Below are 125399 nucleotides of genomic sequence, written 5' to 3'. Positions count from 1 at the left end.
ATATCAATCACTGGATTGTCTGGTCCAGACTCGGTTATTTACAGACCGCTGTCATATAGCTGGAATATTTTTGAGTGTGGCGTTAAACAACAAACAAACAAACAAAACATCCCAACTAACGATGGCTGATTGCAGAAATACCACTGTAATAAGTGAGACCAAACGCAGCAATGAAACTAATGCACGTGAAAATCATGTGTCAAGGGTGTGGTGACAGTAAACATGGAGACAAAGCGCATGTGCGACGTCAAACATCGTTGTGGAAACATGGCAAGACAATAAATGAGTTCAGCACAAATGGCAGTTAATTGGTAGCATCAGGTCTGGACAATGTATATGACAGGCTGCAGCAGTCAGAGGTCTCTCAGTGTGGCGTCACGACTTTGGAACCTTCATAGGCGAACTGGGAACTCTGTGATGAGATGTGGTATTGGACCGAAGCTCGAAACAACCCCTCCTGACAATCGCGACATAAGGCTTATTGTTTACGGACCGCCTCCGTGGTCTAATGGTAGAGCGTCCGCCCGGAGAGGGGAAGGTCCGGGGTTTGATCCCCAGCCGCGTCATACCAAATGACGTTTAAAGATGGTACTTGTTGTTACCCTGTCTGGCGCTCGGGATTAAGGGGCTAAAACAAGGACTGGTCGGCTCGGAGTCAGTATACTGTGTCTGAGTGGGGTATTCATGTTAAACTGCGGCATGGTATCTCAGTGTGCTAGCACTATAAATCGGCATCAGTCCCGACTAGTACAAGCAGCCACACACACACACACACACACAAACACGTACATGCACGTCGCTATATAAGTGTAATAATCTTGCAATAATCCTTCACCTCACCTCACCAGAGGCTGAAAATTCCTCTTCACAAGTGAACACTGAGTTCAGAGCAAGGACAATCATCCGATTTAGTGACCTCAGGGTCTGCAATCGCCTCAAATCGACGGGTTTTAAAACTTGTCCTTTGGTAGGCATGAGAATGACCGTTGAAACCATGTTCAGAGAAGAGTCCAGGTTTCTTCTGGACCATTCAGATGGTCAGATTCGGGTTTGGCGGCAGGTCCATGAACGTTACAGGTCATGCACCATCAAACAGCATGACAGATGGTGGGGGATTGGTGGTTGTACCGGGCAGAATCACCTTTAACAACAGGACTGACCATGCCATTCACCTTGATGGTTGGGTCAGTGGTATCTTTGATGAGGCCAGCCGTGGCACCGTTTGCCCTGCAGGGCGGGCCACTGGCTGATTTCAATAGCCTCTAAATCTGCCGCATGCCGCATTCCAAGAGCTACCATCTGGAACCTCAAACGGACCATTCCCAGATTGTGCCAGGCTGTTGTCCAAAGTCTTGTGGGTCACACACGTTACTAACATTCAGTATTGTGACACAAGTATCATTGTGGTCAGCCTCGTTCTTCTCGGTGGTAAACTGATTTTCTCTCCAAATTCAAGAGTCACCTTATTTTTTCCCATCTGTATTTCTTAACAGCTACTAAGAAGGCTTTAGCTCAAGAATAATTAGCCTTACAGTCATTCAGTCATGAGTTTGCTAATATTTCTAATTGCAGCGTTAACAATTGCTAATATTATCATGTGTATTGATTTTGCAGTTTTCCTTTGCACGTGAAGCTTATCACATCATATAGATCTAGACCAGAAAAGGCTACCATGAAGCATAGTCATCCACTCACGCCTCTTCCTTGACAGGCCCGTGAAGATCCGGGCTAGAATAGGTCTTCAGCAATCCATACTTGCCGCAAAAGGCGACTATGCTTGTCGTAAGAGGCGACTAACGGGGTCTAGGGGTCAGGCTCGCTGACTTAGTTGATGCATGTCATGATGCATGTCATCAATCCCAATTGCGTGGATCTATGTTCATGTTGTCAATCACTGGGTTGTCTGGTCCAGACTCGATTATTTACAGACCGCCGTCATATAGCTGGAATATTGCTGAGTGCGGTGTTAAACAACAAACAAACAAACAAACAAAATATTCCTTGACACCAAAATATGAACTTTCACTTGCATCGCGTCGTCCGCTTGTCCTTTCTGTCCGTCCATTTTCGACATCTCTGAAACTACAATCCTATGGGATTGAGGTTTTGTATGAATGATCCAGTTATGGCGTCTCCATACATTTTCTCACATAAGCCCGATTAGATTTTAAACATGGCCGCCGTGTAATTTCTGGTCGTTACTCCGCCATTTCTGCATATATCATTATGACATGTGTGCAGCAAGTGTGTGGTTTCCTGAATAACATAATATTACGCTTTTGGGTATATTGTAATCTTTGACACACCTCACCCCTTGATTTTAATGGACACCTGTTGTTTTTTTTCTGGTGGACTGCATTGCGAATCTTCTCTGAAACGACAAGGCCTGTGAAGCTGAAAATTTGCACGAGTGATCTCAGATATGGTATCTTTGACACCCGCCATAAAAAATGAAGCCGATGAATGGCTTTTAATCGTCCATCGTTTTTCAAAAATGTTTTAAAATATGACAAAGGCGTAGTTAGTTGTGGGGTCTAACATATTTCCTATATTTTTTGATACTATGAATGTTTGATCTTGATTCAACCTTTACAGCGTACATGTTGTCACCGAAGTGAAAATTCTGTCATGTGCAAGAACAATCAAAGTTTGTGCAATATTAAGAGCAGAATACATGTCTTAGAACCACGGCACACTAGCCTGCCGATCCGTCAAGATCCAGGTAATGGAACTGACCTCAGGGATCCATGCTTGTCGTAAGAGGCGACTAACAAGATGAGGTGGTCAGGCTCGGTGACTTGGTTTGGTGCATGTCATTGTATCGTATCGACTGGCTTGTCTGGCCCATACTCGATATACCTGGAATATTGCTGAGTGCGGCGTTAAACAACATCTTCCCGATGCCAGGTAGTAAACTGTAAAAGCCAAGTTTGGATTTTTTATAGTCAGTTAACTCCTTTGTTTCGGGAATATGATTAAACAACAACAAACAAACAACTAGCCTGCCACAATGGTTCATGAAAACAATCTGCATACTTTAGGGGGAAAAAGGCAAAAGTGGGTTTTCGAATATGATTGCCATGGAAACAAACTATTAAAAGAAATGGTTCCAGCAACATTTAGAGGGGATGGTACAGGCGATGTTTCACCATCCTACCCCTTTTTACATTAGAGAAAACGGGAACAAGTTTCAGCTGGCCCAAACTGTCCCCGGACGGTAGCTTGTCGTGAGAGGTGACTAACGGAGTCAAGTGTTCAGGCACGTCATCGTATCCAAATTGCGTGGATCGATGCTCATGATGTCGATCACTGGATTGTCTAATCCAGACTCGATTATTTACAGACCGCCGTCATATAACTGGAATATTGCTGAGTGCGGCGTTAAACATCAAACAAACACACAAACATGGACGGCGAGACAGAGTTTTGACCAATTTGACTTGTTTGCCAGTTACGACGGGGCTGGTCAAAGCCAAAGCAGCCATTGGAGGCAAGGTCTAGGTCTATCAGCACTTCTGTAATGGTTCATTTATAGAAGTAACTGACAAACATCCGGAGGATGCTCTCACTGACTGTTGGTATTTTTAGTGTCACATGGTAAGTTATAAAAAGTAGAAAATAGAAATAGAGGTGCCGTTAACACTACCAAATATATACGTATTCTCATACGTGGAGATGACTCACGTTGATTTAACTGAAATGTCGAAGCGGTTTTAAACCCATCTCATCAAGCTATGCAATATATACTGTTATGAGACATTATATATGGATATTTACTTTTCATGAAATGTATACACATGCACAAAAGTTAAGCGCCACCATATTCATAGTCTCTTGATTTCACGTGTGGGAATCAGAAATACGAAATATGATGATGTATGACTGAATGAGGCTTCCATAGTTTCATGAACCCAAATTTGTCCAGATACCACAAGGAAAGCGTGCTTTACGTGTTGCTGCAGTTCCCCTTCCCTATAAATAGTAAAATTCAAGTTTCAGACACGTGGTTGCATTTTGCTCCTGTGTGAGATTCCCCTTCCAATAGAGCTTGAAAAACAGCCGTGGTGAGGAGAAAGTTAACGAAAGCTGAAAGATGGCAAGTGATAGGCATGAAAAATGCTGGCATTTCATGCAGGGCCATGGCAAGACAAATGGGTCGTCATCACAGTGTTATCACTCGTTTGATTGTCAAACATGGTCAAACCAATCATGTCAATGAAAGGCATAGGTCTGGTAGGCCAAGAAAGACCTCTAACAGAGAGGATAGACGTCTTTTCAGGAAAGTCAGACGAAATCCATTTGCCACTTAAACAGATTTTAGACTGCAGTGGATTACCCATCAGTGGAGTCGCCTCAGAGCGGCTGGTTATAACGCCAGAAGACCAGTAAAACGTCCTCAACTGACTGAGAGGCACATGCGGAATCGTCTGATATGGTGTCGTGCCCGTAGTCGATGGAACTTGACAAACTGGAAAAGGATCCATTGGTCTGACGAGTGTCGAATGCTGCTACGAACTGTTGATGGTCGAATACGTGTTTGGAGGCAACGTAACACTCGTTTTGCACCAAGGAACATCCAGAAGACCTTAGCATGTGGCGGGGGTCTGTCATGATATGGGGTTGTGTTTCCTTCGGCTGCAAACTTCCGCTGGTGACAATTCGTGGAAACCTGAATGGCCAACAATACCAAGATGCCTTTTTTCGTCCAGTGGTAGTCCCTCATTTTGACAACCATTCAGACAAAACCTGTTTACATGGACGACAATGCTAGACCACTCAAATCTCGTGCAGTTTTGGCTTATTTGCGTCAAGAAGCTATTGCCACTCTTTCTTGACCGGCCTGTAGTCCAGATCTTATTCCGATTGAGCATCTCTGGGACATTCTTGGCCGGAAAATCAGACATCGTGATCCCCCAGTTCAAAATCTCGCTGGACTTGAAGCCGCATTTCATGAAGAATGGATCCGTTTGCCTCAGAGAAGCATTCAACGACTTGTAATGTCAATGTCAATGTCCGTGGATCATACACAGGTTACTGACGTTTCTGTCTTGCAATAGACTCTGCACTCCCTAGGGTGTCTATGTGACACCTGATATGGTCTGCTGATAACATGACAGTTACATAACAAAAAAAGTTTTTCAATGTTTTCTAGTCCTTCAATTTCTGGTCGTCGGTAAAACTCCTTTCTGCTCATATTCTTTTAGAACAAAAGATAAACTTGCTTTGGGACAACTTTTGCATCACATGAGGTTTACATATACGGCTTATAACAATCGTACATCTCGTTATAATAGTCATCATTAAGTGCCAAAAGTAACAGCTCACACATATGGTGGGTGGCGCTTAACTTTTGTGCATGTGTATATATTCAAACCTTTTTTATATGTTATGTTGCTTGTGTAGAGATTGCCAGTGATTAACACTGACCAATTACACACCTTCACATTGTCTATATGCAAGCCCTGGTAAGCTCTCGGCCAAGCAAAGGCTGATGTTACCCAATTGTAGCTTGGCTATTTCTCTTCAAGCTAGATGAAGACAAAGTGGTCAGTTCCAAGGCCGGGATTAGGTGTAAACTGACGTGCCATGTCGGCTAGATTTGAACCTTTAATGGTATATGCCATGTCGGCTAGATTTGTGAACTATGGGTTGATTATAATGGATTATGTGAAGCAGTCAATGGATTTTGTTGGGAAATGTAGGAATATTATAGCATAAAGCGAGAATGTTTTTATTAATTATTTGGAATGCTTGATAAAGGGAGATGAAAAATGAATATTAAGCAACTAAAGCACTTATTTACTTACTTACTTACTTGCAACTTACTGTTTTTATTGTGATGATTGTTGCTATCGCTGTTTGTGTATAATATGAAGCTTGATAAGACTGCCCGTATTAAATTGTTTTTAAATTGTTGTGTGATCTCTCCTTGTTATGTATGGAGACTGTATCGTGGAACCACTCGTAACAATACATATAGGCAAAATATGTGATTATATTCATACATGTCTTAAAGTAATTATTCATCTCTTTTTGTTTAAACATTCAAAATATACTTGAATTCAAATTGGCATTTCCTTTGTCCTTTACGCTTGGTGAAATATCTGGTTTTATTCCACGTCAGAGATTTACAGTATATGATGTTTGGAAGAAATGAATGTTTGAAGTGTGGCATTCCTTTAACTCCTAATACTGTTTAAAACGGCATTATATACTTTGGTCTAACTTTCATCTGTATTTTTAAGTATTTCTAAGTTTCAAAAATGACCAATCGACAAAGCCGTATAGTCCATAAGATTTCACTACAATAACGTTTAGTGCATGTATTAAAAGCAATTTAGCAAACAAACACGACAGTATAGGGCTTCAGGTCAATCCTATAAATCAATGTATTATTTTTATGTATGCCAGTACATGGCGGCTGTGTGGTAGCTTGTAGTTCAAGCGTTCGCTCGTCACGCTTTGACACGGGTTCTATTCCCGACGTAGGTTATAATCACATAGAGTGGGTGCTGTCCATTCCAAACGGAAGTTGGTAGGTAGGAACTACGATTTTCTCGCTGTGAAATATGTGATGTCACTCTAGCACATGGAGCATGATTAAGTCAAGATTTTAGCCCTATTTTGAGTGGATTTGTACCATATGTTCCTGCGGTTATTTTCAGGTCAACAAATGATTTGCCGTTGCATGTGTTTGTGACGGGTGCCACCGGCGGGACAGGATATGCTCACCTTTTTTGCGAAAACTTGGTATCATTACTATTTGATAGCAATTTATATACACATGATTATTGTACAGTGGGAATCGTACAATGTTTTATAAGCTATTTTTATTATTATGGAATCGTTTTTGTCGCTTTTTTTCAATAAGCGAGTTATTTCTAGCCACATGAGGATGTTTTCAGCTATTTACGGCCAAACAAGGTAGTTGAAATACTATGAGGGAGTTCCTCAACAAGAACAGTATTTTATTTCATTAAGGTCCAAGTTTAAATCTTAAAATTCTTATACTAACTACTCCGACAGTATTATTCTAACAACCTTGACATGCACAGTAACTGTGTTCACGCAGCAGGTTTTGGTTGTTACACACGGAATATATACATCACACAAAGGCTTTACATTGATGCATATCCTGAAATAACCTTATAAAACTAAAATTGACACAACAAAAGCTGGGGGCACGGATGGCCCAGTCGTCTAAGGCGCCGCGATTCGCTGTGCAGAGTTGCGTCCCTTGGGCACGCCATAAACCTATGATTGTGGGTTCGAATTCCGATTCGCCCCGATTATGTTTCTAGGTTTGTCAGCACCATACCCGTGCTCGGGGGTTTCACTGAAGTGGTAAACGCCAGAGACCTGCATCGCTTCAGGCTTTCCTCCCACATGAAGCTGACACGACGGATATAACTGGAATACTGTTAAAAGCGGATTTAAACCCAACTCATTAACTCACTCGCAACAAAAGCTAGTATGAAATAATTAGGTCGTTTCCACGCTGAATGTCACCAAATGTCATAAAAAAAGATAAATGTAGAGAACTTTTTATTGAGTGTTGTAGCTACATTCTTCAACGAATATGGTCCGGGAGCCCCTCGATGCATGTTGTAAGTTAGATTTAGTTCAAAATATTAATTAAATGGGTTAAAAACTTGCCGAAATAATGTCCCACGTTCTCGAATGAAATCATATGTTTTAACTTTTCAACTTCATGTGCGGCAGACCCGTGAAGATCCGGGGTAGAATAGGTCTTCAGCAACCCATTCTTGCCGTAAAAGGCGACTACGCTTGTCGTAAGAGGCGACAAACCGGATCGTTACAAAGAATTCATTTCTTTGTAAATGTTTGACGTCTAATTGTGCTATGTGTCCCTATCATGAGAAGTTTCTAGAGCGGGAGGTATCCGCATTTGACTTTTACACTGGAAACACATTGTGTCATTGTTGGTCGTCCAATCGAATAAATAATGATTTTTCACTTTTTTTCTATTACGCAAAACAATGTCATTTTGATTGGGCATGAATATAGTTTGGGTTAAATTCAAGGCAGTTGTGTAATGTCCACATTCACAAATGTATTTGGACTGGGTCTCTAATAAGAACCGACCTCTGATGTAGATAGGTGCTGTTCACAGAGGTGCCATAAACACAATAGTGTTTATCTAGGTGGTGGGTCAGTCTAGACTGATGTGCTCAAACAACACATGCAGCGACTTATGATTCATGCCTTGTGTAATCAATACTGTGAATGACGTCCGATGTAACGTTTAACAGCGTTAATGACCTCACCGGCGAGATTCCTGTCATTGGTACAATGGCTTTATTAGGATGCATTTTTAGTTTTAAAAGGTAAATTTTGTCCGAGATAAATTAAGGGATCAGATAAATAAAATTGGTTTCCCTACTGAACATGACATTATGATACTGTGACTTGACAAGTAACATTCTCACAGCCATATCTTTCAGCCATTATCTTCAAATATCCAAACTTTAAGTCAGTGATGTACAACATCCCTCCTGCATCCTTTCACTCACCTTCTACCTCACCTATATTATCTGGGTCAGTTACAGTGAAATCTCAACCTTCCACTGTGGCTTTGTATATTGCAGGTCCGCCTTATCTACAACCCCTAGCCGCCCTCCCCCCCCCCCCCCCCCCACACACACACCTTATTGCGTAAAACCACTCACTCACATACTAGTATATATATCAAATTTAACTATGAAGGGGGGGGGGGGGGGGGGGACACATTTTTCCATTAAGCGAGTTGCGTCCAGGATTCGCAGAATTTGAGTTCAAGTATCCCTGAGTAGATCTGTTCACAAACTTTGGCGTATCAGTGTCCACAAATAACTTCCACCCGTAAAAAATATTGCCTGTGTAAATGTATGGTGGAAAACTCCTTGTACAAACTGTTACAAGGGAATAATTCCCCAAGCTAAAATTGTAGCAAAGGTACAATTTCACTACGGGAACAGATACCCTTTGCTAAGGGTGTGCGGTATTATCGGCATATCGGTAAATTGAGGTTCCTTCTTTCCTAGATACGTATCACATCATATATTTTTCATGCTTAGTATATCGGATGATTTGAAATAGCGACTTTTATTATGTGTTTCATGTAAGACACTTGCTAAATACCTAAATACCCGTGCTCGTGGGTTTCACCGAAGTGGTAAACGTCTTAGACCTGCATCACTTCGGGCTTTCCTCCCACATTAAGCTGACACGCCGCGATATAACTGGAATAATGTTGAAAGCGGCGTTAAACCCAACTCACTCACTCACTCACTCACTCCCGAGGCAAGAGCGTTAACAGACTATAAAAGTCCAGTTTTCACGTGGAAACTGGACTTTTATAGTCAGTTAACTCTCTTGCCTCGGGAAGATGCCCGAACCTCCGAGGGCTTTTCATCCACAATTAATTATACCACTCATGAATGTTGCAAATATCTGCTTAGAACAGACCAGGGAATCTACATTGTCTTCAAATTTCAATAATTTCAATGAAATCATGCATACAAATTGTCAAATGAACGTTTATTTAAAAGGAACATTCATCTATCAGTCTGAGAAGGACTGAATTTTGTGTTTGTATTCCGTTCAGTCTCAATGACAGAATATCAACAAAACTAAAAACGATAATTTATTTTAACGACAGAAAGTGTAGAAATGAGGTCCGGGTTTACTTAATGACATGAGGGGGCACGGGTGGCCCAGTCGTCTACGGCGCCGCGATTCGCTGTGCAGAGTTGCGTCCCTTGGGCACGCCAGAAACCTATGATTGTGGGTTCGAATCCCGGTTCGCCCCGATTATGTTTCTAGGTTTGTCAGTACCATATCCGTGCTCGTTGGTTTCACCGAAGTGGTAAACGTCTGAGACCTGCATCACTTCGGGCTTTCCTCCCACATTAAGCTGACACGCCGCAATATAACTGGTATAATGGTAAAAGCGGCGTTAAACCCAACTCAGTCAGTCAGTACTTAATGACATGACCTCAATGAGTGGATGCACACTAGAGAGATACGTTAACTGAAACGTTTTCCATGTTTTTGTATAGCGTGATGTATCAGTGGAATAATCAACACTTGTTTAAGGAATATGACAAATGGCCGTTGACATTTAAACAGGGTGAGACAATTTGCAGTATATTGTTTTCAGTATGGCAATATCAAACTGATTGTTCAACAGCGGAAGTTGAGACAACCCAAGATGACACCAAAACTGTCTCGGCTGGCAGGTTTCGCGTGTATGGCAAGTCTCATGACATACTGGTGAGGTGAGGTGAAATGGGGTTTAACGTCGCGTCCAGGATTATTGCACTTATATAGCGACGTGCATGTACGTGTGTGTGTTTGTGTGGCTGCTTGTACTAGTCGGGACTGATGCCGATTTATAGTGCTAGCTCACTGAGATACCAAGCAGCAGTTTAACATGAATACCCCACTCAGACACATACTGACTCCGAGCCGACCAGTACTGTTTTAACCCCTTAATCCCGAGCGCCAGACAGGGTAACCACAATTACCATCTTTTAACGTCTTTTGGTATGACGCGGTCGGGGATCGAACCCCGGGCCTTCCGCTCTCCGGGCGGACGCTGTACCACTAGACCACGGAGGCGGTCTCATGACATACTGACAGCATGACAGTGTCACTATGGAAACCTTTCATACAGCTGTTTCATGGGTAACATTTTTCGACGTGAACAAAATCCCTATTTTTCTGAGGAAAGCATTTTTTCTGATGAAATGATGCATATGTTTAAAGAAGAATGTATGAGTGAGTGAGTTGGGTTTAACGCCGCTTTGAACCAGTATTCCAATTAAGACGGCTTGCCAGCTTGACGTGGAAGGAAAGCCCACACAGGACCATTTGGCAAGACACCCTACAACTGCCCTAAGCCATGAGTGAGTGAGGAAGTCAGTCAGTTGGGTTGGTACAGTATTACACTTTTATGACTACTCGTCAGTAAGATGTGGGAGGGAAGCTAGAAGTGATGCAGATCTTAGACGTTAACCACTTTAGTGAAACCAACGAGCACGGGTATGGTTCTGAAAAACCTTGAAACATTATCGAGGTAAACCGGGATTCGAACCCGCAAGATTTCTGGTGTGCAACTCTGCACAGCGAATTGCAACAACTTACATAAAAGACACAAACAATAGGAGTTCAATGTAGACCATTATGTTTATTCATGTACTTCCCAAGGCACGTTAAGGTGATGTCTTATCTGAATGAATCATTTTACAAAACGGTGGCCTGATTCTTGTAAGAATTATTGAGTTGATGTAACTGAGATATTAATATCTATCCTGAAACAATAGGATGTGAAATCACAGCTATAATCATACCACAGACTTCTGCCTCGGTACAGGCGCATCCGGTCATAGGAAGCAACACGCGCCGGCGAAATTGTCATAAAGTTGGCGTCATAAGGGGAGTGTCTAGTCGCCATGTTCAAAGCATACTCAATTACCCAGTGTATTATACCCATTCTCATATGATGATTACCCTTGACTCATTCGCCACCATAACTTCGTTTTGAAACTGGTTGAAATGAAACTCAGCTACATCACCTCTCTCGGCTCGACTTCCACTCTAGTCCATTCTAACTATGTTCTGATTCGATTAAATATGGCGGGCTGGTTTAGGGGAGGTCGCAATTGTGAACGTGTATCGATGCCGAACTTTAAAAGAGCATTAAAAATAGGCATTTTGATTGGTTGTTGATTTCAAGCTCAGTGCTAAGTTAATATTGATAATAGGATGGGTTTTTACGTCACTTCCGAAACGAAGGTATGGTCGCAAATGCATTCATGTTGTAATAGGATGGCGATATATGTATGATACACTTGATAATCGAGGATGTTGTCAAGTCGAGACGTTGTATTTAGTGGCCTGTGTTAAAAGAAACATTGTCTCTGCTTGATGGAGTCCAATAGTTGATGACCCTCCAACATTTGCGTGGGGTCAAGTCTTGACTGTGGACCCCATCTGATAAACACTTTAAACGTTAAGGTAGCGGTCAAACATGTAGGCGTCTTGAGACTTACGTCAAACGAGCTTGTACAAGTGTACTGCCTATTATCAGAGACCATATACTCTATTATATGGTCTGTGCTATTATAGGCGTCACAGCAGGAGAATACTTTGTGAAGATGCATGTGACAATTGTTCTAGCCTTCAGATAAATGACTTTTTGAAAACTTTAAATAAACCTATTTCTATACCGAACGACATTTCATTCCGATCTCGTGTTGCCATGGAAACCTCACGGATGTCGTCTGCTTGTTGGTTTCACCGCTCATGCGCGTAACACCCAGTTACTACCATAGGAGAAATGAAAGAAACGCTCCAAACACGATGATAAGAATGTTCCTGGTTTGAACGGGTCCTCCGCCTGTAAAAGAGACATTATTATTATTATTATTATTATTATTATTATTATTATTATTATTATTACCATCCGCGCTTCCGTGATCCAGCCCACCTAATATTTTGTAACTATTCCACTACATATCAGAATCTTTTCACCTTTCAAATATTCCACTGCATGAACTACATACACAATTGGAGGGAAACTCCTTAAAAATATAATTCTACTGCGCCTAAATACTAGTATATGGCAATAGAAAATTAAATTTAATTCATACCAAGCTAAGATGTATGAAGAAACAATTAAATTATGATTTATACAGAAGAGGCATTATCAGAGATTCAACGTTCTTCTGTGGGGGTCCAGCCCACCTAATATTTTGTAACTGTCCTCAAGTACCTACCTAGATAAGAAAATTAACAATGTGAGTTTAACTTTCTTTACATTACATATATATGGTCCTGCCGCACATTCATGCTTCATGGAAATCACATCAGTCGAAAGCTAATGTACACGGGTGCTTTGAAAGGTAGGATTAAAATTAATAAAATAATGAAAAATAAAATGCCAGCATTTTTGAATGATTTCGAGGAAATAGTTCAGCCTATCATAAGTATACTCATGCTCATAATTATTGTCGCCCCCTTAAGACGCACATATCGTGGGGCTGACAAAAAATAAAAGCATGTGTATATTTTAATTGGGTTCGAAATATTAAAGATTTTCGCAGCATGCGCAGCGTGTGAACCAGTTGTGCGTATCTTCAGTTTAAACACACAGAACCGCGTGACAGAACCGCGTGACAGAACCGCGTGTACATGGACTCACTGCTGAGCACCACGACGAGATCGGCCTCCATGGCTCTGGACAGTCCAGTGTACTCCAGCTGACATCGGAATCTGGACGACTGGTCATCGTTGGTCAAGCGCACTGGCAACACGCTGTAGGCATCCACGTACCCTGGAACAACGGCAGTGAGAGTGTGAAATAATATTCCACTACATATCAGAATCTTTACACCTTTTAAAAATATAAGTCTACTGAGCCTAAATACTAGTATATGGCAATAGAAAATTAAATATAATTCATACCAAGCTAAGATATATGAACAAACAATTAAATTATGATTGATACAGAATAGGCATCATCAGAGATTCAACGTTCTTCTGTGGGGGTCCAAGTGAAAAATCATACGTGAATTGTATGCTCGACAACGCAATGAATTGTTAACAAGTTTTAATAATATAGTTGTGAACAAAGTTCCGCTAGATCAAATTAGTGTGTATGTGAATACGGAGCTCTCAGTGACTGTGAATCAGTGTGCAGTTAACTACGTTTATAACGAACACGCTTACATCGAACTGACAGATGTAACGAACTATTTCTTAGTCCCGTCCATTTGCTTAAAACGAAATACGGTCATGACGAGCTACAATTAGTGGTCCCTTTGGGTTCGTTATAACCGTAGTTTACTGTTATATTATGTTCAATGAAGTTCGATTGTTTATTATCACAGATTCCATACTTTGTAATATCCTACTTACGACTAATCATAAATATTCCATTATGCTTCTCTGCCCCTTCTTTCTGCCCATACATATATTGTAATTGGATGCTGTGTGTGCGCATGCGTGCGAGTGTGCGTGTTTGTGTACGCGCTTGTTGTTTAACGCCCCACTAAGCTTTTTAAGCTATATGACTGCCTGTAAACAACCGAGTCTGGACAAGACAATCCAGTGATTGATATTATGAGCAACGATCCACGCCGTTGGGGTTCGTTGAAACGAGCGAATTTTCTATTGTAACTATTGTCTTTTGAAACAAATCGGATGTTTTTTAACTTCTTTTGAGCATTTTTTGTAACGTTCAAACGGCACTAAAGTTACACGTACCTGTAGTTTATAAAGACCTCGGAAATACATGTAATATAAAACTACCCCTGCATGATGTCAGTACTAACCATAGCTAGATGTCGCTATATAGCTTACATAATATCGATGCGACGTTAAATTTTAACTTACTCACTCACTTAACCCATAGCTAGATGAACGTATAACGTAAACTGTTACGACTTAAATATTTACAAAGCGAGTGTATGGGCCTTTACAGATGGTCTTGTACAGTCCGAAAAAGATGGTCGTGATTCATGGTAGTTAAAGAAAGCGATCGACCGATACCCAAAGACTGGAGGACCTAAAGTAACACTTGATCTAAATACGTCACAATGGCACACCGGTGTTATAACTACCATTTCGAAACAAAAACTGATAAAAGAATCTAAGCCTCATTGTAAGATAACCAGCCTTTGGAATGCGCGTCTGATGACTTCATCCAAAGGTTATCCCATTACCTGATGTACCCGATGTGTAATACACGGGCGTGGCGCCGTACAGGAGGTCGTCCTTATACCAGGCGAAGTTAGGCGCAGGGTTGGCGTGCGCCGCCTTACATGTCAGGTTAGCCAGCAGCCCAGGGATGGGCGGGCTGCTCCAGTACAAGCTCACATTAGTGGGTAGATCTGTAAGAAAGAAGAAGTCTATGAGTATTGTTCTGATTATGCCATTCCAATTGTCACAGACGCAGATCACGATGCAGTGCCTGGAAACTAATAATTTAATTCTGTTTTTTTTTTTGTTTACGCCGCACTCAGCAATATTCCAGCTATACGACGGCGATCTGTAAATAATGGAGTCTGGACCAGGCAGTCCAGTGATTGACATCATCAGCATCGTTCCATGCAATTGGGATACGATGACAAGCATCTACCAAGTCTGACTACCCGATCCCAATTGTCGCCTCTAGTTCACAACAAGCATGGGTTGCTGAAGACTAATTGGATCTTCACGGGTAAATAACTTTATTGGCTGTGGTTATATGATATGACAAACAGGGTTATTCGTCTATTTGAAAAACTGATGCATGCTTTCCTAACAAGATAGTCACATCGATACATATGCTTCATTAGTTGTGTCAAATAGGTGAGGTGCGGGGTTTAAGGTGGCGATCAAGATTATTTCACTTATATAGCGACATGCATGCACGCGTGTGTGTGACTGCTTGTACTACTCCGAACTAATGCCGGTTTTATAGTGCTAATCTTCTGAGACACGCTGCAGTTCAACATGGCAGCCACAACTCAGACAGAGTATACTTCCCCAAAGCCGACCGGTCCTTGTTTTATCCCTTAAATGCCGAGGGCGGCACGGGTGGCCCAGTCGTCTAAGGCGCCGCGATTCGCTGTGCAGAGTTGCGTCCCTTGGGCACGCAAGAAAGCTATGATTGTGGGTTCGAATCCCGGTTCCCCCCGATTATGTTTCTAGGTTTGTCAGCACCATACCCGTGCTCGTGGGTTTCACCGAAGTGGTAAACGTCTGAGACTGCATCACTTCGGGCTTTCCTCCCACATGAAGCTGACACCCCGCGATATAACAGGAATACTGTTAAAAGCGGCGTTAAACCCAACTCACTCATTTAAATGCCGAGCGCCAGGCAGGGAAAATACATTTACCATTCTTAATCGCCTTCTGGTATGACGCGGCTGGTATCGAACCACCGACTTCAGCTCTCCGGGTAGATGCTCTACCCACTAGACCAAGGACAACTTAACCGGCAACTACTACTACTACTATTACTACTACTACTAGTAGTAGTAGTAGTACTATGTTTTAGTATAAAAAACATGCATTCAGCTGATACAACTCACCGACAACGCTGAGGTATGCCGTCTTCGTCAACGTCCCTGCGTCACAGACGTAGCCCCCCTCATCCGCTGTGGTGACCCCCGAGATGGTGAGGTTATACGCCCCCACAACTTGGTATCGACTGGACCCGACCACGGTAGTGTCTACAGTTAGCGGGGTGTTGTCACTCTACGATAAAAGTAATATTGTATTATTCTCGACCAACGGTCAAATCCAGCCTGTATATAAACATACAACTTAGTATACACAAAGTAAGAGTATTCCTGACATATATGTGTGTGTGTGTGTATGTTTGTGTCGTTTAACTATTCCGCTGTTCCTTCCTTCACACACTGAACACGTACAGTCTATATAATCACACCTTTCTTTATTAAAGAATGCTTGCGATTTACATTATATATTATGTTATTTAAAATGTGCAATTATACCTACACATGGCTGCACATAGCATTAGGCCCTCGAAAGTACAAGAAGTTCTCCTCTCACACCCTTTCTGTAGGGACACACCCAGCAACATAGCAGACAATCCAGTGACTGACATTGTGAGCATCGATCCACGTAATTTGGATACGATGACATGCATCAACCAAGTCAGGAGCCTGACCGACCGATCCCGTAAGACGCCTCGTACAACAAGCAAAGTAGCCTTTTACGGCAAGGATGGGTTGCTGAAGACCTATTCTACTTCGGATCTTCACGGGACGGTTAGGCCAATGAGCATTCAGATCACATCGGCAATAATTCTCGTGAAACATGATCCATACCTTTGCCGCCATCTACTTTTCACACGTAACTTTAATGTCATGCAAAGAGTAGGGCTCCTCTGACTTCCGTGAATTATATACGGTTCATTTCATAACTTGACTTTGAAAAAGACACGGGTCACTTCCACACCGCGGAGCCTGACCATCTGATCCCGTTAGTCGCCTCTTTCGACAAGCATGGGTTGCAGAAGACCAATTCTATCCCGGACCTTTGTAAACGTGGCCATATGTAGTCATGGGTGATGGAGGAACATTGTGTTTACAAACCCGTGAAGTATCGACGATGTATTGAACAAGGGACAACATGCTGTACATACCTTTTTCCATTTTACGGACTCGGAGGTTTTCCCAGCCACAATGCATGCGAGGGTGGCTGTCTGCCCTACCCCCGCCGAGGTGTTGTAGGGGGCGATAGTAAACGATATGGCGGCCATACTCGCTGGAAAAAGCCAGGTACTTTTAATTAGGACAGATTCATATCTATCAGTTACGAGAATAATGTTATTTCAGTCGTAAGGATTTCATACCATTGGTTTATGACCAACGGGACATCTTGATAACAGGGCAACGGGGAAATCGGGCAACCGGGTAACAGGGCAACTGGTTACAAGAGCGACCTGATGGTACGAGACCAAAACAGCTTTATTTATGTTAAACAGGCAGAATGGACGACCATTCCTGGAGTGAGTGGGTTTCATACTATTGGTTTATGACCAACGGGGTATCTTGATGACAGAGCAACGGGGAAATCGGGCAACCTGGTAACAGGGCAACTGGTTACAAGAGCGACCTGATGGTACGAGCCCAAGACAGCTTTATTCATGTTTAACAGGCAGAACGGATGACCATTCCTGGAGTGAGTGGGTTTAACGCCGCTTTTAACAGTATTCCAGTCATATCACGGCGTGTCAGCTTAATGTGGCAGGTAAAACTCGAAGTGATGCAGGTCTCAGACGTTTAGCTCTTTGGTGAAACCCACGAGCTCGGATATGGCGCTGACAAACCTAGAAACATAATCGGGGCGAACTGGGATTCGAACGACCATAGGTTTCTGGCGTGCCAAAGGGACGCAACTCTGCACAGCGAACTGCGACGCCTTAGACAACTGGGCCACCCGTAGAACAACTAGTCTAGACGTTGCAGCATGTTACTTGGTTCTCATAGTTATTAACAGAAACAACAGCCCCAACTACGTCCAACACAAAGAGTATATATGTGGGCAGATTATAACCATCAAGCTTTGTTTTTCAACACAAGTTCCAAAACTGTAACAATTATTGAAGTTTTAACATATATTTGTCAAAGGGTATTTCGTATTGCTCTGTGTAAATACTACACAGATACTAAATGCATTTCATATGAGCAGGCAACGCACTTCATAAATGCCACATTGATTATATGAACCGAAATACAGGTAGATTCATGGTTCAAGTCCCATTAAATACTTACAATGGACAATCGCAAGACCCACGATGATGCCGGAGAGACCTATCATGCTGTTTAATTGAGCTTGACCCGCTGTTCAGTGAGGACTGTGGTCAACTGTAAACTGACCATTGTCCATGGCTGTTATATACCCTCCCAGGGCTAGCACATGATACACGCGCAAGGTGTGTCTGTACGGATGACACACCCAGCATCGCATGATTATCCTTGTTTGTTGCGCCTATTCGTCCACGGGAATTAGCCTGCTCTGGGGAGGTATGGCTAATAAATACAATGTCATTGCCACGACTATGGCGTATTAAAATAACTCATTGTTGATCATGACCAAACAGAGAATTTGTAACCCCTAGCAAACGTTCACACTAGTACATGTAGCTATCAATGGAAATAGAAATATATGTTTAGATTTGTCTGTCTACTTTAGAATAAAAGTGACAGTTTTCACGAACTATTCGTGTAGCGAGATATTTTGGTGGCAACATGGCGATGTGAAGAAGGCATGTTGGCGAGATTAAGCATGGCCAGGGAGTGAGGCAGAATGGCAACAGGTGGGGTAGGATGGCGACGGGTGGGTCAGGCTGGTGAGGGGTGGGGTAGACTGGCTAGTGGTGGAGCAGGATGGCGACTTGAGGGATAGGACGGCTAGGGGTTTGGTAGGCTGTCGAGGGGAGGGGTAGGATGACGACTGGAGGGATAGGCTGTCGAGGGGAGGGGTAGGATGACGCCTGGAGGGGTAGGCTGTCGAGGGGAGAGGTAGGATGACACCTGGAGGGGTGGGCTGTCCAAGAGAGGAGTAGGGTGACGACGACTGGAGGGGTAGGCTGTCGAGGGGAGGGGGAGGATGACGACTGGAGGGTTAGGCTGTCGAGTGGAGGGGTAGGATGACGACTGGAGGGGTAGGCTGTCGAGGGGAGGAATAGGATGACACCTGGAGGGATATGCTGTCTAAGAGAAGAGTAGGGTGACGACTGGAGGGGTAGGCTGTCGAGGGGAGAGGTAGGATGACGACTGGGGGGGTAGGCTGTCTAAGAGAGGAGTAGGATGACGACGACTGGAGGAGTGGGCTGTCGAGGGGAGGGGGAGGAAGACGACTGGAGGGGTAGGCTGTCGAGGGGAGAGGTAGGATGACGACTGGGGGGGTAGGCTGTCGAGTGGAGGGTGAGGATGACGACTGGAGGGGTAGGCTGTCGAGGGGAAAGGTAGGATGACGACTGGGGGGGTAGGCTGTCGAGGGGAGGGGGAGGAAGACGACTGGAGGGGTAGGCTGTCGAGGGGAGAGGTAGGATGACGACTGGGGGGGGTAGGCTGTCGAGGGGAGGGGGAGGATGACGACTGGAGGGGTAGGCTGTCGAGGGGAGAGGTAGGGTGACACCTGGAGGGGTAGGCTGTCGAGGGGAGAGGTAGGATGACGACTGGGGGGGTAGGCTGTCGAGGGGAGAGGTAGGATGACACCTGGAGGGGTAGGCTGTCTATGAGAGGAGTAGGGTGACGACGACTGGAGGAGTGGGCTGTCGAGGGGAGGGGGAAAATGACACCTGGAGGGGTAGGATGACGACTGGAGGGGTAGGCTGTCGAGAGGAGGAGTAGGATGACGACTGGAGGGGTAGGCTGTCGAGGGGAGGGGTAGGATGACGACTGGAGGGGTAGGCTGTCGGGTGGAGGGGTAGGATGACGACTGGAGGGGTAGGCTGTCGAGGGGAGAGGTAGGATGACACCTGGAGGGGTACGCTGTCGAGGGGAGGGGGAGGATGACGACTGGAGGGTTAGGCTGTCGAGGGGAGGGGTAGGATGACGACTGGGGGGGTAGGCTGTCGAGGGGAGGGGTAGGATGACGACTGGGTGGTAGGCTGTCGAGGGGAGAGGTAGGATCACGCCTGGAGGGGTAGGCTGTCGAGGGGAGGGGTAGGATGACGACTGGAGGGGTAGGCTGTCGAGGGGAGGGGTGGGATGACGACTGGAGGGGTAGGCTCTCCAGGGGAGAGGTAGGATGACGCCTGGAGGGGTAGGCTGTCGAGGGGAGAGGTAGGATGACGCCTGGAGGGGTAGGCTGTCGAGGGGAGAGGTAGGATGGCGACTGGAGGGATAAATAATATATTCAATTTTAGTTTCATCATTGACTATACATATTTAAAGAAATAACCATAAACGTAGCACTTTGTGTCCTATATATGAACTGGCGCAAATGAGACCCAGCGCGAGCCCCAAAGACGACGATGCTTGAATAAATTTGGGTAGTTTCAAACCAGAGAACATTATGACTCGGTAAGTTTTTTGTCCAAGGATACGACAAAGTGACATGCATGGTGTGGCATCTTGAAACGCAAGATTTAAAATGATTATTAGTACTCTGAACGAATTGGGTGTTCTTTAACTTCATTTTAGTAGCATTTATGATTAATGGTCATTGCATAGATAGATACATGTCTACCTACCACACGTAGGTACCTATCTATCACTCGTAGATAGATAGATAGATAGATAGATAGACAGACAGACAGACAGACAGACAGACAGAGGGACAGAGGGACAGACAGACAGACAGACAGACAGATAGATAGATGAAGATTAGGGGATGTCGCATTGTTAGTGTGTTTTCGTATATATGAACATATTTCCTTCTGACGAAAATACAACTTTAATCTAAATGAATCTTTTCTCTGTTTTCATTTCTTCTTCATTAAATAGAAAATGGAATCAATTATTGTATATTGGAATATTGGAATCAAACTTCACATCATTCAAGCGGAAATGGTATCCGACATCACGAAGTCACCGCACTTAATACAACCAATACACTGACAACGCAATACAATGTGAAATAGCTGTATCAATGGGATTCGCTGTTCTGGTTGTGGGTGCGTGTTTAATGGCTTCGTAATTAGCGTTGCTAGAAATAAGATTAAAGTGTTGATCCTCGTCGTCCATAATGACAGATTGATGTTTGCAGAAGTGATTCAAGGGATTTCACGTTCTTGTTAAGGACAAAGGTTTGTATTACAGGGATGGCCCTTCTCTTAATGCGATGAACACTATGGCCTGTCGACTGTGCTTGCTCTGTTTCACAGGTTAGTTTAAAGTTTGTGTTATCATCCGTACAATATTTAAGAATATGTAAATTTTGAAGTGAAGTCTTTTATTTGTACTAAGGCCGATGGTCCATATACATACAATACATACATTTGAAATAGTGTGGTACATGAAAAAAGGTAATGTGAGGTACAAATTTACAGATTTACAGGCTTTTCATAATCACGTCATAGCTGTAATAAAAGTATTTACATGTTTTCCAAGTAATTGTTTACATGAGGATGACAGCAGCATTTTAAATTTATGCATAATTGGATCATGGCAAAAAGTTGTTGGTAAGTACAGTTGTCTAATATCGTTGTAATATTCACATTCTAAAGTTAAATGATATTCAATCTCTATACTTGTTTCACATATGGGGCAGAGCCGTAAACGTACATCAATATCTGCCCATCTACTTTCGTTTACCTTAAGTCTTAGTAGCCCGACTCTAAGCCTTATCATATCAATATTCTTCATTACATATTTGTGCGATGTATATTTTCACGATCAAAATCAATTTCTGAACTCAGCTCAACACTTTCTTACTACTTCAGAGCATACAATGATATATGCAAATTGAACCCGTGAAGATCAGGGGTAGTATAGGTCTTCAGCAGCCCATGCTTGCCGTAAATGGCGATTATGCTTGTCGTAAAAGGCGATTAACGGGATCGGGTGGTCAGGCTCGCTGACTTGGTTGATGCATGTCATCGGTCCCAATTGCGTGGATCGATGCTCATGATGTCAATTACTGGATTGTCTGGTCATGACTCGATCATTTACAGACCGCCGTCATATAGCTGGAATATTGCTGAGTGCGGCGTAAAACAACAAACAAACAAACAAAAATATGCAAATTGATATTGAGGATGGCACTGACAGGTAGAGTGAGTGAGTGAGTGAGTTGGGTTTAACGCCGCTTTTAACAGTATTCCAGTTATATCACGGCGTGTCAGCTTAATGTGGGAGGAAAGCCCCAAGTGATGCAGGTCTCAGACGTTTACCACTTCGGTGAAACCCACGAGCACGGGTATGGTGCTGACAAACCTAGAAACATAATTGGGGCGAACCGGGATTCGAACCCACAATCATAGGTTTCTGGCGTGCCCAAGGGACGCAACTCTGCACAGCGAATCGCGGCGCCTTAGACGACTGGGCCACCCGTGCCCCCCTGACAGGTAGAGAGTACGCAATTAACAGCAACTGTTTTTATACATTAATATGACTTCATAGTTTTCAAATAAATAGCAGGGGGCACGGGTGGCCCAGTCGTCTAAAGCGCCGCGATTCGCTGTGCAGAGTTGCGTCCCTTGGGCACACAAGAAATCTATGATTGTGGATTCGAATTCCGGTTCCCCCCGTTTATGTTTCTAGGTTTGTCACTCAATCACTGTGGTTAAATGGAGATTATTAGTACAGCATGTAGTGTGAACTGTTTACAAGTGACAGAATTCTCGTAGCGAGAGCGCTGGTTATTCATGCATTCTTACACGAATTTCGTAAAATGAGTATGACACGCTTGCGAGTGTTATACTTTCTTTATCACCCTTCATTTCTTTATCCTTGTGTGCTCCCCTTTAGAAAAATGCACTGGGTGCCGTTGTACAAAGCGATCTAGCGCTAAGCGCTAAGGTGGTCGTATACTTTAACATAGACATTGACAGTCGGTACGCTTTTGTACAACTGCACCCTGATCGGGGCAGCCGTCACAGGAAACCACGATTGTCGGATGACGTCAACAATCTTCAGCTTTTCAAGGTCGTTTCTAGTGCGCCGTCATTCCGGCCTTACGAAACAATAATATTCAAATTAAGGATTGAAGTAACTGTTGTATTTGTTGATGTTCATCAGCTGATGAAGACTGTGCCTCACATGAGCAAATTCCATGATGCGCGATTAGGTGCCTCGCTCTGGCAGTGTGGGTTCGAATTCCGGACGGGACTCAACCCCGAAAAAGTACGAGAATCTGTACTTTACTCTGAAAGTGTTATCCCAAGTATAACATTTGTTACATTTGACCACTTTCTAAATGGCATTGTGTGTTCATAGCTTTCGGCCATGGGAGGTGTGCCAATTTACACTTGTCAGAGGGGTATACAAAGTACGTGATCTAGACTACAAGTTGTCGGACTTTCATTTTTGTGGAAGCCTCGGTGGGTGAGTGGGTTAGATCGCTAACTTTGTGTGCTGGCGATTAAGTGCCTCACTCTGGCAGTGTGGGTTCGAATCCCGGACGGTACTCAACTCACAATAGTACGAGAAAATGTACTTTACTCAGAAAGTGTTATCCCAAATATAACAATTGTTACGTCAGAGAAAACTAAGATCTGACTTTAATAGGATTGTTCAAACTTAGAAAGTAAACATATGGGTAATAGAGAGGTAATATGAAGAAAACACGTGAAACGATATGCATGGAGACGTATGACTATTCCATACGGTGTCACATCACTGCATCGTTCAGCCCTTATAAGGCCTGTGCTCTATTTCTCCAGCTTTCAATCACGTGACCAGCGTCACAATCAACATCGAGCCGTCTAACGTAACGGCGTTTACTGGCGATGACGTTACACTGGAGTGCCAAACTAGGCGTCAAAAACCTGGCGAACTTGTCATCTGGAAAAAGGTAAGGCCGTGTTGTTTGTTTTATATGCAACAGGTTTAGTCACCAGGTAACAATGAAGTGTCGTATACAACTTCATGACAGTGTGGTATTCTGGAGGAGACTGGGTGGATCTTTCTCTGGAAGAGGCTATCAAATACATGTAATGCTATTTCTTGCAACACAGGACATGTATGGAATCCCCGGAGGGGCATTGCCACGATGTCGTGTATTTTAACGCCTGTATTACACATTTTAGATTGGGCGACAATGCGACAACACCACATATTTTGACATTGAAAAATGTCGCCTTTTCGCATTGTCACGCTTGGAAAAAGTCAAAAATATTATTCAAAACGCCACAATGTGACAAATGGTCAAACTATCGCATTATCGCGCTTTGGTTTTTTTTTACGCGTTTTGATTCTTTTAATAAAGGCAACAACGCGACAATGTCCCTTCTACGATTCCATAGAACAATTCTGGAGCAAATTATCTTTGTAAAACAGTTCAAACGCCAATGTTGTAAAAATCACACCACTTTTTATGTCAACAGAAATAAAGTAAGTACATGGAAACACTATATATATTAATATTTATAAACACGCTCTTACATAAGCGTCATGCTTCAGTTAGGGTGTGTTGTTTTATGTGATAGTCACGTGAATGAAACTAGTTGCAATAGGGGTCCCCCATGTGTTGGGTTACATATGGGACTGAGATAAGCCAAGCACTGCAACTTAACTTGTATAGTCTTCACCTTGTTACAGGTTTCAGGCATTAACGAGCAAATCGCCTCCATCAACAACCGGTCAACAAACAGTTACAAGTTCCATATCCGGGACACGTACAACCTTGTCATTCGTGACGTCACAGTTAAGGACGATGGACTGTACCAATGTGACGCAGAAACGAATACGGCTACCGCGTACGTGTCTGTCTCAGGTGCGTCATACAAGGCTTGATTCATCTAACTTTTAAGAAACTGTCATGAATCATTTGGAATTTGAGGCACCATGAAAAATTCAACGAGCAAGTACTTTCTTCAAGTTTGTTTTTGTTTTTTTCAGTTTAAGCGTTTTTTCACACTTTCGACCTTTTCGGTGGATGATATTGGCCTAAAGGGGTTCAAATTTGGTCAAGTCATTGAAATTCAATATTAGGTTGTTGTTTTGTTGTTATATTGTTATTGTTTTGTTGTAATATTGAAGGAAAGATAAATATTTAGATAACCTTCTCAGAAACATACAGTAGACTAAACTGATAATGACCAACAATGTTTGATAGATTTCTTGGATGCAAAATAACAAGGTATACATGGCTTCTGCATTTATTGTTAAAATTGCAAAAACAATATGTTCGACTTATACAATTACTTATTAGGATTCCCGTGAAGACAAGGGGTAGAATAGGTCTTCCGCAACCCATGCTTGCCGTAAAAGGCGATTATGCTTGTCGTAAGAGGCGACTAAGGGGATCGGGTGGTCAGGCTAGCTGACTTGGTTGATGCATTTCATCAATCCCAATTGCGTGGATCGATGCTCATGATATTAATCACTGGATTGTCTGGTCCAGACTCGATTATTTACAATAGCTGGAATATTGCTGAGTGTGGCGATAAACAACACAGCAACCAACTAACCAACGTATTAGGAGAAAATGGAATAGGATCAAACATAGGGTCAGTGCTTTTGGGTTATAACCCCTTGCCGATGACGGAGCAAAATATGGCCCTAGTCCCCTTTGCGTGTTGTAAGTGAGTGACTCTGGTTTAACGCCTTTCTGGGATAAATAGATTTACAGTACATCACTTCTATCGCGACTTGTCAGGAAGTTACGAAGTGCTGCTCGTCGAGGCGTTTACAATTTTGGCGACACTCACGAGTTTGTTGTTAGAGCCGATTAACGAGTGTCATATGGTTACGATCTGTGACTTGGCTAACAACCACTCTTTGGCCAGTTTAAGACAATTATTTACTGCCTATCCTGATATTGCTGACTAGGCATATATTTGGAAATGTTTAATCCGGACGATTTCAATGGGAACTATACTGTCCAAGAAAATGGGGTTTTACTGTATATCACATAATAGTATATATATTTAGTTGTCTCCTTGTGGCAAGGTAGCCAATATTTAAATAGTTTTGATACTATATTTAGTATATTTCGGTATCATATTGGATACTGTAGGTGAACAAACGCTGATCAACTCAGATCATAACAACGTGAGTTAACGTAAACAGTTTATACATTTAAACAATTTTCAACCTTGTGTTTTTTATGTTAAAAGTTGTTTATTGTTGTTTTTTATCACAGTGCCGATGGAAAGTCTAACCTTGACCTCAGACGTGACGTCAGTGTTGCCCAGCGACGGTGACGTAAACCTGACGTGTCGGTCTTGGCACAGCCATCCGCCTGCAGACCTCAGATGGTTCAAAGGACAAAGAGAACTAAATGACGTCAAGAGCGTTACTTCTAAGATATACAAAAGCGATGGTAAAAAGCATCGAATCTTCTGATTTATAAAACAAAATAGATACCTGTTTAAACGTTAAAACGTTGATTATTTCAACAAATGTTGTTCTGCTTCTCCGAGCCCTTTCCGTATGAAGCCACTTTAAGGAACTACAGATTGACCATTTGTTCCTTATCTTTGTTGTGTCCAATTTTGTTGTTGTTTTATTTCTTTGTTGCAAATAAAATCAAGGTATCGCACCAAAGAAAAATGTATGGCATACCTATTAGTCCGACGAGTAGGTAATTGAGGTGAGGTGATATTGGGTTTAACGTCGCGTTAAAATTACTGCACCCATATAACGAAGTGTGTGTGTGTGTGCGTGCGTGCGTGTTGCTGCTTGTACTGGTCCGGACTAATCCCGGTTTCATAGTACTAGCCTACGGAGATACCATGCCGCAGTTCATCATGGCTACCGTGATAAGACACGGTGTACTGACTCCGAGCCGCCCACTCCTTGTTTTATCCCAATACTACGATCAAACACATACAGAGCGTGTTTGTCGATTCTTGTCAAATAACATGTTTGTCTCATGAGTGACCTTGAGTGAAGTTGATATTTTCATGACTGGCGCATTAGTATTTCAGTACTATATCAGAGACCATATAATAGTCTCTGACTATATGTATTATAAATCTAAATACATTTCAGGTTTCGGTGACTGTGAGAGCACAATCACTGTGCGCATGCGTAGCGTCGAAGGCGACATCCCGTTCCGGTGTGTAGCGGATCTTCCCGCCAAACTCGCCATCAAGGAGGTGTTCCTCTTTCCACGCGTCGCCAGTATGTACTCAACGTTTTCAGTATCTGTAGAACTTTTGTGTGCTAACGCCTGTTTTAGTTCTATCCCACTGAGATACCATGCCGCAGTTTAAACATGAATACCCCACTCAGACACAGTATACTGACTCAGAGCCGACCACTTCGTTTTATTCCCAAATACCGAGCAATGAACTTCATTGAAACTAGTACCATCTTTTAATGTCTTTTGGTGTGATACGGCCAGGGATCGAACCACCCACCACCGACGCTCTATCAACTAGGCCACGGAGGCAGTTCTAACCCCTGGGTAGAATGTTGATGAAACTTGTTTTCTGAACATATATTTATATATGCATCATATCGGCATCTATTTCAATATGTCCTCTTTGAAGTATTCTTTATCAGTTGCTTCACTTTGTATTTTTTTTAAATCGTAAGGTTCGGGTCACGGATGTGTCTGGTCCATACTTGACTTTGAACAAGCAGCCGAGACATAGCTGCAATAATGTTGACTTAAGCGTCAAACAACATTCACTCACTCATGGTCGACAACAATATCCCGACATTCCGACTGGATGTACTTCAAGGAACGCCACTTCTTCCTTTGCTGTTACTGAACTGTTCATGTAAGACACTATGTTTGATAGTTTCAGGTGGACAAGAAACACATGCAAAGAACAGCAAGTTGCTCCAGTCGGTTGTAATAACGGCGCTGTCACTGTTGCACCTGCTCTGGTTGTCCTGACGAACATGCACCCAGCACTATCGGGTGCACGTGCATCAAAAGAGGGTATAGTTTATAATTATCCGCTGGCATGAACCAGAGAATTTCATGCCAACTGTAAATTGTCACCATGCAAGATGGACTATAGTATATAGACATTTCCATGCACTGATATACACTCATCCTGTTAGCCAACGTTCTATTTTGATAAATATCCTATGTACCTCCATGGGTTAGTTTCTGAACTTTTGTTTGTTTGTTTGTTGTTTAACGCCACACTCAGCAATATTCCAGCTATATGACGACGGCCTGTATGTAATCGAGTCTGGACCAGACAATCCAGTGATTGACATCATAAACGTTTCTGAAGTGACGTCACCACTACCATAGCTCTATTTCTAACTAAGCACATAATTTATCTTGCTGGTAAGAGTAATTTTACTTGATGACATATTTTAGCATCGTGCTATTATAATCGGGATCAATACGAATCTATGGTTGCCAATGCATTTATCAAATTAGAATGGAGTCACTCAGATATGATACACTAGATTATAGAGGGTGATATGCACTATTACGCTATACGGGGTTTGATCCCCATTTCCTGTCAAGACGTTGTAATACGTGCAATTGCAGTAGTCATACATTTCTGTGTACAGGGTGCATTTGTTGGTTCGTTGTTTAACGCCGTATGTGAAATTTCGCCAGTCGATCCGCGCTAATTACATTAATATTCTGTGCCAAAACTATATTAAAAACAGTCATTTGTAATACAGCGGAAGAAATAGTTTTATGCATTTTTCGTTTAGCTGTTTAATTAATAAATTTGCTTTAAAAGAAACTCGTCAGTCGCATTTTTACATCATCCACGATAGGTGTCGGTGGGAATTGGATCAGTGATGGAGTGAATGTCGTTTTACGCCGCAGCTCGCAATAGTCCAACATTTCAGTCTGTTAAAAATTGAAACTGGACAAGACAGACGAACATTTGAAACTCAATAATAATTAGCGAGAGATGTTTCTGTTGAGCCTTCCGCCGGTATGTAAACATTGGTTAAACACTGGATTATCTGTCCCGAGTGAATCAATTGTGTAAGTTCCAAGCCTTGGCGAGACAGAGAATCCTAAATTCGGACATGCAAGTAGGTTATTCTTTATATTACCCGTAGCCTTTTCCTGAGAAAATGTTGGACCCACGGGTGAAGATCCAATGTCTTCAGAAACCCATGGGGGCGGTGGGGTAGCCTGGTGGTTAAAGCTTTGGCTCGTCACGCCGAAGACACGGGACTGATTCCTCACATGGGTACATTGTTTGAATCCCATTTTCCGTGTCCCCTGCCGTGATATTGCTGGAATATTGCTCGCTCACTCACTCACTCACTCAGAAACCCATACTTGTCGTATGCTTGTCGTAAGAGGCGATCGGGATGGTCAGGCTCGCTGACTTGGTAGATGCATGTCATCGTATCCCTTTGCGTGGACCGATGCTCATGATGTCAGTCACTGGATTGTCTGGTCCAGACTCGATTATTTACAGACCGTCGTCATATAGCTGGAATATTGCTGAGTGCGGCGTTAGACCAAAAAAAAAATAAATAAATAAATGAAAAAATGTAGACAAACGTGGTTTCCCTGTACACGGGTGGAGACAACACAGTTGCGTTAAATCATTTGAGAGGTCATGAACAATTGATGACTTTGTCTTCAATTATCAATCAATCAACCGAAGGCGCAGTCTTTTTCAAGGCTTGACGGAAAGAGCCGAACGTGATATTATTCAATTACATGTATTTGTAACAATGCGTTCATCATTCGTCACCACTCGCCAATTTCCGTAACCTGCAAGAAGACTCGCCCCCCTATCGATGAATGTTATGTGCAAAAAAATGCGCGTATGACTTCCAAGTTCTTCGTTCCAAGAATCCCTCAGGAATATTTTACATATGTCTTTCAGCCAAAATGTACCCTACATACAATTAAATGGGTTCAATCATACTGTATAAATAAGTCCCGATATGTTGTAAATAGTATCTGGAACATATATGACATGGGGGAAATATACGAGAATCATTACGCAACGAGTTGACAATTCTTTTAACTATGCCCGTTTGCGCAAAACAATGGCCACGAGAGGCGGCGCGAGTCGCTATTCGGCGTGTCCCGGAATAACACGAGTTGGTCACGAATGTGCGTTCATATGACGTCACGTTGCTATGGGACTATCTGTAATCATTGAAAAAATTTGGAACGTACTTATCAATCATCACGAAACAAAAAAATTAATGCTCAGTGAGAATTACTGACATTAATTTCACCTATGTCCATGTCACTACGGTTAATATGGTCCAATATTGCACCCGTGAGTCTATCAACGCCTCTGTGTCACCTGTGAAGTAGCATGCACTACCGATCTGGAATGGTCATTGAAACATAGTTATTCAAATCTACTATTATAACTTCATTTAAGTCGCCTGCCTCTGTCGCCGCATAGCCTGACGTGCTTGATATTTTACTGCTCTTCAAACACTTTAAACAACTATATACCGACCGCTGATCACTTTGTTGTTTTCCGCCGCAGTCAGCGGTATGAAGGCAGCCTGTATGTAATAAAGTCTGAACAAGAAACAAGTACAGCCGGGTGACCCTTTTACATAAATCTACATAGAGCAGCCATCTTGGTCATACGTTCATTCTAGAGGCACTTTTCACTCAAAGCATTGTACATGTCAGCTTAACATTGATAGAAAGACCAATTTGACTTCGGTGAAATAGCTGCAGCAACCTGTGCAGACAAACCAAGGAACATAATCAGAGCCAATCTAGGATTCAAACCAATACAACCAGCAGATCTTATTATCAATTCCTTAATGTTTTGGTAGGAAGTGGGGATGGAAGGGACGGGGTTGTGTAAACAGGTCTACATGTTTTTACAGCCATGATATCTTTTCAGGGGATTTATAGCTTTGGGGTCAGGGTATCATCAATTGGAAATATTTGTATCCATATATGCACTTAAAGTGAGTGAGTCGAGTGAGTGCTTTTAACAGTATTCCAGTTATATCACTGTGGGTCAGCATATGTGTGAGGAAAGACCAAAGTGATGCAGATCTCAGACGTTTACCACTTGCGTGAAACCCACGAGCACTGGAATCATGCTGGCAAACCCAGAATCATAACTCAGGGATAACCGGGATTCGAACCCACAATCATAGGATTCTGGTGTGCCCAAAGGGACACAACTCTGCCAAGCAAATTGCAGCACCTTAGACTACTGGGTCACGTGTACCCCCCTACCCCACTCAAAAGTAACATGATATATATCAATTAATAATAAAATTAATGATTCTGTATGTCACTGTGTATAGATAAAAATTACATTTCAGACCTGCAATCAATCAATTTAATGCCAAATATGAACTAGGTTGATCAATTTAATGTTTAATATCAATTACCTGCCTTTTCTTTGTCCATCTTTACCATGGTAATCTTATTAAACATAAACATTTCTGTGGCAGTGAATAAGTATAAATACAGCATCGACAATAAACATTTACCGATACATCAATATCATAATATACGATGACATCCCTAGATTATGTCCGGAAAAAACAGCTCTTATTGTAATAATTGAAGCTGAAAGTGAATGGCATCTCCATTGTGGGTATACGTAAGTAAACTATCCATACTAAATAGCTCTGTCGCACCACCAGCTTTATGAATCATTGTGACGTAGGATGCCCTTGACGTAAATAGAATCTCAGAGGAAAGCAATATTTTTACAATCATGTTTTGGGGGTGGATGGTCTCAAAACGTAAGGAATGAATAAAAAATAACGCATGTACACTTTTTTCTTAAACATGTTTGTATTTCCACATTTTAATGCATATGTACAAGGAAACAATACAGACTTTAGTCTTTCTCTAGTATTCGCATTATGCCATAAGGGGACAAATGCAGCACTTGACCATAGATTTTTGTGACTGTATACCATGGCCTCTGTATACACATCCTCCACACAAAGTAAACTGGCAACTAACACACTTTTACATCAACAGTCAATCTTGCCCTCGGGGTTTGGTCTTTCTGTTAAGTAAGATTTCCTGTAGTCGTAGAATCCTTTCTGTCTGCGTTCCTTCTGTGGTAGTATGGAGAAGTTGTACATGTAGACAGTCTTGGCAGTCAAACCGATGACTGCAAATAAGATGCCAACACCCCATCCCACCTTCTGGCTCTGGACTGAAAGAAACAAAAAGGGTGGACAGTCAGAGTGAGTCGAGCCAAGTCAAGCCACCAAATCAATCAACCAAGTCAATCAACAATGTCAATGAACCAAATCTTAATCACCAAGCCTGACCACCCGATCCATTTGGTCAACTTTTATGGCCAGCATATATTGCTTGGGACCTATTCTAACCTGGAACCCACATGAGGGTTCATTTATTTGTACCCCATCTTCCCAAGGCAAGGCAAGGCAAGGCAAGGGAGTTAACCGACTATAAAAGTCCAGTTTCCACAGTTGTCGAACTAGGCCGGAATTTCTGGGTTCCTACCTGGCGCCACCAGTGGATATTACAAGTGCCCGTCTATGTCCCTCCTATCATGCCTATTGACCAATCAGATTCCACCTCTGATATCACTTGCATTTGCTTCAAATAAAATGGTGGCACCCAGACGATCTGATCAATAATGAAGATCTATATTGTCATAAAACGGGCCTTTCTTCACAAAGTGCATCAAATCATGTGAGCACCTTGATTAAAAAGATGAAAATATATGTTGCGCTAAGTTGACAGTACACGTTTTGCACAAACTGCAATGGACGGAAATCTGCACGGCAGTTAACGAACCAGATGTTGATTTCCAGATTTTAATTGACTATGCAGACTATGCATAGACTGGTTAGTCCAGCCAAAACATAACTCCATAATTGCAGCTTAGTTCGGCAAGGGTGGAAAATGGACTTTTATAGTCAGTTAACTCCCTCGCCTTGGGAAGATGTTTGTACCCAGACTAACAACATAGCTGGTCAGCAAAGCAACTTTGGACACTAAGCTGTAGTGCTAGTCATTGCTCTGAAACATTCTTTCAATTTCAGGAGCTCTCATCAATCATTAACATAAATAATTGTTACTTAACACTACTGAAGCAAGTGAGGTTTGACATCTGTCCATATTTGGAACATAAGACTTAATTTTGTTCTTAATAATTTAGACAAGATAATAGATAGATAATCACTCTGACTGTGGACCAAAACATTGACCGACTATACGATAATTCGCTCAAGCAGTAGTAAGTCACAGCACCTGAATCCAACAAATAGGACCATGGAGTAAAAAGGGGTTTGCATGAAACACTCACACTTGACTCCATAGATGCTTCCTGCAGCCAAGCCTCCTAGGATATGGTTTAACGGGTCATCCTTGCCTCGCATCTTTCCCGAGATGCACGAAACAGCTGTGTAGGTTCCTCCGACAGCAGCTGTTATAAGAGAAAGTAACAAGTAAGGTTAGAGTTTGCACATCCTGTGAGCTGTGTAGAATTAGTGCTACATCAACATGATCAAATACTGGTAAATTCCCAAATTGGACAAAATAAATCCAAATCAAGTTCAGAACATTCCTAATACCTCCCCTAGACACAGTAAGCATCCTAGATATAGCCCTGATCATATTCTTGAAACACAATGATTCTGCAGATTCTGAACTAAGGGAGGTCCTTGAGTCCTTCAGGCTTGCTGTCACAATATTTGAACCTAGGGACACCCTAACTCTTCATTCTTTATCATTACAGTTATGACACGGACCCTTGACTTTTATGTTTGATTTTGAGCATTGGTGCAGCCATACTAGTTGTCATCCTTAAATTCGCAAAATATGAAAACAACCCGAACGAGATTCAGACAGAGTTGTCATACTTTGGAAATTGAGAATGGACGTCATTATAAAATCCCAAGCAATTTAGGAAAATGCAAACTTTGTAAATTAGACTGTGTTGACACCGAGTACCACTTCCTGCTTATTTGTCCATCGTATGTCAAGTTACAGCAACTATATCTCAAAGCAAAGTTCTATTGTCATCCTAACGTTCATAAATTTAATAGCCTTCTGGCTTCACCAGATATATTATTATTACAAATCTAGCAAAATATCCATATTATGCAAATGAAGTAAGAAATGCAAAACTGAATGTTTAAAACTTGTGTGTACGCAACTTTTGTACACAAAGGCCTGTGACCTATATGTATTGGAAATAAAAATGGTGAAACCTGTTATCATCATGATCATGGTAGGCAAAATAAAGATGAATCAAAACCTTTTGATACTTGTCTGTTCTGGATTACAAGGGAACACACTTAGTCATGCATATTTGCAAAGACCTAGGCATTGTGAGGAGTATAAACTTTACAATTACAACACTAACTTTTATTATTGCAATACATACCCATTGGAAATAAATGAAAAGCCCATCTTCCAAGACCATTTGCAAGAGTACTCGCTCCACTGTAGCCCATGATGTCATAGGAAGCTAGGATGGAACCTGAAACATGCAGAAATAAGCAGACTGTACCAATGTATTGTTCCAGTCATATGAGTATTAAAACAGTCAGAAAGGTTATCATGACAGCCATATAGGTGTATCATTCATGATTACAGTCAGGTGTATCATCATGGTTCAAACAAAACTTGAGCTACAATATTTGGCATTATCGTTTTAAAGCCAAGCAAATATTATTCGTATTCTGATATTGTTTACATGTTTCATCAATCTATTGATTACGTGTCCACGTTTTGACAGTTCACCTTGTTAGTTAACGCATTGTGTTGTTAGTAAGCATATGAAACCTTAATCATGTTTATCATGTTTATCCTATTTTGTTCACTAGTGTAAACAAATCCCTAACCATGTTAATCACTGCTAATTCTGTAGAAATGGCAATCTATCTCCGTCTCACTGCGAAGTTTAGCACTGATGCCTAACCACACATATTAGGGTAACAAACGCAGTGTAATCAATGGCAAACTTATACGGGGACAGAAACGGTGCTGAACCGACCGGCGACTGACATTAGTTCGAACTGATATTCAAAACCAACCTGAAATAGCACCGTATGTAGTGCCCCACAAAACCTTCTTTTCGCATTCTTTTCCATCGGGCGCTGAGAAGATGTTATAAAGGCGCTTGTGGCGCTTATTGTCGGGTTCTGAACTCGCCATTTCTGCCTGCAGTCTCTGTGTTCTTGCTCTAATGTTTCGGCTATGGCTGCAACCGGAAGGACGAACAGGTCAAATAGTCGTTCGATTCGCGAAACCGGTTTCGGTTGCAAACGCCACAAGCTCCAGCAGAGAGACACAAATTCAAAACATGTATTTCGTAACGTCTAGCAGTATTTTGGTTACTTATATTCAAAATATATATGTTTACAAGATAATTCAAATTTTATTTAGAAATTTCATATATCTTACAATGTCCGTGAAATTAGTTCAGATAAGTAATGATATCAGGGAGTGTATTTAGAGGGTCTTTATATAGTCCCTAAAGACGAATCTTTGGTCTCCATGATGATGTCAACGTGACCAACGTCCTTGATCTGTTGCCAAATTCATACATAATTAATTCATGGTAAAATAATACCGACTAAAGTCGGCTAGTCACGCTACCTTTGTTGTTGTTGTTTTTTGTTTGTTTGTTTTTGTTGTTGTTTTTTGGTTTTTTTTGGGGGGGGTCACATTTGTGTCTCTAAAACTTCATTATTGTCTAGATTCCACAAGGAATTGATTTTTTTTTCTACCAGAGACCATTAAATATTTGATAGTATCCGTTTCTACGAATCATATTTTTCCTAGGAGGTTAATTTTAAAATTTCTTTGAAAAGATATTAACATTGTTCCTAAATCTGATACAAACATGTATATGTCGCTGACGAAATATAAAAGATTTAAATATTTTATATTTTAAATTTTAGTGTTAATAGTTTAGGGTTTTTTTTAGTCTTCCGAAGGAGAGAGTTTAGTTTTTTTTTATCCTTATGTACTGGAAGGGACGTATAGGTAGACCTTGCACCCAAAAGCCAACCCCAAATATCACAAACACTATATGTAAACATTTTATTTATTTTACTTAACAACGAAATCAACATGTTATCATGGTAAGCATTGCGCAATATTGGTAATGTTATTATTGCGTTTGGGAATTACTATAAACTGATATTATCAATCACATGTAGAAACCGTTCAGCCCAGTCATAAAACATCCTCGAGTATCCATGTGATATCCATGCTATTGTGATACATATATTTATCATAATAGAATGAGAAATCGAGGATGAATATAAAACTGACATGTCACTCTTCTAATTTAATATCTCAGTTGCAAATCAGGATTGATAATATGAATCGATGAACCATGATTGTCATAAAGACGAAGAAAATGTTGACCGACTGTTATTGATTGCTAACCCCGACATGATCGTTGCTGCGTATATTCACGGTTTGGCTCTTCCAGACCAAAGACGTATGTACAAATACATCTATATACGTCTTTGTCTAGACCAAATACAAAACATTTCGTAATTTAAGATACGATAGCCTAAGATAAGACAAGACTTTATTATCCACAGGGAAATTCATATAGCACAACTGATTAGCGATAAATATGACAACAAAGAGAAAATATATGGCATTGAAATATGTACATAAGAAAATATGACACTTACGAATATAAACACAGGTAAAAGCATGTGGAATTGATGCAATATTGCTGACTACGCAATTTCAACCCCCCCCCCCCCCCCCCCCTCCCTCCACACACACACACACACACTTGATCGGTCCTTCAGTATTGCCCATAGGTGAATAGGTCAACATTATCCGCTTAAAAAAGATCAAGAAGGTAGTACATTATGATAATAGAACGCTTCGTAGTTTAGATAACGGTTTCTTTAACGGTAAACGGTTAAGTTCGTGTTAACAGTCTGTGTGTTGTTGTTTTTCATATCACTCACCCACCCACCCCCCATCCACCCCACCCACCCCCACACACAAATATATATCACCAATCAATTATTTGCTAAACGAAACGTGTTTGAAGTACTATTTTATGTGGTACGCTAATGGAAAAGTCTCAGGAGTTGGTTCCCTTTTAAAATTCCCAAGCTCCAAACTACGTTTAACTTTTGCGCACCATCGTGATAGCATATATAAAACGAAGTAGCTGTCGCTGTGAGGAGTTGGCGCAGCAAATTGGATGATTCGTCAACAAACGATTGGTGAGAGTGTACAGTTAAGACATTTTCGTAATGTCATAACAGTTTGCATCAGTATAACCTATTTATAGGTAAGAATTTGCTTTTATTAGTGACGTGAACTTTCGATACAACTAACTGTCACCCACTAGTTCTGAATCGACGGAGTGTTTTGACGAGCTCGTATTGCAAACTGACTGCTACTGCAAGACGAAGAGTGCTTTCGCTTTAGTTTTAACTCTGTTCTACAACACCCGGAAGTGTTTTTCAGCGGTTAATATTCCCCGCTTGTAAGGTAATATACCTATTATGAATATATGTATCATGTGTATTAAGAGTCACTAAACTTGCCCAAGACATTGTAGACTTAAAACATATTGGTGCTCAACAATCATGAATTCATTATATGTATCCTATCATCAGCTTGTCAAGTCACTAAACACATGCTAAATACTAATCATTGCTCATTATTTTGTCTGTTTATTCCAGTTGCAAGACATAAAGCAATTAAACAATCCAGCAACAGTCCAGGGGGATAATATTTGGAATTAGTGAAAGACTTTCTACCCTGTCTAACAAGATGGCAGGAAGAGCTCTTTCCCTGATTTTCACCTTTTCATCTGTCTTCATAGTGGCCACCTTTGGTAAGTATTAATCATAATCATTTCACAAATATCCTCAATGAATACAGAAACGTATTCCTACCTTGGGTACATTTCTCACATGCTGAAGTACACAATATAACGACCCTTTAACCATCATGATCATTCAGAAAATTATGAAAACTATTGTCTGATAGATAATGATAGTACTGTAGTAGGGCTGGGACAGGTAACTCGGGTACCCGGGTCGGGCGGGTACTGAGTAGGACCCGGGTACCCACAGGACTACCTGGACCCGTGGTTAGTCACGTGATATATTGTTTGATGACAAAATATATCTAGAACTCTATGGTTACGCTACAAGTCACTAATGTTCGCATTTCTTTCTGACTATGCACCCATTCCTTCTGATTTTTCCTATGGTTGAATAAAGATATAACTAAATTCAACTTCAGAGTATGAATGACCAGATTGTTTAATACATGTTTCTAAATACGATTTGCCAGGGCTATGCTAAAAATGTTCCCATTCGGACATTTTGAGACATCTCCTGAGACCTATAGTGGGTACCCGGGTAGGGTCGGGTAATAGAGGGGATGGGTACGCAGGTAGTAAATTTGGACTCGTCCCAGCCCTATACTGTAGTGTCTATGTTTATAATGATTACCATTACCCATCTTCCAGGTGCCATGAGTGACCGAGTGTTACTGCGTGAGATTTCTGCCATAACACTGAGATATGGGATGCCAACAACTGCCCGTCGGTCATCCCCTGTGCCCCAGGTCAGTCATACAACTTATTTTATACACTACCATGATTAGGTTTGAAGGTACATTTATCATCTTTATCATTGTTTATGTATGATGAGCTCAGATATGACATGATGACCCTTCATGATTATTATGTCAAATGCTATAGACATGATGGAGGAAAAAGATACTATGAAAATGATGAACCAAATCATAATTCCCCTACCAGTGGCAATAAAAAGTTTTGTTTTGTTTTGTTACAAACTGATGATAATTTGAAAAGGTCCAAAGGAAAGGTATAAGGAATTAACTTGTCACCACCTGTCAAACAAACAGCATCATCAATGATCATTGACCATGTTGACTATTGATCATCCATAATGTTATGCTGAATCTGCCATTCTGTCCGACAACTTCATATCTGTCAGACATTTATAAACGTACTAAATGTTATTCAGCATATTCACGTAATCCTTCTTGAAAATATTGTTTAAAAAACATATATATATATTTTCAGTACATATGTTTCAAGCAATTAGTCAACTTGAACATGGTGAAAACAGCAGTAAAATTAAAAGACTATATTTATTATGAATCTGGAACGATACACACATTGATGGTCAAAATATGCCTGATTTGGTCACACATGGAGTGGAAAACATCAACATCTCCAGAAGTGTTACCATGGTTACCCGTTATTTTATTCGAATTATACAAATCAAAAGAACATGCAAGAGGATGACTCTTGCCGTATTGTTCGGGGAGTAGTTAACTTTGCTCTGGTGATAGGTTAATTGCCCTGGATAATTTTTCTGCTATGTTATCATGTTTTTGGCTCTATGACCCTGTGATTCACAAAGGTGTACAGTGCAATGTTATTGATATCTACAGCAGTGGTAACAGCACGACCAGGAGAGTCTAAGATGTTTCTTTATACAGTCGTGTTGCTTCTCTTAAACATGTGTGGATCCAGTGATCATGCATTCAAATTCAAGATTTACCATGTTTACCCTGATTGATTTTTTGTTTGTCACCACCATACTCTTACTTTAGTGTTTCATTAAACATGTTAAAGTGGGAAGCACATATTTATTTTCCTCCCTCAATAAGCTGACATGCAAGGATGTGACTGAAATTTTGTTCAAAGAGGTTTTAAATCTGACTCACACTTTCTCTAAATCCTTTAATCAGGTCAACATTTGTGAACCTGACATTTTAACTTTTATTGCATCTGTAACTATGGAGATGAGTCATAAACGAAACATATACAAACTTTTGAACAGTTAATAACCTGTTAGCATGGTTACAGGCAAGTTGCCTGAAACGCAGGTGTTTGTATTCGTTGACCTTAAACAAGAGTTGGTTGTTTATAATTCATGTATACTTTCAGCTGAAATGTGTTGGTGGATCAGCTGATTGCCGCACCTTCGTCCCACAGGTGGTTCAGTGCCAAAACCGTGGTTTTGATGGTTACGATGTTCAGGTGAGACTTGTATTAATAGTGTGGCAGTCAATCGTCAAAAACACCTGACATAGAGCCCATTAGCTACACTGAGTAGACGCACATGCTGTATGTCACAGCAGGATATGAATTCACATTATTGATTATGGAAATCCATTTAGGAAATGTGTTACAGTGGCTGTTATGTTAATATATTATCAGGAGAGATCAGAATTAGATAGTTAATCATGCCGACCAGAATACATACAACACTATAGTAGAGACATAAAATGTTGAGAGAGTGAGTGAGTGAGTGTCTGTCTTTGTCTGTGTAAAGGGGAGAGATTCATTGTTGAATGAACAGTACTTTACACAAACCTTTTAGTTGTACATATATAATGTTGTACTGACTTAAATATAGCTTCATTTTCTGTAACAATGTGATCTTCATTGCTGTATAACAGTAGGTGTACATCAACAGGTATGTTATCGGTTATGAACAATATTTTTAAGGCTGTTAAACATAATTTCACGCTGATGACAAATCAATGTCATTTTGCCTCCTCTGGATTGGCAATGTAAATATTTTGCGTCCAATTATACCATAGTTATTTTTTGTTCTGGAAGAAAAACTAAAGTACTATTGAACATGCTGAATATTTTTTTACCAAAAATCTGATTTGCACACACATCGACCTAGTTCTGATCATGCTGTGGGGCCTTTGTGTCATTTAAACAAAAGACATGGCTTACATTCAGTTGAAAGATTGCATGGTTATTGGCTGGCTATGACAATGATAAGGCTATTTATATGGTGCTGTATCTCCACTCCTCGAACGGGCATGGTCAAGGTGCATACAGAACATATAAAACAGCTCAAGATAAGCTGTGTATCTGCGTAAAATATGCATCAGAAATGCAGAAATGCGCAGTAAAATAAAATCCAAGTGTATCAAATACGCAACGAACATTACAGATACGCTACAAAAATAGAACTTGTGCGTATCATCAAAATATTGTGAAGTAACCCTGCGTATTTGATAAGCAAATCAGCAACTTACCGGGTATTTTGAAATTATAAACGGGCATTCTGTCAACCTTGCCAAACTCCACAATGACAGTTACATCATGATCATTTGCCATCACACTTTCTTGTGGAAGTATCATGGTATTTTTGAGTCCTATAAAGCTCTCGAACCCACACGACACCAGTTTGCAGGGACTAGATGAATAGTGTTTTTAAATATTTAACTTAAATACCCACATGTGTAAAAACTAGTGGGTAACAGAAATTTACTGATAACCAATGATTTTAAAATGCATGGGTAAAATACCCACAACCCCAAAAACCTATCTGGAGCTCTGTAAAATACATAAAATATGTACTGGTATACATGATTCCAATAACCTCAAAATCTGTTCTATATTTTTGTTATAAGACTTTGCATTGAGCCATGGCAATGGCAGTTTGTGTTCATGTAGATTTGTCCTTTTATTGATTATGAAGACTTGACATTACCGAATATATTTGTTTATTTGTAGTGGGAGTGCAAGACTGATATGGACAATGCCTATCGGTTTGGCCAGGTCGAGGTGACCTGTGAGGGGTATGACTATCCCGATGACCCCTATGTCCTCAGGGGATCCTGTGGGGTAAGAGATAATTTGACCTCTGGCATGATTTTTGTTCATTGTACCGATTAATTACTCACTACTCAATCCTTTCTGACATCATATATCTATCATTTCAATTTTAATGGAACTGCATAAACGAGGAAGTGCATTATAATTGAATTGTTTGAAAGGCATTACTTAGAAGTTGATGGATGACAAAGTAGACACAATATATGAATAAGAACTTCTTTATTTACTGTAGAGGTGTCATTATGGTATAGATCCTTATACGGTTGACAAGCAAGGCCTTGTTTGACAACAATATAAGGATCTTAACCGAAATGTTGCCTTTACAGTAAATAAAGGAGTTGTTATCCATAAACACTGATAAATTGTGTCTACTTTGTCATCCATCAAGTCTGGTCTAGTACAAGCAGCACACACGTGCACATGCACATGCACGGTCAGACTCTGTGACAAGGTTGATTGCATGTTATCGTACTGCGAAAACATGGATTGTGTAGCACACAATATGGATTGTCTGGTCCAAACTGTATTTTTTACAGGGAGCCATCATATTGTGGAATATTGCCGTATGTGGCATTAAATGATGAACTTTGTATCCCATTTGTGAGATCAAAGCTCATGATATCAATCAATGGATTGTCTGGTCCAGACTGTATTTTTTACAGGGAGCCATCATATTGTGGAATATTGCCGTATGTGGCATTAAATGATGAACTTTGTATCCCATTTGTGAGATCAAAGCTCATGATATCAATCACTGGATTGTCTGGTCCAGACTTTATTATTTACAGGGAGCCATCATATTGTGGAATATTGCCGTATGTGGCATTAAATGATCAACTTTGTATCCCATTTGTGAGATCGAAGCCCATGATATCAATCACTGGATTGTCTGGTCCAGACTTTAATATTTACAGGGAGCCATCATATTGTGGAATATTGACGTGTGTGGCATTAAATGATCAACTTTGTATCCCATTTGTGAGATCGAAGCTCACGATATCAATCACTGGATTGTCTGGTCCAGACTTTATTATTTACAGGGAGCCATCATATTGTGGAATATTGATGTGTGTGGCATTAAATGATGAACTTTGTATCCTATTTGTGAGATCGATGCTCATGATGTCAATCACTGGATTGTCTTGTCCAGACTTGAATATTTACTGCCGTCATATAGATCGAATATTACTGAGTGTGTATTAAATAATAAACATGCTTCTCAATTGATTGCATAGATTGTTGCTCATGATGTTATCAATCATTGGATTGTCTGTCCAGACTCAATTATATACCATGATATACAGACTGTCGTCATTTAGCTAGCTGGAATATTGCTGAGTGTCATGTTAAACAACAAAGAAATAATAAACAAATATAGTTAAGCGTCTTTACATATTATTTTGTTTCCAATGTGTATCATAGTTGTAGTGTCTGATGAGGATATATGGCACAGTTTTGCTCTCTGATCTATTGTAAAGCATAGTTTAAGTGTCTGATATTTAGCACAGTCAATTTTGTTCCATAGTTGGAGTACACCATAGACCTTACAAAGGAAGGACATCAGCAGAAACACAACCATGGCAACCAGCACAACTACTATGGTGACGACTACCATGACCGCAGCTCCAGCTACTACAGGTAGGAGACACGGGGACTTTCCACGTCTACAACATCCTCACATTGTCCACAGAGTGTCTGCCTGGACGTTCAGTGGTTCAATCCCTGGCTGCATCATACAAAAAGATGTTAAAAGGATCATTGTTTAGCCTTACACCACCTGCTGTGAACGCGTCTCTTTTATGAAGACTGTTACAAAGTCTGTATAGAGTTTCATCTGTCCAATCAAGTCGAAATAGAATCTAAGTGGACCCGTGAAGATCCAGGGTAGAATAGGTCTTCAGCAACCCATGCTTGCCGCAAAAGGTGACTGTGCTTGTTGTAAAAGGCGACTAACGGGATCGGGTGGTCAGGCTCGCTGACTTGGTTGATGCATGTCATCGGTCCCAATTGCGTGGATCGATGCTCATGATATCAATCACTGGATTGTCTGGTCCAGACTCGATTCTTTATAGACCGCCGTCATGTAGCTGGAATATTGCTGAGTGTGGCGTTAAACAACAAGCAAACAAAGAAAGAAATCTAAGCTAAAACATTAGCAGCTAAGTTTGGGAATCACATTGTATTGTTGTGTAGGCTGATCGTATCATGGGGCTTTGGTGTTGTAAGATCATATCTAAATACTAATTGTTATTTTGGAAAGTTGGCTCTTATCAGGGTTATGCTGTGTGGGCTAGCACTATTAAACTGGCTTTAGTCCGGAAACAGAACAGACACAGACATAGACACACACAGTAATCTCAAACGAGATGTTTAATCCCATTTCACCTCCTCCACCTCCTCAAGTTTTCAGCTCAGTTTAATTCCTTTGTTCCAGACTTTGGGGTTGAATAAGACGGCGGAAGAAAGCAGATCATTATGTTGTTGGGGCTTATTTCAGGGTAGTTGCCTAAACTGAGCTCAATACACAAAACAAAAGAGAAAGATCTGTTTAAGAAATGTATCTATCAACCACAACATTTAACTGATTGCAGAGTTATGGTTGGAATGAATATATATATATTGGAATTTTATGGAGTTTTGGAGATTTAATGGGCGCTTCCGTAGGACCCAATTTTGCACTCACCAATAATTTGGCTTAATGGAGTAAACAAGTTTGCTATGTTTCAAGTTGCTCTTTGTGTTTACTCAGCAGCCACAACACAAAGAGCACATCGTTCGGAGGCGTTATTGCCCTAGTTGCAGCTGGATTTGTCATCTATATCATCTACAAGATGTGTCTAGCTCCGACCAATACTGCAGGACCCCGCCCAGACCAACCTCCACCCTACAGTCGCAACGACAACAACCAGGCACCACCCCATGGGTTCAAACCCGAGTTTACATCAGGATCAGGTGAGTTGAATCAAGAGCATTGACTAAGATAGCATTAATAGTAGGATGCCATTGCATTTTAATGATTTTGTGTTAGTAAGATATGTTTTAGGATACTGACTTTCTGATGTTGTTGATGAGATGTTAATGTTAGGTAAACTTCATTGCTTCATTTCTGAGAAATTTGTGTCTCCATAAAATAGGTAGAAATAGTTCTTTAGCAGTGTTTAGGAATACATTGGGAATACGCTGACAAGCCTATTTTACATCTTCTAGTTTGTGTATTCATGGTATGTTTAAACCTATTTTCTCACAGACTATGCTAACACGGGCAACACAGGCGGATATGCCAACACAGGCGGCTACCCTAACACTGGCGGATATGCCAACACAGGAGCATATGCCAACACAGGAGCGTATGCAGGGACTTCTACCAACACAGGAACTGGAACTGGCGGAGGTTTCTGGACAGGCATGGGAGCAGGCGGGTTACTGGGGTACCTGTTCGGCAGCAGCAACAGTGGCTATGGCAACCGTGGCTACGCACATCACCGTCACCACAACACAGGGTCGTTCTGGGGGAATGGAGGCGGCGGATGGGGTGGGGGTGGCAGTGGTTGGGGTAGTGGTTGGGGTGGGGGTAGTGGGTACTCCACTGGGAGATCCTCTGGGGGATCCTTTGGGGGGCATTCCTCGGGCAGCAGTAGCTCTGGAACCAGGACAGCCTCAGGATTTGGAGGAACCAAGAGGAGATAACTCATTTTGGGAATCACTAACTGTTGCAAGAAGACATGATGGACGCAAATAGGCCTTTCTGTGGCACAAGTTCGCCCTCAATCAGTACTACCTGCTGCTATACCTTGGGGCTAAGTCTGTATTTAGGTTTCAAATTGGATCTGAAGGATCAAGAGCAGTTTATTTAATATCTTGCCACATGCACACACTATTAGGCAGCTTCAATGCTTAGTGAAGATGTTTCACTGGAGAATGATGATCTGAGGATCCTACCCTTCTTGCACATTTAATTTATTCAATAAATGTGATCTCCCTGACCCTATCTATCATTACTTATGCTTAGGAGGCTGAAGATGCAATGTGTGAAAGGAAGAAGGGTTAAATCAAGACCTTGAAATATGATTTAAGCAGTTATTTTGTTTTTCCTTGAAGTGTAATATTTGTCACTTTATTTAGCCATCTCCAACATTATATGCAATATGCAGAAGATTAGCAAAAATAAACATTGTCTAACATGATTTTTTTTCTTTCATACATGTCAAATGGTATGGGGCTTTTTATTAAATTGATTTCATCATTTTTTCCCAAATGTGTTTATATACATTTCTTCTCACATGTGATTATCGCATACCGTTTCACCTGTGCGAGGTGAGGTGGTTTTGTTTCTCTTCTGTCCAATGTCAAATGGATTTATTTTCTGTTGTTTATTTGTTTCTTATTAATAATATGGAGGTAAAGAAAATGAAAACATCTGTGACTTACTGTGTATCTCCTGGATAACCATCTGGTGTGTGCTAAAAATCTGACATTAGAAAGTGACATTTGTGTCTATACAAATGTATTCTAACCATCACATTTCAAGTTTGTTCTTGGCAAATGAAAAATACAATTTTGTGAGGGCTGTCTTCATGATATATTTTGTGGTCCTTTCTGCAAAGGGGTATCGTTTTGTTGTCAGCTGGTTGTGCAATTAGATTTTTGGACATTGTTATATTATCAATGATAAGCTCTTGGATGTATTTTGCGGTCGGGTAGCCTAGTGGTTAAAGCGTTCGCTCGTCACTCCGAAGACCCAGGTTCGATTCCTGACATGGGTACAATATGTGAAGCCCATTTCTGGTGTCCCCGCCGTGATATTGCCCGAATATTGCTAAAAGCAGCGTAAAACCATACTCACTCACTCATTCACTTGGATGTATTGATGTACATGGTCTAGTTCATATTTTGTGTGAACATCACTATGAGAAGAATAAATCACACATTTCATGTTGAACATTTGTTTCCCAAGTAAGTTTCAAGTCATTTATGAAACTATATATTGTGAATTTGTACAGTGTATCTCACAAAAATTAATTGAAACATTTCAATGGATGTTGGTGTCTTTGACAAGTTAGGACTAATGTTGGATGGTGAAGGTATTAACAACTGAAATGTTACTCTATGTGGGGGATCTTTACTTCCGAACTGTGGGAAGAAAATATCACCAAAGAGTCTACATATGAAATCCAAATAAATATCACAAAGTAAGTGTCTAATGTTTATACCAGTATAGGGGCGGTGGGGTAGCCTAGTGGTTTACATGGTTAAAGCGTTGCCTTGTTACGCCTAAGACCCGGGTTCGATTCCCGACATGGGTACAATGTGTGAAGCCCATTTTCCGGTGTCCCCCGCCATGATATTGCTGGAATATTGCTAAAAGCAGCGTAAAACCATACTCACTCACTCACTTATACCAGTGTACATTATGTCATTGTATATTAAAACTATGACTACTCCACTTTTGATGGGGACATTTTTCCATGAAACAGAAAACCGATTCTGATATGTCAAGTGTATGTTGAATTAGAATCACATTTGCTAATCCCTATCAAAAGTTGAGTAGTTTATTTCATGTTCATACATTTCAATAGCAAAGTACAATTGTGATTGTATTTATTCTGTATATACCAAAAAAAGTGTAAATATATGAATTGATAATAAACAGTATGTTTTTGACAAGAGTCGTTATATGATTAGAGTTACATCCCTTGGGCACTCCAGAATCACACTGTCATGAGTTAGAATCCCGGTTTGCCCCTATTATGTTTCTTGGTTTGTCATCAACATACCCGTGATCTTGGGTTTTGCCAAAGTGGTTATTATCCGAGACCTGCATTGCTTCTGGCTTCCTCCCATATTGAACTCCCATACGATGTTGTAACTAAAATAATTAAAAGCAGACTTAAACCCAACTCACTCACTGCAGGCCAGGCTTAGTGAGGTTCCACATATTATGACCACCCACTCCTCAGTAGTCGCCTCTCACAAGCATTAATAGTCTCCCAGGCCCTATAGAATAAATTAAAATTGAATCCATCTCAAGTCTAGGATGAATATAGCAAGTCTAGGATGAATATAGCAAGTCTAGGATGAATATAGCAAGTCCAAAATTAAGCCTTGTTCTGGGTTCCATTTTGATTTTACTTTTTATTTTGTAGAAATATATTTTAAAATAGATGACTATATTTCTGGGACTAGGGGGTGGTCGGGTAGTCTAGTGGTTAAAACTCATCTCGCTGAAGACCCGAATTCGATTCCCGACATGGGTACAATGTGTGAAGCCCATTTCTGGTGTCCCCAGCCATGATATTGTTGGAATATTGCTAAAAGTGGTGTAAAACCATACTCATTCACTCTGGGACTAAATTTTAGTCTGAAGCATGTATTACTGGGTCTGATTAGGGGATATAAACTGTGTAAACATGATAATGCCACACTTCTCATTCCATGATGTATTATGACTATCCAAACTGATGCTCTGTACAGGTCACAAATCCTAATATGGGATGTGTCCATCACATTGTTAGGGAGGTCATGTATCTCTGTTTACATATGACTGTACTCTGACAACAGTTCAATGTTCATCTTCGGCCAACTGACCTAACACTCTTATCTGCAGAATAAGGTATTGGAAGATCACTCAAAATGTAAATTCCTTCTCATTGAAAGCTGACATTCTATCTTTCTCCATCAAGATCTGACAAAACCTGTTCACATCAGGGAAACTTGGTAATCCGCCAACAACATGGAGGTTTCTTATTTATTAATAATAATAATAATATTAATAATCAATGAACAAGAAGCATCCAGGGCATTTGATTACTGTATCTTGAAAGCAAATGTTTGGTTTTTTTGGTTTTTTGGTTTAACACTGCAATAAGCAATATTACAGCTATATGATGGCGGTCTGCAAATGATCAAGTCTGGACCAAACAATCCAGCGAGCCTGACCACCTGATCCCAAAAGCGAATGTAAATGGGCAGTTCTGAGTTCCACATTACCTACCACGACAATATGTTGATTTGGTTGTTAAAGTAAAATTAAATTACAAATGGCCCAAGTGGAACCCACCTTATTTGAATCCAGGATCCGCCCCTGACATTTCCAGTCAGTATCATTCAAATCACATCTCTGTGAAGAGAGGTATTATATCAGAGTAGAAGATCTTTTTTTAATGAGACTGCATTTAGGGTACATTTACATCTCAAGGGAGTGTAGTGAAGCCCATGTTTACAGTGCTTCCTTGTTGCAAATGCTGTAAAAACTCATTCACTCACCAACCCAAGTCCGTCATGCAGGGATCATTATTATTATAAAACCTTTGCGCCGTGATATGGCTGGAAAATTGCTAAAAGCGGCGTAAAACCATATTCACTCACTCACTCTAAAACTTTTGAACGATCAATTGAATGAAGCGCCACTAAAATGACTACGAACCAGTTGGTCAGTGAGGAAGTATGCGGGCAGGCGCTCCATCCTCTGGACCGATGATGCGGTCTTTGAGTAAGTTGTTTTTGTTCACAATACATTTTGAGGTTTGCAAAATGTTTACAATATATATGAGTAATATTGTGTCCGAGGCTTTTACATTTGCCAGTGTTAACCTTATCGTGCGACCTTTGCCATGAGAGCATGATCTGCACGAGAAAAGCGTTTGAGCTAATGGCGTGTTTGAACGATGTACTAAGGATTTGGGCCTAGAAAGTTTCATATTTGTTTGTTGTTATACGCCACACTCAGCTATATTCCGGTCTGTAACGAATCGAGTCTGGACCTGACAATCCAATGATTTACAATATGAGCATCAATCTACGCAACTGGGATACGATGATATGCACCAACCAAGTCAGTAACACGAAGGCGTGGAACGTTGCTCACGACATCATTCATCAGATTTTACATGCCGCCATCATATAGCTGTAATTTAATATTGCTGAGCGCAACGTTTAACAAACACGCACATAAAACGAGACGTGATTCTTACGCGCCTACTTTGATTGTATACAGATGCTGCTTTAATGTATTAATATGGAAAATGAAACTTCAAATGGTGAGATGAAGCTAAATTTAATTCTGTGATGTCTCTTGTGGAACAAGATCATCTGCAATTGTTGAGTAAGAGCCGGCAGATATTTGTGTAATGGGTTCATGTCGCATTTCAGCAACCTATGCTTGTCAAAAGAGGTAACCAACGGGTCGGTCAGACTCGCAGACTTAGTGTATGAATGTCATGGGATCCCAATTGCGAAGATCGATGCTCATGATGTCAATCACTGGGTCGAGATTTGATTATATACAGATCACGGGCATATAGCAGGAATGTTGACGAGGGTGTCGTTTAACAACACACAAACAAAGAACAAACAAAGAAAACGTGTCAAGCCAATCATTTTTGTTCACTTCGAGACAGGAGTGGATCTATAGTGTGCCCTATCCAGAGCTTTGGAATACAGTACCACAACTGGAAAACGAGGATGGTCTCTGTCGCATGTCACATATCTTAAAGAGAACCAGTTGTGAGAAAAAAACTTCATTTTTTTCGCCACTGCCAACAAACCGTTCATGTCTTGACAAGTATCTCTTAGATAAGCATGCAACGTTTCATGTGTGTAACTTCTGTAGTTTCTGAGAAAACTTGTCCCCTTTTCGCGCAGTTGAAAATCACGGAGCAAGGGCCATAACTCTGTAAAAATTGAATTTACATCATTAAATTTCGAACTCATTTGAGATCATGACCAGTAACACCAGTGTGCAAAATTTCATTTCACAGACTTAGTTTTTGAGAAAATGTGTCCCCTTCGAGAACCGGACGGACGGACGAACTCCGTGCCAGTAATCAATAATAATTCAAAACCGATCTTCATATAAATCGTCATAACTAATGCTTGAGTATGAGGATCTTTATCAAGCCACTGTCGTTGCTTGTGTATTGTGCTTGTTTCTGGAGTGAATGAGGCAGTTAATATTGCATCAGCAATCTTCTGGTTAATACTCAAACCATGGTATCTGGAAGACAGAGATTAAATTGATATCTCAAAGGCAACGTGAGATACAGAGACCATCAACCTTGATTTCATGTTTTGATGTCTAAACAGTTTCACTGTAATTATATTTAAAATCCAAAACCACGCTTTAAATGTTGTAAGTTTGGTTTGTAAACAGCAATAACCCGTATCATTACGGTGTAAAATCGTTACATACATTGGTGTGGTGTCGGCAAACATTACATTCATATTTGAGGGTGCCAACCCCCTTTTGGTACACGAGTCCTAAGAGCTATCAACCAGGCACCTCCCCAAGACCAGCCTCCCACAGCTAACAACCAGACACATCTCTCAGACCAGCCTCCTACTGCTAACAACCAGACACCTCTCTCAGACCAGCCTCCCACTGCTAACAACAAGGCACCTCTCCCAGACCAGCCTCCCACTGCTCACAACCAGACACCTCTCTCAGACCAGCCTCCTACTGCTAACAACCAGACACCTCTCTCAGACCAGCCTCCCACTGCTAACAACAAGGCACCTCTCCCAGACCAGCCTCCCACTGCTCACAACCAGACATCTCTCCCAGACCAGCCTCCCACTGCTAACAACCAGGCACCTCTCTCAGACCAGCCTCCCACTGCTAACAACCAGACACCTCTCTCAGACCAGCCTCCCACTGCTAACAACCAGACACCTCTCCCAGACCAGCCTCAAACAGCTAACAACCAGGCACCTCTCCCAGACCAGCCTCCCACTGCTAACAACGAGGCACCTCTCCCAGTCCAGCCTCCCACTGCTAACAACAAGGCACCTCTCCCAGACCAGCCTCCCACTGCTAACAACAAGGCACCTCTCTCAGACCAGCCTCCCACTGCTAACAACAAGGCACCTCTCCCAGACCAGCCTCCCACTGCTCACAACCAGACACCTCTCTCAGACCAGCCTCCTACTGGTAACAACCAGACACCTCTCTCAGACCAGCCTCCCACTGCTAACAACAAGGCACCTCTCCCAGACCAGCCTCTCACTGCTAACAACCAGACACCTCTCCCAGGCCAGCCTCCCACTGCTAACAACCAGGCACCTCTCCCAGACTAGCCTCCCACTGCTAACAACAAGGCACCTCTCTCAGACCAGCCTCCCACTGCTAACAACAAGGCACCTCCCCAAGACCAGCCTCTCACTGCTAACAACAAGGCACCTCTCTCAGACCAGCCTCCCACTGCTAACAACAAGGCACCTCTCCCAGACCAGCCTCCTACTGCTAACAACGAGGCACCTCTCCCAGACCAGCCTCCCACTGCTAACAACCAGACACCTCTCCCAGACCAGCCTCCCACTGCTAACAACCAGACACCTCTCCCAGACCAGCCTCAAACAGCTAACAACCAGGCACCTCTCCCAGACCAGCCTCCCACTGCTAACAACGAGGCACCTCTCCCAGTCCAGCCTCCCACTGCTAACAACAAGGCACCTCTCCCAGACCAGCCCCCACTGCCAACAACAAGGCACCTCTCCCAGTCCAGCCTCCCACTGCTAACAACAAGGCACCTCTCCCAGACCAGCCTCCTACTGCTAACAATGAGGCACCTCTCCCAGACCAGCCCCCCACTGCTAACAACAAGGCACCTCTCCCAGACCAGCCTCCCACAGCTAACAACCAGGCACCTCTCCCAGTCCAGCCTCCCACTGCTAACAACCAGGCACCTCTCCCAGATCCAGCCTCCCACTGCTAACAACCAGGCACCTCTCCCAGACCAGCCTCCCACTGCTAACAACAAGGCACCTCCCCAAGACCAGCCTCCCACTGCTAACAACAAGGCACCTCTCCCAGACCAGCCTCCTACTGCTAACAACGAGGCACCTCTCCCAGACCAGCCTCCCACTGCTAACAACCAGACACCTCTCCCAGACCAGCCTCCCACTGCTAACAACCAGACACCTCTCCCAGACCAGCCTCAAACAGCTAACAACCAGGCACCTCTCCCAGACCAGCCTCCCACTGCTAACAACGAGGCACCTCTCCCAGTCCAGCCTCCCACTGCTAACAACAAGGCACCTCTCCCAGACCAGCCCCCACTGCCAACAACAAGGCACCTCTCCCAGTCCAGCCTCCCACTGCTAACAACAAGGCACCTCTCCCAGACCAGCCTCCTACTGCTAACAATGAGGCACCTCTCCCAGACCAGCCCCCCACTGCTAACAACAAGGCACCTCTCCCAGACCAGCCTCCCACAGCTAACAACCAGGCACCTCTCCCAGTCCAGCCTCCCACTGCTAACAACCAGGCACCTCTCCCAGATCCAGCCTCCCACTGCTAACAACCAGGCACCTCTCCCAGACCAGCCTCCCACTGCTAACAACAAGGCACCTCCCAGACCAGCCTCCCAGTGCTAACATTAAGGCACCTCTCCCAGACCAGCCTCCCACTGCTAACAACCAGGCACCTCTCTCAGACCAGCCTCCCACTGCTAACAACAAGGCACCTCCCCAAGACCAGCCTCCTACTGCTAACAACAAGGCATCTCTCTCAGACCAGCCTCCCACTGCTAACAACAAGGCACCTCTCCCAGACCAGCCTCCTACTGCTAACGAGGCACCTCTCCCAGACCAGCCTCCCACTGCTAACGAGGCACCTCTCCCAGACCAGCCCCCCACTGCTAACAACAAGGCACCTCTCCCAGACCAGCCTCCCACTGCTAACAACAAGGCATCTCCCCCAGACCAGCCTCCCACTGCTAACAACCAGACACCTCTCCCAGACCAGCCTCAAACAGCTAACAACCAGGCACCTCTCCCAGACCAGCCTCCCACTGCTAACAACAAGGCACCTCTCCCAGTCCAGCCTCACACTGCTAACAACGAGGCACCTCTCCCAGACCAGCCTCCTACTGCTAACAACGAGGCACCTCTCCCAGACCAGCCCCCAATGCTAACAACAAGGCACCTCTCCCAGACCAGCCTCCCACAGCTAACAACAAGGCACCTCTCCCAGTCCAGCCTCCCACTGCTAACAACCAGGCACCTCTCCCTGACCAGCCTCCCACTGCTAACAACCAGGCACCTCTCCCAGACCAGCCTCCCACTGCTAACAACAAGGCACCTCTCTCAGACCAGCCTCCCACTGCTAACAACCAGACACCTCTCCCGGTCCAGCCTCAAACAGCTAACAACAAGGCACCTCCCCAAGACCAGCCTCCCACTGCTAACAACAAGGCACCTCTCTCAGACCAGCCTCCCACTGCTAACAACAAGGCACCTCTCCCAGACCAGCCTCCTACTGCTAACAACGAGGCACCTCTCCCAGACCAGCCTCCCACTGCTAACAAGGCACCTCTCCCAGACCAGCCTCCCACTGCTAACAAGGCACCTCTCCCAGACCAGCCCCCCACTGCTAACAACAAGGCACCTCTCCCAGACCAGCCTCCCACTGCTAACAAGGCACCTCTCCCAGACCAGCCTCCCACTGCTAACAACAAGGCACCTCCCCCAGACCAGCCTCCCACTGCTAACAAGGCACCTGCCCCTGACCAGCCTCCCCCTCCAGTGTGTGAGTGAGCGAGTGTGGGAGATTAAGGCAGCGAGGTAAGGGTGCCACCTCACACTATTGTCATGAAGTTTGGGATATTTATTCTGAGAGGTAATTGTTTGCAAGACCTAAGCATCTGTGTGGGCCATGTGGTTTGCGGGGTTCTTGAAGATTTTCAAAATTTGTAGAATATGTTGACGTCATGAATAAAAATCAAACATCAATATTTCAGATTAATAGACATTGTGTTTTCTTGGAGGATGATTCTTAAAGTGTTGAATGATGTTGTCTAATGTCCACAGTCTATGCATTATCAAGCCTGGAACAGGCAAACAATTGAAATCATGTCCTTAAACACTTTTTAAAACTGGTAACAAACAAAAACAAAGATGATTTCAAATTTTCTGGCATTTTATTTACACTTTTTCACCACAGTGGTGTGCTGTGGAGAATATCTTTGGAATATTTTTCAGCTCATAAGAACAATAATCATACACACAATATCTACAACTCGTCGAGCATAGCACTTGGTAGAGTTTCCCAAAGTCTGTTCTACACGAAGAGATCAATCCTGTGTGTGAACAGTCACCCATTCATAAATATAATTACACACATATTTAGATACACATTGTCTAACTCTCCAGTATCAATGTTTTTTTCACACAACAGAACACTCAGAGTAAAACAGCTGCTGTTGGTAAAATATATTCTGCCTTCAGCTGACAAGTTTTGAATGAACCAACTAAATGAAAGGTCCAAGGTCACATAAAACCTATACATGTACATTAATTTCTGGTGATCTGCTAAAACAACTCCCTGAACCTATTGCTGACTCGTACATTGTTTTCGTATTGAGCTTAGCTGATATGATTAAATACTTGTCACGGTCCCTGAATGGTTTGTGGTGGGGCCTGACAGTATTGGTTATATCACGCCACATTGTCTTAATGTAGCAGGAAAGATTGAACTGACTTGGTTCAAAGACATTTGGTGCCACCAAACCAAGGTTAACCTGGGATTCAATCCTGGGGCAACTTGCACAAAGCCATCTTAGTGCTAAGACTATCTTAAGCCTATGTTAAAGTATAGGAGTAACAATTATCTTAGCGCTAAGATCGCTTTGGGCAAGTGGGACCTGATCAGTTGATAAATATTTAGTTAATCCTTTCTGTTAATTTGGGACAGCAGTGTATTTTAGTTTCAACAACATATGCAGACTTGACAGATGAAAAATGTTAAATCTTATTTGACTGCCCAATTCAAGCAGTATAGATAAGGAAGAATATGAAAAAATGTTAAATTCACCAGTTCAAAAAACAAATATCTGCATCTAATGCAATAATATCGGTATGAGATCATTTCGGGTACAAGCTTGCTGTTGGCAGCATTTGTCACAAGATATCAACTGTTTTCACTATATACTGCTCAAAACAAGTAAAGGAACACCCAACTATAGTTATCGTAGTCATATGACAAAATCGGTTGCTATTGGAACTTCTTTTCAGGAGTATATTTTCAAAATAATATTATGAAAGAAGTGATCAATATGAAATGCAGACTGATTATCACACTTCTAAAGATCTACACCTACAATCATTCAGAAGTCTTCCCTTTTTCTTAAATGCTGAGGCTAAGCCATGTTGAAGCAATTCACATGACACACAAGTAGACAATGTTTACTGGACTTCATCAACATACACTCACTCCAATACAAAACTATTGCTGGTATTTCTTTTCACATGTACTGACAGAGCAGACCTAGATTTACCGAACTGGGTCAAATATGTCTAGGTTTATTTCTGAAAGTAAATCTTGAAATACATTCTATTACAAAACGTTCACAATAAACAATGACTTTTGAAATGTAGTGCAGTCTCAACAATTTAAAAAACGAAAACAACCATGACCCAAATAATTCCTTTCAAAAGTTATGTCATGACTCATAAGCGAATCTTGCTCTTTATTTTGTGTGATCACATTATCTCGAAACGCATAGGGCCACATGAGTTACTTGTAGGTATTAGGGGAGTAGAGTCGGTCAGAAAATATTCCTATCTCATCTCCAGACAATTTATATGCATGTAACAAGTTCATATCACAAATATATTACTCAAAAGAAGTTAAGAACACTATTCTTTCATATTACTAGTTAATCTGTTGTGGCATGAATGACAGGTTAACTGTAGAAATGGGAAGAAAATAGGGTGTTCTTTAACTTTTGAGAAACAGTAGTACATCTGCAGGTGGCAAGGAAAAGGATTCTGGGTAGGGCAATGCCAATATACACTCTGGCTTGGAAAATATCATTTTGCTTGCACTGTTTTCGAACTGTTAAGTGGGCCTTGCCTTGTAGCATTATGGAAAAATCATGTCATGAAGCAACCCAGTTTAATTTCTTCAGGGATATATTACTTCCTACTGTAAACATATTATATTTCATGCCCCACTGTGCCCTGATCTCTTCCTGAATACTCTTAAACCCCATAAAACATTACCAGTATTCAATTTTCAAGATTAACAAGACAAATTACAGTCAGTGTTTATGACAACCATAATGAAAGTGGGGTTTCGGGGGAGCAGGATCTGTCCCAACATGAGCACTGTTTATAAAATGCAGGTTCTTTCAAAAGAAAATGATAACACAAATATTATGCCTTAATAGTCCTATCACACATGGAAATAATGTCTCCAGGTTGTAATACTGTGATTTTCTGACTGTGCTGCTACAGGCTCTCAACACAAAACTACAATTCACCATTTGAAATAACCATTTTGTATGAGACCATTAACCGAAACATTTGACAAACAGCATTTGAACTTCATAATTTGAGAAGGAAACATCCTGTGTTTAACTGATTCTCAATCAACTTGATTTATGAAAACAAAAAATCAAATTCTTATTTTGATGTAATATTTGTTTAAAACAGGTATACTTTGAAATTCATGACTTTTCATGTACTTCATAATGAACGAACCAATTTATCTTTTTAATGCAAATAAATGACAATTCCAGGAAACTAAAATCTTGTGAATTTGGGATGACTTAAACATTAATACTGGTTGATCATGATCAAACCTTTAAAACATCCACAAATATCATAACATTGGAACAAAATGACACTAGTCCTCCACGACTATGCATTACATAATTCAAAGTTATAACAATACATCATATCATATAATTTATCTGTACAGTATGGTATTTTTACATTACAACGGTCTACTTTGGCAATAAAACCTTTATTTATTTACATTTTCACATATAACACTTTGCACCAATAGGGCAGCTCATCACCAACAGATTTCTTGTACTGACTTCTTCACCTCAGATCCAGGTACTGATTTCTGATTGGCTAAGCCAGCAAACAACGAGGATCCACAGCCAATGAAAATTGTCCCTGATTGCAAACAAGACTACAAGCCTACGGACACCTGGTGGATGGGATGGGAACTAGAGATATATTCTTCGGAGGTCAGAAGGGGAGGTAATCATGTTGCATTGTGGACACAACTTCTTCGCTCCCTGAAAGAAAAAGGAAATTCAGAATTATCTGTCTTAAAATATGTGATCATGTTAACATGAACTACAGATCCTGATCTTTCTTGGGATAACAGGGTGGAAGGTAGAATGGCTATCCCATGTTTGTCGTAACACCCTTAGACTTATGAGGGAGTGAGTATGAGTTTACACCACTTTAAGCAATATTCCAGGAATATCACGGCGGGGGAAACCAAAAATGGGCTTCACACATTGTACCCATTCGACGAGCGACCGCTCTAACCACTAGCCTACGCCACCACCCCAAGACATAAATAGTGTTTGGATGGTTCCACTGATCTGGCTGACTGTCGTCATGATCCTATGGTGTGGGTTGTTGCTATCAACCACTGGTTCACCTGGCCAATTCAAATTTATTGCAAGACATTGAGAAATAACTAAAACATTGACTGCTGCACAAATTTACATTCCTTATATGTTGATGACATCATCATACAACACTGCATAATCCAGGCTTCAGCTCTTCACTTGGAAACACCTGATCTCCATTTTAAACAGCATGAAGCACTAAGACCTCAACACATCCAAAGAATCTCAAATTTGACAACTACAGCAAACACTACTAGAGAGGATACAGCATTTAAGATATAGATGGTGCATTTTTTCATATAATGAGGAAATTCATGTCGGGTAGTGGTTTAATTTGTTCAAAACATATTGCCAAATGAGAAAGTTAACCTGGTAAACCTGATCATTGATAAAACTTGTATAAAGGCACACGGGATCAGCATTGTTTAAGCGAATCCTGAGAAATGTATTTTTGCATGATATACCATCTTCTCTCAGTTGTGTCTCGCAAGACTCACCAGTGTTTTGAGCCAACACATTTCACAGTGGACGTGCCAGCACTGTATTGACGTCAGGGCATTCCGGTAGGGTTCCTGTAAAAAATGAAACATGGATAAGCAAGTGTTTCTCTTATTTTTTACCCTACATATAATTGTACAGCTTCATACCTATATTCTAAACATACTATGCCCTACTTTAAACATATATTCCATAATATAGCTCAAGTAGACCTGGATATGTCATATGTACACGGAGGTGGTCTCATTAAACCGATGATCAGCACATGCAGGCATTGCTTAGGCCTGCAACCCCACAGTATACTATGACACCCTTCGCAACCAAACTGTGTCGGTTTGCAGTGAATTGAATCAAGATAACACTCAAGTTTGTCCAGAGTTGAGAGTATTGTGTAGGAGGAAAAGTATATTAATGCAGGTCGAAGACATTTTTCACTTTGGATACACCCAAGTGTATAGTGCTGACAAACCAAGCATCATTGAGATGAAACTACAATTTGAACCCTTAATCAGGTGGAAGATCAATGGATAACCTACAGGTGTATTCAAAATCAAAGGTTGGTTTTTATTTATATTAATTTCCACTGCCTACCTCTTAAGTTGATACTGGAAAAACAATATAATATGGCTGGACTTGGCCACAGTTGGCAACCGCCGGCTACTCACCATACAGATGAGACACTTCTGTCTCTCTGACTTCTCCTCCTCCAGATCCCGGAGTCGGGACCGCAGTGCACCGATAACTTCTGATGTAGAAGAACCTGTGGTCGTGCTCACACTGAAATAAAAAACAAACTGCAATTTAAGATCATTGAAAAATAAAGCTGTTCCAGATATTCTTCTAACGGTAGTGTTTTAGTGAACAGATAACCATTGCTACAGGAAATCTCATTTCAACATGATTTTGACCCCATTGTATCAGCTTGTTTTTGAGCATGCATTTCACTATTGGTGAGAACAGTCATCTGCTCATAAAAACAAAGTGAAGTAATGACACAGGTACAGTGAATGGGGAGAGGCCAGTGTATCTTATCACTTCATCTTGGGAGTGCATGTCATTGATCCCAATTGCGTGGATCAATGCTGATGATATCAATCGCTGGATTGTCTGGACTCGATTACTTACAGACCGCCGTCATATGGAATAGCTGGAATATTGCTGAGTGCGTCGTTAAACAACAAACAAACTTCATCTTGGTTTGTCGTGGAAGGAAAGCTTGGTTGGTTGGTTGGTTGGTTGGTTGTTTAACGCCGCACTCAGCAATATTCCAGCTATATGATGGCGGTCTGTAAATAATTAAGTCTGGACCAGACAATCCAGTGATTAATATCATGAGCATCGATCCACACAATTGGGATCAATGACATGCATCAACCAAGTCAGCGAGCCTGACCACCCGATCCCGTTAGTCGCCTTCTACAACAAGCATAGTCACCTTTTATGGCAAGCATGGGTTGCTGAAGACCTACTCTACCCCGGAATCTTCACGGGTCGGAAGGAAAGCATTATGTGACAAAGTTTATTGACGTTTACTTTGATGCAAATCGAAACAGCACAGGTGTGGTGCTGACAGACCAACCATCATCAGTAGGGCCCACAAGGAATTCAAACCATCTGATCATGGCACATCTGATCATGGCCATCTGATCATGGCACATCTGATCATGGCACATCTGATCATGGCCATCTGATCATGGCACATCTGATCATGGCCATCTGATCATGGCACATCTGATCATGGCACATCTGATCATGGCCATCTGATCATGGCCATCTGATCATGGCCATCTGATCATGGCCATCTGATCATGGCCATCTGATCATGGCACATCTGATCATGGCACATCTGATCATGGCACATCTGATCATGGCACATCTGATCATGGCCATCTGATCATGGCACATCTGATCATGGCACATCTGATCATGGCCATCTGATCATGGCACATCTGATCATGGCACATCTGATCATGGCACATCTGATCATGGCCATCTGATCATGGCACATCTGATCATGGCCATCTGATCATGGCACATCTGATCATGGCCATCTGATCATGGCCATCTGATCATGGCCATCTGATCATGGCACATCTGATCATGGCCATCTGATCATGGCACATCTGATCATGGCCATCTGATCATGGCCATCTGATCATGGCACATCTGATCATGGCCATCTGATCATGGCACATCTGATCATGGCCATCTGATCATGGCCATCTGATCATGGCCATCTGATCATGGCACATCTGATCATGGCCATCTGATCATGGCACATCTGATCATGGCCATCTGATCATGGCCATCTGATCATGGCCATCTGATCATGGCCATCTGATCATGGCCATCTGATCATGGCACATCTGATCATGGCCATCTGATCATGGCACATCTGATCATGGCCATCTGATCATGGCCATCTGATCATGGCCATCTGATCATGGCACATCTGATCATGGCCATCTGATCATGGCACATCTGATCATGGCACATCTGATCATGGCCATCTGATCATGGCACATCTGATCATGGCCATCTGATCATGGCACATCTGATCATGGCCATCTGATCATGGCACATCTGATCATGGCACATCTGATCATGGCACATCTGATCATGGCCATCTGATCATGGCACATCTGATCATGGCACATCTGATCATGGCCATCTGATCATGGCACATCTGATCATGGCCATCTGATCATGGCACATCTGATCATGGCCATCTGATCATGGCACATCTGATCATGGCACATCTGATCATGGCACATCTGAGGCACAAAACTCTGAACAGCAAATTGTGCAATCTTATACCACCCGTGACCCCATTGGTATTCTGGGTTAGAATCAGTCCCCAGCAGCCTATCCTTATCAAAGAAAGCGATTAAATTGGATCAGGCAGGCTTTGTGCCTTGGTTGATTGCGTGTCATTGTAGCAGAACAGCATGGTGCATTGCTCATCACATCAACCAGTGATGTGTCTGGTGTAGACTGAAGTAGATTACCTACAGCAGTGCATAGAATGACGGTGACACCACAACCGAATTGGAACCCCCCTTGTCCACTACCAGTGCTATCTAGATGTACCGGCGAAGATCAGGGTTAGAACTGGTCTTCCACATCCCATGCTTGTTGTAAGAGGCAACTCGGGGGTCGGGACTTAATGGTTAATGCATGTCCTCATGTGTCAATTGCGTAGATCGATACTCATTATGTCAATCTCTGGATTGTCTGTTTAAGACTCAATTATTTACAGGCCGACATATAGCTGGAATATCGGTGAGTGTGGCGTAAACAACAAATAAACATACAGAGACCAACAATAATGCAAGATATTTGTAGGTGTGAATGGAACTTGTAGTCCAATCCACGCAGTCATGAAGTCTTCAATGTGCAGCACATACCTTGACCCCTCCATAGGAACATCGTGGTTGTGGTCATGTGACTGCTTACTTTGACACTCGGGAGAGTTGGAATGCCCTAGAAATAAGCAAGAATCAGGCATAAGCAATTACAAATGCACTCGACACAGGATACAGTGGGGCCCATCGACAAAATACTAAGTTATCCATCATTCAGTGCCAATATCAGACCACAGTGCAGACATAGCTGCTCCCTAGATCACAAAGTTACACCCATTAACTTTAAACATGTCTGGATAACACCAGTTAAGGGGACATAACTCTTCAAGTCAAGATTTTTTTATTCAGCTGAAGCAGCATTCCATAAATTTGCTGATGTCCATGGGGGATTTGTTTTTTACTACTTGGTTGCTCGAATTGGTTCATGTTCGACAATTAAATTATCAATTCACTTTAATGGAAAAAAGCATGCCAAGAAATTTGTTGATGTATATTTTGGGCAATGGTGGCTCATCTCGCTCCACTCACAAGTGAGAACCCCATTGATATTACTTACCTTCTGTATGTGAAGAACTTGGGTCAGAACTGAAAGACAGACATTACAATCATCAGTTTAACAGCTAAAACTCAGGAGATGAATTTCCAAAACACACTTCCTCAAAAAAAAAGAAGAGAAATTAAAATGATATAGAAACTTTTCACTCAAACTACTTGATTTCACATACTTGAGAAACAAACTGATCCTGTTACAGATTTAAAACAAAGTTATGTCCCTTCTATGCCTATCCTATTGACCAGTCAAATTCCACCTCTCATATCACTTTGCTTCAAACAAAATGGCAGCGCCCAGTCAAGACAATATGACCAATAATCAAGATCTATATTGTAAAAAACGGGTCTTATTTGATTATTAACATGATTGATAACATGAAAAGATTTGGAAAACATCTGTCGAAACCAAGTAGATGGTACGAATCTTTTGCAAATCCTGCATTTGACTGAAATCTGCACATTTGAAATCCATGTTGTTTGTAAACCGTGTGTCGATTTTGTTACGCAATTTTGACTGGACTTTGCCTAAACTCGTTTGTCCAGTCATACTATAACTCCATAATTGCAGCCTATTTCGACAAGGGTGGAAACTTGACTTTTACAGTCAGTTAATGTCCTTGCTTCTGGAAGATGAGCAAAGCTGGGACTCAAAGTCAATCAACTGATCCTGTCATGACTAAGGGACACAACTGTGCACACATTAGGCCACTGGTCCACCCATGCCCACCTGAGATAACAGCGTAAGTCTACCCACCTGAGTAACGCTCCTCTCAATGCCTGTCTCTCTCGGTCCTCGCCCGGTTCATCTGCACTGACAGGAATCACATCAACTTCAGAAAATCTTAACAAGGTTAAGGAAAAGAAACATGTCTTTTAAGACACTCCTCAACATCATGCAATTTGTCGTAAATTATATCTTCAATGGCTTAATTGCACAGGATGAGAACTCCAGTTATTGGAGATTTGTTTTCCCTAAACTAGTTTGTTCCAAAGTGGGTGAGTGAGTTTGGATGAACAATATTTAAACATTTATATGTGTGAGGAAAACCCTAAATGATGAGGGTCTTGGACGTTTATCACTTTTATAGGTATTCAGCAACCCATGCTTGCCTTAAAAGGCGACTACGCTTGTTGTAAGAGGCGACTGACAGGATCGGGTGGTCAGCCTTGCTGACTTGGTTGATGCATGTCATCGTATCCCAATTGCAAGGATTGATGCTCATGATGTCAATCACTGGATTGTCTGGTCCAGACTAGGTTATTTTTCAGACCACCATCATATAGCTGGAATATTGCTGAGTGCGGCGTTAAACAACAAACAAACAAAAGCACTTTGGGTGATCAACTAAAGCTAAACATAAACCAGTGGTCGACAGCATGACAGTGCTTGATCGAGTAAGCGAGTTCATCAGTGTAACTTCATTAGCCTGCTGTTGGAATGGGGACCTGCTCTGGGATTTGGAACAACTACAATAGTTCTCAAGAATATTATGGCACATTGCCAGGTGAATGACGTCTGCCTGTTTCCACATTTGCAATGAAAGGATACTGAGGTTTTCCATACTCTTCAGAATCATCCCCGTCTACATTGAGATCAATATCTTCGTCTTGTATTCTTCGTAAGTTCATCGTCTGGAATCCTGACTCTGAAACAGACAAACATGACAATCTGTGTCATCATGGTTTCGAAATGCAACCATTTTTTTATATTTCATGATTCAGGTAAGAATTCCTCTTAAGCAACCTACTTCTCATAAAAGGCAACTAACGGGATGGGGTGGTCAGACTCGCTGACTTGGTTGATGCATGTCATCGTATCCCAACTGCGTAGATCAATGCTCATAATGTCAACACTGGAAAGCAGACTTGATTATATACAGAATGCCATCATATAGCTGGAATATTTTTGAGTGTGGCATTAAACAACAAACATCTTATTTCAATCAAAGATGTCTTTTGTTTGTTGTTTAAGGCCACATTCAGCAATATTCCAGCAATATTACGTCAATCTGAGTAATTGAGTCTGAACCAGACAAACCAGTGATTGATATCATGACGATGTCCCACGTCACTGGGATACAACCACATGCAATCAATCAAGTCCCAGAAACCTGGCCACCCAACAGCCAGTGAAAGCTTTAATGCTGCTTTTAGCAATATTCCAGCAAATTCATGGCAGGGGACACCAGAAATGGGCTTCACACATTGTACCCATGTACCCGGGTCTTTGTCGTGACGAGCGAATGCTTTAACCACTAGGCTACCCAACCTCACCCCCTGGGCTATGACTGAGTGAGTGAGTTGAGTTTAACGCCGCTTTTAACAGTATTCCAGTTATATCGCGGCGTGTCAACTTAATGTGGGAGGAAAGCCCGAAGTGATGCAGGTCTCAGACGTTTACCACTTTGGTGAAACCCACGAGCAAGGGTATGGTGCTGACAAACCTAGAAACATAATCGGGGCAAACCGAGATTCGAACCCACAATCATAGGTTTCTGGCGTGCCCAAGGGACGCAACTCTGCACAGCGAATCGCGGCGCCTTAGACAACTCGGTCACCCGTGCCCCCCCTGGGCTATGAAATGTGAACGAATGAATTAACAACTCACTGGCAAACCCCCCCTGCAGCATGGTGGTGGCCCTGATCCTGGTCTGCCCCGCCCACGTGTACTCCTCGTACTGGTCGCCGTCCCCCTCCACGTCCACTGGCTCATCCTCACCCAGGTCTCCACGGGTTTGATACTGTGGAGAAAGACATTCACAATAAAGCCTGAACTAAAGTTACCTCCAACAACTGACTAGTGAAAAGTAACAGCAACCTCGAACATCTAGTCTGGCATATCTAGTTTGTTCTAGCATAAGTATTTCGTCATGGCATTACAATGAGTGAGTAAGGTTTTAGGCCGCTTCTAGCAATATTCCAGCGCTGCATTCATCAATGAGGGTGCTAGTGTCCCCTTATCAATATTGTCCCAAAGCTATTGCACCTGTGCATTCGTCTGATTATATGGGAATAATTTGGAGAAAACAGAAAATAACCTATTTTTGAAAAAAGGATATTATTTTTAATTCAGTGACCAATTTAGGCAAAATGGGTATAAGGCATTCCAATGTAATTTCCAAAATGGATATCCTCATAAAACCATCTGACACAGTTCACAAAGCAAACAGTTATTCTAAAGTTATTGTTTCCCTTAATAGTGTTCTAGTTCGAGAAGTTATAACGATCATTTGTCAAGATGGGTATGAATGGTAATGTATCTATTCTGTAAAATTAACCAGCCTTCTTTAAGCACTGTTCTACATGGGCGTTGAGTTCGTCAGCATTCCCTGCTAGTCTGTCATTACACACCGGACATAATGTCTCCTTGTAACCTTCCTCCGATGGCTTCTTCTTCTTATTCCGGCACCGAGCTGCAAATGAAAAAAAGGTAACATTTTTTATGAATTTAAAACACAGAAGAGTTCATCCTACCATTAATAACATGTAATAATAAAAAAGGAGTTACCATATTAACTTTGAAAGACACCTGCTCACTTCACCGATTCATATGCAAATCTTGTTATACTTCAATGTTAATATATGGGCTACTATGAGCTGAGCTTACAGGCAGAAAGAGTTTGACTAAAACTAGGGGCAAACGTTGACAGTTGTAATAATTATAACATACACTCAAAAAGGTAAAAGATCACCAGATTCTTTCCTATTACTAAAGAATATGAAAGAATCGGGTGATCCTTAACATTTTTGAGTTGTATATGAACCAGGAACAAAGGAAGAGAAGGCAGTATTCAACTTCATAAATTAAAACACTTTGTGACCATGACAGAAGGGACTATTTTTATCTCCCATAATTCAACCCAAATCAATAGGCAGGAAAACTCTGAAGCTACAATAATCTCCACACTAATTCTTTTCATAACAAGGATACCTTCACAGCATGACTAATAGAGCAATCGATACAGATTAATCATGCTTAAAGACAAAGATAATGATCTTCCTATGTCTCCAGTGCAACTTGGATAAAGTTCAAGAAGTTCGTTGATATCCTTCTGACCCTTGCTCGTATCAAATAAAATATTGTCAGCATTATTCGCGATAAGGACAGGATTAGGTGAATGACACAACCAGTCTAAATCAGTCTTGATCTAGTCAGTTTATATTAATCAAATTAAGCCTGACAATCCAAGCAAAGGAAGCCGCTAGGGCACAGAGACAAATTGCCGAGCAAAACGCTCCGATTACGAACCCCGCTTTAACAGCCTGGTACAGGGGAATAATAGTCATGTAGGACTACCAGTGTGTCAGAATCGGAGGCGTTTACTTTGTTACAGGGATTTGTCTGAATAATAGGGCACAGGAAATGGAAACATGATACAACCATTGTAGCAGTTGTGTAACATTAATTCAAATAAATGCTTTTGTCAGCTGTCGTGCGTAGAGGGATGCCAGTGATGTGTTCGGACCTGATGAACCTTGTTTTGAAGACCTGATGTTCGCATGTTTTATAGATCCGTGGAAATTTATGAACGCTTTTTGTGAACGCAGAAATTCATGATAATGTATTTGTACTTTTGATACCAGGGAATGTGTCACACTTAACAGCAGCACCGACCCATAAATCACATCTGTTTCCCAATAATTAGAATCCCTGCTACTGGGTGCATAAAATGTTTGGCATTTGTTCATGTACATAAGGCCAGACATATTTCAAAAATTGGTTTACAAATCCCACGACCAGAAGAAATTGAATTGTAAAAAAGATAAAATTTAATAGTCCTTTTTTTCTTTCTTTCTGCCGACCAGAAACAAGTAAAAGGTAGAAAACATTTGACTTACTGTCACTATCAATATAAATAAATCATTTAAAATTCTAAAATCTAAATCTGAAAAAAAAATACGGAGGAGAAAACTTTGAGAAGAAAAATATGATAATACAGATTCAATCTATTTCTTTCATCACAATTTCAAATAAGATATAGATATGTGAGTTTGTATTAATACAGCTTTCAATTTATCAGGGACACAACTTAACCTGGAAAAATCACGAATAGTGATAACATATAAGATTCCCCTAAAACTCCTACTGGAATTCTACTTGTCCTAAGGATGCCTGTTACATTCGACAAACTGCAGACTTTAATTTTGGTAAATATATCAAAGGTCCCCCACGTTTCAATAGTATTGCAATAGTCAAAAATCTGTATCATGATACTACTGCCTCAGTTAACATTGTACCTTCAGCTTCCTCTCAATATTCAACATGGTCTTAATAGTTTGTAGGTCCACCATATCCTACTTCTAGAACATCACAAGGGAGGTTGTAAAAGGGAAGTACCTCTAACTATGGACTGACATAAGGCTGTATGTTTAACAAAAAAGAATTTTGAGGAAATGATCCTCAATATTATTCAATAAATAGTGTAGCGCAGTCCTTATTTCCCCCAGCCATTGCTTATTGCCATCAGGCCACAGACAATACAATGTATCAATGCTTCAATCAATCATTCAACCCTGTAACAGTCCCCTTCATAGTATTCAACCAGGTTAACAGGCACTTTTTCTTTCTTTTTTTCTTAGTAGGATGAAAACTTGCCAGCAAACATGGCGGCACAGATTAAGCAAGGAAAGATAACTCATCCGTTAAAATCGGGACAATTTTGACCTTCATGAAACAATTAAAAAGGCAGATTTTTCAGAAGAAAACATCATCATCGTAAATATATCACATTTATCATCCCTGATTTTCAGCTCCATTCATACAACTTTTACAGCTATTTTGCCCTTTACGCTAAATGGAATCTGTTTCGGGGGCTAATCTAGACTGGTTATTTATTCTCTTGCATTGACAATTCATATTAAACAACCCACATGATCATGAGAAACATTTAAGAACTTTTCATAGCCTTAATGAAGAAAAAAAAAATTAAATATGCAAATATGCCTAAGACGCAGTAATACTTAATACGTTCCCACTATAATTTTGATACTGCTGTACCATTAAAAAAAAATTTCAAAGCAGCTCCATACAAACAAATTCGGATAAATCATGCACCCGAGAACTTGCAGATGCCACAAAATCTATCAGTTTCTTTGACAACAATATCTCTTGAAACTTTATCACTCCTGCTGCTCTTGTCAACTCAAATATTTCACAATATAACTGTTCTCCTTAAAACCACACATTTAAAAAACCATTTGTTCTCCAAAAGTATAAAGTTAAAACTGAAAATGCAAAGAATGCTTGCTATTCTTTCATGTCTGAAATCCACCTGTTCCAAGAAATTCAAGAGACTACAGTGTGAAGGGACAGTGTCAAAACAACAGCCACCCACAGTTTGGAGGATGATAAATAGAACTTAACACATACTTACCGCTGAGGCGTGACTGCCGATTACAGCGTATACGTAGGTAGGACTGCAAAACAACAATAGCAAAATGAAACAGGGCTATAAATAAGGTGATGACACGAGGTCGCACCAGCTTCGGTTTCACATAATTTGTCGGGAACTTAAGCTGTTTTTGATTGGGTCGGGATTCAAACACTTGTACAGGAGCTTTGTGCTGGGTGGATTAATTTCATGACAATTCCAATTGTACATCGCGTCAAGACATTCAATCAACAGATACTGTGTTAAGAAGGGATTATGTCTGGGCTAAAAACACAACTCAGAACCTTTTGTAAACCTGACAATCTGAAAAGGTATCTGTTTGAGAGTACAGTCGTGTAAACTCATATTGACTTCATACGTACTATGCTTTAAGATGGCACACAATAGCTGAAGGCATGTATTGTACGAAAATTGTACAGCAAATGTCATCTATCATTGTATAATTTATCATATTTTTTAATTGAATTATCTTTTTACATGGCTTGTTAGAAAACAAATAAGAGATATATTCCAGTTAACTGATGCTAGCCTGTAAAGAATCAAGTCTTGGCCAGGTAGACCCGTGATTGATAGCATGAGCATCACTCAACACTTTTAAGCTGTTCTTAGCAATTAAGCCACTCATAGCAATAATCAAATCAAGAGGTGGGGAAACACCAGAAATGGGTTTGAGACAATATCCACATGTGGAGAACTGAACCCGGGTCTGAACCAATGCTTTAACCACAGGGCTACCCCACTGCATCAAAATGCACAAGTTAGGTGAGGATGTCACCAAATTTACACTGTGAGTTAATTAAAATAAAAACAAGAGAGAAAGCAAAGTTATTAATGTGGATCTTTGTTAACTTTGATAAACACACATTTACTTTGTTGAACAAGGGCAATAAGGCGGTACCTCAAATCTGGCTTGAGAGGCAACCTCAGGGGACGGTGACTCCTTCCCTTTCCTGCAGGAGGACGGTGATGGCAATGTCTGGAAAACAACAACTCAGATGAACATGGGGATGTCCCCTTCCAAACATATCTATGGCGCTAGGGTCTAGGGCATTTATCCTAAAAGAATGGAGATACCAAGAGCTGAATTACCAAGGATGCTCAAAACTATTATCGATCGTAGTCGATCATCGCTCATATGCTTCCTATTGCTGGCCAATCGTGATGTTTCCTGCCACACCCAAGTACTGTCTAAGCCCTGATGTCACACTGGCCATGGCATCTATAGTGTATGTGCATCCTGGAACTCCAGCCATGGGTACTTTAAACAGGGCATAAAGAGCAAATCAGAAATACCACTCAAAGATACTTTGGAGGATAGATTCAGTGTTACTGTTTTAAATAATGATTTTGTTAACTCAAATATTTTTATTTTCCAATGCAGAAATTCTGTGTTTTCCTTTTATTTCACACTTTTTTCTATTTCATGTTTACAGCCTGTATAAGAATGTTAGGCTGGTACTAAATATACAAAGTGATGTCTGGCTATCCATTTGAACACTTAATGATATTCATGAATTGAAACCTGTCAAAATACGCCCAAAATGACATAACATTTCTAAGCTGAATACACAAAAACATTTTCTTACCCAAAATTCAAATTTAATAGAACAGTATTGGAGTTTGTAATTATTCATGTGATTCATATACAAGTTGCAATCATATCTATTCTATAAATATCATTTATTTTTTACCTATCCACTCAGTATGAATATATAGCAATGTAATGAGAGTAATGAATATTGAGCTGAGAAAATCTAAATGACAATGTACATCTAAATAAGTTTGACCCTGCCCGGAGACAAACATCTCTCTGGTCTGACTCAACAAAGTGAATGTATTTCTATGACCTATGCCCCATGAATATGTAATAAACGCTCCCTGAACGGCCTTGACGAGACGGACATGAGACGGACGTCCGTCACTCGCCACCCTCCTCCCAATCATGAATACAGATCACACAGAGGGTTGGACGACCGTGGAACTGGATCTACAGTTTATCCCCTTGGCTTACACTCCACCACCAGACAAAAAACCCATCAAAAGAGACAATTATCTCCTCGATAAAAAAATCAGAAATCTGAACCAGTCAATTTTTTCACCATTTGCACTCTGAAGATTTCGAGAAACTTAAGCTACAAGAGACATCCTTATTAAAGTAGCTTGCTTGCCTTGTCAGCTGGCATTTGCTGAGATATATCAAGATTATCAGATAGGGCCAGGATTAACAGGGATTATGGTCTATGCAACTTGTGCAACAGATATGTCTAGAAGTGCCCTGATTAAATTCAAGCTTGATGGGCTATGGGCTATAGCAGCCTGAAGTGGTAATACAGACATCATTGTTAGGTTGACAGCCAGAGGACTGCCACGCCAGATTGTTTTCTGTGAGGCGGGTGGCACCCACATTCCTACTAGCCGTACCATTCAGCGAGCGTCAGCTTGAGACAATTCTACAAGATGGTGATCGTCCCCCATTAATTACCTCTCTTCACCTTGTTAACTGCTGGGGTATTGGGTTTACACCCAGACATGCTATGTCAGATTAGGACAATACATGTGGGGAGGTTATAGTCTTAAATCTCGGGGTAACTAGCTTTCAGGCAGGAGGAGGTAGGCTGGGGGTAGTGCATGGGGTGGGGAATGGTGGTGGATTGGTAGGCAAGTATAGTCTTAAATCTCAGGGTAACTAGCTTTCAGGCAGGAGGAGGTAGGCTGGGGGTAGAGGATGGGGTGGGGAATGGTGGTGGATTGGTAGGCAAGTATAGTCTTAAATCTCGGGGTAACTAGCTTTCAGGCAGGAGGAGGTAGGCTGGGGGTAGAGGATGGGGTGGGGAATGGTGGTGGATTGGTAGGCAAGTATAGTCTTAAATCTCAGGGTAACTAGCTTTCAGCCAGGAGGGGGTAGGCTGGGGGTAGGGTGGGGGTAGAGGATGGGGTGGGGAATGGTGGTGGATTGGTAGGCAAGTATAGTCTTAAATCTCAGGGTAACTAGCGTTCAGCCAGGAGGGGGTGGGGTGGGGTGGGGGTAGTGGGTGGGGTGGGGAATGGTGGTGGATTGGTAGGCAAGTATAGTCTTAAATCTCGGGGCAACTAGCGTTCAGCCAGGAGGGGGTAGGGTTGAATGGTGAGTGGGTTAGTGTTTGATGGGTGAGGTAGGTTGGGTGGGGAAATGGTGGTTTATTGGAATGTTACAGATGTCTAAATCACAGGTAAATAATCTTGAGGGGTAGGGAGGGGTAGTGTCTGGTTGATATTTAAGGCAGGCATAGTCCGGCATCTCAGGGTAACTAGGGTATTAATGTTGAAGCACCTGGCATGTTTAGTGAGTTTGCAGCCTCCAATCTGGAATCAACTCATTCAGAAACCATTCGATGTAACATACAATTTTTTGTAAACACTGTATCAATACCCATTTTTCCTCATTTGGATTATCTTCTAAGTGGTACAGGACACAATCTCAGGTTTAAAATATCAAGTGCAGTATCTGAAGAAAAATATTTTAGCCTCAGGATATCGGCTATAAATTGTACACTGGAAAAATATAACCTGTTTCTAACCAAAATTTCAGGTCCCCTCCCTAAAATATTAGATGGAAGGCCCCAAACTCTGCCCATTTACCCTACACCTGTCATTCAGGACGTGACTGCTTAACATTTCCATACAGGTGTTAGCAATTTTTATTTGATATCTGTGAAGACCCGGGGTAGAATAGGTCTTCAGCAACCCATGCTTGCTGTAAAAGGCGACTAACGGGATCGGGTGATCGGGCTGATTTGGTTGATGCATGTCATCGTATCCCAATTGCGAGGGATTGTCTGGTTCAGACTCGATTATTTATAGACCGCCATCATATAGCTGGGATATTGCTTAGTGCGACGTTAAACAACAAACAAATATTTGATTTCCCAGTAGGAACCCTCCAGTGTTTGGGGTAATCAGCTTGGAGTGCTGTGGACAGAGTAACAGAGTATTTGACCTAACTGCTGGTCCTTTGGCCTGTGGACAGCACTAATAGCAGAAGGCAAGCTAATAAACTACTTAAAAGAAGTTAAGGACCATCCAATTCTTTCATAATACCAGAGTCAATAATCTTTTGATTAGTATCCAGACAGTGAACAGTTACGAACTTGTGTACATAGTCTTAAATCTCGGGGTAACTAGCTTTCAGGCAGGAGGAGGTAGGCTGGGGGTAGTGCATGGGGTGGGGAATGGTGGTGGATTGGTAGGCAAGTATAGTCTTAAATCTCAGGGTAACTAGCTTTCAGGCAGGAGGAGGTAGGCTGGGGGTAGAGGATGGGGTGGGGAATGGTGGTGGATTGGTAGGCAAGTATAGTCTTAAATCTCGGGGTAACTAGCTTTCAGGCAGGAGGAGGTAGGCTGGGGGTAGAGGATGGGGTGGGGAATGGTGGTGGATTGGTAGGCAAGTATAGTCTTAAATCTCAGGGTAACTAGCTTTCAGCCAGGAGGGGGTAGGCTGGGGGTAGGGTGGGGGTAGAGGATGGGGTGGGGAATGGTGGTGGATTGGTAGGCAAGTATAGTCTTAAATCTCAGGGTAACTAGCGTTCAGCCAGGAGGGGGTGGGGTGGGGTGGGGGTAGTGGGTGGGGTGGGGAATGGTGGTGGATTGGTAGGCAAGTATAGTCTTAAATCTCGGGGCAACTAGCGTTCAGCCAGGAGGGGGTAGGGTTGAATGGTGAGTGGGTTAGTGTTTGATGGGTGAGGTAGGTTGGGTGGGGAAATGGTGGTTTATTGGAATGTTACAGATGTCTAAATCACAGGTAAATAATCTTGAGGGGTAGGGAGGGGTAGTGTCTGGTTGATATTTAAGGCAGGCATAGTCCGGCATCTCAGGGTAACTAGGGTATTAATGTTGAAGCACCTGGCATGTTTAGTGAGTTTGCAGCCTCCAATCTGGAATCAACTCATTCAGAAACCATTCGATGTAACATACAATTTTTTGTAAACACTGTATCAATACCCATTTTTCCTCATTTGGATTATCTTCTAAGTGGTACAGGACACAATCTCAGGTTTAAAATATCAAGTGCAGTATCTGAAGAAAAATATTTTAGCCTCAGGATATCGGCTATAAATTGTACACTGGAAAAATATAACCTGTTTCTAACCAAAATTTCAGGTCCCCTCCCTAAAATATTAGATGGAAGGCCCCAAACTCTGCCCATTTACCCTACACCTGTCATTCAGGACGTGACTGCTTAACATTTCCATACAGGTGTTAGCAATTTTTATTTGATATCTGTGAAGACCCGGGGTAGAATAGGTCTTCAGCAACCCATGCTTGCTGTAAAAGGCGACTAACGGGATCGGGTGATCGGGCTGATTTGGTTGATGCATGTCATCGTATCCCAATTGCGAGGGATTGTCTGGTTCAGACTCGATTATTTATAGACCGCCATCATATAGCTGGGATATTGCTTAGTGCGACGTTAAACAACAAACAAATATTTGATTTCCCAGTAGGAACCCTCCAGTGTTTGGGGTAATCAGCTTGGAGTGCTGTGGACAGAGTAACAGAGTATTTGACCTAACTGCTGGTCCTTTGGCCTGTGGACAGCACTAATAGCAGAAGGCAAGCTAATAAACTACTTAAAAGAAGTTAAGGACCATCCAATTCTTTCATAATACCAGAGTCAATAATCTTTTGATTAGTATCCAGACAGTGAACAGTTACGAACTTGTGTACACAACAAATTATTACTCAGTCAAATTATGTCTTATGGTCACTGAAACAGTCTCAATTGTTATCATCAAGTAATAAATAATCACTTCTGCATTCAACAGATGAAGGTAGTGAGTTGGGTTTAATGTGGCATTGAACAGCATTCTATTTACATCACAGTATGTCTGCTTAATGTTGGAGGAAGGGCCAAAGTAATGCAGGTCTTGTAGACATTTACAACTTTGGAGAAACCCTTAAGCACAGGATTCTGGCACTCATAAGGGATGCAACTCTTCCCACCCAATCCAGTGCTTCAGTCGACTGAGCCACCCATGCCGCTTATGAACATTAACTGAGTGGGTGAATTGGGTTTAACTCTGCTTTAAATAGCATGAACCAGCAAGGCAGATAATGTTTTTCATTTGTCCATATCAGAGGCAAGATAGTGAACTCGATATTTTCACTGTCAGCTGGTCCTGTCTGTGTGTTGGCTCTTTTCACTGAAATCTATCATGTCTATCCCTGCATGGTTGAGGCCTCAGCAAAGAACACGAATCCTATTCTTTTGTCCATCCATGCCACACTTTGTCTCGATTTTGCGACATATCTATTTCCACTGTCAACAGAGACTTACAGGATCTTTCTGTCAACGTCAAGAGTGTATGTGAAACATATACATCGGAAAAGTCCAACATATTAATTTTCACTGCCATGGGCATAATATCAATGTCGGAGCAGTCACTTAGACTAGTAAATTTTAAAAGGACATTTACATCAATATCAGGCTTACAAAACTTGCACCTGATATCCATACCTAGATTTACTTGTCTCGGAGATGTCAGGTGTACGTCTGGTAGAAAACAGTGAGAGCTTTCTAGCAATCTGTCACGGAGGATTTGGGAGAATGAACTTTGGGGACCACCATGTCGTTTATCAAATTTCAGAACACAGTGATTGGATGGCATGAATATTGTTTGGAGAAAGACGAGAGATGAGACTGTTTGTTGTTTAACGCCACAGTCGGAAGTATTCCAGTCATATGATGGCAACCTGTAAATAGCTGAGGCTGGGCCAGACAATCCAGTGATTGATATTGTGAGCAACAATACAGTCCAGTCAGGAGTGAGTGAGTTGGGTTTAATGCCGCTTTTAACAGTATTCCAGTTATATCACGGCGTGTCAGTGATGCAGGTCTCAGACGTTTACCACTTCGGTGAAACCCACGAGCACAGGTATGGTGCTGACAAACCTAGAAACATAATCGGGGCGAACCGGGATTCGAACTCACAATCATAGGTTTCTGGCGTTCCCAAGGGACGCAACTCTGCACAGCGAATCGCGGCGCCTTAGACGACTGGGCCACCTGTGCCCCTGCCCAGTCAGGAAACAAGGACACACTATCCATCAAGTCACTGAGCCTGACCACCCGATCCATTTGGTCGTCTCTTATGACCAGATGGGTGCTGTGAGCCTATTCTAACCCGATTTCCCATGGGGCAAAGAGATAAAACAAAAAAACACACGACTGATTGCAGCATACCCGACAGTGACAGGCGTTCTTCAGTGGTTCCTGGCAAATGTGCACCCCAAAATAATGAGGAAATTTATCTCGAAGTTACAGGGGTTAAAAGACAGAGCTTTAAGATAAATTATGGATCGAAAGACATAACTTTAGGATAAACTAAAATATACATACAAATCGACTTTCATTTTTCTATTTTTCATATCAATATGCAGCAAAATGGAAACAGGATAAAAGAAAACAGTTCAGTTTACAATCACGAGTGAAAAATTAAACAAATTGTGTTCATAACAATAACACCAAAATAGAATCATTGTTGTCATAAATATAAAAGACACAGAAAATATCAGGAGAAATAATTACTTTGACAGAGGTTAGAATATGAAGGCTTGAATAAGTTTTGACCACCCTGCAATGACACAGATGGAGGAACAAAGATGGAGGATGAGATTTAGTGATGGGATGATGCTGGAGTGGGGATATGGAGATATGAGATTTGGACAGAAATAGGGGAACTGTGTTTTTAAGAGTGGGCAACAATATGATGGGGATATGATTCGATTGAATACACTGCTGCTACAAAATGGAAGATATCTTTTCCACACATTTCAGGTATACCAATGTCCATGAAACATGTTGACTCAACTTACAACAGGACAAACCAACATATTCAAATTCTATTTCATTTTAAAAGTTTTACACTATTAAATAATCAGGGACAGAAATTAACTTAAAAAATCTACAAGTACATTTAAGAACACCCCAAAACTGTCTAAATTACAACCAGTTCTCAGGATACCTTTAACATTGGGGAAGCTTGCTCTGAGCAGTGGGCTTGTGATCCCTGCATATAACATACAAACTAAATTTTTTATTCAAGTTGATGACTATCTGTTAAATCACAGTAACGGATACCACAAAGTTTCAACAGTTCCTGTTATGAGCAGCCATCTTAGTCCACAAACTTTTGCCCACAACAACATTAGCAGGTATTTTCACTGACCTGACAATGATCTACAATGGTAAATAAGCATTCACACATTTTAACTTCTAGTTTCTACTTATTTTGATATTTTCACATAAAAGAATTCCATATTACCTTTCTCCCTTGAGGTGTGGAGTCCCTTGACTTTCTTCCTCCCCTGAAAATTAAATTGAAAATTAGACATTTTCCTACAAGCAACATGAAAGCCCCTGCTACTGCCTTGAGAGAGGTGGGGCGGTCGGGTAGCCTAGTGGTTAAAGCGTTAGCTCGCCACGCCGAAGACCCGGGTTCGACTTCGACATGGGTACAATGTGTGAAGCCCATTTCTGGTGTCCCCCGCCGTGATATTGCTGGAATATTGCTAAAAGCGGCGTAAAACCAAACTCACTCACTCACTCACTTGACAGAGGTATAATCAAGGAGTCTTCGAGTCTTTTCCTGCCCTCGTGTGAGTGAACCAAGAGGACAGGAGCCACTGTTTGAAGCTCAGAATGAAAGTGAAGGGGTCCCTGTCCCAACCCTGATGTTAAAAGCAGCAAGTTTAGTGGTCCGTATATTCCCTAGAAGGCAGTGAGTGATCCCAGGGTACTTATCACACAGAAAGGAGATAAAGTACCCTGAATAAATGAAGATGGTTTCTCTAGTCAAGTTATCTGTTATCCAGAAGTGTGTGTCCAGTGCCAACTGATTTCGTCTTTCGCTATCCTCATGTCTGATTTGTCCTTTGACAAGTTGAATCAATAAACACAACTGAGGATGGTCCACTGCATCACAGATTCAGCTATCAAAGGTCTGAAATGAGTTGGTATCTGTCCTTGTATGACATCAATGGAGTGTACAAGACGACTAGGTAGATGTGATTACGATCAAACATTGCTTGATATATAATGTCAAATGGTCATGGTTGCAATTATGATATCATCAGCAACATAATTCATCAACCTTTTGGGGAATACTTATAAGTTTTCTCTGTGTATGAGTAAAGGAGAGGGAAAGTCCTTTATCTGACATATTTGTTATTAATTTCATAGGAGAAAAAACAGATTTGCACATATTCAAAATCCAACAGACAGTAAGCACTGAAATGAAAGAGAACAGAAGTGATCAGGTTGATCAGAAACCTTTACAAAACATTCCTCAGGAACTGGTGATGCTGATACCATTTTTTTTATTAATACACATACATATCTTTCTGCACAAATAATATACATCTTTTTGTCCATACTTTACAATGAAAGTCAAAATTATTTTTTTAAGAAATTAAGGAAATCTGTTGAAAACACTGTCAATGACCCTTGTTATTTGTTGAAATAAATTCTCATTTTCGGAATTAATCGATTCTGAAATACCCTTCTACCTCTTCAATCAAGACATTCCTTTGATAATTACATTTCAACCCTTCACTATGTCCACTGACTTAGAGATATTTACAAAAAGGAATCCTTAAAAAAAATCACACATTCATCACAAGTTTCATGTTAAATTGAAGCTTCAAAATTTTAATGAAAATTTTACATGTTTTAAGACGAATTAAAATTTTATTTCAAACTTAAATCCATTATCAAAATGAAATTCATCAAATTCAAACCTCTCTCCAGATTAAACTTTTCCATTTACCCCGAAAAAAATCACTATCCCAAACATTCAACAGTGGCTAAGCCATACTTGCCTAAGAGCTATCTCCCAAAGGGATAAAAATATTTTGATAGCATAAAATTTTCACAAAAGACACAAATTTGATTTTTATCATTTATCACCTCACAGCCAACACTTCAAAGCATGACTGCTTTAACCCAGAGGGACTCTCCTCCAGTCGAGCTTCAAAGGGCCAGGACCTTCAAACAGTAAATCACACTCTTATCTGCACTTCTCTAAATTTAAAGAATCTAATTCGATTTCGATTAATCCAATCAGTGCACCTCAATGTGAAGATCAGTCTTTAATTGGCTGATGAATGAACCCCTGTTCTTTCAAGTGAGCCTCAAATTGGGTTATAGCCTCATCTGACAAACCAAGTCCCCAAATCACTGCCCAGGCTAACATGAGGCCACCACTAGCAAACTGATTAGGTTTCTAATCGGACCTTTAATCATGTAATAATCACTAAGAACACAGATCAATTTCGCGTCTGTCTTAGGTTTGCGGAGTTGCCTGCACACGGTGTCTGTCAAGCGCGCTCGTAGGATCCAGAGAGACCACAAAGTGGAAAGTGCGTGTAATCTCACAAAGTGGACACTGAGGATAAATCTGATTACTGAACCTGACTTCAGAAAAGGGCCAGATTTAATAAAGTTGTGAATTAACAAAATTTCAACTTCACGTGTTGACGAATCAAGGCAAACAATGCTCTCACTTATTGGCTGGTTTTCAGTCCACGTGCCGGTGTGAGAATCTCGGTTTCCGGACCACCATTTCCTACCGCATCAGTTAGCGGATTGATGGAACTGTTTCAGAAATTTCAAGACAGACTTTTGAAATTGCTTGATCTTTTTTTGTATGCTAATTAAAGAAATATGAACCAAAACATTGTTAAGAAATTTATTAGCAAACGATTGTAGAAATTTCTTACTGTTTCAGAGGATGTAAAACTTAAGGATGAAACTGAAAGGGTTGATAACACTTACAATGGGCACACAGCCATACACCATGCATAAAAAGAAAATTGACAATTTTAAGTTTAGATGAATTATTATAACGCTCATGCTTGATATATGTCTGGTATACCGTAGAGATGGAATTTAGAGTATCTCAGTCCTACAAAATGACTATCAGTTCTAAATAATAGTGTTCTAAATCAAGCATATAAGTCAAGGGGCCCTTTTCATAATGGTAAGGCCAGGCTTTTTTCATTTTAGGATTACGGAAGTCCAGGGTTGGAGGAGGGGGAAAAAAGAAAAAAGAAAAGAAAAAAAAAGCCAGATGCATTTTTTTTTAATGCAGAATGCCTCTGGCATACTTTATGAACATATTCTGTGCTCAAAAGACTGCCATTTGTGACGATAAAGCCCCTTGTAACAATAAAAATTCTACCACTTACAACATGGACAATTGTCAAGGGAGGCTATTCATGTTCGGCTTCGAGATCAACAAAGATCGATTATGTATCGCTTTACTAGTTTACAACAGTAAATTCATATGTTTTTTATTAAAAGGTGATGATAACAAATAAAATAACTGACTACATGGCTATCGGTGGGGAAAAAAAATGGAAATCTGATTTATTTTTTGTACATTTTCTCAAAAATTAGAATCGGCGGGTTTGGTTTGTTGTTTTACGCCACACTCAGCAATATACCAGCTATATGACGGCGGTGTGTAAATAATTAAGTCTGGACCAGACAATCCTGTGCTTCATATCATGAGCATGGATCCACGCAATTAGGATCGATGACATGCTTCAACCAAGTCAGCGAGCCTGACCACCCGATCCCATTAGTCGCCTCTGACGACAAGCATAGACGCCTTTTACGGCAAGCATGGGTTGCTGAAGACCTATTCTACCCTGGATCTTCACGGGTAGAAAAAAAAGTGGACAAGACTGATGGACCTCTAAACTCACACACCTTGACCCACCCACATCTTATTTTCCAGCAGTATCATGCGAGGGGGGACATCAGAAATGGGCTTCACACATGGGAGAATCCAACCCAGGTCTTGACATGGTGCGACCCTGCCACCCTTTATGGATTTTTACTTTAAAAAAACACACCATTGGGGCGGTAGTCAAAACAGAAATAACAATAAAATTGCAAACAACAATGCATTTTTAGAGTATATATAAATGTAGTGAAGTTTATTGGTTAAAATTATATACTACATTACCAGTTTACTATTATTAAAAAAACAACTATTTGGACTAAAACATTTGCTGCCTTAACCATTAAGCAAAGGCAACACTTATTAGTCACATATTCACCTTGTAATACTATTTCCCTTAACACTATTAGTTTTTCTTTTAGTGAAATATGTTAACAGACATGCAGGAATTAATAGAGGATTCTGACCCGTGATGGCTACTATTTATGTGAATAAGTAAAGAAAAAAAAACAGAGAGGGAATTTTCAATGTATTTACTGTTTTCAATGATAGAAACTAACATTTTTAGTCTACAAGCCCTTATAATGGTAACACATAGCAAAAAAGGGCAAATTTCTACTAGAACTTATGCTACCTTCACTATTAGGCAGTCTGGCAAGGACTACAGGACTAGTGCCAATTTCTATTGCTGGTTTAACATTTTCTAGTTAAGGTTACTAGTTTATTTTCTAGTTAAAGTTCAACATGAGCATGATGAGTTGATGATTCAGCCTTAAAGAAATAAGAACTTGTTCATCTTATCAGATTCAACACTTTCTCATTCGATTGAATCCCAACTCATTTCAAGATAGAACTTTACTAAATTACAGCACTCAGCATCTTGAAACTGACATAAATTCCATCCGTGCTGACAACAAATGATGAAAGATAACTTTTCTACATTACATGTGGATAAAAATATCTTATATTAATCAAACCCTTAACGCGTGAGCACAACTGCCGGACGGACTTAACTGAGCATCCGTTACCAAGCTACAGGGGCTGTTAAGCGACAATACTGGGTGCCAATGACAAGAGCTGTTATATCAAATTAGCTTTGCCATATTCAAGATTGCAATTATGATGAATGTAAGAACTCGCAGACACTTCTCTCACTGAGAAATATTTGCCGAGCATTTGAAGCGAGAGCAGATGGCCGAACAGTGATAACAATGTGAAGGAAATTTAATAATAAAGCCCACTACTCTGCCTCTCCCTTGTTTATCACCGAACCTCCCGAACAGAATCCCGATCAAGCCACGCGTCACAATGCCCGCCCTTTGTCAAACCGTTAAATCAGTATTAGTCAGCTATTGGATCCCTGTTCATGACTTAATCATATTTTCCAGAGGCGCCTTTGCAAACAGACTGACCCGTTGACAGCCATAAATCTGCTTTTATTTGTTGCAATTTGATAAAATTATACGCTATCATTGTAGGAAATCAGAAAGGTAAATCCTCTGATTGACTCTTCAATTGTTCTGCGAACACTAACTGCCATGGGGCAAGAAATATAGACGACATATATTGGAGGCTGTTACATTTCATAAAACTTACACATCTGGGGGAAAGGCTAATACGAACATAATTGAGTTGATCGTAAAATTTAGTGTACACAAATTTCCGAGAACCAAGTTGACATAAAATTCACAGCAAGGGGATGGAGGAGACGATTTGATCCATTAAACAAAATCTAGCCGTCTTACAACTCTGTACTGATATTTTTGTATGTTGCTATCGTGTTCCTTAGGCAATGAAAACTATATTGGCTAACAGTAATGGTCCGATATAGAGTATTACAGATGGCTGCGAACTTTAACTCGAGTTATGGCGTCTACTTCTGATACATTTACTGTTTGTTATTCATGATCGGGTGGGATTACATTCTGGGTTCTAGTCGAGTTATTAACTGCATTCAAGCCCCTGGATGTTTATTGTAATGGGAAGTATTTCAAATGTGAGGTAACGTCCAGTTTTAGCAACGGTAGCGCTTTATGGTGGACACAGTCTGGTCATAAAATAACTGTCACGCTTTAGAAAATTTACGAATACTCTCTTGGTGAGAGAGTACTTTAATGAGAAATAACAAGTTTATTGTTAGTAAAGAAACTGACATGTTTGCTGGCGACACATTAAATATTTACCATTAGGATTTACAAGTACACTCACAAAATACTTTTACAGCATGTCACACAAAAAGGCAAAAAGTTTCTTTGTGGGTGAGAGCATAGGGTTAGGGGTGGGTTGGTGTGGGTTGGGGTTGTTGGTGAGAGAGTGAGCTAATTGTAACACACCACACAGCATTTCAGTTATATCACTGTGCGTCAGCTTGATGTGACAGGAAAGCCTCAAGTGATGCAGTTTCAAGATGTGTCTACCACTTTGGTGAAATGCACGAGCACAGGTAAGGTGCTGACAAACCTAAAAACATAATCAGGGAAAATCTGAACCCAAGATCAAAGGATTCTGGCACTCCTGAGGGACGGAACTCTGCAAAACCAACTGTGACACCTTATGAACATAAAAACTGCACTTGATGCCTCTCATATCGGTGCAGGTTGTGTGCGTGTGTGTTGTGTGTGGTGTGAACGTGGTGTGTGTGCTGTGAGCGTGGTGTGTGTGGTGTGAGCGTGGTGTGTGTGGTGTGAGTGTGTGTGGTGTGAGTGTGTGTGATGTGAGTGTGATTGTGATTGTGCTTGTGGTGTGATTGAGGTGTGAGTGTGTATGTGTGGTGTGAGTGTGGTGTGTGTGGTGTGAGTGTGTGTGATGTGAGTGTGATTGTGATTGTGGTGTGATTGAGGTGTGAGTGTGTATGTGTGGTGTGAGTGTGTATGTGTGGTGTGAGTGTGGTGTGATTGTGGTTTGATTGAGGTGTGAGTGTGTATGTGTGGTGTGAGTGTGGTGTGAGTGTTAGAACTATAAAGTCTTTTTTGCTTGTCAAGTGCTTCTCCTCTGAACTTTCATGAATCTCTGTGAACCAGGCATTTTAATACTGGACACAACTATGTTTCAGTTGTACTGTTCAGGTCCTGGTGTTGATGAATCAAGCAAAAGTTTAGTTGATGGGTCATTTTAGGCCAAACCCAAAAACCAGAAACACTATACTCTCCCTTGGCTTCAGGCGGCTTGGCCACCCATGATCTCAATAATTATATAATACACAAATCTCCTACCTGCTGAGTTTCTCCAGCTTGTCCAGCTCCAAACTAAGGTGGGACTCGACCTCCCCAGCTCGGAGGGTTATGCCACAGACAGGGCAACATGGTGTCTGGCCATCCAACACACTTCGCTTCCGCTGCTCTGAAATAAACACACACATTTTACATTTTACATTTTACTTCATACAAGTATTTTTTTCATAACTGTTAAGAGATTAGTTTTCATTTTAACAATGAACATGTCAGAACCCTTGCATATCTGATGATGTACTCAAAGTTATCTTTGCTACTCAAAAGAAATTAAAGAACACCTGATTGTTTCATATGACAATAGTTAATCCGTTAGGGTAACTTCTTTTGAGTAGTATATATACCAACAGAGCTCCAGATAAGCTGCGTATCTGCGTAAAATACGCATCAGAAATGCAGAAATATGCAGTAAAATAAAATCCAAGCATATCAAATATGCAACGAACGTTACAGATACGCTACAAAAATAAAACTTGTGCATATCATCAAAATATTGTGAAGTAACCCTGCGTATTTGATTAGCAAATCAGCAACTTATTTTGAAATTATAAACGGGCATTCCGTTAACCTTGCCAAACTCCACGATGACAGTTACATCATGATCATTTGCCATCACACTTTTTTGTGGAAGTATCATGGTATTTTTGAGTCCTATAAAGCTCTCGAACCCACACGACACCAGTTTGCAGGGACTAGATGAAGTGTTTTTAAATATTTAACTTAAATACCCACATGTGTAAAAACTAGTGGGTAACAGAAATTTGAATACCCAGGTGAATAACTGATACCCAATGATTTTAAAATGCATGGGTAAAATACCCACAACACCAAAAGCTTATCTGGAGCTCTGTACTAAACACTTAACACAATAGTTAGATGCAAGTATCATACAAGCATCCATCCATCCATATATTGATGCCATGTCTACTTGCAAGAAACACTATTGCACGGAAGAAAGTTTCCCAATGTGTGACTGGTCATGCACACAAACAAAAACCGTTGCACTATATACAATGTGCATAACTGCTTGGTGTGTAGGTTATAGATTTATATATCCCCGTGTTATGGGGTTTTGGATGCTTAAGAAACTTTCGTAGTTAACTCGCTAATCACAAGAACAACCGCAAAACATCTCACTCATTTATAAAAGATGACTATCCAAAAAACAGGTCATCATCTGAGTATTTACAATGTCTGTGTGATACCACATCCCTTGCTATAGCGCTAGTAATTGTGATAAACATGGCCGTCCGAAAACGTGTGATGTCCAAAAACCTATGGTCCAACGATATATATTTAGAAATATATATGGGGCGGTTGACTCAGACATTGTTACGATGATTCTTACGAAGTTTCCATTCGAAAGTTACATTAGCAAGTACATGAAAATAAGTCTTAAATATTTATTATACCTATACTTTAAGAATGACATTATATGTAAAGAGTCTATTACTCATGTGAGTTTCAGTATCATAAATATCAAGTATTAGGAATAAATACTATATATTAGGCACACATAATTCAATTATTTTTCTAAATAAGTGACATTTATAAAACTTAAAAATATTCTGCAGATAATCTCTCTAAAAAAAATAAGCCTCCATCATGCATATCATGTAGTGAATGTTTGTCTCATTTAAATTCTTTCCAACAATTCCAGTGGTAGAATAATGAGAAAACATGGTAAACATGGCACAAAATGTCAATGACACTTTTTTTTACACACAACAGATATTTGAATCTTGAATAACCCAACTATTCTTTACAAATTGGATCACGAAACAGCCTGCTCTTAATCGACAACAAATTAGGTAATCATGGTAATGAAAATATTCACTCTCAACCTACATGATCTAAGAGCCTTGTCATTTGCAACTCCAGCCATCAGTATGATTTTTGAACAACCTGGAAATTACCCCCCCCCCCCCAAAAAAAAAATCACTTTGTCTATGTTTGTATTATTTATTATTTGTCCACATAACTAATCAAAACATTTATGTGTTTTCTCATCTAACCATGTTACCATGTTAAGTACTGTCTTGAAGCCAACTTATTTTTAATTTTGCTGTCCTCAAATCCATTTTCCCAACTAAATATGTCTGTGATCTGTGTAATGAAAAAAACGTTTGCTCAGCGAGTATTCGATCAATTTTATCAGTAGCCAATTTGTTTTAGTTCTTGAAGAAGTTGAATAAATATGCACTGTTCATTACGATAACAATCAAAACTACTTTCATCCCACAAAATGATTCAACAGCAATCTATCTACCCATAAGAAAAATACGCCATTGCATTAGCAGCCGGGAAATAGTATGGAAATGTTTCATCCTGTTAGAATAACCATTGGCAAAAGACATCCAACTGATGGACAAGGATTGCTGCCCCATAATTACAAATTGATAATCTCATATTGCTGGAATCTCGGCAAATTGCCGTCTGTCAAAAAGTGAACTAAGATTCAGTAGGCGGGAGAATGAAAAGCAACAGAAAGTGGCTCTCTAAGACAGCCATAATCTAAGTTTCTAGGAGACAATTTTCAATAAATCCCTCTGTGATTCCCACAAGTAAACTTAAAGCGGTTAGTCAATGGCATGAAAGACTCGAGTGAGTTGGGTGTCACAAGATAAAAACCTTGTCAAGGAAATGAGACATAATCAAAGATGTCTTCTGCTCGTGTGGCGGCCATGACGCTTTCTGATCTTCATGCAGTGCCGTTGCTAATACTGCCATCAAAAGGCAGTGCGAAGAGGATTGTCTCGACATGAATAAATCAATGAAATAATCACACAAGATCTTCAGTTAATTACAGAATCAAACAGGAATATAGGCCTCCACTTGAGGATTTCGCTGAACATGCCGACCAGAGCCTCCCTGTAGGACATCAAACAAGCATGTCATATCTCCAGATTGACGATGTCACAACCCACCATCGACAATCGCAAACAATTTTTATCTTGTTGAACATAAAAGGGCAGACGACTTTATTCCTATCAGGAGCATGAAGACTAGCATAGTGCGATGGCTTACTAGGCAGCTTCTCTCGATTGTCAAATAAATATGAAAAAGGAATGGCTCTTAGTTCAAATAGTACAAACGCTCCAGGTTCAGAAGGTATGGAGTGGAGTTTTATGATTTATCAGTGGCAGATAAGTGTAGGGTTTAGAGGGATTTACTGTGACCGTGGTCTTAATGTTTGTGGTACACGCATCAGATTGGGATGATTTGGATCTTACATTGGGATTAGCTTGGCAAAATAAGTTTGCAAAGTATTGCAATATTTAAGGCATATAAAGTAAGGGCAAATCGGAGAAAGTACTTTGTTCTTAGTTTTTTTCTGTTTGAAAGTTTATCATGTGAGTTCATTGGCCTGCAGGATTTAATGTTATCATGGTTATTTAATGTTGTTATAAAGCATGAATGACAAAAAAAGAATCTTATGTGATATTTTGGTGTCAACTCAAAGAGTCATATTTACATTTTTGGGACAGAGTTTATTAAAAGATCATTAGGAATTTCTTGAAACATAACAAGGAAACATTAATATATGAACATCGTCTCACCAGAACATTCAACATATATATGTATGCTCCTAAACAATCAAAATCAACATCTTAAAAAAGAATATTTTTTAAAATCTCACTCTACAAAACCACTTGTGACAATAATGAAATGTTGAAAAAAAAGACAGGCTGTTTATACATTTATTTGTGTTTCTCATTTCCTGCTGATCCTAAATCACCTTACCACTCGAAACTAAAGCAAATGTTCTTTCGATCCACCCATTCGCAAAGAAATAGCAAATTTTCTGTTTCATAAATAAACCCTTGCTGTATCTTATGAAATGGATATTAAAGAAGTGAAGCAACTCTGTCCCTTGCTTGGATTTTTAAGATCTCAACTCGAATACAGAAACCATTCTATGATGACATTGTGAGTTGATAACATAATCTAACATATTCAAAATTCATAAGCAATTTTGAACTCTTAGGGTCAAAACTTCAAATTGGGAACCTATGTTTTACATGTAACGTATCAGCACTTTACTATAGGCAGATTTCTTCCACCTGACGCCCCTCTGAAGCTGTGTGTGGAGATTGTAACCATACTGATAATATGGCCTAATAACCTATAGTCTGGAAGGTAATTTAAGGTACCAACGTTTACTACAATATCTGAAAAACTATAGGACCTACTCCAGTCAAAGTTGGTATGAGATTATTAAACAGTCATACATAACTGGATATTACATTTAAAGACAACGTGTGCATGAATAAAAAATCTGTCTATTTAGCTATCACTATATTTCATCAACAACCAGACCTGTTCGTCACGGGCGGAACAAGCATTCATTGAAACAGCCATCTGCATAATGCTACCCCTGCGTCACAGGGCCATATGACACAGTTGAACCAATCAACTCAACTTGAAAGGGTGCACGGGAATCACGCACGCACGAATATGGTGTTAGCATTGGGCGTCTCAACGTGCATGATTCCCGTGCACCCTTTCGAGTTGAGTTGATATTGTAGTAAACGTTGGTACCTTAAATTACCTTCCAGACCTTACCATGGGCAAATACCTATCTGATTAAATCCCTTAAATAATGTTTATTTGTACACATATATCCATCCTTATATGGGCCATTTTGTTTTTCTGGCAGTTGACCCCTGACCTTTAAGCATGCCCTCAATCAATCCTACCACATTTTCAACATCACTGAAACAACTGGGACTATAAAGAAGACATTTGGTCGATATTGCAACAGCAATACATAAAAGTGGGTTTGCTTGTAGAATTGTTTACATTTGCAATGCGCCAGTCATGTCAGTTATATTTCAGGAAGCTCCAAATTGCACATTAGATATTTACTAAGATAGTCACTTTTAGTCACATGTGACATTCTCCTTGAACAAGCCATTAAAAATGTGACTACTTCCTTGAACAAGCCACTACAAATGTGACTACTTCCTTGAACAAGCCACTAAAAACGTGACTTCTTCCTTGAACAAGCCACTAAAAATGTGACTACTTCCTTGAACAAACCATTAAGAATGTGACTTCTTCCTTGAACAAGCCACTAAAAATGTGACTACTTCCTTGAACAAACCATTAAAAATGTGACTTCTTCCTTGAACAAGCCATTAAAAATGTGACTACTTCCTTGAACAAGCCACTACAAATGTGACTACTTCCTTGAACAAGCCACTAAAAACGTGACTTCTTCCTTGAACAAGCCACTAAAAATGTGACTACTTCCTTGAACAAACCATTAAGAATGTGACTTCTTCCTTGAACAAGCCACTAAAAATGGGACTACTTCCTTGAACAAACCATTAAAAATGTGACTTCTTCCTTGAACAAGCCACTAAAAATGGGACTACTTCCTTGAACAAGCCACTAAAAATGTGACTACTTCCTTGAACAAACCAATAAAAATGTGACTTCTTCCTTGAACAAGCCATTAAAAATGGAACTACTTCCTTGAACAAGCCACTAAAAATGTGACTACTTCCTTGAACAAGCCACTAAAAATGTGACTACTTCCTTGAACAAGCCACTAAAAATGTGACTACTTCCTTGAACAAGCCACTAAAAATGTGACTACTTCCTTGAACAAGCCAAAAATGTGACTACTTCCTTGAACAAGCCACTATGAATGTGACTAAAACATATGTGATTTTCAATTTGGAAAAAGTTTGAAGAAATCCCAGTCACTAAACCAATATAACTTCATTTCTGTACAGATGAAATAAACACTGAAAAGACATAACTATTTCTCCATAAATATTTAAATACCTCTCAAACTTATTCATAACCTTTAAGATAAACGATGTTCACTACTGACATCCAAACAAAGCCAGAATATCAAGCAAAAAATATAATTTTTTAAATCAATCCTCCTACACAGAATGTCCTTCAAGTGCATGGAAAAAACTCAAGATGTCCATGTAGTGGTATACAGTGTTGACACCAAGCCAGTTAAACAGCTACAAGAAACTTGTGGTTGCTAGATAACTCTGACTAACCTAGAGGGTAATATCACATTCTTCTGGGGTTATCTTCTAGACCAGTCAATCCAACAACTTAGCCAAATTTATTGACGATCCAAGTCACGCTCTGTCTAAGTGGAAAGTCAACGAAAACATAGATACATCACAAATTGAGTCAATCTAATGACAACATGACTCTATAAATTTTGTCAAATTATATCTTGATCTTTTAGGTACTGTTCAGCTCTTCAGCAAGCGTGAATGAATGATGAATTCATTCTTTCAAAACAAAAGAAACGTGTCAAGTACAACATTGACGGAGACTTGAGTGTACTTGAGAAAGACCGAGATATGTGATTTTACACTAGGGAATCAAATTTATTGTCTCTCGTAAAAATATATCATGCAACAAAAATGTTATTTTTGTTGCAGTCATAAATTATGTTAAGTGATACTAAACTCAAGTCTATTCTATTCAGTTTGAAGTTGCCTGATTCAAAGGGTATCAAATTCAAAATATATCATATACAACGATGAAAATTACAAATTGTTTGGAGTCTTGTGCTGTTGTTAACTTATTTTAAAATAATTTATATTTAAATATTCCTGCATTTGTCAATAAAAAGCAATCACTATTCGACAATTTATTTACATCCATCGTCTAGTGGTGATTTTTACCTAAAAAAACTTACTTATTTCGATTAGTATTATGGTATCTGTATCAAATGCAAAATGTCCCTATGCTGTGGAATAGAGCTAGCTTGAGCTGGCTAGACTTGCTTTTGTATTATTATTATCTAGATTATTATTTTTTCATAAAATAAATATATTCCACGGTCATGGAGCAGGACTAAGTAAACCCCTGTTCATATCAATCCTGGAAGGCTCTTTAAAACTTTCTGACTTCACCATGCTGAAATAAAGGACTCTGATATCATGGTATGTAACAAGACTCAACAGACATAAATCCACTGTAATTATCTGGGTAAAATTCATGCTGTTCAGCTAATAGCAGCAATCCCACGAACGTGTCTTTGAAATCCTTTGTCAATCTGCTCGATTGCAATATGAACTTTGCCTTGAAAACAACATGTTCCATAAACAAAACAGTTTTGTTTTTGACACGTGTTGATAAGAAAAATACTTTATTAATTTGGCAGTTGAAGCATGATATAAGACCTGGAAAGTTAATATCACTTTTGTAGAGAGCTAGCGCAATATGTACATGCGTAAAAAAGATGTAAGTACAATTACAGAGTGTTCTAATTTTATGATAAACTTTACACCTTTAATCTGGCTTTTTGAAAACATAGCAAGAAATAATTTATGGGACAATTAAATTCACTCATTTCAAAAAATAATTTTCAGCAGTTTAAAATGGTTCGTTAGAAAGGAAATATGTTTACTCCAAATAAATTGAAATTAATAATTGCAAACAAGCTAAAACGTTAGAAACTGGTTTTGATTTCATCCTTATTTAATTGTTGTATTCAGTTCTCCCTTACAGATCAATAACCACTGAATGTTTTTGTTGTTTTAAAGAAATTAACATGTCATTGTGTTTATCTTGTCTTTGAAAGGCATTTAGAAGAGATACGCATAAGGAAGAGAATTTATGGATGTCAACTTCTTTATAATGAGGAACACAACGTTTCGGAGTACATGCCTACTCCTTCATTCACCTGATGTACTCTGAAACGTTGTGTTCCTCATAATAAAGAAGTTGACATCCATAAATTCTCTTCCTTTTGTGTTCATCTTAATTAAAATTCAAAAATGTATATTATTTTTCCAAATGCTACCTTCATATTGACATTTTTTAATGAATTATTTAAAAAACCAAAAAAAACAATTGCTTAAAGAAATTAAAGCTCTCTCATGTCAATCATGCTGTTGTTTTTATTCTTGAATAGATAGTATATACTTAATATTAAAACTAATGCTCAGTTCAAAGCCAGAATTTAAGCATAAAAAGGAAACAGTATTCCAAACAATCCACACAACAAATTAACAATTTGATTTTCATAAATATATCAACAGTTGTATTACAGAAAAGGTAGTACACTTACGCCCAATAATCTTCATAAACTGGACATATTAATTTCTTCCTCTGACAGTAAACAAGTATCATCCCAGAAAACTGCTTGATAGAATTAATTTTGATGAGCCAGTTATAAACTTACATATCTTAAGTGACTAGAAGCAAAGATTCTCTCCATGTATGTGAATACAAAATAAAATGGTGCTTTGTTTCGCGAAAGAGAAGACTCACCTATCTGACAATAGAACCGGTATGTACCTGACAGTTGAGGCAAGCCCAAGCAAGATAACGTAAATTTACACACCAATTTCATATCACAACTAAGCCTAATAGCTCTATCAAGGAATGAACACCTAACATGGCCCTCCTCGCTATCAGTGTACGTTTCAACGACACCCAGAAAATTTAAATTCAATTAATAAACTTATTCAAACAATATGTGAGGCAAAATCAACGACCTCGGACCAGGGGTCAGTTTCATTTGGAAGGAAATGAGGTCTCGTTTATCTTTCACTGTGAACAGGAATGACATTAATTATTCTGTATTCAGCACCTCCGTGGAAAGAACCAAATTTACTAAATAACTAACAGTCAACAATAAGCGTGAAAATGTCAAAGATCTGAGAAATAATATACTAATGTAATGGTTTTTGATAACATGCTGCAGTTTGTAAACACAGGCTTTGATATATGATGTGAAATTATACTGTGCTATTTACACACACTTAATGGCCATTGACGACATCTTGTGCAAGTCAATGACAGAATGACAGGTTCGAAATCTACAACCAAACCATTATTTACGACATCAAGCTCTTAAAGGTATCTATTGTCGCAGACTGTTGAAAAGTCACACACATGTCTATTAAGAAATATGGTTCTCCTCCTTTAAATTGCATTCTCAATCATTTGTATTTAAACAAGAAGTTTAACAAGATTCACAATAAAGGTAAGCTCATGTGAAGTAACACACTTGTTGTCAACCAAAAATTTATCAAGTGATAATACTTAAAGAGTTCGAGAAAGTAGATAAATAGGCAAATAGTGTCTATTAATGTAGCCTTTAGCCACTTGAGTATATCAATAAGGGCCTTGACAAACCTGTGATAGAAGTCTAGGAGTACACGATTGAACTAACGGCCAACGTGAACTGTTTAGGCAGCTGGGCTTTTTAACCTTGCACACAGAAGGAAGTATAGATTTAATCAAGACCAACTTCACTGGTATTTGGCTATCAAAAGTTCATATAAACCATAGATCTGATAGATTTTCAAACCATAAATCATTATCAAATTAATCTATGCTCTGTAGACATTTTCTCACCAATATTCAAGGCATGAGTAAATGTTGATGGTGACATATGATGTTTTGATCAAATAGGGACTATGAAAGTTTTGCTAATGTGTGTGTGTGTGTGTGTGTGTGTGCGGTTGTGTGTGTGCGTGCGTGTGTGTGCGTGGTTGTGTGTGCGGGGGTGTGGTTGTTTGTGTGTGAGGTTTTGTGTGGTGGTGGTGATTGTGATTGTGGTGTGATTGAGGTGTGAGTGTGTATGTGTGGTGTGATGTGTGTGTGATGTGTGTGTGGTGTGTGTGTGGTGTGTGTGTGTGTGTGTGTGTGTGTGTGTGTGTGTGTGTGTGTGTGTGTGTGTGTGTGTGTGTGTGTGTGTTAACGACACACTTCTCAGCTATATGACAGTGGCCTGTAAACAATCGAGTCTGGATAAGACAGTCCAGGGACTGATATTGTAAGATATGATCCATGTTGTCGGTGTACAAAGCTACCCTATGATTCAGTCACCTCTTCTGGGGCATAGGTTGCTGGAGACTTATTCTACCCTAGAATCCCCACAGGGTGCTAATGAATCATTTGAATCGAGCATATTACCTATGACCAATGAAGCCTTTTCCTTTTAACATTGCTTTTATGTTATAAAGCAACTTCTCACTATCTATAAAACTCTTTTCTATCATAACTTTAAGTGAGTTTTCAGGCACTGAAATATTATGGCAATGTTTGAATCAAGTTATTATGATTTAGGTCATTCACTAATAAGAACAATTTCAGAAATGCAATATTGATGGCAGAAAATGAATCCCTGAACTCTCACAAATGTAAACCACACTTAAAATTCAAACATTCAAAAATCAAATAATGCACACGAAATAATGCCATTCAACTCTACTGATGAAAAGCTTCAATCACCATACACTTTATTTAGTCTTGCACAACGGACTCACAAGGTCCAATATCCGATCTTACTCAATCATTTCACTTTCGAAGTCTTTCATGTTCAGAATTCACTCAACATGAACTATATCTTAACAACTTTTCTATACATACATTTTATATACACAAAAATACTGTGTCCGCCCAACCCAGAATCACTATAAGAACAGCTGTTTGCCGCTGTATTGAAGTCAGCCATGTGTTAGATTAGAAAGATAAAAGGTTACCAAAAGGTCTTTTCATTTGTAGCAAGGTCGACTTGAGACTTTCCGAGTTCGAGCCTCGACCAACTATCACTTTTTGATATTGTGCCTTATTGCTTCTGCGCAGCCACATGGAAAATTGGCTAGCAATGACAGTTAATAAAAGGCTCAACGCTCTCAGACAGGTTTGACTATAGTAGAAGTGTTTATTTCTAAGCCGGCTATTTTCCACACCGAAGGTTTTCAAATCCTTTGTAGGCAATGTGCTTTGGATTGTCACAAAAGACAGAATATTCTCCAACAGAATGTTTGAATGACTGACTTAGGTTGTTCGACGGAGACGAACTTCGTACAACAAAATTGACAACCAGTCGAACAAATAATGAAGATAAATGACAGAGAAAGGCAGCCATGTTTGTTTGATCACGACAAAGATGGGCTGTCCCTGGCCTGACTTTCTGAACACTTATTTGGCCCCCTATTCACAGAACAATACCGGTTTAAATCCCACTAAAACACGCCACAAAGACGTTCTGTCATTGACAAACAAGAATCTGCACAAGTGGCTTTCATAGTGTTTCCTTTTTGTTAAATATGAAGCAATAAACTTTGAGCTAACTTTTGCCACAATGAAATAGCAAACTGCTTATCGGAGTTGCCAAGGGGTCCTCTTGCTGTCAATGGGATTATGCCTCTCTTAATTACTACTGCATGAATTTCGGCATCAATCGGATCATTGTAAAATGAAGAAATACATTATGATAAGGCTGGATAATAAATCATGTCTGTCTCTCTCATATATTCAAAGCCACGACAAGCAGATAAATACAGGACGCTTTGGACAATCGCGTTCTTCTCCCCAATACACTAAAAGGGGAGCCTCTATTAGCTTCTAAACTGTGAAATTGCAACTCTCCAAAGCCATTGGGTAATGTTATTCAAAAACAGGTCTGATTGAGGAATGAGTTTTTTTAACGTTGACTGCGAATGATGAGAATAAACGAGCAGTCGGATGCAAATGACCAACAAATTTGCAAAAGCAAATGAGTATTTTATGCAGTAGTTTGCCTAGGGATCAGTATCACGTTTGGTCCGAATCGGCAACAGGTTCATTTGGAAGAGTAATGGAACAAGCTCAACCTGTTCGCGACTGTCCCGCGTCGGGTCGACAGGCAATCTGTTGTGCAATAAGTGCTATGATGGGCTAGCAAAAGCCCCCTTTCGCCTTAATGACCGCTGGGCAAGTCGGACTAAGTCGCCTCATCAATACGTGATAATACCTAGGACACTTCCTATCTCACACGGCCATCAACAAGCGATATGGGAGATTTCCTCATAATGATGAATTCAAAAGTAATGGCTAACTACATAGGCTTCCAAATCCCCCTACAGCCGAGCACCTTGTATGCAAGTCCAAGCAGAAAAGTTTCCACTTGTTCCATGACACGGAGATAATCGTTGCTCAGATCAAACACCTCCATTAGATATGTACTTGGATCAAGTGTATTAGGTAGTTTTGAATATTTGAATACAACTGACATGATTATGTAAGACAAAGCACTATTTGGTGGAGGTTTCTCAAGTCCTAATGCCAGTTATGTGCCGATAACACAACCCATCGGATATTTTAATAAGAAAAAAGACGCAAACATGATAACACAATTTGATGCCAGATACCAAACCTCCATCAGTAATACTAAAGTATGAAATTAATAAACCATCTTTTTATACTGAAAGTTCTTTACAAAAGCTATTGTTCACAATACCATGCAGTTAGAATGCGCAAAACTTTTCATGAAGAAGTTAATTTTTGTAAAAATTATGAAAACGCATATGACCATGATGACATTGGTCATGTTAACAATTTACTGAAGTCTGTCAGCTTGTGTGTAGTTCAAAAAGTTCTCACGGCTAATTATTCAACAAAACTATTCTTGCACTTTTAACACAAGGATCGTAAAGGGTAACAGAGAATTAACGCTAGCCCACTGGCCTCTGGCTAGTAAAATTTTCAAAGGGTTAGTTGAATACAAGAAGGCCACTAGATCTTCTGGCTATTCTTATCTTACAGATCATTTCTGTCAAATACTTTGATAGGTGAATTAGAGGTTTCAAATCATGATAACCACCTCTAAATTAAAACTGCTCATTTTAAGTCAATATATTTAAGAAAAGTTTGGTTCCAAATTTATAATTTAGCACTGCCAAATCAACAGGTAACATAGCTCTACACTGAGATATATCGCCTAATTATTCGAGCTTATATTGCTATTACTTTGTCGCTAGGTGGCTGAAATAATGCAGATGCGACGTTACATTTACTATTACTGCAAATATCCCTGGTTAACATGGTTAACAGCTCAGTACAGCAATAGAAACTAACAGTTTTAGTCTACTATTCCTTATAATGATAACATATAGTGAACCCCACCAAATGGCCAATTTCTACTAGTCCTTATGATACCTTAACTATTGGGCAGTTTGGCAAGGACTATAGTGCCAATTTCTACCACTGCAGTATCCACTGCTTAATACTATTTTCCTAACACCCAGCACATGGCTGAAGCACTTGAAGCCATAGAAGGCTCTCCCAAGAGTCCCTTTCTAAGGCTCTTAAATGACCAGTACACACCTTTGTTGAACCAAATAGGGGTCACAGCTTAGATTGACACCGATGAACACAGGCAATTGTACTTCTGAGACAAGTTATACCGTCTGTGGTGACAATTATGCTCCAGTCAAGTGATTTATTCTGATGTCAATGGAAAATGTATGCATATTAAGTTCCTTGGAAAGCTTTGATATTCTAATCTGGCCACCTGTTGTGATTGGGTGACTGAATGTCACATGACCAAAAGTGTCCCATGATGCAATTAAGAGGTCAGGATTTATATGATACCTAGGTTAATATACATGCAATTCTAGATTTCATTTTTTTACCTTTTGTGATCCTATGTACAGACTCTATTTTGGGGGTCTATGTGAATTAATATCAAAATTAAAAATACTAGTCAAAAAGTACATTATCATGTTTGTTGTTTGTTTGTTTGTTGTTTGTTGTTTAACGTCGCACTCAGACATTTACCACTTCGGTGAAACCCACGAGCACAGGTATGGTGCTGACAAACCTAGAAACTAATCGGGGTGAACTGGGATTCGAACCCACAATCATAGGTTTCTGGCATGCCTAAGGAACACAACGCTGCACAGCGAATTGCGGCGCCTCAGACGACTGGGCCACCCGTGCCCCCTCAACAATATGAAGAAAACTTGCATACTGTTAAGAGTGCTTAAAATTAAGTGGGGCTAAGAGTCCTTGAGGTTTGGGGCTATGTGTTTTTAATCTGGGGCTGGCCTAAATTTTCAGTCAATAACACAAGGGTTTATGACAATGACTGTCAAGCTTATTTCAACACTGAATAATTCCAAACATTGATCACAAAAGAGAACTGTATGATTGATCATATGCATTACAGGTATAGCAGACTATACTTGTTGGACAGTTTATTCATTGATTGGGAACATTATCACTGAACACTACTATTCTGTCCAACTGTCAATAATAGTGGCCCTGGTTGATAAAGACTGTTAATTACTCCAGTTGTAACAAAGGATCTCACAGTCAACGACAAACAGGTAACTACACCTTGGTGTCATTAACGTCCATCACGATACAGACAGATGCTAGATTGCTACAAGTCTGTCCACAATGGTCCATTTGACCAATAATTCCAGAAATGTCCTCTCGTTAACCGTAAATGACACTTCCCATCATGCAATGGTCAATTCAAATGGAGATATTGGAAATATATGCTTATCAAGGGGTGAGTGTAATTACCACCAAGATAAGCATAGCAAGCACGTCGGGCGTAGGACCAAGGGTCCAGGCTTATCAATGCTTTATATGAGTTTGTCGTGAGCAAGGTGTATGAAAATGGTGGAATGTCCAGCCTGAGATTAGATGAAATGAGTGGCGGTTTATTGTGACCAGACAGAGATTAGCTCGTACCATCATCAATGTCAGAACTGAGATGGGATGAACCTCCACAATAAAACACTAGACAGCATGAATACCCATCTTGGTTCGAATGAGATTTGGGGCAGATTTGTGCTCGCAAACAGTTTCTCTGTAAACATATTTTATCACTGCAAATGTACATGTACGAAATATCATGATTTTATACCACACATTTGACCAGGAACAAAGCAAGAATGTCTACACATATAATACTTGTGCTTGTGTAAGTATTTAGCATAAGTAAGTACTTTAACGTTTTATTGTCAAATAACAAACATCATTACTGGTCAAAGATTCCATGTGAAGATTTTGGAGGGGAATATATCATGTTTTATTCAAATTGTGGCATTTTGTCAACAAAGTCAACAATGGCATCATGTGCTGGCTAACAGCCAAACTTGAAAATGAGAAAAGATCAGGGAATATCAAAAAATGAAAATGAATACTAGTTCCCTATGACGTACATGTTCCCGGGCAACGTGAAATTATATACAATTTTATCATATCTATGTTGTCTTTACACAATATGAACAATCAGCTGATTATGTGATCCATATTATCTGACTCTTACAGCAAGCATTAGTTGTGTTTGTTTGTTTGTTATAGATTTTGTTTGTCTAACACCACACTCCGATATATTCAATGTATATGACGATGGCCTGTAAAACAATCGAGCATGGACAAGATGACGTTGTGAGTAATGATTCCACACCATTAGACTGGACTCTGTCTAACTAAACTAGTAGACAGGCAGTTGCGATTTGTCGTAGGCTGTAATTGGATGACACAAAACATAGCGTTCATTGGTCCTTGGTATTGAAAACAATAAACAGACTACGTAAAGTTTGTTTGCAAAGTTAAGCTGCACTCGACAAAACTAACATTAGCAGAGCAGTTTGTTGAAATTATTTTCACTCAAAACAAACTTTAGAGATGAGCTCATGTCTCCAAGTTTATTTGGATTTGTAATTAATAAAACCCTGGATTCTGGAAGCTAGGGCATATGTGTCCCCTTCAACCCTCAGTAAATCTTTGATGTTGAGTAAAACTCAAAATACATCAGATATACATTACATACATCACTAATACAGTGCACAGTTGCAAATTCTTCATGATCTATGTTCTGTGGAATCATGCAGTCATTCTACATGTTCTATGCCAAACCAAATTAATGTAAACAACTTCGGAAGGTTGACATGGTTAAGTAGGCCTACATTGCATAAATATCGCTACAATTTACATTAAAAACGAAATTACCATTCACAGCATAAATTCATTTTATCTTTTGAAATCAAAATATCTGATTCTTACACACAGAATTCAATTACAAAAGCATTATGTTAGTGAACACGGGTATCTGTCATTTATGAAGACACCAATAACCATTCTGAAACATCGCCTGTAACCTTAAAATCGTTACTGCAGTAAGTACATTTTAGAGAAATACCCCTCAAAAATCAATATTTTCTACTATTTTGAGCGATCCATTTATCTATTCGTCACAAAATTGGGTCACATTATTAAGAATATGCATGGGAAAATAATTTCAGCATTAAAAATAAGATACAGTACATTGATTTGGTAAATACAAATGAGAGTGACAATAAAGTTCTGCCATGAAAGACACAAATTTGCGCACAACGTCGACATAAAAAGTAAGGGGGTCAATATTTTGAAATTTGTTTTTAAACAGTTTGGTTCCACATAAACAAAACAATTATGAGAACATATTGTTGTGTTCCATAGCAAATTTTCATCAAGACAGACGAGTTACAATGGTCAAGTTCTACGCACTGCAGAGCTATGCCCCCTTTCCTCTGTGCGTGGGTATATTACTCACTCGTCTTTTTGCATCATAGTGGAAAATCGATTTTCATCTTATTTTTGCTATTTTTTATATCAGATGTGTAGCTTTATACAAAGGCATTCAAATCCATTTGACATATCATTATATAGTTCAGATATCATGTTGAAGTTTGTTTGCTAACAGTTTACCTGAAGACTTACCTAGATATAAAATTTGCATAAAAAATAACTCTGCATATGTAATCAGATGTTTCGCTTGCTCACTCACAACCAGGTGTGGTACAGATTCGTACCATTTTTTTAAACGCCGCATGTTGGCTAAATTACGAGAAGCTTGGGTCATGTACCAACAGTGGAACCAGCTTACCACAGGGCATGATCACACACTATCAACAAGTCAGCGAGCCTTACCACCCATCCACAGAGTCACCTCTTACAGCCAGCATAGGTTGATGGGGACCTATTCTAGCCTGGATTCTCCATGGGGTTACGACATGGGATCATTGTAAGCCGGACACCCCATGGGGTCTATACTCTTGGAATTATCATGGGTAAAACAAACGGGCCATAACCTTGAGAATGACTCTGACTTTTGAAACCAGATATGAATATGTCAAATGTGTAAAATAATCCCTCCACTCTACACCATACACCAGAGATACCTACACCATAACTCAGTTTGACAACAATAACCAAAGATTGGGAAATAATTCCAAAATGAGAGCCATATCTATAACAAACAAAGCAACTATCAAGTTTATACTATACCTTCTACCCTTATAAATATATTAATTTAATAAAACAAAATAAAACATACATATTTATGTCATAAAAATGATCATAGAGTGTACCATGAATACATGACACTTTTTATGGATAACAACAGTAGTTAATACTACACACCACAAAATAATAATTATCAGCAGAAGAAACATATTTCTTCTGCTGACGTCACTTCCTGTTGGTGCATTTTCTTCTATTTCTTTTGATTATATAATGTATAGTTTATAGACTTTCTGGTGACGTTGTATTACAGGAATAAAGGCTGTAACTATTTTTTTAGTTTTGTGGCGTGTTGATAATGTAGGTTTCAGTAAACTTCTTTTATTCCTTTACCATAAAATGTGTCATGTAGGCATGTTCTTCCAACTTCAAAATGCTGATCAAAGATTTCATACAATGTAACCAATCAAGTGACATTATGGCCGACACAAAAACTGCCCCAAAAAACTGAATCATGTGTTTCCTTTTAAACTCTTTCTATACCAATATTGCTGAGTGCGGCGTTAAACAACAAACCAACCAACCAACCATCTAATTCAAGTCTATTAGAGATGAGTGAGTGAGTGAGTGAGTATGGTTTTACGCCGCTTTTAGCAAAATTCCAGCAATATCCGGGGGTACACCAGGAATGGGCTTCACACAGTGTACCCATGTCGGGAATCGAACCAGGGTCTTCGGTGTGACGAGCGAATGCTTTAACCATTGGGCTACCCAACCGCCCCCCTGTTAGAGATGACATATTCCATACAACACAACATTTCACCAAAAACTGGTTCATAGCAGGGATCTGGAAATCGGTCAGTGCGTCAGACTTGTCTGATTGTTACTGCTAAATGTCTGATTTGAAGTAGCGCAAACCGGACATTTTAAATTTCAGTCATGAACTTCATAAAAACACCATATATGGGAACTCTAAAATATGAAAGGGGAAGTTTAACAATTTAACCGCACTTCATACAAAGTTTCATACTGAAGTATTACAGTAAAACAATTTATGAGTTATGCTCCAGAAACAATCCTACCTTCTTTGTTTTGATACCTAACCATAAAAACATCTTTGATCCAATTCACCTAAAACAAACAATAATTCAAAAGGTCGGTCACTCGTAATGGCTTCTTACCACAAATTCCTAAATCCCTCTTATCAAACTACTACTTATTGAAGCTTTACGAACAAAGAACGATGTCGGCCTGATCACATGGCTGAAGTCATCAGCTGTGGACATTCCTCGTATATTGAATGATATACCAATTTGTCTTCTCACACTTAATAACAGTAATCTCGCTAATCTCGATATCATGTGTTTGTTGATGTTAAGACAGAAAGCTGTTCCACAAGGTCAAGTCACCCATTCCTGTTCATTTCCTCCCCACCAGGGGGTGCTGGTAACTAAAGATGTACGGATTATAGTCTAAGTGTCAACGACTTACCGTGTGAAAGGTGGAGGGATAGTTTCTAGGGGGGGATTTCTGTCAGTGTCTTTGTCCGGGGCTTTGGGATTAACATAATATCATTTGTTCCGTATAATCAGAAGACACTGGGCTCTGTTCAACAAAATGATCTCTGTGATGGTACAAAACAACCTTGGCACTACGACTGTCGTAAGTCTATGTTAAGGTAATGGAGTTAGGGTTACCTTAGCGCTAAGATCGTTTTGTACAACAGCACCCTGAACGTTTTCACACAGTGATCTCTACGATGGTCATACCACATAACTCTCTCATAAAGTGATTTCTGCTACAACCATAAAACCTAACTCTATGGGAGATATGACTGTCATATTACGAAGATCGGTTTGTGAACTATAGAGCTACAAGTTTGTTTTTTTTCATCATAAGTTTGTATCATTTGCAAAAATAAGGCAGCCTTGGTGCTCTCAGTTCTCTAGAGTTAGTGAATGTTATACAATGCCACAAGATTCCTGTTATAACATGACAAATTGCAAATACTCAAGTCTCACCCATGGAAACCAGTGGTCGACATCTCATATAGACATTTGACAGCAGTGGCCCTTTCTTCATGTTTCTTACCCGGAATCCAAACAGCTTACAGAGTGAGTTTACTTTAATCAATGTTAGAAAATAAGGGGTAAAGGGGTCCTTGATCAAATTCTTTCACATTTACCATCAAGTAATTCTGAGGACTTCTTGACTTGACTTCAGTTTCATTCTTAATTTTGAACACTGTTGATGCTAGGTACTAACAAAGTCCCTGAAAAGTTATCTCCCCTGGAAATTTTAAAGAATTCAAAGCACTTTTGATGATTACGTGAGAGTGGGATTTTGCACTGCTTTTAGCTATATTGCAGACGCAGAACTCCAAACATCAAAGTGGGCTTCACGACTTCAAATCTCGTGTGGATTCAAGGTCAGGTCGTCAGCATAACACATTAACCACTGGACTACCCCATCAGCTTGCAGACTCTACATGGCTAAATATGGACCTAACTTAAATGATTGAAGCTGTATAGTTCAAATAAGGAATAAATTCAATTGATTAATAATACCCATCAATCAAAAAAAGGTATTTGCCGGAAGTGTAAAAATGAAATAGATAGGTCCTCAAAACACTTTGACAAGATGTATTCCATTATATAAAGATGCGGGGGAATATTCATTTTGGCCAATTCTGTAAATTGAAAGGAGTGTTTCATGCTCTTGGCAAAGATCGGGTTGCAGAACTGAAGACATATTCTTTTTCAGCTTTCATACAGTTATACAGTTGAGTTGTGTTCAACGCCGCTTTTAACAGTATTACAGTCATATCACGGCGTGTCAGCTTAATGTGGGAGGAAAGCCCGAAGTGATGCAGGTGCTGACAAACCTAGAAACATAATCGGGGCAAACCAGGATTCGAACCCACAATCATAGGTTTCTGGCGTGCCCAAGGGATGCAACTTTTTCAGCTTTCAATTTTTTGCCTTCATCTTGAGCATTATTCAAGCTGTATGATGTAAGTCAGCAAATAGTTGACACTGGACTGTTCCACATAGCCATGATAGCACTGAGACTGTCGTAATGAAAATCTATGTGAATGGTATGGGAATTATGACAATAGTACTAAGATCACTTTGTGAACATGGCCCCGACACAGACAAACCGGCGGTTGACAGCATGAGCAACAATCTGGTCACAGACAGACAGTCTGGTCACACATTGTAACCACCAAATTTCTCTAGAGCATATCATCATCATATTTACTATTATTTATGAAAATTCTTTTTCAAACAACTTTTCTTTCTTTTTTTCAAACACTTGCCTGTGAAAAGTCCCGTAACTGGTTTTGTTAAATAATGATTTAATTAAATGAAACTTTTCAATTTTAGAGAGCATGCATCTTGCTTGGCTATTAATGTATTATTTAATGAAACTGATAATTTGTATTCTTTGATTATTAAATTTCATACTACTATTTTGTCACAAAACAAGGTCAATTTCACTTTTTTCAGCATTTTATAAAACATGTTATGATTACGCCTTACGGTGACCTTACCATGCCTACAGACCAAAATCTTGATTGAATAACTGATATAGTAGAATGTCCTAACTATATTATTTGTTAATGTTTTAAGTTAGTGTCTTCATTCACATCGTACTGTAGTCTCATTTTTCTACTTCAGCTCAAAACATTCCATTTGAAAACACACCTTTATCAAAAGATTTTATCATTCATATATTTAAGTGAGATCTTTTTAACAAGTATGGGTGCAACATTACAAAAGGCAATGATAAATATGTATCTCAATATACTGGCCACAATATGTATATTTATAATCTAGAATAACAATACAAAACCCATGAACTGAAATAATGATGACGGACTTAGTCCATTTAAAAGAAACCCAGGAAAACCAAAATGATCAGCTGATTTGTAAGATGTTCATGGTTTTTCAAGCACACATAAAAACACATAAAGATATAGGGTTATTCTGAAGGTAAACATGTAGTTAGTTTCATCAAGTATTGCGATACAGGCCTGTGTGTATGGTGTATCGTAGGCCGTGTATCGTAGTGCATCAGAGTCTAGGTGTATTGTTTCAACCTTCTTATCAAAATGCTACTAGTGTATTTATGCTTGAATTACTTTTACAAAACTAAACATGCCTCATCATAAAAGTTCAGTCCTGAATCACCTTTTTTTCTAGTTATGTATGTTAAAACTAATTATTTAGTGAATACTTAGATATTTTTATTTTTTTTATACAACTTCATAAACTGATATACTCTGTACCTTTGAAAATCGTTTTAAGTATCCCTACACCAATACCGCCTTCAATACACAGTATTTTTTTTATCCTTGACAAGAGTATATTTTTCATTTTATCATGTGGAATACATATTTGCAGCAACACTTCTTGTTTATACTCAATAACACAAACACTAAAGATACAATCTTCTGGTTGAGAGATTATCCAGAATTTGTTCACTCAAGGGAAAATTCACTCTGGTGTGTTATTGTGTGTTTCAGCTGATGTGTTCTACAAAAATCACACTGTGGATGATAAGAATTTTAGTTTTCATTCAATTTCACTAAAAAGGTGAAAAGCAATTCAGCTTCACAACACAGTGAAAGTAGAACCCTCAGTCACTCACTGGGAATATTTCATTTGGTTTAAGAAGTCAACGTTTTAATCTATCAGCGTACACAATAACATAGAAATTATGAAAATATCAAATACTTTCCAAATTATCCACTTATGATTTCTGTATTTTGAACCAAGATTACAGAATGATTATAGCCTTTCAGATAAAAATAAAAGTGAATTTGTTTTATAGAAATATGATTTTTAGAACATTTAGACAAGTGTGGGGGCTTAAAGAGACTATAGGGGATAATTTAAAGTCTCAAGACACGCAAGAATCTCAACAGTACACAGAAATGATTTTCACAATTGATAATACAATTGATAATACAATTGATAATACAATTGTCTGAACTCTTTCATGCAGGAATTTATTAAACCTTCTGTTGCAATAGAAATGTTTCACATCTATCATTACCAACCTAACAATAATTCAATACCGTGAAATTATTGAAATTCCACAGAATTATCAATTATCACTCTGGATTGAACAAAGTCAGATTAATGATGAATTTGTATACTATATTAGACCTTTCAATGTAAAATATTTAGTTAAAAACAAACCTCTAAAAAATAACATCTATCATCTTGATAAAACATAATTCTAGTTAGTTTAACCCATGACGGCAATCTTTTATGTGAACAGCTGCGGCGAGATTTACTGCTTTGTGTAAAGCTTTATATATTATATACAAGTACCTAGTTCCTACAACTTTATATTTATATTTTTAAGACAATTATATTATGAACATCTCTGTTCTCATAAGAGTTTACAAGTCTTCAATGACAATTCATTGAGATCATATAACATCTAAAACACCAGTTTAAGTGGACGTCTTTATGATATATTATCAAACAATTTAGAAATTGCTAAGTCATGTTATTTCTTGGATGAAAATAGTTCAATAAATCTAAAGGTCATGAATTCATTCTCCCACTGTAACATTTCATGGGGAAACCAATATTTGTTCTTAATTGTAACCCTAAAACACATCCAACATTTTTCTAAAGCAAACAATAATACACCTATTCTCATTGTAGGCCTACAAACATTCACCTACAATACATATGTAGTACTTATGCACCTGCCAAAATACCTATACAAATTCACAAAACAATTACTGTAAACTCAGAGATCACAGAGTTGCGATCAATATTATGAGAAAATTACCTTTATTTCACTTGGAATTATTTTTAATTTGTGTACTCACTTCTAAGATTTCTTCCTTCAGAATCAGGAGTTCCTCTGTCATACAAGTCCCCGGGCTCAGACTGGTTTTCGGAGTTTGTGTCGCAGCCAGCAGAACTTATACTCGAGGGGCGCTCTTCTTTCACAATAAATGGTGTGGTGTCCCTTATGCTTGTCGAGTCCGGGTTCGACTCACTAAAATTCGGATCACAATTTTCGCTGCTACTATAGTGACATCCGGAATCGTCCAATTTGGCCTTCTTGGCTGGTGTAAATGCAGACTGGTAGTTCTCGACCCCCTCGGAACTGTTTGGCCCCAGGGGGCGAAATGCTCCCCCTCCCCCAGGGCTTATGAGGCCCACACCCCTGTCCAAGTTGGATCTGACGAAGGGAGGGAGGGGGGCATAGATGGGTGGGGAAAATGGATCCCCTGGTCTGTACATAGTAAATGCTGTGGTATTGAAAGGTGTCGGCATATCCTTGTCCAGACCTTGTCCTTGGAATGGATGGGACGATGGCATTCGGGCCGCCTCGTGTCCCTCTGCAGTTGACGCTAACACCATGAGCGCTGGAGATGTCAACGGATTCGGCACAAATGATGTGTTTTCCATCCCTGCGTTTCCTGGTTGAGGGGTAAAGAACGGTTTAGGCCACAAGTTAAAACGAAACATGGCGAAATCGGTCAAATTACTCATGGCAAGAGTGCAAAATCAAAACAGTTTTCTCAGATTTTTCTGAGTAAATATTTGACAATACAAAACAACTGGGATGACACTGTTGTCACAGCTATGCTATCCACTAGTCACATCAGCTGTTGTCAAATAATCGTAAAAAGTCCAAGAGCTACATCCTACTGTGGCTTGTCGGAGAGCTGAACATGTGTCTGTCACCCTACAGTTCACTTTACACACTGACTGATCAGTCCCGTCCCTGCACTTACACTACAACTCATTTGACACAATGAATGGGCTGCCATATATGGGAACCCCCGTGACGTCACACTCTACCAATCACTTTGGAATACACAGTGAAAATAACACAAGTGTTAGACAACGAAAGGGTAGTTAAATATGAGAAATAATGGCCAACCATAAATCTACTTTGATTAGGTTGCTAACTTGACACCCATTGATTTGACAAATAGAAGGATGAAAGCGGATGAGCGCGGATTCGTTTTACTCCTGTTTGTAAACAATCCAGCGCGCTCAGTTGGCTTGCTCTATGACCTATAATTACTCGACGAAAATTGCAAGTTTAAGCCAACAAAACAGGAAAATAATTGAATATTCAGAAGGATAAAAGGTGGACTCGATAAGTGATTGGCATATAATCATGTATTTCAGATCGATGACAATGAATATTGACAGATAGATATTGGGTATACCTACTCGATACTCCCAACTTCTAGTGGTCGCCCGGCCTCGTTTTCGATACGGGGATGTCCTCGCAGGCATTATGGGAAGGGAGGGATTCCCCGACCCATATTCACTTCCGTATTTGATAGCAGACGAATCTCTGTGGGCTGAACGGTGTTTGTAAAACACGTTGGAATGGGAAATGTTGCAAATGTTGTGGTTACTTGTTTCTCAATATGTTAAAAGACTGATATTTGTGAAATATTTAAACTGTAGATCAATGTTAGCGTTTACACAATATTGACGATCTATCATATTTTTGTCTCGTTTGGAAGCATCTCTCCGTACACGCCTAGATATACCAACGTAAAAATGAAGTTGTATATTCATTTAGATGTGAGTCAGTGAAATTAGCAACCACATACAATTACCTGGCGTATGTTTCACCCATGAGACGGAGGCACGTACGGTAATTTAATTGCGAATTTCGTTTTTGACGTTTCCTGTTAACAGCCATTAATATATTGCATTCAATTCAAACATTTCTTTGTCAGAGCTAGATATTTTGGAGCTACACATACTGTAATCAGTGCAGAGCTAGGTTACCGGTACTTTCATCGCACAAAATTATCCTAGGAACCGAACGCGCCTTCTCGTGGCTGTGTCTCTCATGAAAATATCAACTTTGTCAGGTCATTCAATGAGACATAAACGTGTTATTTGACAGGTACATACAGATAGCTCAAAATATTATACCGTAACGGATGATAGTTATGTAGACTTATAATGCATCACTTAGACTAACACATAGTTCCAGGAATAAAGTCATTTTATAAAAAAATGTAAATCAACAAAATATAAATCCAAATGGAACCCAGAACAAAGTTAAATTAGACTTGCCAAATCATTCTAGACTTTAAGTTGGATTCAATTTTTATTTTTTTCCCTAAGACAGACTATGCATCACTGTTAACCGTCAAAACGTTTGTTGAGTATTGTATTTTTTAAGAGATGTAGTAAATTATAGTTAATGAACAGTTAGCTCATGCAGGCCGCTATAAAGATAACAGTGCTCATTTGGAACATGCAGTTGAGTGGGTGAATGAGTATGTTCTTTACGCCACATAGAAATATTCAAGCAATATCACCGAGGGGGACACCAGAAATGGGCTTCACACATTGTGGGGAATCGAACCCGGCCCTTCGGTGTGACGAGCGAATGCTTTAACCACTAGACTACCCTACCGCCCCTCATGTTATTAATATTATGTGGAGTTAATCAGTACATCAGGGTGTTATAAACTGCCGGGCAAAAGAAAGGATATACCCATGTTTGGCTAAAATGAAACAAACAAGACATGGTTATTCGATAGTGATGTATTGATACGGGTATCATAGTTCTGATTTGGACCCTAAGTTTGTAGTGTAGTGTTTGATAACGTTTTTAATGTTTTCAATTTTCTATTGTATACTGACGGTTTATCTCTACTCTCTTATGATAAATATAATGGACATGCAGTACCCTAGAGTTCTTTGAACATTATATTAACAGTCAATAACATTATATTATCAACTAAGTAGAGATGCTTGGTTGTTTTATTCAAACTGTTTTAAGCATTTATGTTCCCTATGCAAAATGCAGATGCTAAGATGAAGCTAAGAATAAGTTTTAAAAAGATCGCCACTGGTACCTCCAGGATCAAACCCTGTGCAGCAGTTCAAACTTATCACCAGTAAATATGTGACCTCTCAGCGCACCCAACCTAATTGTCCCTCACTCCTACCCATACCCCCGTCTAGTCTGCACGCTCACTCGCTTTGAAACGAGTGTGCAGTGTTAAGTGTGTTAGTGAAATTAGGTCTCATAGAAGTAGGTTTATGATAAAACATTTTTTGTTTTTTTTGTTTTTACACCAAAATAACAGATTATGCAAAGACCGTTGTTGGATTGGGTAATGTGGGTCGGTGTAAAATGAGGGAGGACAGACATATTGAATTGAAACAAGTGTCTTGAAAACAAAGGAATTGTTGACGTAGCTTTATCGTCTGTTCTACCGTACCCAACACCACAACCCATTCCACCTATCCCAAAACTACCATACGCAACCACATCCCGCCCTACCCAACCACAGCCCATCCCAACCACAACCCATTCCACTTATCCCCAAACTACCATACCCATCCACAGCCTGCCCTACCCAACCACAACCCATCCCCACCACAACCCATTCCACTTATCCCCAAACTACCATACCCAACCACAGCCTGCCCTACCCAACCACAACCCATCCCCACCACAACCCATTCCACTTATCCCCAAACTACCATACCCAACCACAGCCTGCCCTACCCAACCACAACCCATCCCCACCACAACCCATTCCACTTATCCCCAAACTACCATACCCATCCACAGCCTGCCCTACCCAACCACAACCCATCCCCACCACAACCCATTCCACTTATCCCCAAACTACCATACCCAACCACAGCCTGCCCTACCCAACCACAACCCATCCCCACCACAACCCATTCCACTTATCCCCAAACTACCATACCCAACCACATCCCGCCCTACCCAACCACAACCCATCCCCACCACAACCCATTCCACTTATCCCCAAACTACCATACCCATCCACAGCCTGCCCTACCCAACCACAACCCATCCCCACCACAACCCATTCCACTTATCCCCAAACTACCATACCCATCCACAGCCTGCCCTACCCAACCACAACCCATCCCCACCACAACCCATTCCACTTATCCCCAAACTACCATACCCAACCACATCCCGCCCTACCCAACCACAACCCATCCCCACCACAACCCATTCCACTTATCCCCAAACTACCATACCCAACCACATCCCGCCCTACCCAACCACAGCCCATCCCCACCACAACCCATTCCACTTATCCCCAAACTACCATACCCAACCACATCCCGCCCTACCCAACCACAACCCATCCCCACCACAACCCATTCCACTTATCCCCAAACTACCATACCCATCCACAGCCTGCCCTACCCAACCACAACCCATCCCCACCACAACCCATTCCACTTATCCCCAAACTACCATACCCAACCACATCCCGCCCTACCCAACCACAACCCATCCCCACCACAACCCATTCCACTTATCCCAAAACTACCATACCCAACCACATCCCGCCCTACCCAACCACAACCCATCCCCACCACAACCCATTCCACTTATCCCCAAACTACCATACCCATCCACAGCCTGCCCTACCCAACCACAACCCATCCCCACCACAACCCATTCCACTTATCCCCAAACTACCATACCCAACCACATCCCGCCCTACCCAACCACAACCCATCCCCACCACAACCCATTCCACTTATCCCCAAACTACCATACCCATCCACAGCCTGCCCTACCCAACCACAACCCATCCCCACCACAACCCATTCCACTTATCCCCAAACTACCATACCCAACCACAGCCTGCCCTACCCAACCACAACCCATCCCAACCACAACCCATTCCACTTATCCCCAAACTACCATACCCAACCACAGCCTGCCCTACCCAACCACAACCCATCCCCACCACAACCCATTCCACTTATCCCCAAACTACCATACCCAACCACATCCCGCCCTACCCAACCACAGCCCATCCCCACCACAACCCATTCCACTTATCCCCAAACTACCATACCCAACCACATCCCGCCCTACCCAACCACAACCCATCCCCACCACAACCCATTCCACTTATCCCCAAACTACCATACCCAACCACAGCCTGCCCTACCCAACCACAACCCATCCCCACCACAACCCATTCCACTTATCCCCAAACTACCATACCCAACCACATCCCGCCCTACCCAACCACAACCCATCCCCACCACAACCCATTCCACTTATCCCCAAACTACCATACCCATCCACAGCCTGCCCTACCCAACCACAACCCATCCCAACCCTACCCCACATCCTAAAGATTCACTTCACTCTCTTCAAACCAACCACTAACCTATCCTATTCTACACCACTTCACCCTACGTATACTCTACATTCCCACACCCTATCCCACAACCCTTCCGACCACACCCTACCCTACCGAGGCACAATCCACCCCACCCATCCCTAACCTACCCCACCAAACCACAACCAACCCAACCCAACCCTACCCTACCTCCCGAAGATCCTCTCAATCCACCCGACTCTGCAGTAACTACCAACTACTACTCTACCCGGCACTACGTATTTGACCCTACCCCACCTGAGTCTACACCACCCATTACCCTACCATCAAGACCCCACTCGACGCCACCCCTAAAATCTTAAACTCCCCACGAACTATTCTAGAACCACTATTAAAGAACCCACTGCCGCTCGACGTTGATTAATCTGTTTCATTGTTTTCCAAATTGGAAACGGCTATCAAGAAAGAAGTTTTAAAAATTATTCATTTCCGTGTTTAAATTTGGAAAGTCGAATTACATGATATGTTAATGAAATTTTAGATGAGGCGGAAAAGTTTTCGTCTTAAAAGTATAAGTGGTTCCAAGGTGGAATGAATTTGAATGCGTTAGTTCAACTATAGAATCACCTTCAATACTCGTCATAGGCAGAACACGTGGGGGGAACTTTCGGGTCGCCGACTAAGGGATTTCTAACGCTGAAGCTGAAATTTTATGTTAATAAATTCTGTCTGTGAAAGACTTCAGCAACAAAAGAGCAAATAGTTTAGACTTAGATGCGAGTTTTGAAAAAAAATCCCCGTCATAAAAATCTCGTCAAGAGCGTATTGAGTCCCTAAGTCAACATATTAAGGCCGGGGTATCAATAGAGGTTGATAAACCAATCATTTCATATTCCACGAGCGCGGCCGAGGTTTTTAATTTTACGCATGAATATTGTCGAATATAGTAGTCTCCTTCAAATGAAGCCGAGCAAGTCTGTCAGGAGTTATTTGGGTCCTCAGTCCTTTTTCCAAGTCAGTCTATTCCAGCCGCTACCCTTTGTACAAGAAACCCTTCCGCTGTCAAAGTTCCAAGTCAGTTTCAAGTCGTTTGAAACGATCCTCCAGCGCAGATGAACATTTTATTATGGACAGCATAATAAAGTGACAGCAGCCATCTATCATTTACGGATTCGTCGCTCACCGCTTTTCAGGCATTGTGCCCCTTTCTGTGCGCGGAGGAAACTCCATTGATGGCGACACACTTGTATTGGAATCAGCGACACCGCCATTGACTTGCTTTAGTCCGTGCTTCTGACGGGAGTCTTTAAGTTGTAATCTGTTTTATTACAGAATCACCACGTCGCCTTTGAAACAAGATTGGGGAGTTCAGTCTAACCCGGGTGGGCGATTTGTAAGACCAAAGGGAGCGAGTTGAGTGATCTTGAGTGTCACGGATAGCTAAATGTCAGCACCGCCTTCATACTAACGCCACGTGTTAATTTTAACTACAAAATTACCTCTACGGCTCATTTTGGCAGAGGGTCAATATTTGCAGATTTAGAAAATTTGCATATCGACAAAATCACGAGTTGACAACTGAGTTTTATCTTAATCCGCATTGTCGTGTGCTCGTCGTTTTCCTGCCATGCATTTGGGCGAAAACAATAGACATGCATAGGGGTGAAGGGTTGGACGACACTACTTGACTCGGTGTCCCCCTTGTCGAAATCAGCCAGCCATACTTCCCCTTTTGGAGTATCTGTACACACATAATTAATATTTGATTAAATCAAGTCACATCTCCCTCCTAATGGTGTGTGACACATCTATGATGAGGTAAGGCACAATTACTGCGAACTCGTTTCTGAACTGCTCTCTCAACAAACGCTCGTATAAGTCATTATGACGTAAACTATTTGGAATTAATGAAGCGTGGCATCTTGTATCATTTGAGGACAATGCGTGATGAAGTCATCAGCAGGAATCCCAAGCAATGGAATTATTTTCCGATCAAAGTTACTCACTCGTTTAGGGATAATGATGTATTAATTATCATTTGAAAAAGTGTCAGAGCTTTTGTGTGTGTAATCACGCGCATTAGGCCTAAATCGGGACACACAAACTAACACAAACGATCTCAAACAAGGTATGGACAGTTAACAGAATCAAATGTTAGCAAATCATATAACGTTTATCTAACGACGTAACGTTATCTAATTATGATTTCAAAATTATATTTTTACATCTATAGGCGAATAGTATCAAATACCAACTCGCTGGGTAATGGCATTTGTAAACATTCAAATTTTATAAAAATCGTTTAAGATTGTTCATGATTTAAGTATAGAGTAAATTGGTGAAAATATACTAAAAGACGAAAGTAACCGATCAAGTTTATTGAAAATGAAAATTGATAATATTTATGATAAGGACTAAAGGGCTTTAAAGATTGACCAGCTAACTTGATAAGAACATAACACGTACTTCTGAGGGTACCTGCTGAACTTCGTGCCGTTTTATTTCTCATTGAGTCAAACCTCAAAGTTTCTTATACTTTGCCAACTGATGTGTATCATTTAGGAACGAAAATAACTAGATAATTCACCATAACTCGTGTAAAGAACATAACTGTTACTTGGAACTTTACATTAAGAATTTGTTTGAAGTTTTAGTCTTCAAAGAGAGTTATGAGGTAGTTGTTTCTAAATTCAAAAGACATGGAGAATCTCAAATTCCTCTGTTTTGATATCAGTGATTGAGTATTGTTTTACGTCGCCTTTAGCAATATTCCAGAAATGGGTTCCACACATTGTACCCAAGTGGGGAATCGAACCCGGGTCTTCGAATGCTTTAGCCACTAGGCTACCTCATCGCCCTTTTTTTATATCAAATATATCAGCACAAGTCTATAAACGTTTAAAACTCCGAGTTTTAAACTTTTTATTGATGGGTGTTGATAGATTTGATATCAAAAGACACGAGGTTGAGATTCGATGTCATTTGATTGAGACTTCATATTAACTGATGACGTCACAATGGTCTGTAATTTCATTGTAGCAATATGTCCTAGGATATATCGCTAAATGATAAATAAGAACAGGATTACAGTTTGTGTATAAACATGGCTGCGTGACGTCAGTGAAATGCCAGACTTCTACAGTTAAATGCACACTTCCGTTATGGCAACATTGATATGATTACACTTTTGTACACATCAGATCACAGGTATTCTGTCTTGCATTCGTCCTGTGAGCTTTGTAAAAGGTATAAATTATGTGTATAATTATGACAAGAGAAGACGGAAACCTAACCACCCTTCCCAGACGCTGTTGAGCCACACAGTCACACGGCAGAGGAGAGCTATGTCGTTTTAAATCCCGCCATTAGTCTGAGGATGAATATACACAGCTGTGATGTGATGGTTGTTGAGCATCATCCTTGATGCTTATACTTATATAATTAGATGGTGTTCTTATAAAGAGAGCGGTAATTTAAGGTCTGGTGCATTAATGGTTTAACTTCAACACTAAAGGTGAGAGGGTTGCCCCCTATATACCAACTTTGAAGATGTTATTTAATAATTTGAACTACCTGAACAGACTCGCTTCATGTTCGAACAACAATTCATAGATACATTTAAAGCAAGCAAGTAATTTTGTATAATGCTGGAGTATCAACGTACCATGACCGCTTGGAACGTTGCTTGTTATATCAACCACTGGTCTGTCCGGTCCAGACTCGACAACACATCCGTGATAAAGCATGGATATGGCTGACTTTGATACCGCTTTTAGTAATATTCAATCATTATCAAATCAAATAAGAAATGGACTTCATACATGAAGGGGAAACCATGAGGGGAATCGAACTCGGGTCTTCAGCGTGACGAGTGAACTTTGTAACCACCGCCCCATTTGAAGAGTGAGTGAGTGAGTGAGTATGGTTTACGTCGCTTTTAGCAATATCACGACGGGGGACACCATAAATGGGCTTCACACACTCTACCCAGGTGGGAAATCGAACCCGACCGCCCGCCCCCCTGATGAAAAAAGTTCATTACAGCTATTTCTTGTTTCTATGTTAAATGAATAATAAGATGAGTGAGTGAGTATTGTTATATATCGCAATATTCCAGCCATAACACGGTGGGGCACACCAGAAATTGGCTTCACAGTATACCCATTTTGGGAATCGAACTCGGACCTTCAGCGTGACGTGCGAACGCTTTAACCACTAGACTACCCAAACGCTCTAGAAGCAAACGAAAGCAACGGCTCTTAGTATAGAAAAGGGAAAAAAACAACATCTGTCACTTATGACCGTTACAGATATGAGTCAAAACATAAAATAGTTGGCTCGATAATGAATATCAATCCAGAAGAAAAGGCACGTGTAAGTCTCCAATCAATACACGATTTTACGGTTCGTGTCCCCAGCCTTCAACTACACTTGCTATGATTTGAAGACATTTCTGATCTATCGTTTGTTTGTTTGTCTGTACATTATCGCATCGATCTGAGATACAATTGTAAAGCTTTGACGACTCTTTGACCCTGCTGACTTGCATCGAGTCAATATTGTATCGGAACCACAGTGTATTCAGTCGTAAATCTACCATCTCCTAACACATGTGCGAGGCCCGGACGACCATTCAACGGCCAATATGTGACCAAGAGCTCTCTTTTATGGAGACAGCTCCCACAGATGGCTGGTAATGTGTATTTTTTCCAATAGGGGCGTTTCTCATTTACGGTTGTCATATTTAGAAAACATTTATTTTCGACACGTGTGAAGCGTTTTCCTATAATCGTTTTCACCAGTGATTTGTCTGTATAAGCTGTTGAAGTGATTATCTCACACCAGTGACGCGCTCCTGTCTAATGACGGTGGGGTATTCAGTGAGATTTGCCTTAATGGTTTTTTTTGACATTATCTTATTGAATGACTTCGTGTCAGTTTGTGTTGTTTTCTTTAATTTAATGACATTTTCCATCAAAGCATTTCTTTCTTAATTTCGTTTTCTCCTTAACAAAATACACCTATTGTCAGTTTATTTCATCATGTCACATTTTCTCGTTTTATGCCAATGTTTCGCCTTATGACATCCAATATGTCATTTCATTCACTTGTTTCTATGAAAATCTATCGCCTAATGACATCCAATGTCATTCCATCTTATTGTTTTATGCCAATATTTCGCCTTATGGCATCCAATATGTCATTTCATTCACTCGCTTTTATGAAAATCTATCGCATAATGACATTTAATCTACCATTTCATATTCTCGTTTTATGCCTTTAACCATCATCTAGCGCATCCTATATGCCACTTCACGTTCACGTAATGATGGCTTATGTCATTCTCTCGCTTAACATGTCACGTCATTCTTCCGACGTTTCTATTCTCGCGTCTTATGTCATTTTATTTTCTCAAATGCAATTCTCGCCTAATGTGTCCATGTTTCCATGTAATGTATTTCTCTTTCTTATTCCACTCTCTGGTGTAATGTCATCTGAATTAGCACTCCACTATCTCGTCATTTCATGCCCGGCCAATGTCTTCTACCAGCGCGACCGCAACCTTGGTCTAGTGGTAGAGCGTCCGCCCGGAGAGCGAAGGTCCGGGGTTCGATCCCCGGCCGTGTCATACCATAGGACGTCAAAAGATGGTACTTGTTGTTACCTTGTCTGGCGCTCGGCATTAAGGGGCTAAAACAAGGACTGATCGGCGCGGAGTCAGTATACTGAGTGGGGTATTCATGTTAAACTGCGGCATGGTATCCCATTGAGCTAGCACTATAAATCGGCATCAGTCCGGACTAGTACAATATTCTTGGACCGTAAAACCCCATTTCACACCACCTTTTTCTAGCCAAAATGTCATCATTTCACCTACTAGTTGCGAACCAACACCGCCCGTGAAGATCCGTGTCGAAAATGGTCTTCAGCATGCCATGTTTTTCGTAAGAATCGACGAACGGGATCAGGTGGTCAACCTTCGCTTACCTCGCCTTCGTATCCCGACGGCGTTGATCGTTGCTCACAATATCGACCACTAGATTGTCTAATTATTTACAGACCGCCGACATATTGCTGGAATATTGCTGAGCGCGGCGTTAAACAACAAACAATTCTATACATAAGCCCCTTTCTTAGCGCTAAGACTATCGTAAATCTATGTTAAAGGTATGGGAATTACGACAATCGTTGTACTAAGATCACTTTGTGGACCAGGGCCAAGAACAGAAAAATGGTCATTTACAGGCCGCCGTCATACAGCTGAATGCTGCGATTTCATTCTCTTCAAAAGTCTTCTTCTTTCATGCCAGTCTGTTCTCTCAATAATGTCATCATGTCACATACTGATTTAGTAATCAGATCCGGGGTAGAATAGGTCTTCAGCAACGGTTTTTTCTTGTCGTAAGAGGCGACTAACGGGATCGGGTGGTCAGGCTCGCTGACTTGGTTGATGCATGTCATCGAAACCAATTGCGTGGACCGATGCTCATGTTGATTGTCTGGCCCAGACTCGATTATTTACAGACCGCCGTCATATAGCTGAAATATTGCTGAGAGCGGAGTAATACAACAAACCAAACCAAAGGTGATGAACCTAAGTAAGCATTACCCCCCAGTATAGTCTACCACAGATGCTACCAGTTGATGGTACAGCTGAGGACGACGGATCTCCGTCACACGCTACTAAAGCTGTTATTAAGTGACAGTTTCTGCCTCGGTGGGTTAATGGTCATCCTAGTGTCCATCCTGTGTAGTGGCCCACGGTGTAACACTGTAATGGCTGTCCCACACATTCACCCCAACCTTCTGTTTGTTCTGCATGAAGTCCCCGTGATGACCAATGGGCCGGACACTTCTTGATGGCGGGTCAAATGGTTCATCAAAAACTACAATTTTCGCCCTATTGTCGGTGCCTGATAGAAGTTGAGAGCAATTCAGATGACTTTTAAGAAATGAATAAATAATATATTTGTATGTTTGTCATCAACATATAAAGTTAGGGTGATATGAACTGCTGGGCAAAAGAGAGGATACACCCATGTTTGATGGAGGCTAAAACTGAAACAATCAAGAAATAGTTATTTTGTGATGATGTATTTGATACGGGCATCATAGACGTGTTACGTTTGCAGCGCTTCGGTGACTGTTTTCTTTTTGGTAGCGTTTTTATAATGTTTGAAAAAAAAACAAATCCAGTTTTCAAGTGTATATTTTCTTCACAGGGTTTTTTGGTTTGTTTTTTGTGAGTATGATTTAACGCTGCTTTGAACAGTACTTAGTTATGTCACGGCGTGTCAGCTTGATGTGGAAGAAAAAGCCCGAATGATACAAGTTTTGGACGTTTACCACTTTGATGTAACCCTCGAGCGCGGGTTTGCTGCTGACAAACCTAGAAATATAATCAGGGCGAATTAGCGATTCGAACCAAGGATCATAGGTTTCTGGTACGCCTATGAGACGCAACTCTACACAGCGAATTGCGGTGCCTCAGACGACTCGTCACATGATGAGTCGTTGTTCATTCGTTTGTTGTTCCTTCAAGGTGCCGGAATTGGCTCTGCAGAGTTGCGTCCCTTCACCGTACCAGGATCCTTTGAACATGGGTTCGAATCCCAGATCCGTACTGCAAATGAACCTTTGTTTGCCAACGCCATAAACGCGAGAATGGGTTTTCACCAAATGGTAAAAGCGTCAAAGGCCTGAGTCACACTGGTCTTTCATCAAACATTCAGCTGAAATGAAGTCAGTCGGTCTGTACGTCCATCATTGAATTATTCGTTTATCTATACTTTTGGGTTGCATTTTTGGATAATTAACTTTTTGCGATGTTTATCCATTATTGTGTGTTGGCGTTGCCTTTAAAGCATATTAATCCGTATAAATATACTCCTCAACATCCAAAAGAAAGAAATGTAATGAACTTCTTCCTTCAAATGGGGTGGTCGGGTAGCCTAGTGGTTAAAGTGTTCGCTCGTCACGCCGAAGACCCGGGTTCGATTCCCGACATGGGTACAATGTGTGAAGCCCATCTATGGTGTCCCCGGCCGTGATATTGCTGGAATATTGCTAAAAGCGGCGTAAAACCATACTCACCCACTCCTCAACTTTAATAGGGATAATCACATGTCTTTCTATTTAAATATACACTTGACATTTTGTGAAAATCAGTTTTGTACATCATGGAAAGATAAAAAAAATCTCCCTATCAAAAGTGGAGTAGTATTTATTTGGTAAGGAGTGGCTCCGGAATGATTTGGACTTGGGAACAATTCAAATTTTCCAATGTCGTTATTCGCCCGTACATTTGATAGTCACAACAACCCAACACTAAGAATATTGTTCCTGCCTGGACAGCTAATATAGTTAATTCAGGGCCTGGATAGCATGACCCCGCTAACCCCCCGTGGAGTACAACATAACATTCTTTAACCCCAAATGAAGTTAGAAATGTAATTCAACTATTATACAACATCCCCTAAACTGAACCTTGAATTGTACCTCTCTTCAAAGGCTAATCTACTTATACCCTCGTTTGTCAGGCCAGGCGCGAACCCGCGGACTAATTAAATCTCGCCTAGGAGTGTAATGGAAGAAACTAATGGTGGCGATGCAACGGCCAGAGGTTCCACGTAATGCGGTAACAATAGAGACGGTAAGGTTTATGGCGTGCCGTGATTTCGAACGCAGGTGCAGGATTGATTCGGGTCTTAGTTTAGGGAGCTGTGAAGTCTTACAAATACGTGACATGCCATTTTATATTATTTACCTGTCTGAGTGATTTGAGCTTCATAAATGACTTCTATTGAAAACCCGGCCCCTCCATAACACCTCTCAGCCACCATACCATTGTACCCATCAGAACAATGGCGGGCAGTTGGCGAGGTGATAAATTCGTCACGTATTTTATAATTAAACTTGGTGTTTGATAATTACGTATAAGAACAGAACAGATATTTATTCATGAAAAAGACTTGGGTTTCTGCCCCTCGTCCAACAGATACAACAAAAATATATATTGACAATTGAGGTTGGACACGATTTCATATTTACTGTCAACAGGATTTAATATATTTAGAAATGTATAACAGTTGTGTTTTACAACTTGTTTGTAGCAGGCTAACGAGTTTTAATTCAGATGGCCTTTCCCAATAATATCTATGTATATATTTTACTGTTATAAGCAGATATTCTAGAATGGGTATCACGGTGAAGTGTTTTGGTTGTTTATTCAGAAAGAAAAGTGAAATTGAAAAGTGTAAGATGAACACTTTACAAAGTTTAACACATAATGCCTGAAGAGTATTTTTTTATGTGAATGTCTCCAAACATTTTTTAAGAACTAAGCGGCTTTGTACACGCGTTTCTTCAACTTTCTTGATGATATAAGGTGAAACCTTTCGTCCACTTTTTAAGGATTCCGTCGTCCCTGGAATAAAAGAAAAATGAAAATAAAACACACAATCGGATGCAAACAGAATATGAGCATAAGCGGTTAAACTACAAGACAGTTGGTCACAAAAAAAGAGGTTACGATTGGTTACGCAAAGTTGCTTGGTTGGTTGTTTTACGCCGCACTCAGCAATATTCCAGCTATATGACGGCGGTCTGGGCCAGACAATCCAGTGATTGATATCATGCATCGATCCACGCAAGTGGGGTCGATGACGTGCTTCAACCAAGTCACCGAACCTGACCACCCGATCCCGTTTGTTGCCTTTTGCGACATGCACAGTCGCCATTTACGGTTACACAAAGACACAAACTTAACTATCACTACACAAATAGCAGCATATCAAATAGCTTTTAAAGAACATTAAAATTATTTGAAATATCTTCAAGTTTGGACCCCACATACCGACCAGGAGTTTTCATTTTAAAACATGGTAAGCATGTTCTAGTCCTATAGTATTCGATAGAGGTTCGATCGCTCTCACTCACTCTCTCAACCATCTCTCGCACTCTTCATTCAATTGATATTTGAATTTGGATTTCATATGCTTGTATAAACAGGGATATAGATTCTACATATATGATTATAAACTGGATGAACCGATTTCAAGCCTGGCTGCAGTGTTGTGTCATCATACCCCGACTGCGTAAGATGATCATCCTTCGGTGGTGTGTCTGGTCCAGCCACAGTTGCATCCCAATCCAGTTTGGTACATGCACTAACTCCAGTTAAAACTTTCTTTTACCAAATGTGAAAATTCATTATTTTTAGTATAAAATCATTTCCCACTATAACAACTTTGTCGTCATAAGGCACAAACACTGTGCCAACAAGATAAACCAAATTGGCCAAGTTAAACAAATTAGGATCTCGTTTCATAAATACATCCAGCTAAGACAAATAAGAGAGCAATTACACCCTACCCCTCTGACTGACGTACGACCCAGGGAATGGAGGTACGTGCCACCATCCACCCACTTCCCACCCCTCGGTAAACAAACACCCCTCGCCTTTGTTTAACTTGATTTCAAATTTCACACTTCTGAAAAACACAAAGCTATTACAAAACCTTTAACACCCGCTTTATTACCTATCAACGCTGGCAATAATCCCGCGTTTCCATAAACTAGTCCCCGGGTAAGACTCAAGTAAATGCTTCTCGTGGATTCTCAGTGATGAATGGTCAGCGAAGCTAATCACTATAAGATGATATTTGCAATACACCCGAGCGCTAAATCTGAATTATCTGTTTTGGCGATTTAGCGTCTTAATTTGCAGCGTTCAAACAACGATCGAGTAAAAGTTATCTTCCCAATGCCAAGTTGGAAGGTAAAATAGGATCTTGCTTGTATCCGGGCCTTAAAGCTATTATCACTTGTTATCTAACTTGTCAGAGTGCGCGAAAACTCGAAGAAAATCTTCACGGCATCTTAGTAACGTTAGCAATTGATGCAATCCGCCTCGCAAAATGTTCATCTAAAGAAAATTACTTGGCAGAGGGAATTAATACAGCTCTGTACTGTCAGTGGACTCGTGAGTTATCGACAGGGATATTGTCATAATACTACCGTAGAGATAATGCACGCCCATATCGAACACCTGCTGGTATGAGGAGGTGCGCGCGCATCCCGGAAACGAAGGGTGCGATTGACGTTTTGGAAACAGTGGGTTAAGGTGTTTCTTGGTCGATCTTTAGAAGAAGTTGCCTGAAGACTTTCGTTCGTAATTAATTAATAGTTAAGACCAACGTGAGTGTGAAATACACGTGACTGAATATAAACCAACTGGTGGTGTCGATTTCTTGGTGAGGGAATTAGGTTATCTTGTCGCCATAGAGATTTTTAGCAGGCGTTTGAATAGATTTCAGCTGTTCTATTAAGGAAATGTTTAATAAAATGAAGATGTTTTGTTTTATTTAATAAAACTTCTTTTCACAGTACATGAAAAGATGATGATCTGTAAGTTTTAGTAAAGCTATCATCCGGTTATCCAGTGAATAATATAATATAATATAATATAATATAATATAATATAATATAATATAATATAATATAATATAATATAATATAATATAATATAATATAATATAATATAATATAATATAATATAATATAATATAATATAATATAATATAATAGTAAAGCTATCATCCGGTTATCCAGTGAATAATATAATATAATATAATATAATATAATATAATATAATATAATATAATATAATATAATATAATATAATATAATATAATATAATATAATATAATATAATATAATATAATATAAACAGAATAAACAAAATCAAAGTAATTGCATTCTTTTATTTCATCATATTAGAATAGAGATAGAATTCACTTGATAATCGAGAATGTAAAGCCATTGAATAATATTGTAATTACCAAAATATAATTAAAGGTCAAATTTTATGAAAATATAGCATCACAGACCAGATCATGCTCGGTCATTCAGAGCAATATACACTCATTTGAGTGAGTGAGTGAGTGAGTGAGTGCCACAATCTGAAGGACTGTGTACAATGAATACACTGTACTTAATAATGAGAATAATAAGGAGACGAACTGAAAATAAGGACCTGTATAAAGTTTACCATTTAACACAGGTCAGACTGTTCACCTGGATGTAGGGTCGGGGGACAGGAGAAGGTGGGGTAAGATAATGGTAGAGTATTCTCACTGATGCACCCCCGGGGGTACCTGGGTATCGTGTTACCCCCTCGGGGACACCCTACCTACCCCTGCGCCAGTAAACATCATCGCCACCTCAACTTGTCTCGTATAGTACCTCGCCCTTCACCAACCCAACTGTTCACATGGCTTTTGTCTGATGCCTGTCTGGTGAAACGGGAGAAGGAGCGAACATCCTTTTTCCTTTCGTCTCACATAACTCAACGCTAGTGGCTCTGTACATCTGTATACTAGTATATGTATATAGCGTGTGCTTTTATTATGTACGTACTGAGGCGAGACGTAAATACATATATGTCTGTGTATGGAACAGGAAGGGTTCATTTTGCGAGCACAACATCAATTTGTCAGAATATTACAGAGCGGGATACAAACAACGAGTGATGTTTTACGCCGCGTTTAGCTATATTCCACAGCGGAGGACACCAGAATTAGGCTCCACAGATTGTACCGATGTGGGGAATCGAATCTGGGTCTTGGCGAGACGAGCGAACGCTTGGACTACTGGGCTACCCTACCCTACCCTAGGTTTTTTACCCATATTCCATTCACTTGAATATTATCTGTATGCTCGTTGCACCATCGCCGCAGATGTTTCAATTAAACTGTATGTTTAAATAAAGACTGCGCACCCATTCTCCTCCTTCTGGATCCTCGTATGAAATACCATCCATGTACCCGTGATATTCTACTGTCAGAACTACAGCATGCTACATAACAATTCGCTGGGTTGAAATGTCAGTCAAACGTGTATTCCTTTAACCACCACCACCCCCCACCCCCATTACGCCCCCAACATACATTGTCGTTTCTTTATCATCTATTATAGAATAATCTATACTCCCTGCTTGACCCCCCCCCCCCCCCCCCCCCCCTAATCACGTTACCCTTTTGTTTCCAATACCTCACGGTTACCCACCCTGCCCACTCCACCCCAAACACACCCCTCCTCACCCCACAAGGTCTGAACAGTCAGCACTTATCCGCAAGGAGTTGATTACATTCCCAGGTGATAGTCCCATGTCTACCCGTAACCCACCCGATCTGACGCGAGAGTATCCCTTCGCCCTATTTGTCTGCTTGTTACTCATCTTACATGATATATCAGCATACAACTCGAAAAGTAGAACAGACTTAAGAACGTGTGAAATCGCCTTTCAGAAGACCATTAATGTCAGTCAAGCGGTTTTGTGGAAATGTCATCAGGGATCTTAGAATGTGACAAACGCCGAGAGAAATATTGCAAGTGAATCCCTTTACAATGCCTGCCCCATCACCCCCCTCCTCCCCCCACCCCACCACCCATTCTGCCGTCTG

The 125399-nt window shown here is 40.4% G+C and overlaps 7 protein-coding genes across 13 annotated transcripts; 3 read left to right on the top strand and 4 right to left on the bottom strand.

The window, feature by feature from the left end:
- Positions 1-12329: 12329 nt before the first annotated feature.
- Positions 12330-18339, bottom strand: LOC139478188 (cell adhesion molecule 2-like). The gene is made up of 6 exons (XM_071260552.1): positions 18294-18339; positions 17162-17283; positions 16083-16248; positions 14730-14897; positions 13208-13339; positions 12330-12403 (listed from the first exon to the last, which is right to left on the bottom strand). Exons 1-6 carry the CDS (start codon positions 18337-18339, stop codon positions 12330-12332), a joined length of 708 nt encoding a protein of 235 aa, XP_071116653.1.
- Positions 18340-19146: 807 nt separating this feature from the next.
- LOC139479286 (uncharacterized) lies at positions 19147-20602 on the bottom strand. Its single transcript, XM_071262148.1, has 2 exons — positions 20576-20602; positions 19147-20364 (listed from the first exon to the last, which is right to left on the bottom strand). Exons 1-2 carry the CDS (start codon positions 20600-20602, stop codon positions 19147-19149), a joined length of 1245 nt encoding a protein of 414 aa, XP_071118249.1.
- Positions 20603-21312: 710 nt separating this feature from the next.
- On the top strand, positions 21313-27984 carry LOC139478655 (cell adhesion molecule 4-like). Its single transcript, XM_071261218.1, has 6 exons — positions 21313-21355; positions 23855-23985; positions 24732-24906; positions 26278-26457; positions 27129-27260; positions 27887-27984. Exons 1-6 carry the CDS (start codon positions 21313-21315, stop codon positions 27982-27984), a joined length of 759 nt encoding a protein of 252 aa, XP_071117319.1.
- A 3827-nt stretch (positions 27985-31811) lies between these two features.
- Positions 31812-35239, bottom strand: LOC139479968 (NADH dehydrogenase [ubiquinone] 1 alpha subcomplex subunit 11-like). Its single transcript, XM_071262920.1, has 4 exons — positions 35058-35239; positions 34406-34501; positions 33323-33442; positions 31812-32200 (listed from the first exon to the last, which is right to left on the bottom strand). The coding sequence occupies exons 1-4, from the start codon at positions 35176-35178 to the stop codon at positions 32013-32015; spliced, it is 525 nt and encodes a 174-aa protein (XP_071119021.1). The 5' UTR covers positions 35179-35239; the 3' UTR covers positions 31812-32012.
- Positions 35240-37162: 1923 nt separating this feature from the next.
- On the top strand, positions 37163-47305 carry LOC139479665 (store-operated calcium entry-associated regulatory factor-like). Of its 4 annotated transcripts, none has more exons than XM_071262508.1 (8): positions 37163-37229; positions 37695-37849; positions 38492-38589; positions 39947-40039; positions 41540-41650; positions 43167-43279; positions 44391-44593; positions 44889-47305. In XM_071262508.1, exons 2-8 carry the CDS (start codon positions 37786-37788, stop codon positions 45326-45328), a joined length of 1122 nt encoding a protein of 373 aa, XP_071118609.1. In that variant the 5' UTR covers positions 37163-37229; positions 37695-37785; the 3' UTR covers positions 45329-47305. The 4 variants fall into 4 exon arrangements, with proteins under 4 accessions (XP_071118609.1, XP_071118610.1, XP_071118606.1 ...); XM_071262509.1 differs by having other exon boundaries at positions 37187-37297; positions 44394-44593; XM_071262505.1 differs by having other exon boundaries at positions 37187-37297.
- A 2357-nt stretch (positions 47306-49662) lies between these two features.
- On the top strand, positions 49663-54172 carry LOC139479284 (cell surface glycoprotein 1-like). The gene is made up of 6 exons (XM_071262147.1): positions 49663-49677; positions 50915-51566; positions 51747-52669; positions 52726-52863; positions 52956-53519; positions 53576-54172. The coding sequence occupies exons 1-6, from the start codon at positions 49663-49665 to the stop codon at positions 54170-54172; spliced, it is 2889 nt and encodes a 962-aa protein (XP_071118248.1).
- Positions 54173-54553: 381 nt separating this feature from the next.
- LOC139479251 (E3 ubiquitin-protein ligase Rnf220-like) lies at positions 54554-108037 on the bottom strand. 4 transcript variants are annotated; one of them, XM_071262111.1, is made up of 15 exons: positions 107996-108037; positions 106630-107229; positions 83754-83880; positions 77119-77161; positions 69717-69794; positions 68801-68843; positions 65709-65839; positions 65035-65167; positions 63976-64072; positions 63181-63267; positions 62431-62459; positions 61917-61992; positions 59175-59286; positions 58509-58583; positions 54554-57666 (listed from the first exon to the last, which is right to left on the bottom strand). In XM_071262111.1, the coding sequence occupies exons 2-15, from the start codon at positions 107216-107218 to the stop codon at positions 57595-57597; spliced, it is 1692 nt and encodes a 563-aa protein (XP_071118212.1). In that variant the 5' UTR covers positions 107219-107229; positions 107996-108037; the 3' UTR covers positions 54554-57594. The 4 variants fall into 4 exon arrangements, with proteins under 4 accessions (XP_071118212.1, XP_071118213.1, XP_071118210.1 ...); XM_071262112.1 differs by having other exon boundaries at positions 107992-108003; XM_071262109.1 differs by lacking the exon at positions 107996-108037 and having other exon boundaries at positions 106630-107503.
- Between the last annotated feature and the right edge of the window lie 17362 nt (positions 108038-125399).

Source organism: Haliotis cracherodii, unplaced genomic scaffold (assembly GCF_022045235.1).
Source record: "Haliotis cracherodii isolate W230 unplaced genomic scaffold, xgHalCrac1.p SCAF_4, whole genome shotgun sequence".
Taxonomy (NCBI): domain Eukaryota; kingdom Metazoa; phylum Mollusca; class Gastropoda; order Lepetellida; family Haliotidae; genus Haliotis; species Haliotis cracherodii.
The sequence above is the reverse complement of the archived record's forward strand: the minus strand, read 5'-3'. Positions and strand labels throughout refer to the sequence as shown.

Bases quoted from the DNA above. Each gene is read 5' to 3' on its own strand.
- LOC139478188 (XM_071260552.1), bottom strand. From the start codon at position 18,339: ATGATAGGTCTCTCCGGCATCATCGTGGGTCTTGCGATTGTCCATT. The intron at 16,249-17,161 runs GTATGTACAGCA...CTTTTATCGTAG, and splicing joins AGTCCGTAAAATGGAAAAAG to AGTGACAACACCCCGCTAAC. The intron at 14,898-16,082 runs GTGAGTTGTATC...TCTTTCTTACAG, and splicing joins GGCATACCTCAGCGTTGTCG to ATCTACCCACTAATGTGAGC.
- LOC139479286 (XM_071262148.1), bottom strand. From the start codon at position 20,602: ATGCCACACCATGCATGTCACTTTGTC. The intron at 20,365-20,575 runs GTATCCTTGGAC...TTATCCCTCCAG, and splicing joins ACCATGCATGTCACTTTGTC to TCGCCATCCTACCTCTCCCC.
- LOC139478655 (XM_071261218.1), top strand. From the start codon at position 21,313: ATGAACACTATGGCCTGTCGACTGTGCTTGCTCTGTTTCACAG. The intron at 23,986-24,731 runs GTAAGGCCGTGT...ACCTTGTTACAG, and splicing joins AACTTGTCATCTGGAAAAAG to GTTTCAGGCATTAACGAGCA. The intron at 26,458-27,128 runs GTAAAAAGCATC...AATACATTTCAG, and splicing joins TAAGATATACAAAAGCGATG to GTTTCGGTGACTGTGAGAGC.
- LOC139479968 (XM_071262920.1), bottom strand. From the start codon at position 35,178: ATGGCGAGTTCAGAACCCGACAATAAGCGCCACAAGCGCCTTTATAAC. The intron at 34,502-35,057 runs GTTGGTTTTGAA...TGCATGTTTCAG, and splicing joins TACATACGGTGCTATTTCAG to GTTCCATCCTAGCTTCCTAT. The intron at 33,443-34,405 runs GTATGTATTGCA...CTCTTATAACAG, and splicing joins TTTTCATTTATTTCCAATGG to CTGCTGTCGGAGGAACCTAC.
- LOC139479665 (XM_071262508.1), top strand. From the start codon at position 37,786: ATGGCAGGAAGAGCTCTTTCCCTGATTTTCACCTTTTCATCTGTCTTC. The intron at 41,651-43,166 runs GTAAGAGATAAT...TTTGTTCCATAG, and splicing joins TCCTCAGGGGATCCTGTGGG to TTGGAGTACACCATAGACCT. The intron at 43,280-44,390 runs GTAGGAGACACG...GTGTTTACTCAG, and splicing joins CGCAGCTCCAGCTACTACAG to CAGCCACAACACAAAGAGCA.
- LOC139479284 (XM_071262147.1), top strand. The intron at 52,670-52,725 runs GCACCTCTCCCA...CTCCCAGTCCAG, and splicing joins CTCCCACTGCTAACAACAAG to CCTCCCACTGCTAACAACAA. The intron at 52,864-52,955 runs GCACCTCTCCCA...CACCTCTCCCAG, and splicing joins CTCCCACAGCTAACAACCAG to ACCAGCCTCCCACTGCTAAC.
- LOC139479251 (XM_071262109.1), bottom strand. From the start codon at position 107,302: ATGAGTAATTTGACCGATTTCGCCATGTTTCGTTTTAACTTGTGGCCT. The intron at 63,268-63,975 runs GTATCCTTTCAT...AACCTTGTTAAG, and splicing joins GAAGAGTATGGAAAACCTCA to ATTTTCTGAAGTTGATGTGA. The intron at 58,584-59,174 runs GTGAGTAGCCGG...CATTTTTTACAG, and splicing joins AGAAGTGTCTCATCTGTATG to GAACCCTACCGGAATGCCCT.